The sequence below is a fragment of the Muntiacus reevesi genome, chromosome 22, assembly GCF_963930625.1.
Source record: "Muntiacus reevesi chromosome 22, mMunRee1.1, whole genome shotgun sequence".
Taxonomy (NCBI): Eukaryota; Metazoa; Chordata; class Mammalia; order Artiodactyla; family Cervidae; genus Muntiacus; species Muntiacus reevesi.
In genome coordinates, this window is record NC_089270.1 from 31,908,433 (window position 1) to 32,034,225 (window position 125,793).

A 125,793-nucleotide genomic window follows, 5' to 3' on the forward strand; every position below is an offset into this window, starting at 1 on the left:
GTGGAAAATGTTGAACTTGCAGGTGAGGCAGTTTCTGCATATCAGGGGTTTGGGGAAGAATTTTTAAAGATGTACAGTTGATTTATAATATTATGTTAAAGATTTTTTTTAAATATTTGCTATGTATTATACAGGAAAAGGCTTGTGTAAAGAGCAGGTGTTCAACACTGATGACTTTTGGCTTATTTTTATAAGGACATTGGCAAATGAACCTGTGTGATGCAAGTGACATTTTTGGCTTGCAGAAATCTAACAGCGTATTTTCACTAGAATCAGTGGTTCGGTATTCACTAATTCAGAGTTCATGGCAACTTTATAGAATAAAACTACCACAAATAAGTAAAGTGAACTGTATATTTATGCTATATTTTTGTTTAAAAATGCATGTGTTACATTTTTCTAAGAAAACACACTCCTCTTGATTTCTTTTTTTTATTTTATTTTTTTTTATTTTTTTTTACTCCTCTTGATTTCTAACTCATCTGTCTCCACCACTAATTTTCCTAAAGCAGTCTATTTCAGAACCAAAACAATCTGTTAGAAAATATTTCCAGATCCTTCAGAAAGGCACTTAGGAAGTAGATTCCACATCCTATGGTATAATATTTCATCCAGGTCTAGAAGTAGGGAGGAAGTCAGTATTTCTGAGCATATAGTGACAACAAAAGGGAACCCAGATAAGCAACTGGTCTAAGCTGCTCAAAACCCAGGAGCTAGGACTGAAGAAATGAAGGGGTCCATAAGGTAAGTCCAGCCCTCTTACCCGTCCTTATATAGTACCAGCTAGACCCCTTCAGGGCCTGGGTGGTGCTATGTTGTTGGTGGTGGTTAGTCTATAAGTCATGTCTGACGGTCTTGTGACCCCATGGACCATAGCCCACAAGGATCCTCTGTCCATGGGATTTCCCAGGCTAGAACACTGGAGTGGGTTGCCAGTTCCTTCTCCAGTGGATCTTCCCAATCCAGGGATTGAACCAATGTCTCTGCAATGGCAGGTGAATTCTTTACCACTAAGCCACCAAGGAAGCCCAGATGATGCCACATTCATCTTTCATTCACCTGCCAAGAGAGTATATATAGCGGGTATTTAGTAATTATTTATTTAATAAATGAATGTAAGACAACAAACAGATAAATGAAACTACAAGAATGGGCCATCTAAATTAAAATAGCCACCCTTACTTTTAACATTTTCTTTCTTTGGCTGCTACAGAAGCAAACCTTTTGAAAATAAGACAAATCAACCTGGTGATTTAATAAATTATTTAATAAATGGTCTAAGTCCTACCAGTAGTAGGACACAAGATCATCAAGTACTCAATGTGTAAGATACAGCAACACCACAGAGAAGTTTCTAAGTGGTCATAATGTGAAATGATCCAATTACAATATAAAGGGATGTATATTATATATGAACATGCATAGATGTGGTTAAAGCATTTATGCAGTATTCCCTCTAATACTTAGCTACCCTATGAAATAATATGCAAAAACAGTAAGTACAATAATTAGACAACTATAAAATCAAAGCAATGACAAAAATTGTTCATGAAGTTAATGATTTTACCTAAACATTAAGATTGATTGATAAATTTGAATGCATCTCAGTATTAGATCGAATTGATTCTAACTGTTTAGGTACTAGTTTGATGTTTCATAGAGGACAGTTCTGAATAAGTATATTTATCTAGTGTTTGGATGCTCAGCATTGTGTGATTGAAAAGAAAACAAATTTTTTGAGAAATTACAAATTTATGACTCTTTAAATTACAAATCTTAACTGGATCAAGTTCTTTTTTAGTATTTTCATCTTTTTCATTTTGCATCTATTGAACAGAACACTTAACATTTTTTTTTTTAGAAAACATCTTCACTAGAGTTACTTGAATAATATCCTAAGTGAATTTTAAATACAAAATTAAGTTTCAAACGTCCTTCTTCACTTAGGAAAAATGTGAAAACCAGGCCATCTGCTGAGATACTACAGTTACATTTGGCCCTCAGAAAGTGTTTGTCTGCTTTGCTTTAGCACCCTGTTGGATTACAAGCCCACAAAACAAGTTCACCTTGATCTTTCTGCTTAAATACAAAGCATCTCAGGGACAAAATTTGACATAAATATAAACCTGTGATGTTACCAGCCAGAGAAGGCTGAAATAAAATAGAGGACTCCAAGTGCAATTACAATAAAAAATCAGAAGTGCCAGAAACACGAGTCTTGAAGCTGTCTCAGCCATAAAGGATGGCAAGCTTTCCTGAACAGAACGAAAACCACTGTTCAACCATCAACAGCAGCATCCCACTAACTCCGGGCAGCCTCCCCACCCTGACGCTATCTGGGAAGATCCGAGTGACAGTTACTTTCTTCCTTTTTCTACTCTCCACAATTTTCAACACTTCTTTCTTGTTGAAACTTCAGAATTGGACTCAAAGGAAAGAGAACAGGAAGAAACTCTCGAGAATGAAGGTGCTTTTAAAACATTTGACTTTGGCCAACCTGCTGGAGACTCTGATTGTCATGCCCCTGGATGGAATGTGGAACATTACTGTTCAATGGTATGCTGGAGAGTTCCTTTGCAAAGTCCTCAGCTATCTGAAGCTTTTCTCCATGTACGCCCCCGCCTTCATGATGGTGGTGATCAGTCTGGACCGCTCCCTGGCCATCACCAGGCCTCTAGCAGTGAAAAGCAACAGCAAGCTTGGACAGTTCATGATTGGCTTGGCCTGGCTCCTCAGTAGCATCTTTGCTGGACCACAGGTAAACCAATATTGCAAACTTTTTGTGGAGATACAGATTTCCTATCTAAATCTGAATGAAAGTGTTGTCAAAGGTAGTATTGCATTATCTCTAGGAACTTGGGCTCTGGAAGTCAGAGTGTGGAATTTAATCATGACTCTGCTCTGTTACCTTTGGCAAATGTCTTAACCTCTCTGGGTTTCAGGTCTTGCATTTATAAAACGGAGGTAATGTCTACTTAATGCACTTTTGTAGTGATTAAATGGATAATTTGTTAAGTTTTCTATCATACTCTCTGGTACACAGTAAATGCTCCCTCAAAATGAAGCTATTCTCAAATTTGAACTCATCCTCATTTGATTCTTCCATCTACATTTTCTTTTACTCTGGTTGACATGGTAAATTGGGAGAATCTTTAGGAACAATAAAATTTGCATAGGTAAAAAGTGTGCATAACTTGTTTTATTTGGAACTTCTTGAGTCTTCTGTCATTGCAGCATAGAGAGAACTAGCCTTAATTAGTATGTTCTGCAGTTTGCAGCTGGGTGGGATTGAATAAAGAGGAATTGTGAAGCATCTTAGACTTTTGGATATTTGAACATTTCCCTGAGGTTGACTTGAGCTTTTTCTGGAGGTAGATGAGACTATAACAGGCTGTTAGCAAAACTCTACGACTGTTGGTGCAGGCAAGGCCCTCTCCTTCAGAAAGCAGGTAGACCTCCAGACTGTCTTCATCAGAGGCATCCCAGTTGATGGATCTTCAGAATCTGCCTCCTCAACAGTCAAATCTCTGAAGAAGATGACACGTTCTTGAAAATGGCAAAGATGAACAAGCTGTCTCTATGTGTGTGAATGTACCCTGTGATGAATCCAGGGTACAAGGATGTGTCAAGAAGTCGGAGTTTACCATGATCCTCCAAAAACTTGTCACTAAAAATAGAAATTTATCTAGAGATTCTAAACTAGCCAGCTGGCATAAAAACAAACAAATAAACAAGAGCTGCCACACAAGATGCACTAAATAGTTCAAGACACTAGAAAGTTAGATAACTATGTTTTCCCAATTCCTCACTTAACATTTTTTGTATATCAGTGTGTGTTTTATGGCAGAAAAAACCAAAATGCTTTGATTTCCCTGAGAAAAGTATATTAAAATTATTCTCACAGTGACTGCATATACAAGAACTAATTTAGCAAATATATGTCACTTAAATGAGGTTACTTAGCAAAGGTTTAAGCTCTGAAATTTTCCACTTTATTTCTTTGAACTATGAGTGATGTGTATTTGTGTATTGTTCAGTTTTCTTAGAGAAAATAAACACAGGCTGGGCTCCTAACACTGAATCAGGTACTGATGAGACAGACAGAAAATGCCATTCAGTTATAGAAATAAAACCTATACAAAGTGAATACAACTATGTACAAAAAAGTTTTCAAGCCTATTACCAGTGTAAGAAGAGAGAGATGTATTATTAGAGTTTAAATGGTGAAGGAAGGGTAAAAGGGTAAAAGTAGGATAAACTGAGTTTTTAAAGATGAATGTATTTGAATGGAAAAAATAAGCCAAGGATCACATGCATTTTTCAGCAAAAGCTGTAAAGTGATTAATTTTCAAAGGAGACCTGTTTGGCTGAAGTGACAGAATGACAATAGCAGGAAATTAGATTTCAAGGTTGCTGCCTTTCCTTTGAGCCCAGGGCGCACTGTTTCTTTGTCAGAAAACACTGTAATTATGTACTTGTCTGTCTTTGCCATTATGATATGTGCTGCTACAATACTGAAAACTGTTGTGTTCAATTTAATTCATATTCACAATACCTAATGAGACATCCAACAAAAATATAAATTTAAAATGTTTGGATACTCTGGTTCCTCTTCAGATCAAATAAATCTTTCACCTTTTACTAAAATGAAACCAAAGTTTGGATAGATGAATCAATGAATGGAGGTGGAATGGATGTATATAACAGAAGATAGCTGGGGGAAATTCTGAGAACAATGTGGAAGCCATATAACTTTCATGAGCCTTATGCAAGGATTAAAGTGATTTTTTTGTCTTTGTTTATTTTCAGTTTTCTGAGAAACAGGCTGTATACATCACCATGTAGGTTTAATGTGTACAGCATGATAGCTTGATTTACACATAGTGTGAAATGATTAACATAATAGTTTCAGCTAACTTCTTACATCATCTCATATTGACACAATGAAAAGAAAAGAAAAAAGTTTTCTTTCCTTGTGATGAGCACTCTTAGGATTTACTCTAACAACTTTTCTAAACATCATACATCAATGTTAACTGTGGCCATCATGTTGTACATTATTAAAATGATGTACATAAGAAAATTTACATATGGGTCACAGAATGTGGTAGAATTGACGCTATTTCATTTTATAAAACAAATGACTCATCCTTGCTTTCAGCAGCACTTTAAATTGATAAAGCACTTTGCTGTTTCCTGAAAGACCTCACATTCATAATCTTACTTGGTATTTACATTGACTCTGTGAGATACATAAAAGTTACACTATTATCCCCATTTCACAGAAAAAAGACCATTCAAAGAGAGCCTTTGGAATCAATGTCCTTCAAACCTTCTTGACAGAAATGGAAAGAAAGAAATGCACACTCCATAAAGACTTAATCGATGTCTCATAGACCTATAATTGAGAAAAGTTTTCATAAAATAAACACTCTATTCTGTTCCATTTCATTTTTTATTACTGATTACAACCAACTGATGGGTACAACCCGCAGTTTGAAAAGTATTCACTTAAAAGGATTAATTGTTTGCCCAATGCCACTTGACCTGTTGAACTCCTGTCTTTTTGTTAAGTCCAGTTTATCTTTTTATTATAGCTCTCTGCTCTTTGTCTCTGAATAAAAGAGGCTTCAACCCTGTGACTAATGTTATGTGTGCGTGATGGGGAAGACAAGAGGCAGGAAAGCCTTTTGATTTGAAGGCTGTGTGACACAGTGGATACAGCTCACGCTTCACCGCGCTCCACAAAGCCCATTGACAAAAGCACATCCTGTTGCGGCTAATTTAAAAGGAGTTTGAAAGGATGACTTTTAATTTTCATCCTTTGGTTGCTGTTGATCAGTGGCTCAGTTGTGTTCAACTCTTTGCGACCCCATGAACTGCAGCACACCAGACTTTCCTGTCCTTCACCAACTCCCAGAGCTTGCTCAAACTCATGTCCATTGAGTCAGTGATGCCATCCAGCCATCTCATCCTCCGTCATCCCCTTCTCCTCCTGCCCTCAATCTTTCCCAGCATCAAGGTCTTTTCTAATGAGTCAGTTCTTCCCATCAGGTGGCCAAAGTATTGGAGTTTCAGTTTCAGCATCGGTCCTTCTAATGAATATTCAGGATTGATTTCCTTTAAGATTGGAAATTCATCCTTCGGTATATACATGGATATTCTATCACTTGATTAATTCATGCTAGGTTGGAAAAAGAAAAAAAAAAAAAAAACTAACAAGCTAGTTGTCATGTTCCCAGGAACCTGAGAATTTATGACATTTTGCTAGAGTTCAGAATGACCAACTTTCAAACTGACCACCTTGTTTTTCCACCTTGCTGATCACCTCAAAGTTCTGTGATGATTTGGGGATATACTTTCAGAAATTTCAGTGTACTATGACCAAAATTGTATACTTTTGCATGTAATTGAATCTGTATGGAGCTTCAGTAAATGAAACATATATAAGTGGAGTTGCTCTGGTCAAATGGGGATAAGAGACCCCCAGTCTTCTGTTTGACCATTCACCAGCTCCAGTCCTAGCCTCTGAAGACCTCAGATATCCCTGCAAGTCTGAAAGACAGTGGGATTTAAACAAAGCTGGTTTCAAATCTCAGTGCTGTCTCTTATCAACTACCTGATAAATTACTTAACCAAGTTTAAAAGGGTAATTGTAAAAAGTGCTATAAAGAGTAAGATATACACAATCATATATAAGACTTTAAGTATAAAGTCTTAAAAACGCATTATTATCCATTCCTTCCCCTTTTCCTACCTTAATTATGTCCTTCATAATAGGATTTTTGAAGTCAGGAGAAAAAAGTATTAGGGAAATATGAGTATGAAAATAAAATAATTATTTAAGAAACAGCAAACAAAGCTGCTTATGTAAAGATTGCTTCATATTTCTCAAAATTATGACATTTATTCTGACTGATAAGTAAATTTGGCCAATGTCCTCCCTAGTCACTAAGCTGTATTATTCACTCTGAAAGCTTTATATGCCAGAGCATAATGATTCAAGTTTTGGAGGTATTGTTTCTAAAAGTAGGATAAGAAAGGAAGAAAAGTAGGAAGGCAGAGGAAGGCAAGGCAAGACAGCCAACAGGACTTGAAAGGATATCTGACTTAAGACTGACTGTGGTTAGGCTAGTAGGTGCATGTTAAGGAGAAAACATTTCCTGAATTTGGTGTGTCCATATCCAATTAAAATACGCAAGGTTTCTGATGACAGTCATCTAAGACCACAAGAATTCCAGAGCAGCAGATTATTTGCAGAGAGAGTTCACATCACTAGTTTCTCTGTGCTACTAGGGACAATTATATGTTGACAGCTTTTTAATTCTGTAGGTAACCCAGGCCTGCAGAGAAAATGCAGTCACCTCGATATCCCCAGGGGATTGTTTCCTAGACATCCTCCTTCCCCACCATGGTGGCCTCAGATAAGAAATTTCCCAGATGCTCAAGTCCCTTGTAAAAAATACGGTATAGCATTTGCCTGTAACCTATGTACACCCTCCTACATACTTTAAATCATCTCTAGATTACTTATAATACATAATACAATGTAAATGCTCTGCAAATAATTGTAAATACAGTGTAATATTATATAGACAGTTGCTGGAGCTTTCCAAGTTCAAGTCTTGCTCTTTGGAACTTTCTAAGAAAAATTTCCTGAATATTTTTCCATCTGCAGTTGGTTGACTCTGCAGATGTGGAACCCACAGATTTGGAGGGTCTGTTGTATATGAGTATTCCTTTACGCTTTGGTGTGAAGATGTGTGGTCTGAATAAATGCAGAGGCTTGCCTGTTACACACAGAATTTACAATGCTGGCAGGCTCTTCCGAACTTGACAGGCAGCTTGTGCATGCTCTGTCCATGCTGTCCCTTCAGTCATGTCTGACTCTTTGCGACCCATGGACTGTAGCCCACCAGGCTCCCCAGTCCATGGAATTCTCCAAACCAGAATACTGGAGTGGGTTGCCATGCCCTCCTCCAGGGGATCTTCCCGACCCAGGGATCGAACTGGCATCTCTTATGTCTCCTGCATTTGCAGGAGGGCTCTTTACCACTAGCGCCACCTGGGAAGCCCCACAAGCAGCTTAAATTCAATAAATACTCATTATATGTGTACAATATGCCAAAAATGTTACTGGAACATGGTAATAGCATACTAGTAGCAGAAATAACAATAATGGTGATGATGATTTTGATAAATAATATTCAGTACATAAATATGTGCCAGGAATTGGGTTAAATGCTTCGGTGTTGCTTTTTGTCTTTTTTTTGTTTGTCTCTGGTCATGCTGCGCACCTTGCAGGATCTCAGTTCCCCTAGCAGGATTGAACTCGGGCCTCAGCAGTGAAAGCCTAGAATCCTAACCACCAGGATTTCCAACCCACTTGGAAAATTACATGAATAGAAGAGCCTGGTAGGCTATAGTCCATGTGGTCACAAAGAGCTGGGCAGGACTGAGCTACTGAGCATGCATGCATATCATTATATCACTATGTGCAATACTGTCTCTTTCTTCCTGTAAGAGGCTAGAGAAGGAAAAGGCAGGAAAATCTTCAGGTGAGAATAGTCAAGTGAAAAATATGGCATAAATTTATAAATATGTAAACATGCAATATATATTTATAAATTCTGTGCCTCAAAAAAATTTTAATAATGGCTCTGATTTATATAGTGCTAATTGTGGGCCAGGCATTACTCTAGGTGCTTTGCAAGTATTCACTTGTTAATTGTCATGACAGTCCCTAGAGTTAAATACTATGTATATCTCCCTAGCCCACCAGGTTCCTCTGTCCATGGAATTCTCCAGGCAAGAATACTGGAGAGGGAAGCCATTCTCTTCTCTAGGGCATCTTCCCAACCCAGGAATCGAGCCCGGGTTTCCTACTTTGCAGACGGATTCTTTACTGTCTTAGCCACCAGGAAATCCCAAGAGGAACCTAAAGCACAACATCTAAAGATAATCACCTTTGGAAGGATTAAGTCTTGGTGTCACTAGTACGGAGTAAGGCAAAGGTTAAAAATTACATGCTAAGAGGAATAGCATCTGTAAGGGACTGTAAAGGTGAAGAACAGACTGCTATTGTTTAGGGCAAAATAAAGGAAACACTGATGAGAACCAGGGCCAGGCATGAGAGAGGAGAAACAAAGAAATTTTTAAAATAACATCCAAGTATGAAAGAATCACCGGAAGTAAAGTGTATCCCTGTTTTAACCATTCAAATGAACATGGTCTTGGAGTTGAAAATAAACTGAATGAAGCCTAAAACAAATTAGTTTGTGGGTGAGTAAAATTCTGAATTTTCATAACACTATAACTCTCCTTCAGAACTTGTCACAGTGTATTGAGTATTACAGTTGTCACATACATGGGGTATCTCCCCTAAGAAATATTTAATTCTTTGATAGCACGATATATTTAGTTCATCTTTCATGACAGAGTGTACCTAGTATAGTTTTATGACCAAGGAGTTGCTTTAAAAACAACCACTCATTACATAAAGATGAAAACCAAATTCAAATCATAGTACTATAAAGTCCTTTTTATCGAAAGATTCATCATTATAACTTAAAAATATAAACTATTAAAGTGAAAATGTGACCCAATGCAGAGCAGAAAATCAAATTCAGATTATCTGGTTCCAAGGCTGACTAGGGAGGTGGAAAGAAAAAAGGATTTTTAAGAATTAGAAGACTCTCAGGGTCTATGTGGAAAAACCCTTCCAAAGATTTCAATTCACAACACCTGTTGGGTCAAATTCAAAACTCAACTTTATATAAGGTCAGTTTGCAAAGAAGTATGGAAAACTGAAAGGGTCACTTTGTAACATGGAAAAAACTGACCTGGATCATAAAATAGAATTAGCTGAACTTGCTTTTCTTGACTTTAAGATCGATAATATGATCATTCGGAGAAGGCAATGGCATCCCACTCAAGTTCTCTTGCCTGGAAAATCCCATGGACGGAGGAGCCTGGTAGGCTGCAGTCCATGGGGTCACGAAGAGTCGGACACGACTGAACGACTTCACTTTCACTTTTCACTCTCCTGCATTGGAGAAGGAAATGGCAACCCACTCCAGTGTTCTTGCCTGGAGAATCCCAGGAACTGGGGAGCCTGGTGGGCTGCGGTCTATGGGGTCGCACAGAGTCGGACACGACTGGAGCGACTTAGCAGCAGCAGCAGCAGCATGATCATTGGGCGCCCTCTAGTGGATTAACTTAAAATTCTTGTTTGCCCTTGAAGCTGAAAAGATCAGAAACTGAAAATCAGCATTTTAATTACGAATAAAAGAAACAGGCTTGTATTTTATATTATACGTACTTAGATCTTATTATATCTGTATTTATTTTGTTTATTATATTTTATATTTATTAAAGTTTTTCTACTCTACAAGCAAAGAGGAAAAACTATTTTTTTAAGGTATACTCTTTCCACCCTGCCACCCCCAAAAAGGAAAGAAATTCTGAGTTTATTAAATTAATTAAATGTAATTTAAGTTTACTTATTCAATCAACAACTAAATAAAATGAATTCTGTCCCTCACTTGCTTAAAACTTCAAAAAAAAAATCTTGCAAACATTTTTGCTTGAATTAACTTGTTATCATTTTTAAAGCTCTTGGGCACTCTTATCTCTTCATTTTAATGATGTTTCAACGTAAAATGAAGTTTTTCAGCAGTAAATTTTTGAAATTATGAGGTAAGAAGTGTGCTTGACAAATTGGGAAAGAATGAATAAATGTCAACTACAATTTGTTTGTGAAAACCACTTGCATTTTTTCCTTAATTGTTGATTCAACTAGTTCTTTTTTTAATATAATTTCACACTTAGGGAAAGGTTGCAAGACTCATACAAAGATTTCTAGGGTACTTTTCCCTCAGATTCCCCAAATATTAACATTTTGCTATATTTGCTTATTTGTTTATTCTCTCTCTTGTATGTATGCTTTTACGGATTGTTTAAAAATTCAGACATGACGTCTCTCTCAATGCCTCAGTGTATTTTTTCTAGCACATAAGCGCAACATAAAGTATCAAAATCAGGAAATTAACGTTAATACAGTACTTCTGAGTGCCAAAGAATTGATGCTTTTGAACTGTGGTGTTGGAGAAGACTCTTGAGAGTCCCTTGGACTGCAAGAAGATCAAACCAGTCAATCCTAAAGGAAATCAGTCCTGAATATTCATTGGAAGGAATGATGCTGAAGTTGAAGCTCCAATACTTTGGCCACCTGATGTGAAGAACTCCTTGGAAAAGATCCTGATGTGGGAAAAGATTGAAGGCGGGAGGAGAAGGGGACAACAGAGGATAAGATGGTTGGATGGCATCACTGACTCGATGGACATGAGTTTGAGCAAACTCCAGGAGTTGGTGATTGACAGGGAAGCCTGGCGTGCTGCAGTTCATGGGGTTGCAAAGAGTCAGACATGAGTGACTGAACTGAACTGAACAGTACCACTGTTTAATCTATATGCCCTATTCATATCTCAGCTGTCTCAATAATATCCCCTTTAATGAAAGAAAATTCAAGATTATGCGAGAAGTTCAGTTGCCTTGTCTCTTTGCTTGCATGTTCAGTCGTGTCCAACTCTTTCTGACCCCATGGACTATAGCCTGTCAGGCTCTTCTATCCATGAAATTTTCCAGGCAAGAATACTGGAGTGGGTAGCCATTTCCTACTCCAGGGGGTCTTCCCAACCCAGGGATCAAACCTGTGTCTTCTGCATTGACAGGCAGATCCTTTACCACTGAGCCACCTGGGAAGCCCCGTTGTCTCTTTAGCCTCCTTTAAACTAGAACAGTTTCTTGGTCTTTCTTTGTATTTCATGACACTGACATTTTTGAAGAGTGCAGACCAGTTATTTTGTAGAATGCCCCTCGATTTGAGTTTGTCTGATATTTTCTTGGGGGTAGATTCAGGTTGTGCACTTGTCAGCTGAAAAAAAAGATCTACAACCTAAAAGTTGAGAAATATGTTTTATTCAGTAGACTTTTGAGAACTTAAGCCTGGAAGAGAGTCTCTTAGATTGCTCCCAATTCATAAAAGGCAACGGAGGAGCCAGGATTTTTTAATAGGAGGCTTCTTTGCAGCAAAAACCTGTAGTCAGAACATCAGAAGATTATCACTAATTAAAGAAAAAACATACATCTCAGGTTAATGAATGTCGGACAGGAAGATGCAAGAGTTTGGGCTTATTTAAATCATTCCTTTGATACATCACCTTAACTATCTAAGGCCACGTTTCTACTTTTCTCCATCCCAAATCCACTCCTTAGGGAGCACTCCTGAGGGTGAGTGCAGTGGCTAATAGCTTGATGAACACAACATCTTTTGTTTACTGATATTGTAGGTGGCATTCTTTGTCTACATCGTTGCTGTTCAGCCGCTCAGTCGTGTCCGACTCTTTGAGACCCCATGGAATGCAGCACACCAGACTTCTCTGTCCTTCACAATCTCTCAGAGCTTGCTCAGACTCATGTCCATTGAGTCAGTGATGCCATCCAACCATCTCGTCCTCTGTCATCCCCTTCTCCTCCTGCCTTCAATCTTTCCCAGCATCAGGATCTTTTCTAATGAGTCAGTTCTGCCCATCAGGTGACCCAAGTATTGGAGCTTCAGCTTCAGCATCAGTCCTTCCAATGAATACTCAGGATTGATACCCTTTAGGCTTGACTGATTTGATTTTTAACAAAAACATCAAAGAGGTGACTCTGAATTCCTCTCAATGCTTTCTAGAAGGAAGCAGATGCTGTCAATCTGTCCCATTATTGGCAATGTTAGCTTAATTATTTGGTTATTTCTCTACTGCAAAGTTATTATTTTACTGTTTATAATGCAATGCATTCTACAGGTAGATACTTTGAGATGACATAAATGAACTACTTTCCTCAAACTTACACCCATATTTTTACCATTCATTGGTGATTCTTGCCTGAATCAATTACTATTACAGTGATTACAAAATGGTAGTCACTACTTCCATTGTATCTTTTACATTTACTAGCTGACTTTCTATAGTAAAGAGCTTTTTCCTTTCCCCATGTATTTGTTATTGTTGTTTTGTCATTTACATCAGCATGGGGTCATGGTTTCTTTCTTTATTTGAACTCTTATTCTTTTCTATCAGGGTTTGTTTGTTTTCATGCTTAAACTATCCCAGATTTGGCCAATGAGAGCTCTTTTAAGCTGGTACCTGAAATTTTTTCACATGCTCCATCACTCTCTGGGCATTTCCAGACTTTTTGGCACAGCATCTGTTCCAACGACTTATTGTGCTTTGATTGCCCCAGCCTTGGGATTACGCACTTCGCCAATGAGCTCTGATTCCTTTTGGTAGAGAATGATACTAAAATTAAATCGAGGTGTTGAAGAGCAGGGTATGCTCACTGCTACTTAGATGACATTGTATATGTCTTAGATGTAAGTCTTAGACGACTTAGCCTCTCTCCACACAGAGCCAGAATAAATGTATGTACATACACACACACACCTTCAGATAGAAATTTTCCTTCCTCTTTTCTTACTACTCTACAGGACTCCAATGTGTGGTCCACAATAGTTTATTCAGCTGCTGTTCTATGGATTGGTATTTAGATTATTCTCAATGCTTTTCACTTATAAACAATGCCTCAGTGAATAATCTTATGCATATGTATTTTCATATAATGGAAGTAGGGGTGTATCTTCATGGTAAACTCCTGAATGTCAGATTGTTGAGTCAAAGGTAAGTACAAATGTATACTAATTATTGCCAAATTCCTCTCCTTAATGATTGTACCAATTTGCATGCCCATTAACAATGTATGAGAGTCTCTGTTTCCCTATAGCCTTGCCATGAGAGTGTGTTACTGTTTTTTTTTAATTTTGCCGAACGTGATAGTGGGAAATGGCATATCATTTATCGTGAGGTTGAAAATATGTTTTTATATGCTCAAGGGTCACTGTTATACCCTTTTTTAATGAACTGTCTGTACATGTTTCTGACCATTTTAATGAGATCTTATGTTTCAAAAATAAAATTTAAATATTTATCTTGAGGGCATATTCTAAATGCCAGACAGTTTTTTGTGCTGCAGATTTAACAATAAAATCACTTGCAAAAATTTTACTCATCATGATAGCATCTGAAATTTAAATACAGAGGAGGTTTAAATCTTTGGTTGGAGATTGTTCTGCAAGGCTGAAATAATTTCGGAAGAAATTCAAAATCCTACAGATCCATTCACATTACTCAAACATATTTTAAGTAAAGATCCACTTACAACTTTTTGTAGAGAAGCCAAAAGCCAAACGTCAAGAAGCTTAGCAGTTGCTTTGGGTAACAACATGTTAGACGATTAGTACAATACAGAAGAGAAAACTTCTGAGAAAACTTGCAAATATTGTTTGACAATAAGCAACTTCCCTTTTTAATTTTTAAAATTTTCTCCTACAGTTATACATCTTTGGGATGATCCATTTAGCGGATGACTCTGGACAGACTGAAGGTTTCTCTCAATGTGTAACACACTGCAGTTTTCCACAGTGGTGGCATCAAGCCTTTTATAACTTTTTCACCTTCAGCTGCCTCTTCATCATCCCTCTTCTCATCATGGTGATCTGCAATGCAAAAATCATCTTCACCCTGACAAATGTCCTTCATCAGGATCCCCACAGTATGTATTCCTCAGATTAATCGTGGGTGGACAGTTGTTAATGGCAATACTCCAACCAGAGAATTGGAGTGGCACTTGCTGTGCCAGATACTATTTTACCTATAATAGTATTATATTGTATTGTAATAGCATTGTGATACTATTATGAGCAACTTACATACATTAATTAGCTCTTTCAATATTCAGAATCACCCCACGAGGCAATACTTTTATTATCCCCAATTTAGAGATGAGGTAATTTAATATCTCCCCATATTATAAATTTACAGCATGGAATTAAAGCTAAAAGGACAATTACTTCAGTTACCCAGCAGAAGCATGGGCAAATTGTTCCTGCTGGTTCATCACAACACTCTATCAAACACCTGATGCCTAAAATATAGCAGAGTACAACTCTTAATATCGTTGCCAATAGACTTGTTAAAGTTAAGCTGTTCTGTATCACATTCAAATCTCCTGTGTCCACACGGTGTATCCACACACTATGCACACATTTTGGTGTGTGTGTTGAGTGTGCTAAATATTATGGAACATGCAATTGACTATTTGATCTTTCACTCCATGCACATGGCTGTACCATTTTTGCTCCAAGAATCTGTTGCATTCTCAAAAACAAATGTATGAATTTTTAAAATTTTATATTGGAGTATAGTTGATTAGCAATATGGTATTAAGTTCTGATGTATAGCAAAATGATTCAGTTATACATACACATGTATCTTTTTTTCAAATTCTTTTCCCATTTAGGTTATTTTAGAACAGAGTTCCCTGTGCTATACAATAATCCCTTGTTGTATTCCTCATTGTAATACAACTATTCCTTGTTGTAATACAACAATTCCTTGTTGTATTCATCCCTTGAATGAATACCTTTTTCCATCCCCTCACATTCAGTCTGTGGTGGTGGTTGCTAAGTCTTATCTGACTCTTTTGTCATCTGTATGTATCCCTAGATCTGAAGTGTGTCTCTTGTAGACAGCATATATATGGGTCTTGTTTTGGTATCCACTCAGCCAGTCTATGTCTTTTGGTTGGACTGTTTAATCTGTTTACACTTAAGATAATTATAGACATGAATGTTCCTATTGCCATTTTGTTCATTTTGGGGGGTTTGTTTTTGTAAATTTTTTCCTTCCCTTCCTATTTTGTTGTCTTCTCTTGTGATTGATGACTTTCAGTTCAGTTCAGTCACCCAGTCATGTCTGACTCTTTGGGACCCCACGGACTGCAGCACATCAGGCTTCCCTGTTCATCACCAACTCCGGGAGCTTGCTCAAATTCATGTCCATCGTGTTGGTGATGCCATCCAACCATCTCATCTCATCTCATCTCATCCTCATCTCATCTCATCCAACGCTTTTCCTCCTGTCTTCAATCTTTCCCAGCATCAGGGTTTTTTTCAATGAGTCAGTTCTTCGCATCAGGTGGCCAAAATATTGGAGCTTCAGTTTCAGCATCAGTCCTTCCAACGAATATTTAGGACAGATTTAAGACTCACTTCAGTATTGTGTTTGGATTCCTTTTTCTTTTTTGTGTGTGTTATCTATTGTATATTTTTGGTTTGTGGCTACCATGAGGTTCTGATATAGCAGCCTATATATATAAACAAGACTGTTTTAAGTTGCAGTTCTTTTAATTTCAAATGCCTTTCCAGTATCTTGCATTTATGCTCTCCTCACAGTTAATGGTTTTGATATCGTATTTGTCTACAGATGATTTCCTACCTTTATTGTATGTTTGCCTTCACAAGTAAGCATTTCCATTCATAATTTTCTTGTTTCTAGTTGTGACCTTTTCTCCCCCTGGAGAACTTCTTTTAGCATCTGCTCCAAAGCTGGTCTTGTGGTGCTGAATTCATCTAGCTTTTGCTTGTCTGTGAAGCTTTTGATTTCTCCATCGAATCTGAATGAGAGCAGAGTATTTTTGGTTATGGGTTCCTTCTTTTCATCACTTTAAATACAGTAAATCCTCTATATACAAACCAACTTGTGAACTTTCAAAGATATGAGTGTGCCTTCACACATCCAATCACATAAGTTAGTTCATGAGTCTAGTGTGCGAAAATGGCAGCCTTCCAGAGGACTAATGAGTCCTTGGACTCACTGTACTAATTGGACTAATGAGTAGCAATGAGCATTCCCCAGAACTACCACAGTCGGTGTCCCTGTCCTCACACTGAGTCACAACCACCCCCTGCCTCCTCAGGAGACCTCCAATACTGGCAGGCAAACCTAACTCAAGAGTCTTATGAGGTCCCCATTTTTAACCTGGGTCCTAGCACTCACAAGACTTTGTGTGTGCCCTCCAATAGAGGAGTTTCTGTTTCCTCCAGTCCTGTTTAACTCCTAAGATCAAACCTTGCTGATCTTCAAGGACAGATTCTCTGGGGGCTCCTCCCAGAGACCCCCAGGTTGGGGAGCTTGATGTGGGACTCAGAACGTTCACTCCTGTGGGAGAATTTCTGTGGTCTAATTATTATTTTACAGTTTGTGGGTTACCCACCTGGTGTGCATGGAATTCGATTTTATCACTATCGCACCCCTCCTGGAGAAGGCAATGGCATCCCACTCCAGTACTCTTGCCTGGAAAATCCCATGGACGGAGGAGCCTGGTGGGCTGCAGTCCGTGGGATCATGAAGAGTCCAACAAGACTGAGCGACTTCACTTTCACTTTTCACCTTCATGCATTGGAGAAGGAAATGGTAACCCACTCCAGTGTTCTTGCCGGGAGAATTCCAGTGACGGGGCCTGGTGGCCTGCTGTCTATGGGGTCGCACAGAGTCAGATACCACTGAAGCGACTTAGCAGCAGCAGCAGTACCCCTCCTACCATCTCATTGTGTCTCCTTCTTTATCTTTGGATGTAAGGTATCTTCTTTGGTAGGTTCCAGTGGGTTTTTTGTTGTTGTTGTTGATGATTGTTCAGCAGTTAGTTTTGATTTTGCTGTTTCTATAAGAAGAGGTGAGCTAATGTCCTTCAACTCCTCCATCGTGTATTATTCCTTAAATGTCCTTAATGCTGACTAGGATTCTAACACCAATCCACTGCACGTGTTTCTTGCCTGCACCAAGCTTACATCACTTCCTATGATGGCAACAGGGCTTCCTGCTTGGTCAGTCAGGAAAGGTGAAAAGTTATAAATTTATAAAATAAATGTTGCTATGTTGGCATAACAACCAAAAGGGAGATAATTAAATTCAGTTCAACCTCAGTCTACTCTCTTAAATTTATATTTGAAGAATTTGAGTAACCTCATATTTCAAATCCTTATTCGTTTGATGGAAAATTAACTTTAAGAGCATTACTATCTTTAATATTTCTATTTATTATGTAGCAGAGTGGAAAACTTGAAATATAAACATGCTTTGCAAGCATGTGTCATGTTCGACTCTTTGTGACCCCATGGACTGTAGTTACGAGGCTCCTCCGTCCATGGGATTTTCCAGGCAAGAGTACTGGAGTGGGTTGCCATTTCCTTCTCCAGGGGATCTTCCCGACCCAGGGATCGAACCCAGGTCTCCTGTATTGCAGGCAGGCGCTTTACCCTGTAAGCCACCAGGGAAGCCCATTGTTATTATTAAAAATACTAACAATTTGCCTCCATTATATTCACCAGGTTGAATTACTACTCTCTCTTCCTTTTTCTCTATTTTGGCTTTGTAATAAAACTGATCATTAAAAACACCTTCTATTTTCTCTGTTTAAAAGAACTACAACTGAATCAGTCCAAGAACAATATACCACGAGCTCGGCTGAGGACCCTAAAGATGACGGTTGCATTTGCCACTTCGTTTACTGTCTGCTGGACGCCCTATTATGTACTTGGAATTTGGTATTGGTTTGATCCTGACATGGTAAACAGGGTGTCAGATCCAGTAAATCACTTCTTCTTTCTCTTTGCTTTTTTAAATCCATGCTTTGATCCACTTATATATGGATATTTCTCTCTATAATTGTTAGACTGCATAGAAAGTCAAAGAAAGGCAAAGTGATGAATTTCCCCTTTTGGCAATGAGAAACACAAAGCATATTTTGACATATTTACATATAAATAAAGCAGAGTTTAATGTAATATTACGCTTCTTCCTTTAAAAATCACAGAAATTCAATTACAAGGAAAAGATTTTTTTCAGGAAAAATAATGAAATATTTTCACTTAATCACACATTTCTGAATTAATCTCTTTGCTTTCTGAACTCCTATAACACATTATATGGATTTTTTAGTCACTTTATTCTTGTATAATAATATATAAATATTTAAAATAGCCACGGCCTAAGGCAAACAAATGCTAAAAATTAACACTGAGAAACACAGACCTTTTACTGCAAAGGGGCTTAGCAACAATTACAATCTTATGCTAAGATAATAAATACATAAAGCACAGATAGTATTTCCCCTGCTCATATGATCAGTTTTTCCTCCTGTGGGTTAAGAAAAATTGCAATGAATCTAATTTTTTCCTTGGCTTCAAAAGCATTCTGACATTTGGAGTATTCAGCAACCAACCCACTGTCCACTCCTTCAACTTGACAAGACTTATAGTTCTCCTTCATCCCATTCTTCACCTGGTACAGGTTATGAAGTACCTCCATATAAAAGGGAGTTTCAGAGGGGTTCAGATTTGGACTGGGGGATAGAACATTACTGTCAGCTATGTGGTCTATGGACTTTGTGGTAATTAAGTGCAGTAATAACAACATTGTTTTAATATACAATCAAGAAAAGATCTATAGTGATTATGTTTTATAAATAATATATCCTCTCTTTCAAGATGATGGATTTTTTCTGTCTTCTGATCTGTCTAAATTCATAATCCACAAATCACTAAAAAAAAAAAAAAAGAGAGAGAGAGAGTGATCAAGCAAATGCACAAGCAAAATATTTGGTATGTAAAATGAACTCTGAAAAACCTCAGTCTCACTATTACAAGTCAAAAGAGTAATAGAGGCAAGGCAGAAGAGTATTAGAAAAAGGAAAAGAAAACCTCTCTGTAAATGTGTAACTAACATCCACTGATATTCGCATTAAATGGTATGGTTTCCAAAATATGTTGGCACAATACCTCTTTTAATTCAGACCTGTTTCCACACATTCCATGAAAAGGGGAATAGGATGAAAGGGTTCTTTAGTATCCACTAAATAAGAAAACTATATAAGGGACTTAAACTCAACCACTGTTTAGTTTTTTAAACAGGTAAAATATTACTTTATTCACATGTGATATGTACTGCCACATTGAAGTTGAAATGCAATTTCCACACATTCCAGGCCTTGTGTAACCATGGAAAGTAAATTGGTAATCAAACTAACGGTAGGTCTTTACTTTCCTTATTTTTCTCTCCTTATACTTTGTCTTTTAGTTTTGTAGGGTATGGTGTTTTTTTTTTCCCCACATTCTATATTATTTTCCAATTCTGTCTTCATTAATTGAATTTCTTCTACTTTTTTTCATTCATATCTTCTTTTTTACTAAACTCATACCTTTAATTAGCCAATCAATGACCCAACTCCACAACTGAATTAGGCTCGACTCATAATTTGTAAAGTGCTAAAGTACACAAAGTTAACTTTAAAGGTGTGTATTATTGATACCAAGAATATATAGTTCTGCTAGATGACAAAAGAATATATAGATAAGTCACAACAAAATCATTCTTCTCCCTTGTCTCTTTATCATGCGTATTCTTACTCATAAACTTATAACAATTCTGATGTGTGGATTTAAAAGCAAAAATATATGAGATACAATCTAAGGGCTTTAGTAGATATGTGTTTATAAAACATATGTCAGTTTGGCTTTGTTCATGGAACTGTTTTTAGAGAACATATTTAGATATGTTCTCAGGCATTTTTTTAAAAATATATTACCTAAAGGGCTATTCAAAATCTTTGTGCAGGTATTTTTAACCTGTGCTCCATGCACAAAACTATTTCAATGGGATACCTTTTCTTTGATTCCTATTTCTATTATTTTACGCACTTAAAAACATTATCCTAAGAGGAGTTTATAAGCCAAATCAGGCTGCCAAAGAAGCAATGTCACACACAAAAATTAAGAATTCCCAACTGATCTTGTATATTTATAAAGAAGTTTATTATAAAAATGTATCAGAATGTATTCACCTGTTTGTACAGTCATGACCACATGGACTGTGTTTACATATGCATAATAATATTGAAACTGAATTTCAATTTGATCACTCATCATGTTAACCTTGGAAACTCTCTTAAGGCTACAAATGTATGAAAAACTTTGCAGAAATAACTATATTATATAAAATATTGTGGTATGTAAATTATAATGTGAATATGGATGTAAACCAAAATTAATAGTGCAAAAGGTAAATGTAACTTTTAAGTTAAAAGTATGTCACTCAACAAAGAGTATTTAATATTTGATATTATAGTCATTTACTCTATTTTCAGGCATAATAAAAGATGAGGATTCCTTGTATCTTCTGTAATCAAATGTATCAGATAATTAAGAGTCTATCTTGGCTATCTTTTCATCTATTTAGCATATATAACTGGTTAAAAAATGAATTTCCTCTTGCAATTCAATTTAATTATACATAACATGAACAAACAACAATGAATTAAATAAAGACTGCACAAATTCAACTTCAGTCTAAAAAACAGAGATGTCATAGCTAAAAATAAGCAAACCGAAAATTGTTGAGGTACCACAAACATTATCTTCCCAGGAGCATAAATCAGTGTAAATGAACTAGAAAAAATTTTAGGTGCCCTGGTCTCAGAACTTACTTGGTAGCCTCAAAGAGATATTTGTGTTAAAATACATTTAAATTTCATCTGTTAAAATACATCTGAAATTCATTTGTTTTATCTTTAGCCTAGTTTCAGTGTCAAACCAATTCCTAAAGCTTGTCTAACTACTATAAATTGTGTTTTTGGAAACTAAATAAAATTCAGATTCTAATCTCTAATTAGGATTCATTGATTTAAATTTTTAGTTTTTTTGGTTATTAAGTTTAAAAATTAGGTATAAAACAATTAGCTTAATTTTTAAATTATATAATATACAAATTGCATGCATAGGAACAACAGAATGTATGCAAAAAGTGTTGACATAGTTCTCTCTCATTTTTAAAAATTTTTTTTCTTGTGAATACCTGTATCCCAAATTTCCAAAATAGACATATATTGCTTTTGTAATGAGAAAAAGGTAAAATAAATACTATATGTGTGTGTTTGTATGACTTTTGTTTTGTGCTGTTTCTGTTAGAGTGCTTTCTGTTGTAATAGAAATGTCAGACTAGAGATTATGTGTTTTCATTTCATGTTACAGGAAGTCCAGAAGAAAGCATGCAGAGTTGGTTAGCTCAGAGCTTTGAATCATTTTCTGTACTTCCTCTAGGCTTTACTTTACTGATTAGAAGTTAGTTGTCACCTACTAGGAGTCTCAAAGGCATAAAGAAAGGATGGCCTCTCACTGTGCTTCTCTCCTGGCCAGAACCCTCAGCACTTCTTCTTAAACTGGCTAGAATTGGAGCACATGACCACCCCTAAACTAATCACTAGCAAAGGAGAAAAGGACCACCCTAAACACCTTAAGCATATGTTTTATCTTACAGAGAGCAGCACTCGGTTTCCCCGAACATTTAGTCACTTGATTTTTTTTTTTTAATCAGTTCTTTTTTACCCTATCTTTCTCTCTTATTCTTTTGTCTTGTTTTGTGAGAACAAGAGGGGACTGTTTTGGGGATCAGAGGTCAGAAGTGCCAGCTATAATCACCAATTACCTTCTCAAAATCAGAACTAAGTATACCACAAAGTTTAAATAGCACACAATTTAAACAAAAAGAATAAAGGCTAAATATAGTAATTACATGATAGCAATTAAACAATAAATGTAGCCCTAAGGGAAAAGAACGGATTTTATTATTTTTCAAAATCAAAATCCAACGGTGGTCCTAAGATGGCAGAGGGATAGAATGGGGAGACTACTTTCTCCCCCACAAATTCATCAAAAGATCATTTGAACGCTGAGCAAATTCCACAAAACAATTTCTGAATGCTGGGGGAGGACACCAGGCACCCAGAAAGGCTTCTCTTCGGAAGGAGGTAGGGCAAAATATAAAAGATAAAAAGAGCAACAAAGGAGTTAGGGACAGACACCCATCCTGGGGAGGGAGTTGTGAAGGAGAAGTTTCCAAATAGCAGGAAACCCTCTCACTGGTAGGTCTGTGGAAGTTTTGGAATCTCGGAGGGCAACATAACTGGGAGGAAAAAAAAAAGAACCCACAGATTACGGGCCTAGCCACGACTCCCAGCAGAGAGGTAGCCCAGACCCTTGTGTCCACCAGCAGCAAGCCGGAGGAGAACAGGGAGGTGCAGGCTGCAGGCATAGGGTGGGGACCAGGCCTGAATGCCCTGAGGACAATCTGAGGGAGCCAACATGAGATAGCAATCTGTACTGCAAGATAAAAAATTAAAAAAAAAGTGAAGTTGCTCAGTCGTATCTGACTCTTTGTGACCCCATGGCCTATAGCCCTCCAGGTTCCTCTGTCCATGGGATTTTCCAGGCAAGAATACTGGAGTGGGTTGGCATTTCCTTCTCCAGGAGATCTTCCTGACCCAGGGATTGAACCCAGGTCTCCCACATTGTAGGCAGACACTTTACTGTCTGAGCCACCAGGGAACTGCAGGATAGCCAGAAGGAAAAAAAAGAGAGAGAGAGAGAGAACTTTCCCGTGAAAATCTCAGAGGCACAGCCTGGCCCTCTCACAAAACAAAGGATTGAGCAAATAGTAGAGGAGAGCTAGCCGCCCCGGGGCGGCCCCTCCCCCCACTGGAGCAGAGAGGCAGGCAGAGCCGGAAGGCAAAGGGCAATCTTGGCTCCAGAGACTGCATCCTCTACCAACCTGTGAGCAAGCTCCCAGTTACTAACGAAGTCTTGCTGAGATCCTGGATGGTTGACATGTTATGAGGGTCGCAGTCAGAGACCAGCTCCCCAGAGGAGACACACAGCACACCTGAGACAGCGCTCTCACTGTGCACCCAGGAAGCTGCCAAGGGGCTGGGACCCGGGAGGTGATAAGATGCACCGCCCAGTTGGGAGAGTGCACTTGCCAAGCACCTGGTCGCCTGAGCTGTTCGGACCTGGGAAGGGCACAAAACGCAGGCCCAGCCAAGTCTGTGCCCTTGTGGAGTACCTGAGAACCTGAATCTGAGTGGCTTAGACCTGGGAAGTGCACGCAACCCAAAGCCTGCTTTAGACAGTTACCCTGCAGAGCAACCTGGAGCCTGAGCAGTGTAGACCGGGAAAGCACACACTCTGTGAGCGGCGGCAAACCCAGTGGCCAAGATACTGTGAGCACTCCCCACACATGCCAGTGAGATTTGTTTGCAGAGTTCCTCCCTCCCTGCAGCACAACTGAACAACTGAGACTAAATAAGTGACCACCTTTGCCCCCTTGTGTCAGGGCAGAAATTAGACACTGAAGAGACTTGCAAACAGAGGAAGCCAAAATAAACAAAGAGGGAACCGCTCTGGAAGTGACAGGTACAACAGATTAAATCCCTATAGTTAGCATTGACTACATTGGAAGGGGCCTATAGACTTTGACAAGAAGTATAAGCTGGACCAAGGAATCATCTGAAACTGAACTGACCCCACACTGCCCTCAACAGCTCCAGAGAAATTCCTAGATATATTTTACTATTATCATTTTTTAAAATTTTAAAATTTTTTTAAATTTTAAGTTCTTTATTACTCCTTTAATTTTCATTTTTATAACCTACTAATACCTTGCCACCAAAAAATTGATGCTTTTGAACTGTGGTGTTGCACAAGATTCTTGAGAGTCCCTTGGACTGCAAGGAGATCGAACCAGTCCATCCTAAAGGAGATCAGTCCTGGGTGTTCATTGGAAGGACTGATGCTGAAGCTGAAACTCCAATTCTTTGGCCACCTCTTGTGAAGAGTTGACTCATTGGAAAAGATCCTGATGCTGGGAGGGATTGGGGGCAGGAGGAGAAAAGAACAACAGAGGATGAGATGGCCTGACGGCAACACCAACTCGATGAACATGAGTTTGAGTAAACTCCGGGAGTTTGTGATGGACAGGGAGGCATGGCGTGCTGTGATTCACGGGGTCACAAAGAGTTGGATACAACTGAGTGACTGAACTGAACTGAACTGAATATCTTGCCAAAAAAAAAAAAAAAGACTCTCTTTTTAAAGCAAATTTCATATATATTTTTATAATTTTTGTGATTTTGTTTAATTTTTTAAATATTGTATTTTCAAGAGCTTAACCTCTACTCCAGATTTTTAATCTTTGCTTCTTGGTTTTTGTTATCAATTTTGTACCTTTAAGAATCCAATCTTCAGTACCCATTTTTACTTAGGAGTGTGACTACTGGCTTGATTGCTCTCTCCCCTTTTTTACTTTCCTTTTTCTCCCCCAGGTCAACTCTATCTCCTCCCTTCCCCATCTCTTCTCTACCCAACTCTGTGAATCTTTTTGGGTGCTCTGGACTGTGGAGAAAACTTAGGGAATTGATTACTGGCTAGATTGCTCTCTCCCCTTTTGATTCCCCCTCTTCTCCTCCTGGCCACCTCTATCTGCCTCCTCCCTCTTCTCTTCTCCATGTAACTCTGTGACCCTCTCTGGGTGTCCCTTACTGTGGACAATCTTTTCACCATTAACCTAGATGTTTCATCATCAGTGCTGTATGGATGGAGAAGTCCTGAGGCTACTGTAAGAAGAAGACTGAAAGCCAGAGGCAAGAAGCTTAAATCCAAAACTTGAGAACACCAGAAAGCTCCTGACTCCAGGGAACCTTAATCAACAAGAGCTCATCCAAAAGCCTCCATACCTACACTGAAACCAAGCTCCACCCAAGAGCCAACAAGTTTCAGAGCAAGACATACCAGACTAATTGTCCAGCAACGCAGGAACATATAACCCTGAGCATTAAAATACAGGCTGCCCAAAGTCACACCAAACCCATGGACACCTCAAAACTCACTACCGGACACTTCATTGCACTCCAGAGAGAGGAGACCCAGCTCTACCCACCAGAACACCGATGCAAGCTTCCCTAAACAGGAAATCTTGACAAGTCACTCATCCAACCCCACCCACAGAGAGCTGGCTCCACAATAAAGAGGAGCCACAAACTTCCAGCATACAGAAAGGCCATCCCTAACACAGCAATCAAAACAAGATGAAAAGGCAGAGAAATATTCAGCAGGTAAAGGAACATGATAAATGCCGACCAAACCAAACAAAAGAGGAGGAGATAGAGTCTACTTGAAAAAGAATTCAGAATAATGATAGTAAAGATGATCTAAAATCTTGAAAACAAAATGGAGTTACAGATAAATAGTCTGGAGACAAGGATTGAGAAGATGCAAGAAATGTTTAACAAGGACCTAGAAGAAATAAAAAAAGAGTCAATCAATAATGAATAATGTAATAACTGAGATCAAAAACACTCTGGAGGGAACCAACAGTAGAATAACGGAGGCAGAAGATAGGATGAGTGAGATGGAAGATATAACGGTGGAAATAAAATGAAGCAGAGAGGAAAAAAAAAAAAGAATTAAAAGAAATGAACACAACATCAGAGACCTATGGAACAATGTCAAATGCCCCAATATTCAAATCACAGGAGTTGCAGAAGACCAAAAGAAAGGCCATGAGAACATACTTGAAGAGATAATAGTTGAAAACTTCCCTAAAATGGGGAAGGAAATAGCCATCCAAGGCCAAGAAACCCAAGGTGAAACACCTCAAGACACATATTAATCAAATTAACAAAGATCAAACACAAAGAACAAATATTAAAAGCAGCAAGGGAAAAACAACAAATAACACACAAGGGGATTCCCATAAGGATAACAGTTGATCTTTCAGTAGAAACTCTTCAGGCCAGAAGGGGATGACAGGACATACTTAAAGTGATGAAAGAGAAAAACCTACAACCCAGATTACTGTACCCAGCATGGATCTCATTCAAATATGAAGGAGAAATCAAGTTTTACAGACAAGCAAAAGCTCAGAAAATTCAGCACCATCAAACCAGCTCTTCAACAAATACTAAAGGATCTTCTCTAGACAGGAAACACAGAAAGTTTGTATAAATGTGAACCCAAAACAACAAAGTAAATGGCAAAGGGACCACACCTATCAGTAATTACCTTAGATGTAAATGGGTTGAATGCCCCAACCAAAAGACAAAGACTGGCTGAATGGATACAAAAACAAGACCCCTATATAGGCTGCCTACAAGAGACCCACCTCAAAACAAGGGACACATACAGACAATAAGTGAAGGGCTGGAAAAAAAACATTTCACACAAACGGAGACCAAATAAAGCAGGAGTACCAATACTCATATCAGATAAAATAGACTTTGAAATAAAGGCTGTGAAAAGAGACAAAGAAGGACACTACATAATGATCAAAGGATCAATCTAAGAAGAAGATTTAACAATTATAAATATATATGCACCCAACGTAGGCACACCACAATATGTAAAGCAAATGCTAACAAGTATGAAAGGGGAAATTAACACTAACACAATAATAGTGGGAGACTTTAATACCCCACTCACACCTATGGTTAGATCAACTAAACAGAAAATTAGTAAGGAAACACAAACTTTAAATGATACAATGGACCAGTTAGACCTAATTGATATCTATAGGACATTTCACCCCAAAACAATCAATTTCACCTTTTTCTCAAGTGCACACGGAACCTTCTCCAGAATAGATCACATCCTGGGCCATAAATCTAGCCTTGGTAAATTCAAAAAAACTGAAATCATTCCAAGCCTCTTTTCCGATCACTCTGTGGTAAGATTAGATGTCAACTACAGGGAAAAAAAACTATTAAAAATACAAACATATGGAGGCTAAACAACACTTATCTGAATAACCACCAAATCACAGAAGAAATCAATAATGAAATCAAAATATGCATAGAAATGAATGAAAATGAAAACACAACAACCCAAAACCTATGGGATTCAGTAAAAGCAGTGGTAAGGGGAAGGTTCATAGCAATATAAGCTTACCTCAAGAAACAAGAGAAAAATCAAATAAATAACCTAACTCTACTAAAGCAACTAGAAAAAGAAGAAATGAAGCACCCCAGGGTTAGTAGATGGAAAGAAATCATAAAAATTAGAGCAGAAATAAATGAAAAGAAACAAAGGAGACCATAGCAAAAATCAACAAAGCTAAAAGCTGGTTCTTTGAGAAGATAAATAAAATAAACAAACCATTAGCCAGACTCATCAAGGAAAAAAGGGAGAAAAATCAAATCAACAAAATTAGAAATGAAAATGGAAAGATCACAACAGACAACACAGAAATACAAAGGATCATAAGAGACTACCATCAGCAACTATACGCCAATAAAATGGACAACTTGGAAGAAATGGACAAATTCTTAGAAAAGTATAACTAACTGAACCAGGAAAAAATAGAAGATCTTAACAGACCCATCACAAGCATGGAAATCGAAACTGTAATCAAAAACGTTCCAGCAAACAAAAACCCAGAACCAGATGCCTCCACAGCTGAATTCTACCAAAAATTTAGGGAAGAGCTAACACCTATCATACTCAAACTCTTCCAGAAAACTGTAGAGGAAGGTAAACTTCCAAACTCATTCTATGAAGGTCACCATCACCCTGATACCAAAACCAGACAAAGATGCCACAAAAAAAGAAAACTACAGGCCAATATCACTGATGAACATAGATGCAAAAATCCTTACCAAAATTCTAACAAACAGAATCCAACAACATATTAAAAAGATCATACATCACGACGAAGTGGGCTTTATCTCAGGGATGCAAGGATTCTTTAACAATCGCAAATCAATGTGATACACCACATTAACCATTGAAAGATAAAAACCATATGATTATCTCAATAGATGCAGAAAAAGCCTTTGACAAAATTTAACACCCATTTATCATAAAAACCCTCCAGAAAGCAGGCATAGAAGGAACATACCTCAAAATAATAAAAGCCATATATGACAAACCCATAGCAAACATTACCCTCAAAGGTGAAAAATTGAAAGCATTTCCCATAAAGTCAGGAACAAGATAAGTGTGCCCACTCTCATCACTACTACTCAACATAGTTTTGGAAGTTTTAGCCACAGCAATCAGAGAAGAAAAAGAAATCAAAGGAATCCAGATTGGAAAAGAAGTGAAACTCTCACTGTTTGCAGATGACATGATCCTCTGTATAGAAAACCCTAAAGATTCCACCAGAAAATTACGAGACCTAATCAATGAATATAGTAAAGATGCAGGATATAAAATTAACACACAGAAATCCCTAGACACTAACAATGAGAGAACAGAAAGAGAAATTAAGGAAACAATTTCATTCACCTTTGCAATGAAAAGAATAAAATACTTAGGAATAAATCTCCCTAAAGAAATAAAAGACCTATATATAGAAAACTATAAAACACTGATGAAAGAAATCAAGGATGACACAAATAGAGGGAGAAATATACCATGTTCATGGCTCAGAAGAATCAATACAGTGAAAATGAGTATACTACCCAAAGCAATCTATAGATTCAATGCAATCCCTATCAAGCTACCAACGGTATTTTTCACAGAACTAGAACAAATAGTTTCACAATTTGTATGGAAATACAAAAAAAAACCTTGAATAGCCAAAGCAATCTTGTGAAAGAAGAATGGAACTGGAGGAATCAACCCGCCTGACTTCAGAATATACTACAAAGCTACAGTCATCAAGACAGTATGTATGGTACTTGCACAAAGACAGAAATATACATCAATGGAACAAAATAGAAAGCCTAGAGATAAATCCACACACCTATGGACACCTTATCTTTGACAAAGAAGGCAAGAATATACAATAGAGAAAAGACAATCTCTTTAATAATTGGTGCTGGGAAAACTGGTCACTTGTGAAAGAATGAAACTAGAACACTTTCTAACATCATACACAAAAATAAACTCAAAATGGATTAAAGATCTAAATGTAAGGCCATAAACTATAAAACTCCTAGAGGAAAACATAGGCAAAACACTCTCTGACATAAATCACAGCAGGATTCTCTATGACACACCTCCCAGACTAATGGAAATAAAAGCAAAAATAAACAAATGGAACCTAATTAAACTTAAAAGCTTTTGCACAACGAAGAAAACTATAAGCAAGGTAAAAAGACAGCCTTCAGAATGGGAGAAAATAACAGCAAACGAAACAACTGACAAAGAATTAATCTCAAAAATGTACAAGCAGCTACTGCAGCTCAATTCCAGAAAAATAAATGACCCAATCAAAAAATGGGCCAAAGAACTAAACAGACATTTCTCCGAAGAAGACATACAGATGACTAACAAACACATGAAAAGGTGCACAACATCACTCATTATCGGAAAAATGCAAATCAAAACCACAATGAGGTACCATCTCACACCAGTCTGAATGGCTGCTATCAAGAAGTCTATAAACAATAAACGCTGGAGAGGGTATGGAGAAAAGGGAACCCTCTTACACTGTTGGTGGGAAAGCAAACTAATACAAACACTATGGAGAACAGTGTGGAGATTCCTTAAAAAACTGGAAATAGAACTGCCATATGACCCAGCAATCCCACTGCTGGGCATACACACCGAGGAAACCAGAATTGAAGACACGTGTACCCCAATGTTCATCACAGCACTGTTTACAATAGTCAGGACATGGAAGCAACCTAGATGCCCATCAGCAGATGAACGAATAAGGAACCTGTGGTACATGTACATAATGGAATATTACTCAGCTATTAAAAAGAATGCATTTGAATCAGTTCTAATGAGGTGGATGAAACTGGAGCCTATTATACAGAGTGAAGCAAGTCAGAAAGAAAAATACCAATATAGTATACTAACACATATATATGGAATTTAGAAAGATGGTAACAATGACCCTATATGCGAGACAGCAAAAGAGACACAGATGTAAAGAACAGACTTTTGGACTCTGTGGAGAAGGTGAGGGTGGGATGATTTGAGAGAAGCATTAAAACATGTATATTATCATATGTGAAACAGATCCCCAGTCCAGGTTCGATGCATGAGACAGGGTGGTCAGGACTCATGCACTGGGATGACCCTGAGGGATGGGATGGGGAGGGAGGTGGGAGGGTGGTTCAGGATGGGGAACACATGTACACCCATGGCTGATTCATGTCAGTGTATGGCAAAAACCACTACAATATTGTAAAGTAACTAGCCTCCAATTAAATAAAAACAAACAAAATAAACACCAAAAAACAAAACATGGAAAAAAAATCCAAATCCAAATATCTACACTCCAGTGGCTGGAATCTTCATCTGAAGCATAGAAGGTAACTTCTACCTAATTACTGACTTTCTCGCATAACTAGTCCATTGAGTAAGAAATTCACATGAGTTTTTAAAATTCTAACAATCATTTCAGATTAAGAGAATAATTGCCAGGTAAATTGATATTTTTAAAATGTGGCAACCTGAAGTGAATTTCCTAGGAAACTAATAAAACTTTACTTCAAATCTCCTCATTCAGCCCCCTCATGAGCCCTGGAAAAGAAGTCTTCCTATGGTTATATGCTTTTATAGAATCACAAAAATAAGGTATTATAATCGTATTGGTTAAGATCACCTCTTTTCACTTTTACTTCTCCTCTGTCACATTCCTTTATCAGATAACGTGGTGTTGGAATGACCATGGATAGCTTTGGGATCCAGCCAAGGGGAACCTGTTGTTCATTGCTAAGTCTTGTCCCACTTTTTTGCCAGGCTCCTCTTTCCTCCACTATCAAGGGGAGCTTGGTGGTAGGCAAAGCTATTTCTTGCCTATCCCCTTCATCCAGAATTGCCCAACATTTGGAACTAAATAGGAAATCTCACCAGCAGAGGGGTGAGGATTCATAGGAGTAATTTGTCATTGTTGTTGTTGCTACTTAATATTATCTTAATTGGTAATAAAGAATCTTTAGAGTATGCTTATCCTAAAATTGTCAAATTTCACTAATTATTAAAGATAGATATCTCTCTTGCTGTCTTATTGGAGATGATAACCTAGATTCAGTATGTATTTCCACACCTTTGCTTCCTATCTCTATCATTAAAGAATTAAATCATCTAGCATTAAAACATCCTTAACTGCACTGGTGAGGGTTATTGTACAGATTAGAAAGAGCTGCTGGGAGCTCTACTTGCTGGAATATAAAATTCAGCCTCCCACACAAAGCCCAGAGAAAAGAGGACTGTGAGAGATGACTCCTTTAATACCTTCTTCAGTCAGATTAGTGTTGTTAAGTATGTTCCTACATGAATGTTTCTAGACCTACAATGGATTGTAAGTGATGAAGGTCTCTCTAGAATGCCACCATGGGCAAAGAAGATGCTGCAAATACTTATGCCTCTAAGCACTACACCACTGAAAAGAAAATCAATGAGCTAGTGTTTGACAGGTTTTAGAAGCTAGCTGACCAAAGTGTAGGTTCAGGCTTTCTTGGACTTCCGTTGACTGTTTGTAAAGCCAGTTTCTATTTCACATTTCTGCTGATAGTTGATTATAGGAACAGAGTTCATTTACCCAACTCAGTTTTTCTGAGCTGTCGCTAAAGTCATCAACTTCATCTACTATATAGCTTTATGATTGTGCTTTTATATGAGCTAATGGAACTATTTACATTTGAGTTGAAACCCTGATTACAAGCAATCAATATACAATAAGCTTTAACCATATTTCAACAGGATTCTATTCTCCATCAACACTTCCCTCAGATTTTATGATGCCATGTATATCTATATGCCAGACTTCCAACCAACTTCTTCTCTGTTTCCATACCTACTTCCTCTGTCCACATATATTCCAGTTATCTTTGCTTAAAAAAAAAAAGCCCAATCACAAACATTTTCTGTATGAGTCCTTGTTAGGAGTTAACCAACCCTGTGACCCTTATAATGGTAAACATAAGGTATGTCTAAGGAAAGGTAGGATCCAGAGTACAAAATGGCATCAGACCCAAGAGGAATGGAACTGCAAATAAACTAAGCAACAGAAAGAAAAACAAGACAAACGCAGAGATAAGTACAGCCTAGAACTCAATAAGGAAAGCTGTACTGAAAAGAGGTTCAGAGGTACCCACAGAATGAGTGAGAGGAAGCGACTGAGAGCAATGCAAGACACTTTCAAAACAAAGGCCTAGGTCTAGCAGAACAGATGGAGAAGGCAGCAACCCACTCTGGTACTCTTGCCTGGAAAATCCCATGGATGGAGGAGCCTGGTAGGCTGCAGTCTATGGGGTTGCGAAGAGTCGGGCACGACTGAGCGACTTCACTTCCACTTTTCACTTTCATGCATTGGAGAAGGAAATGGCAACCCACTCCAGTGTTCTTGCCTGGAGAATCCCAGGGATGGGATAGCCTGGTGTGTTGCCGTCTATGGAGTTGCACAGAGCTGGACACAAGAGACTTAGTGACTTAGCGGCAGCAGCGGAAGCAGAACAGAGATAACTGGGGAACTTTTTAGAAATGCAAATGCTAAGCCCCCCAACCAAGCATAATGAAGCAGAAACACTACTGTGGGGTCCAATAATTTGCTTTAACCTGCTGGCCAGGAGATCCTGCTGTGTGCTTAAGGTTGATGCCCCCAGGCTACAGGTTTTGTTGTTGCTCAGCCACTAAGTCTGTCAGACTCTTTACAGCCTCATGGACTGCATCATGCCAGCCTCCTCTGTCCTTCACTATCTCCTGACCTTTGTTCAAATTAATGTTCATTGAGTTGGTGATGCTGTCTAACCACCTCATCCTCTGCCATACTTTTCCCCTCCTGCCCTCAATCTTTTCCAGCACTAGAGCCTTTTCCAATGAGTCTGCCATAGTATTGGAGCTTCAGTTTCAGCATCAGTCCTTCCAAGGAATACTCAGGGTTGATTTCCTTTAGGATTGACTGGTTTGATCTCACTGCAGTCCATGGGACTCTCAAGACTCTTCCCCAGAATCTCAATTTGAAGGCATCAGTTCTTCGCTGCTCACTCTTCTGAGCAACAGCACACATCTGTACAAAAGCTACTGGAAAAAAACCATAGCTTTGGCTATACAGACCAGAGAGACGTGCTGGTTGTCAAACTAGAGACTAGAAAACAAGCCATCCATGCAAAGGGAGATGATCTGAATATTGTTTCAGTCAAGACAAAGAGGTGAAATTCAGTAGTTTGTGTCTATGGTGAACAGTGACTGTGGCTGAATTTGGATCTCTGCAACAGGGCGCTGAACAGCCTCCTTCATAAAGGGGTTGAAGTGCCTCGATCACAAATTAGGGCATAGTCTAATGCATTTACATCATATTGCCTAGAAAGCCACAAAAATACTAAGTCCCACTTAGGGATTTTCAGATTTGTCATCTGTTTTCCACCAATATTAGAAGAAGGTTAAACTTTGGAGTATGATTTATTATATTTTACCTTTAGTCACTGAAAAAGTTGGTTTAAAACTCAACATCAGAAAATTAAGATTATGACATCCGGTCTCATCACTTCATGGCAAGTAGATGGGGAATCAATGGAAACAGTGACAGACTTTATTTTGGGCGGCTCCAAAATCACTGTGGATGGTGACTGCAGCCATGAAAAGACTTAAAAGACATTTTTTCCTTGGAAGAAAAGCTATGATTAACCTAGACAGCATATTAAAAAGCAGAGACATTACTTTGCCATCAAAGGTCTGTCTAGTTAAAGCTGTGGTTTTTCCAGTGGTCATCTATGGATGTAAGAAGTGGACTATAAAGAAAGTCGAGCGCCGAAGAATTGATGCATTTGAACTGTGGCATTGGAGAAGACTCTTGAGAGTCCCTTGGACTGCAAGGAGATCCAATTAGATGATCCTTAAGGAAATCAGTCTTGAATATCCATTGGAAGGACTGATGCTGAAGCTGAAACTCCAATATTTTGGCCACCTGATGGGAAGAGCTGACTCACTGGAAAAGACCCTGATGGTGGAAAAGATTGATGGTAGGAGGAGAAGGGAACAACAAAGGATGAGATGGTTGAAGGGCATGACCGACTCAATGGACATGAGTTTGAGTAAGCTCCTGGAGCTGGTGGACAGGGAAGCCTAGTGTGCTGCAGTTCATAGGGTTGCAGAGTCAGACATGACTGAGCAACTGAACTGATCTCTAGTCATTGATACGTAAGTCGATAAATGAAATAATAAAGTATCTTGGAAAATTTTATTTCAATTGTTAATCTACAATGATTTGTCTTTGTACTGTTGTATGGGCAATTTTTTAAAAAATATTTCAGGAAAATGTGATATGCATATATCCCAATCCATAGACCACTTAAGAGGATAATTATTCACATTTTGGAAAGGTTTATTTCCTTCACAAAAGAATTCCCTCGAGTTCTTTCAAATGGCCAGCATGAAGACAGTTCAAATGTTACTGCAGCAGCTTTGGACAGTGAAGTCTGCTTCCAAACTCAGGGTAGGCTGCTTTCCAACCATATTCATGAAGGCCTGACCTCAGGACACAGTACTTCCTAATCTTTATGACAGTCATGGAACAGGTGTTGCAATTTGGGGCATCTGGGTATAATATATTAGAGAAATACACAACAAAGGATGAAACTAGTCATTACTCTGTATCTACAATGATGTGAATTTATCCAAAACATTTAAGCTCTTCATCTTTTTGAGTCATCCGCTGTAAAGCAATGGCATTGTATATTTAGGTGACTGCTCAGTATTGCTTCCAAGCAAATAGTCAATAATTTAGGAGTATGAAATGGAAAATACATATAAATAGTCTCTATAATTATAAAACACAATATAGATGTTATCATCTTTATAATTTATGATATAAAATATTTTAGAAATCCAATTTGCACATAAAATTTCAAGAAGATATTCATTAAAATGTACACTTACATGATGATCAAGACAGGGCAATTCTAAATGTATTGCATCCTGGATTGGATGCATACCAAAAAAAGGACATTAGTGAAAAACTGGTGAAATCCAAATAAAGTATGTAGCTAGTTAATAGTATTTGTACCAATATTAATTTCTCAGTCGTGACAAATGGACCACAGTTATGTAAGATGTTATCATTAGAAGAAACTGAGTGAAGCATATTCAGAAATTGTTTTACCTTTGCAAATTTTCTGTAAATCTAAAAATATCCCAAATAAAGATTTTAAAACAAAATTATTGTTCTATGCCTTGAGGATGCAACTATTCAAACATACACACATACATAATACATATAAACACATGTGCAACACAGACACAACAGAAATGAAGGAAACTATAAAAATCAAGCCACCATACTTTTCAGCACTAAAGCAAGAAAGGAGGAGCGTTCTAGTGTTAGAAAAGTTTTCCTGAAACTTGAGAAGAAAGAAACATGAGACTGAACTAAGAAAAGTAAACATCTGCTTTGCCATTCATCAGGCATAAAGACAGATAAAGCCAGTTGTAAGGTTAACAGAAAATACTATTTCTCCCAAGAACATGCTGTATAGCATCACCAAAAGAATCCACTTCCAGTAACTGCTACTTTTTTTACACACAAAGAACTCTTTTCTCTAAAATCATAGATTGTAAAAAAAAAAAAATTGCTCTTTGAAATTTTTCATTAAAATGGAAACATCCCATTGTTGGCTAGATGACCTAAGTTATGTGAAACAGCCTCTACTTCCAGAACTTCAGAAAAGGAGTTTGTGGACATATTCCCCGTCTACTTTTACTCTGTAGCTTCCAAAAAAAATATTAGTTGAGAAGTTCTTAGACGTATATTTTGGTACTTAATCTGGCAAGTCACTTACATCGATTGTAAATTTGTCCCTCTCTCACAAACTATAGGCAACCTGGATGATATATGTCATTCATCGTTCAAGAAAATCACATGATTCTACCAAATTTGTGATAGTGCTTGACATGTAATAGACGTCCAAAATTAGAAGTTACACGTATAACGTCTTAAAATGGAATTCCTGACTGGAAGTCCGGACCTACTTATTACTAGCCTTTCGGATTTTTCTATTTTTAATAAAATGAAGCGTTTCTTCTTGCCATAAAACTCTTAAGGATTTTGCTATGCAATCCCATTACTTCGCTGGCCACTGGAATCCTGTGTTTGCCTTGCGAAGAGTTTTGGTTCAGCTTAAGTCCGCCGGAACCAAGTCGCTACAGTGCCACTTCAGGCTTCCCTGATGGGTCAGACGGTGAAGACTCTGACAGACACAGACACACACACACACACTCCCCGTTTCCCACCCCCCCAACACACACACATACATGCACACACACGCACGCACACACACCCGCCGCCCCCAAACCGGCGCGCTTCAACTACCTGCTGCAAAGCCCTCCCCCGGACCACACCCAAACCGGAAGCCAGGACGCCCCTGGGGTTGACGGGAAGGAGCCGCCTGGCTGCTCGCTTCTAAGGCCTGCCCCCTCGTGTGACGTCATTGCCCGCCCCTTGACCTCGCGGTCCCGCCCTCTTCCCTGCTTCCCAGTAGCCAGCTGCGGCTGCGTCTCTGGAGGCGATGGAGGGATCGCAGCCGGTGGCTGCGCGTCCGGGGGAAGAGGCATCTTGCTCCTCCTGGAGGACCAGCGGGTGAGAGAACAAGTGTGGGCGCGAAGTGGGGCGTGGCGGGCAGGACCAGGGGTCCGACTTTCTGGGTCTCCCACTCGGGCGGGCAGGGAGCGCGCGAGAGGCCGCGGGGCAGGGCAGAGCCGGCCTTGGGCGGCGAGGGGAGCGCGCGGGGTAGGTGTGGCGGCGTGGGCTTCGGCCTCAGCGACTCCGGGCTTTGTTGAGGCGGAAATCCTCCACTTGTCGCCCGTTTCATCGCTTTCTCAGTTCTGGTTGGGGTCTGCCATCCTTCTTCCTTCCAGTCACCGGACGTAGGAGGGAAGGAGGGGCTCTGGGTGCGAGCTTCCCTGCCCCGGTGCCGGACACCTTCCCTCCTTTCGATAAAGTGAAAGCTGAGCTCCATGGTGCACGATCCTCCACTGAGATTCTCCTTTGAAAACTGTTACCAGAGGGAACTCGGTTATAATGAATCATTGGTAGTCAGAACACCCTGAGGCCTGTTGATTGCCCTTTAAAACAAGAGAGAGAAAAAAGAAAGAAAGAAAAAGAAACGCAGGGGAAAAAACCACGAGTTACCCATTCTTATTTCGCAGTTGGTGTTGAGGCTCACGTCTTTTCCATTCCTGCAGAAATAGAGGGGAAACGTTCGTGTAGTTCCTGTTTGTCATTTCATAATTAATAAAGCGGATAGTTAAATTCTGCCCACCACCAGAATACAATGTGCCGAAGATAGAAGTGGTGGATATTTGATTTTGAGCTAATATGAATGTTCACAAGTCTATAGCTTTTTCACCAGCCTTAGACTGAAAGGATGCGTTGATACCATGGTATTGCCTGCCATTGCCACCACTGCCAGACTTAGGTGGGAGATATTATGTAATACAAATAAAACCTCCTCTTATTTAAAGCATTTTCGTTTGCCATTTAAGACCTTATAAGAAGAATGATATTTGAAAGATTCCAGTAAGGCAGAACTTCTGAAAAGTGGATTTCAGTCATAATCATTACATGACAGTACTAGTTAGAATGTAGCTCTTCTCATTTTTACTTAAGAGCTTTACCATCTTAGACTGTTGCTCTCCATGCAAGGAAGATAGCTATAGAAAGTGTATAGAAAGTAGGAAAGTTGTAACAAGACTTTTTCTTGAGTTTTGTGTTTTGTTAGAGTGCCAGGGTATATTGTGTATGTGCTTTTATTAGTTAGCTGGAAGGTGATATCACTTGATTATCTACTCAATGATAAAAGAAATAATAATATTTTTGATCATATGTTTTCAAATTCTTTGCCTATATATCAATATACCAGGCCTAGAAAATTGGATTCTAAAACTGAATTTTTTGTTATCACGTTGTTTTTAGAATCCTGTAACTGATACATAGAGCTTCCCAAAACCTAGAATGAATACACTTTTGCCAAAGATGGTATTGATTTTAGCTCAGGCTCAAATTGTCCTGGCGGTTCCCTCTGCCCATGAACCATCTATGTTTCCCAATTATCATTTTTCTTTCTATGCCACACTGTGAAAAAATTGAAATGAGCTGCAGTAATTGATATATCACTCTATCTTGTCACACCAGTATGTTTCAGTTCAGGTCAGTTGCTCAGTCGTGTCTGACTCTTTGCGACAGTATGGACTGCAGCATGCCAGGCTTTCCTGTCCATCACCAACTCCTGGAGCTTGCTCAAACTCATGTCCATCCAATCGGTGATGCCATCCAGCCATCTCATCCTCTGGTCCCTTTCTCCTCCTGCCTTCAATCTTTCCCAGTGTCAGGGTCTATGAGTTGGCTCTTCACATCAGGTGGCCAAAGTACTGGAGCTTTAGCTTCAGCATCAGTCCTTCCAATGAATATTCAGGGTTGATTTCCTTTTGGATTGACTGGTTTGATCTTTGCAGTCCAAGAGACTCCCAAGAGACTTTTCCAACATCACAGTTTTTTAATTTTTAAAATTCCTTTAACAGATTTTTTTTTTTAGTGCTTTCTTCATGCCTACTATGAGAGGTGTGTGTGTGTGTGTGTGTGTGTGTGTGTGTGTGTGTGTGTGTGTGTGTGTGTTCATTCAATCTCCAACTGAACCCATGAACTATATAACCTGCCAGTCCGTGGGATTGTCCAGGCAAGAATACTGGAGCAGGTTGCCGTTTCCTACTCCCACGAGGTCTTCCAGACCCAGGGATGGAACCTGTGTCTCCTTCATTGGCAGGCGGATTCTTGACCACTGAGCCACCTTGGAAACTGTGAGAGGTAGTAGACAATATAGTGTGGTTGTAAGGAACCAGACTGATTAGTTTTAGGGCTTTCCATTTACCTGCTCCTTGACCTTGGGCAGGTTATTTAAATTATGTGTCTCAGGTTTTTTCCTTTGTTCAATGGGTATAGTAATAGTGTCTATCTCATTAAGTTGTTGAAAGGGTTAACTGTTAGTAAACACTTAAAACAGTGTGACACAATGTTTGTTCTTGTTATTAAATGTCAGGCACTGTTTAGGGATTTGAAAAATAGTAGTAAATTCCTAATGGAGCATACATTCTATAGAGGAAGGCAGATGATGAATAGTTAAGGATATGTGATTTGAAAAAAATACAGCAGGGAACCACCTGAGCAGGAGACCATTTAGTTGATTGTGTTACCAAACTTAGGTCCACTCACTGAATGTGCAGCAAAGCCAATCTACTGACACCAGGTTGTAGTGAAGAAAAGTACAGTTTATTGCAGGATTTAGGAAAGAAAACCGGCAGCTCATGCTCCAAAGACAAAAACTCCCCCATTGGCTTTCAGGGAAGGGTTTTTAAAGACAGTCTGAGGGAGAGGGTCATAGGGTATGTGATCCATGCTCAGTTCTCTGATTACTTGATGGTGAGATAACAGGGTAGTGTTTTGGAACCTCAGTCATCAGTCTCTGGTTCCAACTGATCTGAGGTCTACCTGCTGCTGGTCAGTTAACTTCTGCTTGGTGGGGATGTTAGCATCTGCAAGACAACTAAATTCCTTGACTTTGTTTTATGGCTAAACTATTATTAGTTTGCCTTGCTTGACTGCTCGAGTGGGTAGTTGTTCCCTTTTCCAGAGTATCTTCCCAACCAGGGATCGAACCCAGGTCTCCCTCATTGCAGGCAGATTCTTTACCGTCTGAGCCACCAGAGAAACCCAAGAAGACTGGAGTGGGTAGCCTATCCTTTCCCCAGGGGGTGTTCCTGACCCAGGAATCAAGCTGGGGTCTCCTGCATTGCAGGTAGATTCTTTATCAGCTGAGCTACCAGGGAAGCCCTAGATATCATCATTATATGGTAAATTCTGGGTATGTATATTATAGAAGGTTTATGGGCCACTCAGTATTGCTAAAATATAAATCCATCAGAATATATATTATAGCAATGATATTTATAGCAATTACAGCAATGATAACACCTGAGAATAAAACAACCGTGGGCTCTAATTTATACACAAAGCAAGCAGTGAGTGAATTTAATTTTGACCGATTTTTAAAATCTAAATAAAGTGGTAAATAATAAAACATATGTCTGGTTTGTAAAATCTGTTTTAGTAACTGGTGAATCTGATATCATGTGTTGTTGAATTTTACATTATAAAATATGAATATTGAATACCTATACTTGACCTTATGTTTTCTTTTTTCAGTGCAAATATAAATTTCTCCATCATGCCAACAGAATCTGTGGAGATTGATGATGCATTATACAGGTAAGAACCTCATGGAAGCAGATGTTTTTCCCATTCGTTGTTCTCCAGTAATGGAGTATAGTCTATTCGAAGACACCATTAGGCCTTTGCAGAATTTTGTAAAATGTATTTTAAGAGTTCTGCTCAAGTAAAAATTAGGATTCTTTCTTTCTTTTACTGTAGGCTGAAAGCTTGAATAATATTTAAATCTTGGTTGCTTTAGGTTTAGTTGACTAAGAATGATTTTGCTATCCACTACCAAATATACCTCTTGTTTCTGGACAGGAATACATACTTAATTTCCTGATAACTGCAGGAGTGAGTCTCATGAGAGATAATTCATTTCACTTTAGTTAGTGATACAGTAGCATCTAGAGAATATGTTTACTTCAGTGTAAGCTCATTAACAGCATTGCATGTTTGCACCGCATAGACAGTGGAGAAGTGATTGAAGAACTGTGGTTTGAATGGAATTTAGTGGGACTTTTTTTTTTTACCATATTTTTTCATGAAGTCAGGATACCTTTTTCAAAATTAAAGAGAACTTAAAAACACATAGGGCTTCCCTGGTGGCTCAGACAGTAAAGCGTCTTGCCTGCAATGTGGGAGATCTGGGTTCGATACCTGAGCTAGGAAAATCCCCTGGAGAGGGAAATGGCAACCCACTCCAGTACTCTTGCCTGGAAAATTCCATGTATGGAGGAGCCTGGTGGGCTACAGTCCATGGGTTCACAAAGAGTTGGACACGATGACACAGCTGAGCAACTTCACTTCACATAAATTGCTTCACATAAATTTAAAAACACATAAATTGCTGTCATTTCTAGTAAATTTCTTAAGTACTTTGAGATGTTTGCATGGAAGATAGTATAATCTCCATTTAAAAGTTTTTAGATTTTTCTCTATATGTAATCATGAAAAAATAGATTTTATGTAGGTAGAATTTGGAACAATAGGCTTTTTATGTATTTTGGATTTCTTTTTATATGTTCTTATGTGGGATGCAGAGTCAATTTTGAGCAGCTTGGGAGGAGCTGATATGTTGATTTCAAGTCCTATTTAGTCCTATACCCTTGGAAGAAGAGATAAAGACTAATTTGATTTTACTTATGTGAAAACTGTTTTACCATATGATCTCCTAGCTATAATTATATTGGGTTGGCCAAAAGATTTGGTTTTTTTTTTTTGTAAGGTGGCTCTAGTAGTGCTTAGTTATCTTTAAGTTCATTCAAAACAGTTTTATTAGGTGGTATTATGACAGCTGTCACTTGTCAAAATTGTTAAATTTTTGTATAGCCATTTCAATATTGAACCTGGAAGAAAGCATTTTTGGTGTATTATGCTTTATTAGTTCAAGAAAGGTAAAAATGCAACTGAAATGCAAAAAAAAAGAAAAGAATAGATTTGGTACAGTGTATGCAGAAGGTGCTGTGACTGATTGAACATGTCAGAAGTGATTTGGGAAGCTTCATGCTGGAGATTTCTTGTTGGATGATGTTCTACCGTCTGGTAGACCGGATGAAGTTGCTGGCAATCAAATCAAGACATTAATTCAGAACAATCAACATTATATCATACAGGAGATAGGTGACATACTCAAAATATCCAAATCAAGTGTTAAAAATCATTTGTACCAGCGTGGTTATGTTAATTGCATTGATGTTTGGGTTCCACATAAGTTAAGCAGGAAAAAAAAACCTTCTTGATTACATTTCTGCATGCAAATCTGTAATGAAAACATTCTGTTTTTAAAACAAATTGTGATGAGTGATGAAAAGTAGATACTGTACAGTAATGTGGAATGAAAGAGATTTTGAGGCAGTGAAATGAACTACCACCAGCCACACCAAAGGCCATTCTTCATCCAGAGAAGGTGATGGTGTGTATGTGATAGTGTTGGAAAGTGAAAGTGCTAGTCACTCAGTTGTGTCTGATTCTGTGGCCCCATGGCCTGTAGCCCACCAGGCTCCTCTGTCCATGGGTTTTCCCAGGCAAGAATACTGGAGTGGGTAACCATGCCCTTCTCCAGGGGATCCTCCCAACACGGGGAATGAACCTGGGTCTCCTGCATTGCGGGGAGATTCTTCACTGTCTGAGCCACCAGGGAAGCCCTGGGGTTGGAAGGGAGTCCTCTATTATAAGGTCCTTCTGGAAAATGAAACAGCTCCAACAAGTACTGTTTGTTCTGTTCCCTGGAGACTGTAAAAGGCGCCTGGAACAGTTCTTTGCTCAAAAAGATAAAAAATTTTGGGAACATAGAATTATGAAGTTGCCTGAAAAATGGCAGAAGGTAGTGGAACAAAACGGTGAATACATTGTTCAATAAAGTTCCTTCAGCCTTTTAAGTGAAAATGAAAAGTATATCTTTTATTTTTACTTAAAAATAAAAGCGGGAGGTGGGAGCGGGGTTCAGGATGGGGAACACATGTAAATCCATGGCTGATTCATGTCAATGTATGGCAAAAACCACTACAATATTGTAAAGTAATTAGCCTCCAACTAATAAAAATAATTGGGGAAAAAAATAAAAAATAAAAATTTACTGAAAGCAAAAATATAAGAATAAATTAAAAAAAATAAATAAAAGCCCATTTGCAATCACAGGAAAAAAAAAAAATAGAAGGAACCTTTTGCCCACCCCAATATATATATTTAAGTAGAAAATATTTTTAGGGCAGTTTCAATACCTACTTTAACAAAGTGTCTTGCTAAATATATTTCACTTTTTTTTTATTACTCAATCTTAAATCACCTCATAGTTTCTCATCGACTAAACCTGCAATTATTCTCAGAATCTAAAGATTTTTGGCGGGCTGGAGGAGCACTTCTGACAGCATTCTTAGCCACATCTCTATTTAGTTTTCTATCTTTATTATCAGCACATTGTCAGATAAGTTAGACAGACTTGAGCCAGTTCTATAGATTTGCCCATTTCCTTTTCTCTGAAGATATGCCTGAGCCTGCTAATCCAGCAATTTATCTAAAGATAATGAATCCCAATTTAGTACTCAGACCTTGGTTTTCTAACTTTGCTTTTACCAAAGGATCCTCCATTGGAGGTATGTATGTATGTGTTATTCACTCAGTAATTTCCGACTGTGTGACACCATGGACTGTAGCCTGCCAGGCTCCTCTGTCTATGTTCTCCAGGCAAGAACACTGGATTAGGTTGCCATTCCCTTTTTCAGGGTATCTTCCTGACCCAGGGTCAGGTCTTCCGCATTGCAGGCAGATTCTTTACCATCTGAGACACCAGAGAACACCATTGGAGGAAATTAAAACTAATTCAGATAATGATAAAATTATTACTTTGCTGTACTTTGCCGTCTCTCTCTCTCTCTCTCTCTCTTTTTAATGTTTCTTCTATATAGGTTCCTATGAAGAGATCACTATACGAAAAAGGGGTGAATATAAGAGCAGCATCAGGGCATTCTTAGGTTCTGGATTAGTACAATCATAGTAGTATCAATAACTGTGCATATTCTAGTGGAATACTAGAGGAAGTTCCTCTGACTTTCGAGATAACAGTCTTCTTGGATTTGCTTGTATTCCTCAGATTTCTCAGACTTCTCTTAGTCTGCTCTTGCTTTTATGTAAACCAGGTTCCAACTTTAGGATTTTTCTCTCAGTTCATTTCTTTGGTTCATGTCCATTTCCACGATTTTAGCTATTTCTTTAAGCTAGGGATGCTTGAGTCTCTTTCTTCAGCTTTCTTTTTCCAAGTTGAGTACCTTCTTTTTAAAAGGCATACAAGATTCTTTAGATGTAAACCAGGCAAATGTTCAATAGATAGCTCCTTTTTTAAAAAAAAAAAAGGACATATATTTGATTTACAGTGTTGTGTTAGAATATCTGCTTTTTGAGAAACACTGTGTAGAGAGACGTGGACAAGGTCTTTGACTTTAGAAGAGAATGTTCACATCCAATCCTGACATTTATATGAACCAAAACTAGTTATTTAATCTTTCTACTTCTCATACTTCTCATGTGTAAATGAGAAGAATGATACCTCTTAAAAATAATATCTTAGCCTTAAAGATTTCATGAAAAAACTATTAATATAAAATAATTTTCAGCGTGAAATGTCTCTTAACACTACTGGAACGCTTTTCCTTCTCTCTTCCCATTCCCAAGCTTAGTTAAGCGGTGTGTCAGACCTATTCAGTAACCTAAGCTAGAAACATTGGTGTCATCCTAGATCTTTCCTTATTTATCATCTTTCAAATTCAATTCTTTAAATCCTTTCAGTTCCTTTTAAGCAACTCTTAATTCCAATTTTTTTCATTTTCTCTCCCTGCTTTGGAATTTCTCAGTTGAACTATTATAATTTTCTCATATGCAATCTCTTTAGAACTATTCTTGTTTCTAATCCATCTTTCATAAGTTGTTCAAAGTCGTATTTTTGGCACTTACCTCACAGTCCGTGGCCTCTTAGCTTAAAATCCTTAAATGATTCCCTGTAATCTACACTGATGAAACTAAATAGTATAATATACATTTAAGCCCTTTTTGGATATAGTGTAGCAGCGGCAAGAGTTTGAACTTTGGTGTTAGATCTGAATTTGAATCATTCTCCATTGTTTGTAAGTGTATATTAGGTTACTTAACCTTTTAAGTGTCATCATTTCTTTCATTTATTCATTTTTTTCATCCACTCATTTATTCAACATCATTAATGAGAAAATGTGCACAGATTGAAAATTAATCATGAAGAATGGTACCTGTGAGTTCAATAACTTTTAGTTTGCCATTAGTTATGATCCTGTCTTTGTTTTTAGCTTCCATTCACTTCTCGCCCCTTTACCGTCTGACATCCTGTTGTTTATCTTTGTCAAAATTTATATTAATATTGTCAAGATCTAGGATTTGATTTTGTCCCACTTATAAGCTATAAGCTAGCCTATTATTGTTTAGTGGATGCTAACAGAAAATGTGAAACATCTGGATCAGAGACAAAGTGTTTCGCTACTAATGATACAGCAAAGAGCATGGGCATTATCATGATATTTGTTCTCCTTGCTCTCAAGCCCCATCTCATATCTCAGAGTTAAATACAACCCTGAGAAAAGGCCAAGTAAAGAGCAGTCAAGACATTGCCTTCTAGGCATATCTAGAGAGACATCTTGGAGTTGAGAGACCCATGAAAGAGTATCTCCCATCATAAATACATATTTTCCCACAGTTTCATTGAGATATAAATTAATGTAAAGTAGATCATGCATATTTAAAGTGTACAAATTGATATGTTTTGACATGTGTATATACTCATGATATCATCACCACAGTTTAGATAACTCAGTCACAACTAAACATTTTCTCTGTGCCACTTGGTAATTCCTTCCTCTCTTCTCTCTCCAGCTGCCATTTTCCCCAGGCACACTCATCTGCTTTTTGTACTGTAGAATAGTTTTCATTTTCTAGAATTGTGTACAAATGGAATCAGACAGTATGTACACCTTTGGGAAGTTTGGTTTTTTTCACTCGGTGTAATGAGTTTGAGATTCATATATGATGTTGTATCAGTTATTTGTTCCTTTTTATTGCTGAGTTGTTTTCTATTTTATGGCTATACTACAGTTTAGTGGCTTCCCTGTAATTTTTGCAGTTGTACAAATATAGGCTTACAAAGTTGTACAGTATTTGTAATTGTACAAATATAGGCTTCACTGGTGGCTCAACTGGTAAAAAATCCACCCGCAATGCAGGAGACCTGGGTTCGATCCCTGGATTGGGAACATCCCCTGGAGAAGGGAATGGCTACCCACTCCAGTATTCTGGCCTGGAGAATTCCATGGACTGTATAGTTCATGGGGTCACAAAGAGTCAGACTCAACTTAGCAACTTTCACTTTCACAATTAATTTAATCACTTAATAATTGTAATGGACTTTTGGGTTATTTCCAGGTTTTGGCTATTACAAATAAGGCTGTCATACTTTATATGCAATTTTGGGAATACTGATGTTTTAACTATTGAACTTTAATTAATATGGTATACCTGTCAGTATTGCTGTACTTTCTTTAGTAATGTTATATAGTTGTGTAGGACACAACTCAGACTGAACAACAGCAGTCAGTCAGATTAGCAAGATTGTAAGATAAGAAGTAAATGTGCAAAAATCAGTTGTGCTCCAATTTAAGAGTAATGAATACCTGAAAACTGAAACTTAAAAATTACCATTTACAATAGTATAAAAAATAGAAAGATTTGACAAAAGTTATGCAAGATCTTTGCACTGGTAACCATATAACATTACTAAAGAGAGTACAGCAATATTGACAGATATACCATATTAAAGTGGTGTCCAACTCATTTTGAACCCATAGACTGTAGCACAACAGGCTCCCTTGTCTTTCAACTATCTCCCAGAGTTTGCTCAAATTCATATCCATTGAGTCAGTGATGATATCTGTCTCATCCTCTCCCATCCCTTTCTCCTTTTGCCTTCAGTCTTTCCTAACATCAGGGTCTTTTCCAAGGAGTCAGTTCTTCACATCAGGTGGCCAAGTATTGGAACTTCAGCAACAGCCCTTCCAATGACTATTCAGGTCCTTTAAGATTGGCTACTTTAATCTCCTTGCAGTCCAAGGGACTCTCAAGAGTCTTCTCCAGCACCACAATTCTAAAACATCAATTCTTCGGTGCTCAGCCATCTTTATGGTCCAGCTCTCACATCCATGCATGACTATTGGAAAAACCATGTCTCTGTGGATCTTTCACTTATTAGTTCTAGTAAAATTTTTTGTAAATTCCATAGAATTTTCTAGATAGTCATGTTGTTTGAAAATAAAGACATTTTCTTTCCTCCTTTTCAATCTGAGTGCCTTTTGTTTTTCTGTCTTAACTTTATTACTATGGCCAGAACCTCCAATACAGTGTAGAGTTGAAGAGATAAAGACAGGCAACCTCTCTTTCTTCCTGACAATCATTGATGGAAAACATTCATCTCTCCATAGTGGAGTATGATGTTAGCTGTGGGTTTTTCGTAGTTACCCTTTATTAGGTTGAGGAAGTGCCCTTCTGTCACTAGTTTGCTTAGAGTTTTGTTGTTTTTTTAAATCAGAAATGGAGTATTGTAATTGTCAAACACTTTTTCTGTATTCATGGAAGTGATTATATGGCTTTTCCACTGTAGTCTTTTAATGTTATGAATTACAGTGCTGTCATTTAGAGTATTATACCACCCTTGCATTCTGTTTCTGGGATTAATCTCACATGATGTATTTTTACAGAAATTTCTGTTAAGAATTTTTGCATCCATGTTACATGAGGGATATTGGTTTGAGTATTTTTTTAACTGAATGATTTTGCCTGGTTTTGGTATCAGAGTGATGCTGACCTCACAGAATAAGCTGAGAATTGTTTTTTCTTCAGATTTCTAGAAAGTTTGTGTAGAGTCAATATTATTTTTTCTCAGATTTTTGGTAGAATTCACAAGGAAGCTGTATTTGGAGTTTTCTTTGTGGGAAAGTTTTAAACAATAAATACATATTAAATAGCTAATAGATACTGGGATATTCAGATGATATGTTTCTTTTTGAGTGAGCTTTAATAGTTTGTGTCTTTCAAAGAGTATGTTCATTTGTCTCATTGGTTGAATTTAGTGACATGAAGTGGTTTGTAATATTCCCTGAATATCCTTTTTTAGTGTCTACAGAATCTGAACAATATTCCCTGCTCATCAGGATAATTATCAGATAATGGTAAGAGAAGATAATTCTGTCTTCTCTTTTAATCCTGATTATTCTAACCAGAGATTTGTCCATTTTATTTTCTTCTCAAAGAGCCAGCAGTTAAATTGATTTTTAAAATATTTTTTATTTTGTATTTCAATAGTTTCTGTGCTTTAAAGGGTTTTTTTCCTGCTTATTTTTAATTTAATTTGATCTTTTTCTTATTTCTTAAAGTGGGAGTTGAGATCATTGATTTTTGAGACCTTAAGTGTCTTATTTAGTTTCCAGATATTAAAGAATTTTTTTTCAGAGATCTTTCTGTTGTCGATCTCTAATCATTCCAGTGTTATCAGGAAACATACTTTGTGTGACTTAAATTTCTTAAAGTTTTTTTTAGTGGAGAATTTGGTCTATCTTGGTCAATGTTCTGTGTACATTTGGAAAGAATGTGTAGTCTGTTATTTACTGGATTGTCCTATCAGTGTCAGTTAGATCAAATTGATTAATAGTGTTGTTCAACTGTTCTGAAATATTACTGATTTTCTGTGTATTCTTTATACCAATTGTTAGGAGATGGATGTTGTCCATAATTTCCTGTTTGTGTGTTTCATACTTCAGTTCTACCAGTTTTTGCGTCACATAGTTTGCAGCTGTGTTAGTAGTGCATACACATTTAGAATTGTTATGTCCTCTTGATGTACTGACCCTTTTATCATTATGAAGTGGCCTCTTTATCCTGGTAGTTTTGTTTGCTCTGAAATCTATTTGTCTGATATTGAAATAATCTGCTTTTCCCTTGATATTGGTATCATGATGTCTTTTTCCACCCTTTTACTTTCCTTTTTTGTATATATTTAAGTGGGCCTCCTTGTAGATAGAATATAGTTGGGTTTTTCTCTTTATTCAGTGTGACACTCTTTTAGAGGCATGTTTGCACCATGTATATTTAACATGTGACATGCGAGACCTTAGTTCCCCAACTCTTTCCCCGCAGCAGAAGTGCAGAGTCTTAACCACTGGACCACCAAGGAAGTTCTGTTGATACTATTTCTGCTGTTTGTCTTCTAATTGCCTAATCTGTCTGTTACTGGTATTCCTTTTCTGTCTCTCTCTTTTTGTTGAATAATTGAGCATTTAAATTATATTTTATCTTTACTGACATGTTGCAGTTGTAACATCTTGTCTCTTAGTATCCATGGGGTATCTGTTCCAGGAGCCTCCATGTATATGAAAATACGTGAATACTCAAACCTTTTGCATCAAGTGGTATGATATAATGAATACATTTGGCTGTCTGTGTTCTTGGGCTTCCCTGTGGCTCAGCTGGTAAAGAGTTCGCCTGCAGTGTGGGAGACCTGGGTTTGATCCCTGGGTTGGGAAGATCCCCTGGAGAAGAGAAAGGCTACCCACTCCAGTATTCTGGCCTGGAGAATTCCATGGACACTATAGTCCATGAGATCACAAAGAGTTGGACAACTGAGTGACTTTCGCTAGCATCCATATCCTTGGATGTAAATATGGAGGGCTGACTGTATATTTTTTGGAAAAAAAAAATCCACATATAAGTGGACCCACATAGTTCAAACCTATGTTTGAGAGTCAGCTGTACTTTCTTTTGCTTTGTTTAGTGATTCAGTTCAGTCTCTCAGCTGTGCCCGACTCTGTGACCCCATGGACTACAGCATGCCAGGCTTCCCTGTCCATCACCCATTCCCAGAGTCTGCTGAAACTCATGTGCATTGAGTCAGTGATGCCATCCAACCGTCTCCTCCTCCCTTCAATCTTTCCCAGTATCAGGGTCTTTTCCAATGAGTCAACTCGTTGCATGAGGTGGCCAAAGTATTGGAGTTTCAGCTTAAACATCAGTCCTTCCAGTGAATATTCAGGACTGATTTTCTTCAGGATTGACTGGTTTGATCTCCTTGCAGTCCAAGGGACTCTGAAGAGTCTTCTCCAACACCACAGTTCAAAAGCATCAATTCTTCGGTGCTCTAGCTTTCTTTATAGTCCATCCATACATGACTACTGGAAAAACCATAGCTTTGACTAGACGGAAAGTGGTTACTTTTTGGTTTATAGTGTAAATCTTTACAGTGTGTATTCAGATCTAGCATCACTTCCTGTATGGTATAAGAAAGTTACAACAGTGTTCTGTTTCTCTTTTTCCAGGATTTGAGTTATCAATGTCTTAAAATTTTACTTTTACATAATGTTATAAACTCACAATACATTATTGTTTTTGACTTAACCAGTCAATTATCTTTAAAAGAGATTTTAAAAATAAAGAAAAAAGGATTTTGTCATTTCTGATGTTCTCTATTCCTTTGTGTAAATTAAGATTTCCATCTAATATCGTTTATTTCTGCCTAAGGATTTATTTTGACATTTCTTACAGTGAAAGTGCTGCAATGAGTTCTTTCAGCTGTTATATGTCTGATGAAGTCTTTACTTCCTTTTTTTGAAATTGAGTATAGAAATTTAGGTTGACAGTGTCTTTCTTTCAATGTTTTAAAAATGTGCCATTGTCATCCAGTTTGTACTGCTTCCTGGGAGAAAGTCAGTTGTCATTCTTTCCTCTGTAAATTGCATGATCTGTTTTCTCTGATTATTTTTAATATTTTCTCTTCATCCCTGGTTTTAAACAATTACGATATCCCTTAGTGTAGTTTTCTTTTTACGTTTTGTTCTTTATTTGCATCATGGTCTGTGAGTTTATTGTGCTCCTAGAAAAATTTTAACTGCTTAGTTCTTCAGGTATATTTTTCTCTCCCCTTTTCTCCAGTCTCTTTCAGGGACCTCAGTTTCACATGGACCAAGTGAAGTTGTCCCACAACTCACTTAAGCTTTTTTGATTTGGGGGGATTTTTATCCCCCAGTTTTTTTATTTTCTGTTTTTCATTTTGTAAAGTCTGTTGCTGTGTCTTCAGGTTCACTTCTGCAGTGTTGAATCTGTTGTTAATTCCACTCAAAGTGTTTTTCATCTTACTTTTTACAGTTTTCATCTCTGGAAGTTTTTCTGCTTCTTGAGCATATGAATTATATTTTTAACTGTTTTAGTCTTTGTCCACACATTCTATCATATGTCATTTCTAAGTCTCTTCTATTGATTTTTCTGTCTAGAGTTGTATTTCTTGCTTTTTTGCATATTTAGTATTTTTTTTTTTTTGCATATCTAGTTTTTTTTTTGTTTTTTTTTTTTTTTAAGTGTATGTTAGACATTATGAATTTTACCTTTTTGGGTGCTGAATTATCTTGAATTCCTTTAAATATTCTTGAGCTTTTTCAGGGACACAGTTAAATTACTTGAAAACAAGTTTTTTTTCAAGGCTTACTTTTAAGCTTTGCTAGATAAGGCCAGAGGAGACTCAATTTTGAGGCTACTTCCCCCCAGTACTGATGTAATGCTCTTTTCTATTTTATCCAGCGCTGTCCGTGTTAAAAGATTTTCCATTTGACTGAAGAGGAACACAGACTGTCTGGCCCCGTTTAAACAGTGATTGTTTCACTGGGACTTTTCTTCTGGTTCTTCCCCTTGAGGTGGTTTCCTCCCCCAACTTGGCTGAAGAAGTGAAAACAGCCTGTCTGGCGTCCTGTCTGCATCTGCTCACAAACTCTAGCCTTGAATTCACACCCTGTTCTCTGCAGTCTGAGAAGACCACCATGCTCTTTTCGAGTTTCCCTTCCTGCTCTGCCTTCTGGAAACTCGGGGCCGTGGCTATGGCAGTCATAAAGCTCACCTGAACTGTTTTTCTTCTCTGAGATTATTGTCCTGAGCTGCCTATTGTCCAGTGTCCCAATTGTTTCATTTATATTGTCCATTTTCAGTTCTTTAAGACTCAATGGACATGGGTTTGGGTGGACCCCGGGAGTTGGTGATGGACAGGAAGGCCTGACGTGCTGCGGTTTACGGGGTCGCAAAGAGTTGCACACAACTGAGCGACTGAACTGAACTGAACTGAAGGCAGGAAGAGGATAAATCTGTTCCCCCTTATTTAACTAAGGCCAGAAGTGGAAGTTTTATGTGTATACCATGTATCTCTTGTCTGTCATTCTTTTTCATGCTTTTCTTTTTCCTAGCATAGAATGCCTTTCCTTCTTTGATTAATTTTTAACTCAAATCTTCAGATTTCAACTTGGATGAACCTCATTTGTGAAATTTTCCATGGCCTCCACTGATAGAGATAATCACTTCCGATTCTTTCAGGTTCCCTTAGTTTCTGGTACTTCTGTATGTAGTACTTAATAGTGGATTATTTGATTATTCCTCTCTCCCAATAGCATCACAGGCATCCTGCTAGGTATTTTACTTATCTTATTTAATTTAATCCTCACATTGCCTCATGATGTTGTTGCTATTGTGATCCCCATACAGTGCCAGTGCTTGGCTTGAAACAGATATTTTAATAAGTCTATGAATGTCTGAAGGTAACTGAAGTGCATCCAAAAGAAAGTGATTAGAGTGTAGATGGGGTCTCAAAATTCTGTCATGTTTGAAATTGTTTAAGGAACTAGAAATGTTTAGCTTGGAGAAAGAAGACTGTGGAACCTGAATACCATCTTCAAATGTTTGGAGGGCTGTCACATTGAAGAGGGATTAGACAAGTTTCCTATGACCCCGAGGAGGTAAAATCAGGACTAGTGGTGAAAACTACAGGGGTATATAGTACCTTTGTAAAACGTAGAATCTTTAATAAATAGGGCTCTCTAAAAGTTGAGTAGGTAGCCTTGAAAATTTCTTTCTTTCCTGATACAGTTACTGATATATGCATGTCCACTTAATACAGTCAGCTCTAGTATAACAATGGTGGGCTTGAAGTTACACTCTCAGCTCTTTAAAACCCACCTCATAGGATTTAAGTGTCAACTGCAGAGTGAAGTGAAGTGAAGGTGAAGTCGCTCAGTCGTGTCCGACTCTTTGCGACCCCGTGGACTGTAGACCACCAGGCTTCTCCATCCATGAGATTCTCCAGGCAAGAATACTGGAGTGGGTTGCCAGTTTAACTAACACACAGTAGGCATTTACTTAGTATCCTTCCCCTTGGTAGCCAAACATTGAGAAGGCAGGTAATTTAGTTGCCTGTTGAGAATTTGAGATTTTATGATCCTTTGGACAACCTTAGCTCATATATTTTAATTTTTTTCCTTTGTCTGGATGTTCTGTGTTATTTGTAACCATGTTTATGTCTTGGTTTCATTATTTGCCTAAGTAATCTTAAAAATAATTGATGAAGACAAGTGTGAAAAACATATTTTTTTAATTCAGTTCTTGTGACTGTGAACACAAAAAAAGAATTCATGCCCTCTGCTTAGTAGAGCATAAAAGTGTTGTTCTTGCTGCCAGTTCATTTCTTTCATTAATTCAGCAAACAGGTTTTGTGTGTCTGTTATGTGCCAGGTCCTGTTAGTCACTGGGGATGCAGTAGCAAATAAGGCAGGCTCTGTCTTAAGGAATCTATAGTCTCCTAGGAAAAATAGGCAAATAAACAGTGAAAATACATGTGATAATTGTTATAATAAATTGAATGTGTAGTGTTACGATGCACAGAAAGATGATCCAACACTGTCTTAAGAAACTTAGGGGCATCAGGGGAAGCATCATGGGGAAAGTAACATGCAGTTTGAGACCTGAGGACAAGGAGTTATTCAGGCATAAAATATTGGGGAAGAGGAATATTCCAGAAAAGTGTCTTAACAGCTGAAGAGAGTGTACCGTGTTTGGAGAACTGAAAACCTTTAGTACACCTGGAACATGGAGTGTGATGGTAGAGTGACAAAAAATGAGACTGGAGAGCTGAGCAGAGACTAGATTATGAACAGCTTTGTGATTAGTGGAGTCTCGACTTTATCATAAAGGAAATACAAAACAACCAGAGTTTTTAAAGCAGAAAAATGATTTGGCTGGATTTTATTCAAAAATTGAAATTCATGCCATCTTTTTAGTTGGAAGTAGATAGATAAAACTGAAAAATCAAGAAATAAAGTACAGACATGTTTATTGAGAGTTTAAGGGGTAAATATTAGAAGAAATAACTGAAAGAATTGAGGATGGCTGTTCTTAGGGCTTGGGAATTGGGTTATGGAAGAGTTAGGTCAGGAACTGATTCTTTTTCCCTCCCTGTAAGACTTGTAGAATGATTTGCCTTTCTTAATCTACATTCAGTGTAGCATAGTGGTTAAGAATATGGATGCTAAGGCCAGACTGCCTGGGCTGAATCTTGCTTCCACTATTTATCAGTTGCTTACTTTCTCTGTGCTTAGATTTTCCTCTCTGTAAAAATGGGAATAATAATAGAATTTTTGTAGTTTTTTGAGGATTAATGAGTTAATACAAATAAAACTGTGGTGCGTATTAATCGCTGAGTGTTAGCTGTTATTCTCACATGTTAGCATGTTCAGGTACTGATCATAAGGAAAACAGACAAATCTGCAATCATAGCGGGGCATTTTTTAAATGTTACTTTTAGTAATCAAGAAAACAGGCAAACAAAGTCTGAACAAGTGTAGATTTCATTCACATGACTATTAAGATTACTTTGACGTACAAGTAAGGAATGTTGTATGTTAGCAACTGTAGGGTACACATTCCTCTCAAGAATGGAACGTTTGTAAAATTGACCAAAGAAATCCTCAGATTAAAGTGTGAAATTATGTAGATTGTGATGTCTATTCACAAGGCATTTAAGCTAGAAGTCAACACAAAAAATAATTGTAAAATTCCTCATAAAATTAGAAATTTAAAAATACACTTCAGGTGAATCCATAAGTCAAAAAAGAATCATAAGGATCAAAATTTGGGATGCTTTTTAAAATCATTTAAAGTTTTGCATGTGTATTTTAGAAAAGAATATCTAAAAGCTAATGGAGTTTTTGTTTCAAGAAACTCAAGGGAAAAGAGAAGAAGAATTATTAATATAGGAAACATTTCAAAAGCCAAGTTCACAGTCAGCAGCCAGAGGCTAGCCCCAAAAGCAAGCTAAAGATCAGGCTTGCTGTGTTAACTTTTTTCAACACATTCAGTTCAGTTCAGTAGCTCAGTAGTGTCCGACTCGTGACCCCGTGGACTGCAACATGCCAGGCTTCCCTGTCCATCACCAACTTCCGGAGCTTACTCAAACTCATATACATTGAGTCAGTGATGCCATCCAGCCATCGCATCCTCTGTCCTTCTCTTTGCCTCCCGCCCTCAATCTTTCTTAGCATCAGGGTCTTTTCAAATGAGTCAGTTCTTTGCATCAGGTGGCCAAAGTATTGGAGTTTGTTTCAGCTTCAGCATCAGTCCTTCCAATGAATATTCAGGACTGATTTCCTTTAGGATGGACTGCTTGGATCTCCTTGCTATCCAAGAGACTCTTAAGAGTTTTCTCCAGCACCACAGTTCAAAAGCATCAATTCTTTGGCACTCAGCTTTCTTTATAGTCCAACTCTCACATCCCTACATGACTACTGGAAAAACCATAGCTTTGACTAGACGGACCTTTGTCAGCAAAGTAATGTCTCTGCTTTTCAATTTGCTGTCTGTGTTGGTCATAGCTTTCTCCCACGAAACTAACGTCTTTTAATTTCATGGCTGCAGTCACCATCTGCAGTGATTTTGCAACCATAAAAAGTAGTCTGTCACTGTTTGCATTGTTTTCTCATCTATTTGCCATGAAGTGATGGGACCAGAGATGCCATGATCTTAGTTTTCTGAATGTTGAGTTTTAAGCCAACTTTTTCACTCTCCTCTTTCACTTTCATCAAGAAGACTCTAGTTCTTCACTTTCTGCCGTATGAGTGATGTCATCTGCATACCTGAGGTTACTGATGTTTCTCCTGGCAATCTTGATTCCAGCTTGTGCTTCATCCAGCCGAGCGTTTTTCATGATGTACTCTGTATATAAGTTAAATAAGCAGGGTGACAATATTACAGCCTTGATGTACTCCTTTCCCTATTTGGAACCAGTCTGTTGTTCCGTGTCCAGTTCTAACTGTTGTTTCTTGACCTGCATACTGATTTCTCAGGAGGCAGGTCAGGTGGTCTGGTATTCCCATCTCTTGAAGAATTTTCCACAGTTTGTTGTGATCCTCACAGTCAAAGACTTTGACATAGTCAATAAAGCAGAAACAGATGTTTTTCTGGAACTCTCTTGCTTTTTTTATGATCCAGTGGATGTTGGCAATTTGATCTCTGGTTCCTCTGTCTTTTCTAATCTAGTTTGAACATCTGGAAGTTCACGGTTCTTGTACTGTTGAAGCCTGGCTTGGAGAATTTTGAGCATTACTTTGCTAGGGTGTGAGATGAGTGCAATTGTGCAGTAGTTTGAGCATTCTTTGGCATTGCCTTTTTTGGAATTGGAATGAAAATTGACCTTTTCCAGTCCTGTGGCCACTGCTGAGTTTTCCAAATTTGCTGGCATATTGGGTGCAGCACTTTCACATTGAGTTTCACAATGAATTTTCATATTGAGTTTCAGCACATTAAGGATGTGAAAATCTGGGGACTTTGATACACTGCCAAGCAGAATGTCAACTGATACATCCACTTTGGAAATTATGTTGGTATCATCTAATAGTTAACTTTGCATTTTCTTGCTTCAATATATGCTATAGAAACTCCTACCTGTGTATCTTGAGGCATATATAAGTGTACTTATAGTCTTACTGGTAACTGTCCAGAACTGTAGAATTGCTAATTATGGTATATTACAATAGAATAGTATAATACAATAGAATACAATATGAAGTGAAAACAAGCAGCTACCTTGATATGAATAACTCTTATAAATATTCAAAACGACCCAGTTTATATAAAGTTCCAAAACAGACAAACCTTAAATATATTGTTTCAGTTCAGTTCAGTTCAGTCGCTCAGTTGCGTCTGCCTCTTTGCAACCCCATGAATTGCAGCACGCCCGGCCTCCCGGAGTTTACCCAAACTCATCTCCATCGAGTCGGTGATGCCATCCAACCATCTCATCCTCTGTCGTCCCCTTCTCCTCCTGCCCCCAATCCCTCCCAGCATCAGGGTCTTTTCCAATGAGTCAACTCTTAGCATGTGGTGGCCAAAGTATTGGGAGTTTCAGCTTCATCGTCAGTCCTTCCAATGAACACCCAGGACTGATCTCCTTTAGGTTGGACTGGTTGGGTTTCCTTGCAGTCCAAGGGACACTCAAGAGTGTTCTCCAAGACCACAGTTCAGAAGCAGCAATTCTTCGGTGCTCAGCTTTCTTTATAGTCCAACTCTCACATCCATACATGAGTACTGGGAAAACCATAGCTTGATTAGACGGACCTTTGTTGGCAAAGTAATGTCTCTGCTTTTTAATATGCTGTCTAGGTAGGTCATAACTTTCCTTCCAAGGAGTAAGTGTCTTTTAATTTCATGGCTGCAATCACCATCTGCAGTGATTTGGAGTCCCGAAAAATAAAGTCTGACACTGTTTCCACTGTTTCCCCATCTATTTGCCATGAAGTGATGGGACCAGATGCCATGATCTTAGTTTTCTAAATGTTGAGCTTTAAGCCAACTTTTTCACTCTCTTCTTTCATTTTCACCAAGAGGCTTTTTAATTCCTCTTGACTTTTCTGCCATAAGGGTGGTGTCATCTGCATATCTGAGGTTATTGATATTTTTCCCAGCAATCTTGATTCCAGCTTGTGCTTCCTCCAGCCCAGCGTTTCTCATGATGTACTCTGCATATAAGTTACATAAGCAGGGTGACAGTATACAGCCTTGACGTACTCCTTTTCCTATTTGGAACCAGTCTGTTGTCCCATGTCCAGGTCTAACTGCTGCTTATTGACTGGGGTACAGGAATAAGGGTTGTAAGACTTTATAATATACTTTTCCATATATACTGTGTAGATGTTCAATAAATATTTCATAAGTAAATGAATCAGTTTTATCTCTGAAGCAAAAATGGTGAATACCTTTTTAAAAAGTCTAATAGAGAACAGACTATGATTATCGTGATGAAGGGATGGATTGGAAGTTTGGGATCAGCAGATGCAAACTATTGTATACAGAATGGTTAAACCACAGGTTCATACTGTGGAGCACGGGGAACTCTAGTCAGTATCCTGTAATAAAGCATAATGGAAAAGAATATATAACTGAATCACTTTGCAGTATAGCAGAAACTAACATTGTAAATTAACTATACTTCAATAAAATAAATTTTTCAAAAGAAAAGTCTAGTAGATTTTATTATTTATTGTAGGGTTAAGGATAGAAATAATAATAATAGCTTATGTTTATAAAGTTTCTTCTTATTGGACAAGTGACCCCTTTTCAGGCATTTATATTGAATATCAGTAGCTGAATACAGATATTAAATAAACATACCTTAAGCCAGCATGTGTGTATATGTGTGTGTGTGAATTCCAAAAGACATACTTCTAACCCAAAGGGTTCTGGAATTATTTATTTATACTGAACTCATCTTTCAGAATGATTCTGGTAAGAATCCATTGGCATGCTCCTATCTTCAGAAACTAGTATAACATAGTTTATCAGTGTTCTTTGAAATAAACTCTTACTATTGACTTTATTACTATATCTGACTTTTTTTTAATTGCCAATGTGTATTTTTTGAAATTCCCATTTTGATACTAGGGGCTTCCCAGGTGGCTCAGTGGTATAAAGAATCTGCTTGCTAATGCCAGAGAGATGGGTTCAGTCCCTGGGTCAGGAAGATCCCCTGGGAAAGGAAATGGCAACCCACTCCAGTATTCTTGCCTGAAAAATACCATGGACAGAGGAGCCTGGGGGGCTACAGTCCAAAGGGTCGCAAAGAGTCAAACACAAGTTAGTGACTAAATAGCAGCAACAGTAGCATTCTGTTATTAGCTTGTGACTATTAGGACGACTGACTTAATAAAGTCCTTTATATAATTTGTCAGCTTTTATATTTAAAGTAATGTTTGAAAACTGTTCAACTTTATGTCATCTAAATTCCAAGAAGGGAAACAATTTTTTACCTGATAAATCCTTTTCGTGTGAAAGGCTTCAAGTGGAAGTGACAAACTCAAATGCTTGTAGTGGCCACAGAGGTGATAAATGAGAGAAGAAGGATGGGAACTTTGACAAGTCTAGAGCACATAGTCCTCCATCACTGAACAGGGCAGCTGCTCCTCAACTCTGTAGCCATGAAGGAATATGGATTATGGTGCCAAATCTAATTTTTCAAAATACGTCATGTATTTGGCAGTTAATTGAGGAATTTTAAGTACTGTGCAAGTGATCCAAAAGAAGTCTGTGGGCAGAATCTAGCCGCCAGGATATTAGTTTGCAAATAACTGTAATTACAGGATACACAATTTTGGTGAAATAATTTGTTTTTGTTATGTTTTACATGTAGTCGACAGAGGTATGTTCTTGGAGACACAGCAATGCAGAAGATGGCCAAGTCCCATGTTTTCTTAAGTGGTATGGGCGGTCTTGGTTTGGAAATTGGTAAGCAGTATTTTTATTCATAATTTTATATGATGCTTTTGAGCAACATAATTTAAAGAACTTAATTCCTCTCTCTTGTATTATTTTCTATAAAGGAAGTTAGATCCAAAATCTTGATCAGATTCAGTTTTGATATTTATCTTTCTGGCAAGGCTACTTCACGTTCTTCCATGAGAAACCAGTTATGACTCTCTTGCTTCTCTTTTGGTGGTGTTAATAGCTGTTGCTCTGTACCCATTAATTCATTATGGTAGAGAGCACACACACATTCATAACAGCATGTCTGGAAGTATACGCTGAAATGTTAAGAGTGATTATATATCTCGGTGTGGTTTGATTATGGAAATCAAATTTTATTTTTATTCCTTTTTGTTCATCTGTATTTTCTAAGGAACTGTAGTCAAGAAAAGTAGTCAAACAGTTAAAAATACTCAGTCAGAGATATGAACAGACTCCATGAAGACATATCTAATATACAATTCCTAATATTAAGCTATTCGTTTTTTCCTCCCTTTATAGCAAAGAACCTTGTCCTTGCAGGGATTAAGGTAAGTGGGTAAATGTCTTTCATAAGAAGAATTGCTTCTTATGAACTCTTCTTTTTTCCCCCTCATCGATAGTGATAATATTATTTACACTTTGGCTTAATTATTGCTTCTTCATTTAGTAGAAAAATTGTCTTAATTCTCTATTTTCCTTTACTTTTTATTATAGAAAATTTCAAAATTATACTAAAAAAAAAAGAATAGTTTTAGCAAACCTCATGTACACATCACATACGTGCAGTTATCAGCTCATAGAGAAATTTGTTTCATGTATCTCATTCCCCACTGCCCCCTAACTGCCCAGTTATTTTGATATAAATCTCAGAAATCCTGTTATGTTATTCTTAAATTATTTTAGTATATAGCTCTAAAATATAAGGGTGTTTTTTGAAAACAACCACAATATCACTTTCACACTTAAAAATGTTAACAGTTTTTTAAATAGCATATTATCTTCAAACAAAACTTAGCAATTTGAACTACAGCATTTATATCACTTTCTTTGGGTCAGAAGTTGGATGTAACTTTGCTAATTCCTCTGGTTGAGCATCTCTCAGAAAACTGCAGTCAACATATTGGCAGGGCCTGCAATCATCTTGAGGCTGGGGAAAGGGTCTGCTTCCCAAGCTCGCTCATGTAGTTATTGGCAGGATTCAGTGGCAAAGATGTGCCAGTTCACATTCCCACGTCAGTTCCTTGCTGGCTATTGATTGGAGGTCACCCAGAGTTCCTTGCCATGTGACCCTCGCCATAGGGCAGCTCACAGTATGGCAGCTTATTTCATCAGAGTAAGCAGGCAAAAGATAAGAAGGGAAATGTGCAGGGTCTTTTATAACCTAATCTCAGAAGTGACATTCCATCACCTATGCTGTAGTCATTAAAAGCAAGTCACTTAAAAAAAAAAAAAAAAAAAAAATAAAAGCAAGTCACTTAGGAGATGGGATAGCACAAAGGCCTGAATATCAAGAGGTATGAATCATTGGGACTGTCGTAGAAGACTGCCTACCATAACCATCAAGTATCTAGTTAAAGTTCATATTTTCCTTTCTTTAACTTGATTTGTTCTAATCCAAATCCAGGTAAAGCCAATATACTGAACTTGGTTTCTTTTAATCAGTAGATCTCCCTTCCCTGATTTTGTTTTCTTCCTTGCAATTTACTGGTTAAAAAATCAGGTCATTTATCACATGCATCTCCATATTTTTATATTTGTGTCTCTTCTCTTATAACGATTTGAGTCTTAATGACATGAACCTGATTACTTATTTGCTTTACCCTGTATTATATTCTGGGCTTCACTTGTGGCTCAGCTAGTAAAGAATCCTCCTGCAATGTGGTAGACCTGGGTTTGATCCCAGGGTTGGGAAGATCCCCTGGAGAAGGGAAAGGCTATCCCCTCCAGTATTCTGGCCTAGAGAATTTCACAGATTGCATAGTCCATGGGGTTGCAAAGAGTCAGACACGACTGAGAGACTTTCACTTTCATATTATATTCTACTTGTCTATGACATAGTTCTAGAAAAACAATTCCAGCATTATTAATATCCATGTGATTATTGAAAACAGTTTAAGGTGGTTTTTTTTTTTTATCCCTAATATCCTATCTGGATTTGACAGACAAATTAATTGCTTTCTTAAGTCATGTTAAATAATTCTTTTGTGTAGTTGTGCAACAAATTCAAATAGATAGTTTTGCCCATTTAGTCATCTTTCTTGGGATTTTTAGGGATTGCTTTTTTAGTTTGATTTAGTTTACTATTATATGAGAAATAATGCAAAGTCAAATTCATAAAGCAAAGTATGTTCAGGTAAGTCTATCTTCTCTCTACCCTAGTTTATCTTTTGTGTATTAGGTCACCTTCTTCTTTTAATCTTTTTAAATATAAGCAAATGCATGCACATAAACATGCAAATCTGTACATGTGTGTTTGTACATTTATCCTCACCTGCCTTTCTTAGATAAAGTGCCATACTTACTTCTACCTTGCTTTTTTACCACATATCAGCATATCCTGGTTTTACGCCATAGTGATTTTTTTTTATTTTTTTTAATAACTGTATAGATATACATTGTGTAGATGTATCATACATAATTATACACAGTTCTTCACTGGTAGACATTTTGATTATTTCCAGTCTTTTGCTATTACAAATAGTGCTACAGCTACTGCTCTTGTGTGTGTGTATACACAGAGACACACTATATATATTGTGTATATATATATGTATCTTTGTATTTTTTTCCAGTGTGTCTTTGTGATAGATTTTTAAAAGTGGGATTGCTATATCAAAGGAGAAATGCTCTTGTCATTATGCTAAAGACTGCCAGATTTTTTTTCATTGAGGTTTTGTGCTACTTCATATTCCCACCAATAATACCTGATTCACTTCACTCCCACCAATAGAGCATATTGTCAAATTTTTGGATTTATGCCATGCTGATGAATGAGAAAAGGTATTTCATTCTTGAGCAAGGTTGAACATGCTTAAATATTTTGAAGGCCCCTACATATTTCTATTTTGGTATATACCCTGTGTCCATATTTGTGACTTGTAGTATAAGTTAAAAATATATTTTTTCCAGTTAGTATCTTTCTTTCTTTAAACATGACCATTTGGAAAAGTTTGTTTATGTGAATTTAAAAAATTTTTGTGTGTATGCTGATTTGTATGCCATGCTACTTTCCTAAACTTAAATTCTCTTACTTTTTTTCAAAGTAGCTTTTCTCATAATATAAAGGTGCCGTAATAATGTAAGTGCATGGTAATGTGCCTAATATATTCATTTTTTAAAGTCAACTAGGGTTTAGTACTATCTGTAAAGTACATACGTACACACACACCCACAGCAAACATATAGTAAGTTTATATGGAATTACAATATGACCATCATGTTAATTATTGACTTAATTAATTGAGAATTGTTATTGATAAATGTCATAAGTGGAAAGTATTGTTAATTCTTACTGTCATTAGTATATAGCTGTTAATAGCTAGAGAATTTTGTTATATAAATGTCTTTGTAACTTAGAATTACAATTTTACTATTTTAAGTAATCAAAACCCTGCTTTTAAGATTTATCTTAGCTCATTTCACAGTTGAATAATGAAGGTATATTCAAGTTAATATAACATTGATCTCTGCCTAAAAATAATATACTGGCATTAAAAAACTATGTTGTATTTATAAAAGAAATAATAAAATAGTTTTTCCATGATCTTTTCTGGATTTTCAGATGTCTATAGTCATATTATCTGCAAATGGATCTAACTGGATTTTAATTACTTTCTGTTATCTAATTACACTGGCTAATAGTTCCAACCCAGTGTAAATAGTATTGGAGATAGTGAGCATCCTTGATTTACTCCTGACTTTAACAGATATTTTTCTCCTTTTTGAAGGCACTTACAATTCATGATACAGAAAAATGCCAAGCATGGGATCTAGGAACCAACTTCTTTCTCTGTGAAGATGATGTTGTTAATATAAGAAACAGGTGAAGATAGATATTTTGATGTGTTATCATAGGATTTTTTTTAAATGTTGCAGTTACTTAGAACATTTTCTGAATCTAGAAAACCAATTCATTCTTAGCTATTTAACTCATCACCATAAATTCACTCTACCATAGACAAATAAGTACTGACGTGTAAATATTTATGTTTCTCAAAATTTTAATATTGTCACATTGCCACTTAGGAATGAATTTCTTTGAGATTGTTAAAGTAGGTCTTTATTATTGCTCAGTCATTAAGAGACTGAAGGAGCATTGGCCTATAAGGGTATGTACATTTTGAGATTGTGTGACTTACTCTGGAATATGACAGTGTGCTACATCTTAAGATTGTATAGTAAAAATAAGTCTTAGTTTCTTTTCTTCCTCTCTAGTTTAAAATTCCCATTGAAATTTTGTAACATTTAGGTTTCTCTAATGTCTTCAGAGTGTCCAAATTTGAAAAATTGAATGTGTTTATTGAACACAAGAGTAGTAAAAGTCTTTTTCCTCTTTTGTGTGTATATGTTTTGTATTTTTAGGGCTGAAGCTGTACTTCAACATATTGCAGAATTAAATCCGTATGTTCATGTCACATCATCTTCTATTCCTTTAAATGAAACCACAGATCTCTCCTTCTTAAATAAATACCAGGTTAGTACTCCATTTTATATTAGATGTGATTGACAGATTCTAAGCTTAAAAGTTGGCTTAAAGCTCAACATTCAGAAAACTAAGATCATGGCATCCAGTCCCATCCCTTCATGGCAAATAGATGGTGAACCAGTGGAAACAGAGATTTTAGTTTTGGGGGCTCCAAAATCACTGCAAATGGTGACTGCAGCCATGAAATTAAAAGACGCTTACTCCTTGAAAGGAAAGTTATGACCAACCTAGACAGCATATTAAAAAGCAGAGACATTACTTTGCCAACAAAGGTCCATCTAGTCAAGGCTTTGGTTTTTCCAGTGGTCATGTTTGGATGTGAGAGCTGGACTGTAAAGAAACCTGAGTGCCAAAGAATTAATGCTTTTGAACTGTGGTGTTGGAGAAGACTCTTGAGAGTCCCTTGGACTGCAAGGAGATCCAATCAGTCCATCCTGAAGGAGATCACTCCCGGATGTTCATTGGAAGGACTGATGTTGAACCTGAAACTCCAATACTTTGGCCACGTAATGTTAAAAATTGACTCATTTGAAAAGACCCTGATGCTGAGAAAGATTGAAGTCAGGAGGAGAAGCGGACGACAGAGAATGAGATGGTTGGATGGCATCACCGACTCAGTGGACATGAGTTTGGGTAAACTCTGGGAGTTGGTGATGGACAGAGAGGCCTGGCATGCTGCAGTACATGGGGTCGCAAAGAGTCAGACACAACTGAGCAACTGAACTGGACTGAAGGCAAATCATTAAGTATTAATAAAGTACTGGTGGAACTAATTTAATATAGTCTATTAAGTAGATCAAAAAACTCAGGTTAAAAGACTTAGAATAATACCTTTAAAGTGCTTTGTTTAGGGCAAGGACCTAAGAATTACAAAGCAATTATATCAGTCAGCTATTTTCACAGTAACCTGCATGAGAAACCGCAGATTCGGTGGTTCATAGCAACATGCATTTCATTCTCATGCATCTGGATTTCAGTTGGAATTCACCTGTTCTAGCTAAACTTAAACTCCACAACTGAGTCTTGCTCCATGAACCTCTCTTCTGGGACCAGGAGGCTACCTGAGACATGGTCTCATACCAGTAGCAGAAATACAAAGGAGTAAGTGCCACATTCCAAGCACATTTCAAACCTGTTTGTGTTACTTCCATTAATGTTTCGTTGACCAGAGCAGGTCACGTGGTCAAGTCCAAAGTAAAAGAGCAGGAAAACACACTCTGCTCTTCCTAAGGCCATAGGCAAAGAGTGATATGTAACCCAGGTACATAGAAGTAAACAGTATGGACCAACAGTTCAGTCTACGCTAGGTAGCAAATAAAAACAAAATGTCTCAGCACCTGGGATGTTCTGAAAGTGACTGCATTTCTTCCCTGTGATTATACTATGATACCCATTGTCTAGGAAAAAGCACTCCTGTGTTTCTTAAGATCTCAATACTTCTGACACTTGTGTGACTATATGTTTATGCGTTTTCCCCCACACACCAGGCAATTCTCCAACTCTGGACACCTAGCTTGGTGTCCTTCAGTTCAGTTCAGTCCTGACACTCTGCCTGGAGAAGATAGTGTCAGATTCCACAGGTTAAGGACTCAGTCATATAAGAACCCACATCCTCCAGCCCTTTTCTGATGCCAGTTGCAAGTTCAGGTTGTTAACATGTGCTTCTCAGAGCTGGCTATGAATCAGGTTTGCACAACCCACTCCTTAGGTTCAGTTAGTTTACTAGAGCAGCACACAAACTCAGAAAAACAGTTTACTTATTAGATTACGAGTTTATTGTATTATAAAAGACTATGACTCAGGAACAGCCAGGTAGAAGAGATGCATAGGTCAGGGGATGGGGGATGGGTGCCAGGGGTACCAGGTTTCCACAGCCTCTCCAGTATGCCACCTTTCCAGTACCTCCACAAGTTGAAGCCCCTGGTTCGGGGATTTTTATGGAGGCTTTATTATGTGAGCAGAAATGATTAATAGTATACATTGGCCATTAGTGATTAACTCATTTTCCAGCGCAAGAGGTCTGGGAGAAGGACTGAAGGTCCTTACAGCCTAAGGTTGGTTCCCCTGACAACCAGCCCCCATCCTTAGGGGCTTTCCAAAAGTCATCTCATTAACATAAACTCAGGTGGGTCTGAAAGGGTTTGTCATGAAAAGCAAGACATTTACTTCACCTTTTTCACTGTGAAGATATTTCCCAAAGGACAAAACTAAATATTATGATGAAAGATGCCCCTGAGCTCTTATATAGGAAATCACAAGAGTAGTAGCAACTATGTGCTAGGAACCTTGAATGAAGACAAAATATGTATTTCTTATTATAAGGACAGTATCACACCCACTTAAAGATCATTGTAGATGTCCATTCTTGACTGGATAACTTGAAATCCATCCTGCTACAGAAATATTTAATAGACTGTCTACAGTAGAATTACTTAATAGACTTCTTTTTCAGTGATTACATGAGGTCAAAATAGTATAAGGGAAATGCTCTGAAACTAAAATTGAATAGGTAATTAAAAGGAAGCCAGTTAACTGGCTGTGTTCACTTTCTGGACACAGTTTGCTTGTCTCCGTTACCGCATTTCTTGGGAATTGGAAATGGTCACACAGAAACTAGATAAAAACTTGTCTGTATGAGATACAATATATAATTGAGGCCTACCACCTCTATGTAACTCTCTGGAACCTCAGAAAGCTACATCCTTAATGAAAAGATGTATGAGAAGAATCTTTGACCATCAGAATAGGAAATTTGTCTATTTTCTCTTGTTGGTGTGGTTTAGTCATTAGGTCATGTCCAACCCTTTACAATCTCATGGACTGCAGCACGCTAGGTTCCTCTTGTCTTTCACTTGTCCCAGGGTTTGCTCAAATTCATGTTCAGTAAGTCAGTGATGGTATCTAATCATCTCATCCTCTGCTGCCCCCTTCTTTTGCTTTCAGTCTTTCGCAGCATCAGTGTCTTTCCCATTGAGTTGGTTCTTCGCGTAGCTTTCAGCTTCAGCATCATTCCTGCCAATGAATATTCAAGTTTGATTTCCTTTAGGATTGACTGGTTTGATCTCCTTGCCATCCAAGGGACTCTCAAGACTCCTCTCCAGCACCACAGTTCAAAAGCAGAAGATCTTTGGCACTCAGCCTTCTTTATGGTCCAGCTCTCACATCCATACATGACTACTAGAAAAACCATAGCTTTTGATTATAAGGATCTTTGTGATGTCTCTGCTTTTTAATATGCTGTCTGGGCTTGTCATAGCTTTCCTTCCAAGGAGCAGGTGTCTTAATTTCATGGCTGCAGTCACCATCTGCAGTGATTTTGGAGCCCAAGAAGAGAAAATCTGTCACTGCTTCTCCTTTTTCCCCTTCTGTTTACCATGAAATGATGGGACCAGATGCCATGATCTTAGTTTTTTGAATGTTGAATTTCATGCCAGCTTTTTCACTCTGCTCTTTCACCCTTGTCAAGAAGCTTTTTAGTTACTGTACATTTCTGCCATTAGGACAGTATCATCTGCACATATGAGGTTGTTGATATTTCTCCTGGCAGTATTAATTCCGGCTTGTGATTCACCCAGCCCAGCATTTCACTTGATATACTCTACATGTGGGTTTCCCATGTGGTTGTAGTGGTTAAGAATTCTTCTAGCAATGCAGAGGACACCAGAGATGCAGATTTGATCACTGGGTCAGGAAGATCCCCTTGGAGTAGGAAATGACAACCCACTCTAGTATTTTTGCCTGGAAAATTGCATGGACAGAGGAGCCTGACAGGCTACAGTCCATAAGGTCTTACTTAAAGAGTCAGACACAACTCGGCACATGAGCACAGTGCATACTCTGCATGTAAGTTAAATAAGTAAGGTGATAGCATACAGCCTTGTCATACACCTTTCACGGTTTGGAACCAGTCAGTTGTTCCATGTCCAATTCAAACTGTTACTTCTTGACCCACATACAGGTTTCTCAGAAGACAGGGAAGGTGGTCTAAAGCTCCCATCTCTTTAAGAATTTCCATGGTTTGTTGTGATTCACAGAGAGCTCTCTGGAGCTCTGGATTAAAAAAAAACAAACTTCTCTGGGAGTTCTTACCCATAGGCATGCCCTCATATAAGTTTGATATGAACTTAAATTTCCCAAGCTGAGAACTTAACGTTAAAATCTACATTAAAACCTATACTGGAATGCCAGAAAGAAACAAAACTCAAAGATCTAGTGTCATATACCCTCAACCAGGCCACACTTTATTCTAATATGTAAAGCCCCTATGAGGCTATGTTCATAATACAAAATAATAAGACAGGAAGAAGTTCAGCATGATCAAGAGTCAGTGGATATAACAAACAATAGAGCTGAACCTCCAAGAATTTCAGGTAATAGAATTATTGGATAGGGACTATAAAATGTTCAAACTAAATCTTATAAGAAGGGATTAAAAATACAGTATGAAAATAACATATCAGTGAATGCAGTTAGGCAGATATAACCAAATAGAACTTTTTGAAATGGAAAAAATAGTCCTAAAAGTTAAAACTTAATGAGTAGATTAAACAGTACATATCAGAATTAATGGACTGAAGGATAGAGCTGAGGATATTTTTGAGTACTCAGTATGTACTGAGTCTAAGATTTGCTTTTACCTTATTTGCAAGCTAATAAATTAGCCTGTTACAGTTTCATGGATGCTAGCGGAAAACATGAGATTCCTGGGTCAGAGACTAAGGACTTAATTACTCCTGAGCTGGTAAGTGTGAGCATGGCATTTGCCTTGTTTCCTCCTGCCTTCCTCCAGATCTCCCCTGTGCTGTGCAGAGGGCTCAGTGGATGCCTGCACATGTGGAGTGTTCCTTTAGAAGAAAGGAACATTGAGCTCGGGGAACCTGCCTTTTTATAGCAAGCAGTGAATAAGCTTGCTCTTTGTCCCAGAGGGAGGGAGACATTATCTCATTTCTCAAATTTGCACCAGGCAAATGCAATCCTGAGAAACAGCCCACATAAAGAATGGTCAGAGCCTTGAATTCATGGCAGTACTCAGTGGGAGAGCTATGGAGAATTACCTCTCTGTAGGAAGCTCATCGTGTTCTAAGCTAGATAAATCTAAATCCACATCCAGATAGATATTGGTAGTTAAAGTGAGTTATTCGTTTCCTGGAACCAGCATCAAGGAAAGCTCCAGACTGGGAGATTTGACCTGCTTTTGCCGTTTTTGATAGATGGTTGACGGTAATAAAATATTTTGGCCTTTCATGAGTTTTTCAGTTATGATAAAATCTGATTATAAAACTTTCTTTGCTTATCTCACTGGGTGATGATAAAAAAGTAAGCATTGAAAATGATAATTTGCTATCTTAAATAACAGAACTTGGTTGTTTCACTAGTAACACTGTCGTAAAACAAAAGTTGTGTTGTAAATCTGTTGAATCTCTGAATAAAAGAAAGCTAAGCCAACTAGTATATCTTTTTTAAAATGTAATTGTTATCCTTCTAAACTGGCATTTAATGTATACTCTGATGAGTAGCTTAGCAGCTCCATGACAGTAACAGGTAAAGCAAAATCTACAATCATTTGGGATGCATACATACCATAGAGAATGTTATGGTTTGCTTCTAACTGTGAAGTCTGTACTGGTAATTGAATTCAGCGTGGGCAGGTTTTTCTCTGTATGTACTATGCCATTTTATGTAAAGGACTTGAATGTCCACAGGTTTTGGTTCTGGAACCAATCCCCCTGCGATACCTAGAGATGGCGGTGTGTATTACTTTTTCTTTTGCTGTTCTGTATCTCTGAAGGTGTTAACCTTAAAATGGAATACAGTAGGTTAGTATTTTTTACAAAGAAAACAATGTATTTTTAGCGGAGTGCAAACTGGGATGCTTCTGAGTTATAAGTTGTGCACTACCAAAATAATTGTTTATTTTCTAATCTTTAATTTCTTGTATCCTTCTCAACAGTGTGTAGTATTGACGGAGATGAAACTTTCATTGCAGAAGATGATCAATGACTTCTGCCGTTCTCAGTGCCCTCCAATTAAGGTGATAATATCACTTAATAATGACATGTAGTTTACCAAAGGAAATGCACTTTCACTATTAGAATTTGTAGCTTTTCAGTGAATTGCATAAGAACCCTTTTACATGAGTGGTATTTTTAATTTTGATTTTCAAAGTGTGGTCCAGGGACACTGAAGGTCTCTGAAACCCTTTCTCAGGGTCTGCAAAGTCAAATCATTTTTAGAATATTATTGAAATTTTATTTGCCTTTTTCACTTTGATTCTCTTATGGGTTGCAGTAGAGTTTCCAGAGTCTACTTCATTGTGATATCATTGCTCTGACAGCTGATGGAATGTGTGTTTGTTGGCTTTTCTTTCTAACACAGTGATTATCAGTAGATATAACCCACCTAAACAAAAACTCATTGGATTGTCAATAATTTTTAAGAACATGAAGGGATCATGAGACCAAAAAGAAAGAGAACTGTTGAATTGTAAAAGTAGAATATAGGTGGCCAGACCTGTTAGGGGCTAATGCAGTAAGTAGTCCAAATGAGAGATGCTGGTGCCTTTTACAAAAGAGATAAAAATAGAGATTGTGAGAAGTTGTTGAATTTGAAGTATCTTTTGTAAAAAAGACTAATGGATTGAGCATGGATGAATGAGAGTTGTGAAGGAAAGAATGATCAAGAATGACTCTGAGATTTTTGTCCAAAATAACTAGATAAGTGGTGATGACACTCAGAAAACTGGAAAGAGGTCCAGATGGGACAAATCATAATTCATCCCCTGCAATTGAATACATACTACTAACTGCACTTCCTTTGTTGGGGTCCTTTATTCCTTTGGAAAGAAGAAAATGCTATTTGTTCCTTTGAGATAGGCACTGAACTATCATCATACTGTATCAGATAGATGTGCTGAAAATTTTTGGAATGGTATTTACATAGCATATTTATACCTTATAGAACATTTGTGCCATAGTTCATAAATTATTAAGATGGATAAGATATACAGTAGTCAGTAAACTTTGAATAGGACAGAGAAGTTTTATAAACTAAATATACTAGTTTATAAACTAAAATCTTTGTGTGATTGATAACATTTATTCATACTTTAAAGTTGTTTTGCAAAGAAAGAAATTGTTCTTGAGTTTGCAAACTTAAAAAAAAAAGTTTCTAACTTTCTTCTGTTTTATGTCTCATAAAGAATGCTGTAAATACCTATTTCAATAGTAAAGGCAGTGCATGATCACATAGAAGGTAATCTGTTAACCATTTTACGACTTTATTTGATAGGGAGTATAAGTCATTTTAATGAGCTACATTCTTATGCCCAAATATGAATAGGCTAGTTTTTCTTGGAAAAATATCAGTTTATACAGTATCATGTGTGTTACAGATTAATAATTTTTCTTCAGTATCTAAAAATAACTAAGCACAAGAACAATTTCTTTATATTTTTTTAGAACAGAGAGTGTGTGTGTATATATAGATAGATAGATACAGAGAATAAAAATCACTTTCAAGAACACATTTATGACTGTGTTTAACAATTTGATTTTTACCTTTCCTGACTTCGATGTGCTCTGTTCCTCAGTCCCTTTTCTGCTGACTCAGTCTTAGCTTTTAGCTCTCGTTTGTTTTCCTCTAACTCTACCACTTTTGGTGAATGGACACTCCATTCTGCTTTTCTAAAATGAAAAACAAAAATTCACTGCTAGACCATTAAACCAAGGTATCTCTTTCTTACATTCTGTGCTTGATTTTTAGGATAAAGCAAGAGTTTTTGTTATTTAAAAATTACAGAATGTCCAATGATGTGCTGATGTTGCTTCTAGTTTTGTGACACCAATATCCAGTCCTAAATACCTGAACTCTTGATTCTGAAACCAGTTTACAAATAATTTATCATATTTGTGATCACTTTATATCTCAAAGAATATGCTTAATTATAAATAAAATTGTCACCAGGGGTCCAAAGATAGTTGTTTTTTTTTTCCTTATATAAATGTATTAATCTTGAACTTGTTTTTTCATTTCACAGTTCATCAGTGCAGATGTACATGGCATTTGGTCACGTTTGTTTTGTGATTTTGGTGATGAATTTGAAGTTTTAGATACAACAGGAGAAGAACCAAAAGAAATTTTCATTTCAAATATAACGCAAGTATGATTATATATGTGTATTATTGTTTATGATTGATTTTTAAGTTGATGTTTTAAAAAGGTAATATTAGCAAAATATTGTAGTACACAGTCTTTTTTATTTGATTAAAATTGAAGTTGGAATATTAAGAAAGTATTCTGGTTTCCATCTAACATTTAATAATTGGTACATCAGCATTCGCTGATGTCATTAATTTTAATTTTGTTCTATGTCATGTTCCTATGGGACATTAATTGTGAGTCAGTGTTTACTGAACAATTTATTGTATCAAGTCATAGATGAATTACGTGTGCCATAATTCACTTGGCCCAACACTTTTGACTCCAAGAAGATGGACACTTAAGTCATCACAGACAAAAGCTTTTCTAATTTGACATATTTCTAAAACATTATTTGGAGGAGGAAGAAACCTTAAGAGTTAATTAACCATCAAATCAAAAGATGTGAGTTTTCTGTGTTCTCTTAATGTCATGCAAGCTTAATTTTTTTATTACCTAAAAGAATTGGAGAAAATATCATGATCCACTTTTACTACTGTTTCCTTTTAGCCTGAATCACTCACTTTATTTGCACTCTTTATAAAATCAATTTACATTAAAGCTCAAAAGAAGCCAAGTACAAAAGAATGAAAATATACTTTGAATAGTATTTGTGCTTCTGTCTTTATACTTTATTTTTAAACCCAGTGTTAATGTTGTCGTTCTTACCACTTTTTAAGGCAAATTCATTAAAAAGTTATTTTTTGTATCCGTTTGTTTACAGAATGGTTTGTTGTTCAGCCTTTTACCTGCTCTAGTTATTGTTAGTTTGTCCCTGAGAATATTATAGAGTTAGAATAAGCTCCAAGGAATCTTGTATTGCACTGATATTTTCTTTTATTAAACAGTGCAGGAAATATGGAAGTTAGCCATAAAAAATCAGAAAAATATACTATAGTCCTCATTTAACTTATCTGCAAGTCATTTCTCCTTCTTAAGGTCCTTATGAATTCTGTTATTCTTGAGATGTTATTAATAGTAAACCCACACTACATTAATTTTTGTACATGTTTGTGGTCTTTTTTATTTTTTAATGTTTGTGGTCTTAATTGTATTTCTCAAATCATTAAACAGCAAGAGAATTTTTAGAGTCTATACAATTATGAAAGAGACAATAATACTTCCATTAGGTTTTATGTAAGTTAAATCATTATCACCTTATTTAAGCAATGGTTGGATTATATGCAGTTAGGAAATTTACAGGTGTCTGCTGTATCTCATGCACCCTCTTAGATAAGATAAGCTAATTTCTTCTATTTTTACCTGATATTCAGGGCTATGTACTATTTCTTTGATTTAAAGTGTTGCAGCTTTACACTGTTAATACCACTTTCCTAGCGTTAAATTTCCATCCTTCATTCTTAATATTTCTTTGATTTTCAAAGTTAGACTCATCTTTTATGTTCACAGTCTTTCATGTTGTTGTTATTGTTGTGCAGTAAGTAAGTCATGTCTGACTCTTCATGACCCCATAGCACACCAGGCCTCCCTGTCCTTCAGTATTACCCAGAGTTTGCTGAAGTTCACATCCTTTGAATCAGTTATACTGTCCAACCATCTCATCCTCTGCTGCCCTCAATCTTTCTTAACCTCAGGGTCTTTTCCATTGAGTTGGCTTTTTGTCTCAAGTAGCCAAAGTACCGGAGCTTCAACTTCAGCATCAGTCCTTCTGATGAGTATTCAGGGTTGATTTCCTTTATGACTGACTGGTTTGATCTCCTCAGTGTCCAAGGAACTCTAAAGAGTCTTCTGTAGCACCACAATTTGAAAATATCAATTCTTCGGTGCTCAGCCTTCTCTGTGGTTCACCTCTCACATCTGCACATGTGAGACCATAGTTTTGATTGTACAGCCCTTTGTTACCAAAGTGATGTCTTTGATTTTGAATATACTGTCTAGGTTTGTCACTGCTTTCCTTCTAAGAAACCAGTGTCTTCTAATTTCATAACTGCAGTCACCATTCACAGTGATTTTGGAGCCCAAGAAGAATCTGTCACTGCTTCTACTTTTCCCCCTTCTATTTGCCATGAAGTGATGAGTCTTTCATAAATGACTTTAGAACTTGAATTCAGTTGCTTTGAGTATGTTTTGTAAATCACAGAAATCCTTGAATTTGTGAAATATTTGAACTGCTTGTGATACCTATTTCTGCTCAACATAGAAATCGTAAACATTCATGATAAAATGATATGGTTGTCACTGTTTTGTGACAGTTCTTTAAATATTTGTGTTTACAATGGAAGGAGAAGAATGGCTTGCAATTTTGGTTGTTTTGAGAATTTTATGATAACATGGTCCTTTTTATGTGAGATTTGGAATTTGTATAAAAAAGGACTTTGTGAACTTGTTTTTACTCTTATTTCTAGGCTAATCCTGGCATTGTCACTTGCCTTGAAAATCATCCTCACAAACTTGAAACAGGACAGTTCGTAACATTTCGAGAAATTAATGGAATGACAGGCTTAAATGGATCCACACAACAAATAACTGGTAAGTTTATGTTTATTCATTTGTTTATACTTATTCATTATTCATTGCATTTATAGTCCAGACACTGTACTTTTTGAGAATACACCATCAACTCAAAAGGGGTGATCCAGTTCTTCACCTCAAGACATTCAATCCAACTTGTTGTTGTTTAGTCGCTCAGTCGTGTCTGACTCTTTGCAACCCCATGAACTGCAGCACGCTAGGCTTTCCTGTCCTTTATCATCTCTTTGAGCTTGCTCAAACTTATGTCTATTGAGTCGGTGATGCCATCTGGTCCTCTGTCGACCCCTTCTCTACCTGCCTTCAATCTGTCCCAGCATCAGGGTCTTTTCTAATGAGTCAGTGCTTCACATCAGGTGGCCAAGTACTGGAGCTTCAGCTTCAACATCAGTTCTTCCAATGAATATTCAAGGTTGATTTCCTTTTGGATTGACTCGTTTGATCTTGCAGTCCAAGGGACTCTTCAGAGTCTTGTGCGACACAACAATTCAAAAGCCTCAATTCTTTGGCGTTCAGCTTTCTTTATAGTCCAACTCTCACATGCACACATGACTACTGGAAAAAACCTAGCTTTGACTATATGGACCTTAGTCACAAAGTAATGTCTCTGCTTTTTAGCGTGCTGTCTAGGTCTGTCATAACTTTTCTTCCAAGGAGCAAGCGTCTTTTAATTTCATGGCTGCAGTCACCATCTGCAGTGATTTTGGAGCCCAAGAAAACAAAGTCTGTCACTATTTCCATTGTTTCCCCATCTCTTTGCCATAAAGTAATGGGACTGGATGCCATGATCTTAGTTTTTTGTATGTTGAGTTATTTTTCTTAAATTATTTATTTTAATTGGAAGATAATTAGTTTACAGTATTGTGATGACTTTGCCATACATCGACATGAATCAGCCACAGGTAGACATCCACAGGTGCACATGTACCCCTCATCCCAAACCCCCCACCCCATCCCTCTGGGTTGTCCCAGAGCACCAGCTTTGAGTGCCCTGCTTCATGCGTCAAACTTGCACTGGTCCTCTATTTTACGTATGGTAATATACATGTTTCAGTGCTATTCTCTCAAATCTTCCCACCCTCACCTTCTCCCACAGAGTCCAAAAGTCTGTTTTTTATATCTATGTCTCGTTTACTGCCTTGTATATAAGATTGTTATTACTGTCTTTTTAAATTCCATGTATATGCGTTAACATACAGCATTCGTGTTTCTCTTCCTGACTTACTTCACTCTGTATAATAGGCTCCAGTTTCATCCACCTCATTAGAACTGATTCAGATGCATTCCTTTTTATGGCTGTGTAGTATTTCATTGTGTATGTATACCACAACTTCGTTATCCATTCGTCTGCCGGTGGACATTTAGGGAATGTTGAGTTTTAAGCCAGCTTTTTCTCCTTCCTTTTTCACCTTCATCAAGAGGCTCGTTAATTCCTCTTCGCTCTCTGCCATAAGGGTGATGTCATCTGCACATCTGAGGTTATTGATATTTCTCCCGGCAATCTTGATTCCAGCTTGTGCTTCATCCAACCCAGCATTTCACGCGATGTAGTCTGCATATAAGTTAAATAAGCAGGGTGACGACATACAGCCTTGATGTACTCCTTCCCCAGTTTGTAACCAGTTCTGTTGTTCCATGTCCGGTTCTATCTGTTGCTTCTTGACCTGCATACAGATTTCTCAGGAGGCAGGTTAGGTGGTCTTATATTCCCATCTCTTTAAGAAATTTCCACAGTTTATTGTGATCCACGCAAAGTAAGGAGATACTAACATTCGGCAGTGGTGTTACAGAGAAAAGGCATTCTGGGAACTCTAACCTTAGCAAGGATCCCTGCCCAGTTTTGGTGTAGCAGCAGTAGGGTTGGGGTGTCTGGATTATAACTGGCTGCATTGGCTTAGGAAGGTGGTGATGAGAGTATTCTGTGCATAAGCAAACAATAAGAAACAGGACAGAATTCAAGGAACTTAAAGATACAGCAGCTCTACAGTGGGAGTTGAGATAGCAACAGACATACTGTTACCTCATGGTAGATAAGTGAAGATTCTGACACCTTATTTATTCACACTTTAGGGAGTACAAAAAAGAGCAAATTTTGGAGGGAAGATGAGTACAGTCTAGGCTGTTTAGGTGAGGTGACAGTGAAGTATTCACGTGAAGATACTTTTTTGTTCAGTGACTTGGAAAAAAGGGATGAATGGAATGTTAACTGCAGGCAGATTTGTGGACTTATTGGCAGGAAACTGAAGGAGTCTGTTTTGTTAGTAGACTGAGGTGAAATCATGACCCAAAGGAGAGATAAGGTGCCAAGGCCAGAGATCTGAAGAGAGTAAACAGTTTTAAAAATTGAAAAGTTACCAGGTTTCATTTAAGGCCATTTGAAATGAAGAGAATACATTTATGGCATCATTAGTCTTCATAGTTTATGATTTTCCTCCAGCCATGTGTAAAAGAGTTAAAGACATTGCTTTACAATGTGTGACTCACAGACAGCATGTTTATACCTGTTCAGCTGAGAGTCACTCAGTTTTATCTTTAGGGCATCTGAACATGTAATTATGTGATTAGTGTATAGACTAGTGGTAAACTGATTACCTCTTTTTTCTTTTAATGACTACAAAAATGAATCCTTAGGAGAGAAAAAAAATCAGTGCCTGTAAGAGCTCTTTATAGCAAAACAATTTTGGATCTATTTTTAAGAAGCTTTGGTAATAAATCTGTTGTATTTTGTTTCCAAGACTGTATTTAAATATGTAAAATACAGGTTCAGATCATTGATATTACAAATTTTGTGTCTATTTTTGCATAAATTGACTCATTTACTTAAGAGTATCCTTTTTTGTCTTGGGATCCGTTCAGTGGTGGACTCTGGTGATGGATCCAAATCTTGGGGCTATATTTATGAAAGGAGAAGCCACTGGATATCAAGAAATGAAAATAAAGAAAACTCACATTTTGCATGAAAAATTCTTTGAGCAGAGAAAGAATATTTAACTAGAGTAGCAATTGATAAGTCTTTTTGTCCCCTGATATTTATTGATACCTTACTGCTTTAAAGTAATTTTCCTATTACTTTAAAACCATTTTTAAATGACTAAAATAGTATATGCTTATTCTTGATATAAATTGCCAACATCTGCTGGATCATCGAAAAAGCAAGAGAGTTACAGAAAAACAGCTACTTCTGCTTTATTGACTATGCCAAAGCCTTTGACTGTGTGGATCACAATAAACTGTGGAAAATTCTTCAAGAGATGGGAATACCAGACCACCTGACCTGCCTCTTGAGAAACCTGTATGCAGGTCAGGAAGCAACAGTTAGAACTGGACACGGAACAACAAACTGGTTCCAAATAGGAAAAGGAGTATATTAAGGCTGTATATTGTCACCCTGCATATATAACTTATATGCAGTTACATGCATCATGAGAAACGCTGGGCTAGAGCACAAGCTGGAATCAAGACTGCCGGGAGAAATATCAGTAACCTCAGATATGCAGATGATACCACCCTTATGGCAGAAAGTAGAACTAAAGAGCCTCTTGATGAAAGTGAAAGAGGAGAGTGGAAAAGTTGGCTTAAAGCTCAACATTCAGAAAACTAAGATCATGGAATTTGATCCCATCACTTCATGGCAAATAGATGAGAAAACAATGGAAACAGTGGCTGACTTTTATTTTTCTGGGCTCCAAAATCACTGCAGATGGTGACTACAGCCATGAAATTAAAAGACACTTACTCCTTGGGAGGAAAGTTATGACCAACCTAGACAGCATATTAAAAAGCAGAGACATTACTTTGCCAACAATGGTCCGTCTAGTCGAGGCTATGGTTTTTCCAGTAGTCGTGTATGGATGTGACAGTTGGACTATAAAGAAAATTGAGTGCTGAAGAATTGCTGCTTTTGAAGTGTGATGTTGAAGAAGACTCTTGAGAGTCCCTTGGACTGCAAGCAGATCCAACCAGTCCATCCTAAAGGAGATCAGTCCTGGGTGTTCACTGGAAGGACTGATGTTGAAGCTGAAACTCCAATACTTTGGCCACCTGATGCAAAGAACTGACTCATTTGAAAAGACCCTGATGCTGGGAAAGATTGAGGGCAGGAGGAGAAGGGGACGACAGAGGATGAGATGGTTGGATGGCATCACTGACTCAGTGGACATGGATTTGGGTAAACTGTGGGAGTTGGTGATGGGCAGGGAGGTCTGGCATGCTGCGGTTCATGGGGTTGCAAAGAGTTGGACATGACTGAGCAACTGAACTGAACTGATTCTTGATATATATGTATATATGTTTAAATAGAGTTAAAAATGAGTACTGTTTCAGACCTCTACCCTCTACTCCAGAATTAACGGCAACTAGAGTTGAGTGTTTACTCTTCTGGTCTTTTCTGTCTAGTTGATATGTAAGGCTTGTTTATTTAATTCAATTTTTTGAATAAGCAAATCATTCAAAAAAATTAGAAGGCAAATGTTTACAATGAAATCTTTACTGCCCACCTTTGGCTACCTCTCGTTCTTACCTGTTCATTCTTCTTAGTTTATTGGATGCCCTTCCAGGCTTTTCTTAGGCATTTTTACATGCAAGGTAGCATCTTATGAATAGAAACCCTTTGTGTTTCCATTAAACTAAACATCTCGATGGTCTTTTCACATCATTAATGTAAAATAGTCTCCTCCTCTCCCCTTGATGTCTCATAGTATTTCATGGTCTCTTGAATATGGTATAGTATAATTTTGACTTACATTTTATATACTATGAATGAGATTAAGTATCTTTTCTTAAGTTTTAGAGCTGTTTCATTTTCCTTTAATGTGAGTCATCTATCCTTTACCCATTTTCTTAATTTGTATTATTGATCATTTTCCCCCAAACTCCTCATATATGTGGCATATTTGCTAATATAAGGGTTGGTTTTTTTTTTAATGAATCACAAAAATTTTTTTGTAATGTGGCATTTGACTTTGTTTGTGATGGCTTTTACTGTGTGTATATGATGTCAAAGTTTTCCATTTTTTCTTGGATGCTTTTGAGTCATAATTAGAAATGCCTTCCTTACTGCAAAGTTTTAAAGAAATTTTTATTCCATGCTCATATCTAATAATTTTTTTTTTGACATTTAAAACTTCTATCCATTTGGAGTACTTTCCCACCTGACTTTTTTCCCCAAAAAATTTTTGAGTGATCTTTTCTTTACTGGTTTGTGGTACCACCTTAATTGTGTCTTTTGCGAGTCTGTTACTGAATAATAAATCTGTCTGCCTTCTACTCATGAGCCAGTATCACAGTTGTATTATTATCAACTATGTATATAACACATACCAGTATATTAATTATTGAAGCTTCATGAAGTATTTTAATATCTAATAATAAGCACCTCTCATTCCTTTTTTTCCTTCCAAGTTTTCTTGGGTATTTTTATGTTTAAGTCCTTATGTTCGTATTGGAAAGATAATCTGTCTAGCTTCCACCTACCCACCCACCCCCCGAAATAGAAAAAATTTACACTGAAATTTTCTTAATTTTGTAAATTAGGAAAAATTAACATCTTTTTTATCATAAACTTTGAAATTAAATACTCATATTAGTAGATAATGGTTTTCTTTTTTCCCTTCTTTTAGTGGTATCACCATTTTCTTTTAGCATTGGTGATACTACAGAACTGGAACCTTATTTACATGGAGGCATAGCTATTCAAGTTAAGACTACTAAAACATTCTCCTTTGTAAGTACTTTTTTTTTCTTAAATATATTTCTTTACAGAAGAGTGGCAGGAGAGAAAAAAACAATAAAATTACTCGTTGAAGAGATTTTGTTTTTTAATTTGTACCCACTTTGAGGAAAATGAAATCAATGGAAATAAACTGACTTTAACAAAAAAAATTTAGAGAGTTGATCATACTTCTTATAATTACTTCCTAAGACAGAAGATGAAACTAATATGTATTTGAAAAATTTAACAAGCATTGATTCAGTATGTGTTTTATTTTATTATTCAGTTACATTTTTAAAGCAAAAGGAATATTTCTTTATCATATTTGTTATTTCAGGGTTTTTAGATTTTAATTTTTTTGGATTTCAAGAAGTTGTATGTTAGATATGTTAAATAATTCCTATAAACTGGCATTGAAAGGAAATGTATGTATCTGTTTAAAGAGAATGTAGAGGCTCCTTTTATCAGGAAATTAAGGAGCCTCTTGCTGCTTAAATCCTTAGATCATTTTTCATAAGTAATCTAATATATCTTTTTTCTTGAAAGTTCTCAAGGTTTTGACTTGACTAACTTCTTTTCCAGAACAAATATTAACTGAAGTCCTCCACAAGGTTTTGTTTAGCCCAGAATTAAAGCAAAACAGCAGATTAAAATACTGCGTCTTGTCAAATCTGCTCCAGCATTGCTTCCTCTTGCTATTGTCCCTAGTTTTTAATTATGCTTCAATTTATGCCTCAATAAATTTAAGATTGGGTTTGGTAGATTTTTTTTCAGAGGGGGTGGTTTATTGTCTTGTTTGTTGAGTTTTTTGGCCTCCGTGTGTTCTTTGCTCCACACAAAAAATTTTAGCTGGGTATTTATTCAATTCTTGTCAGGTATAACAAGTCCTAAAACTTGGTATCAGAAAAAATATGGTAGCTCTTCGATTAAGATAATAGATTTTTTTGAGTACACACACACATGTTTAAGTTTCCCCAAATTTATTATGTGGAGCAGGTTGTCCAGTTGCATTTAACATTAAAAATATAAAGTGAGATAATAAGAAAAGGAGTAACCAGGGAATGGTAGCTACTTTACATTTCAGTTAAAACGTGTTAGCCCAGCCTTACTTATCTCAGACCTTTTAGAAGGAGTCATTGCTTTTAGTGCTCTGTCATTTATCAAGTAGTCACTTGCTTGCTCTGAAGTAACAGTGGATTTTTTTCTATTGTTTGTTTTGTTTTTTTCTGTTAGGAATCATTAGAGATGCAACTAAAACATCCAAAGTACCTTATTGCGGATTTTAGCAAACCTGAGGTAAACAAACACTGTTTGTTTGAGAGAGGCAGTGCAGTGGGGGTTGGGAATGATAAGCAATTATAAATTTAAAACAGACCAATTATATATATGTATATATAAATATATATAGTGCAACTCTATAGTGCGACTGTATGTAGAGAGAGCAACTATATATATATATTTGTAATATCTGTGTGTATATGTCAGACCATTAGATTCTTTAAAAATAAAGGTTATATTCATGTAGCAAGCTGACTCCTGGATTAATTATAATAACAGTTTTCGAATTTATAAATATTGGTAAGGAAAGAAAAAAGAATTCTCGTACCAACATTTTCTTTCCTTTGTTTGGTTGATTCTACTTTGTTTCATACGGATAACCTAATGAAAACTAGTCATACAGCCTGGGATTAAAACTTGGATCTGTTACTTAAATATAGCTTGAAGTCAAGTCCTTTAACTTCTCAAGCCTCAGCTTCCTCATCTGTTAAATGAAGATAACAATAATAAGCTAATTTGTTTATTGATTAAGTTATGTCTTAAAAGTGTTAGCACAGTGCCTGACACATATTATACACTCAATTTTAAATACTGACCAATTTTTAATGTTATCAATAGGCACCTTTAGAGATTCACTCAGCCATGCTTGCCTTGGACCAGTTTCAGGAGACCTATAGTCGCAAGCCAAATATTGGGTAATGTTTTTTCTTTGAAACAACCTTTTTTCTTATTGTAATACTACTAGATACACCAAATTGTGTAAACACTTCTGAACCAACCTATTTTTCTCGTAGAAGTGGAAAGATCAATTTATAAAAATGGAGTTATACTAAATAAAATTTTTCCTATTTTGAAGTCTTCAAAAGCTAAAACTTAAAAATATCTGAGAATTATTAAATTATAAATCCATTACATAATTTTTTCCTTCTACGTATTGTTGCAAAAAGTTTTTGCTTTGTACATTTAAAACTAAATTCTTACTTATAAACTGTTCTTAAGTGAGCATGATTTTGAAGGAATGTATTTATAAACCAGCTGTCTTTAAAGTGAGTAAACATTTCGTGTTACATGGTTGGCAAAATTCCAGTTTTTTTAACATATTTCTTAAATTTCAATTAGTTATTGAGAAAATTGACATTAAGGTGCTTTATTTTGAATTCTAGATGCCAACAAGATTCAGAAGAGTTGTTGAAACTAGCAGCATCTATAAGTGAAACCTTGGAAGAGAAGGTGAATATTCAGTTTGGGTGTCAAAAATTGTATAACATAAAAATTTTCTATAAATGTTCTTTTAGCCTTCAAATTCCAGTTTTGCTACTTATTGACTCTGTGACAGTAGGCAAGTTACTTGACATTATTCAACCCGAGTTTTTCAAACCTTTGCCTCTTTATTAATTAGATTGTTTTCTTCTTATTGATTGAGTTCTTTATATATAGAAATCAGTTTTTTATCAGATACATGTTTTATAGATATTCTCTTCCAGTCTGTGGGTTGTCTTTTCATGTTATTACAATGTCTTTCAGAGAACAGAAGTTTTTTATTTTGATAAAGTTTAATTCATCAGTTTTTTTCTTTTTTATGGTTTGTGCCTTTTTTAAGCCAAAATCACAAAGCTTTTCTCCTTTATTTTCTTCTAGATGATTTATTGTGTCGTGAGTTTATATTTATATACCTTGCATAGTGTAGATCATATACATCATTATACATTTTGAATTCATTATGTACAGTTTTGTACATTTATGAATTAATCTTTTTCTACCTTGTCAGGCATAGAACTAAGTTAATTTTTTTGTATCAGAATATCCAGTAATTCTAGCCTATTTATTGAAAAGACAGTTTTTTTCTTCATTGTTTTTTTGGCTTCTTTGTCAGCAATTCATAGGCCACATATGTGTATGGCTCTTTCTGAACTCAGTATTGTCTTCCATTGGTTGTTTCTGCCTTTCTACTAGTACCATCCTTTCTAGATTACAGTAGCTTTAAAATAAGACTTAAATCACATGTGCCCTCTGGTGCATTTCTCAGAAAGCAAGTGAAAGTGTTAGTCACTCTGTCATGTCCAACTCTGCAACTCCGTGTAATGTAGCCTGTCTGATTTCTCAGTCCATGGATTCTTCAGGCAAGAATAATGGAGTGGGTAGCCATTCACTTCTCCAGGGGATCTTCCCGACTCAGGGATCGAACCCAGGCCTCCTGCATCTACAGATCTGAACCACCAGGGAAGCATTTCTCAGAAGGAGCTTAGAACTAACAGTTCAGTTCAGTTCAGTTCAGTCGCTCAGTAGCGTCCGACTCTTTGCGATCCCATGAATCGCAGCACGCCAGGCCTCCCTGTCCATCACCAACTCCCGGAATTTACTCAAACTCATGCCCATCGAGTTGGTGATGCCATCCAGCCATCTCATCCTCTGTCGTCCCCTTCTCCTCCCACCTCCAGTCCCTCCCAGCATCAGGGTCTTTTCCAATGAGTCAACTCTTCACATGAGGTGGCCAAAGTATTGGAGTTTCAGCTTCAGTGTCTGTCCTTCCAGTGAACACTCAGGACTTACCTCCTTTAGGATGGACTGGTTGGATCTCCTTGCAGTCTGAGGGACTCTCAAGAGTCTTCTCCAACACCACAGTTCAAAAGCATCAATTCTTCAGTGCTCAGCTTTCTTCACAGTCCAACTCTCACATCCATACGTGACTACTGGAAAAACCATAGCCTTGACCAGCCGGACCTTTGTTGGCAAAGTAATGTCTCTGCTTTTTAATAAGCTGTGTAGGTTGGTCATAACTTTCCAAGGAGTAAGCATCTTTTAATTTCATGGCTGCAATCACCATCTGCAGTGATTTTGGAGTATTCCCCCCTAAATACACAAATACTGTTACTTCACATAGAATTTCAAGAGATTAATTGATCCCTGCTTGAATCTTAAAAGATTACAGTTACTGATATTGAAAAAACAGGAAGAGAAAGAGAACCCAGAGCTCATGCAGAGATCTTTGTGACAAATAAGAAATTGTGCTAAAATAATAGCTCCAAAATCCAGTTCTCCATTTTTTCCTTAAAAATATTAATAAATTATATTTTGAAAAACATCATCTTTCAATATGATAATGAGAACTTTGTGATGAGTGGCCCTTATATTAGTATGTAAAAGTGCTATTACTCTCTTGATGTTTTCGCTAAACTGCCTTTTCCTTTAAGATTTTCTCTTTTTTTAGAATTATGTTTATTTATTCATTTTTGACTGTGCTGGGTCGTCTTTGCTGTGTGGGTTTTTCTCTAGTTACAGCAAGTGGGGGCTACTCTGTGGTTGCAGTATGCAGGCTTCTCATCTTTGTGGCTTCTCTGGTTGCAGAGCACGGACTGTCTAGGGCACATAGGCTTTAGTAGCTATAACACGTGGGTTGAGTAGTTGCAGCTCCCAGGCTCTCTAGAGTACAGGCTCAATAGCTGTGATAAATGGGCTTAGTTGCTTATGTAAACCGCCTTTTCTAACAATACATTGCCTCATTTCTTACTGTTTTACTTTTCGTTTATCACTTAACGCAAAATGATAGCTCCTTATCCTTTCTTATCCTTGGATCATTTCATTTTTATTTATCTGGTTCAAGGTTTTACCATGTTTTTCATTAAAATGTGTCTTTAAAAATTCTGGCTGATTAACATCACAGAACTGTTCTCTAACAAGAACTATAAGTGATAATCTAGTTAATTGATAGTCTAGTTGATTCTAGACTATCTAGATTTCTAGACTATAATTGATAATCTAGTTAATTCTAAGTTGTTCCCTAGTGTAACAGGGAGAGTCAAAAAGCAAAAATGCATGGGTACTGGTCAAGAAAAATACCGCTTAAGTTAACTGACATGCAGTTGGATCTTTTGTTATGAGATTGGGACTTTTTTTAGGATTTAAAAACTATTTGGGGAATTGAGTAGCTCTTTGAAAAGTTAAACTGTAGTTATTCTCACATCAAGTCATTGTAGTTTTGAGTGTACCATACAAATACTACAAAGATTATTTTCTTTTGTGACTTGTGTTTCAGCCTGAAGTAAATTATGACATCGTGCATTGGCTTTCTTGGACTGCCCAAGGCTTTTTACCCCCACTTGCTGCAGCCGTAGGAGGTGTTGCCAGCCAAGAAGTACTGAAAGCTGTAACAGGAAAGTTTTCTCCTCTGTGCCAATGGGTTAGTTCTCTATTTTAATATCTTTTATACTTAAGGCTGAATTAGTTACCCATATAATGAATGTCTAAGTTATAACATAGTATTGATCAATATAAAAGCAAAAATGTATTTTTCACACATGAATTGGGTGTGATGTGCCACCAAAATTTAATTCTGTAATAGAAACTGATAAGATCATTTGTTGAAGATATTGGGACTTAACCCAGAGTTGCATTCTAGGATGTAATTTCTCTCATTTGTGAGAGTGAGGAAATGAATTTTCTATCCTTATATTTGGTTTCCACTACTGTTAGCTTAGCAGTCATGCACTTTCAGGACTCTTGAACTGTTCCGTGGAGTTACATTGGCATCATGAATCTTCAGCTTCCCTAGCATCTAAGTATAAATTTCTGAAGGTAGAAAGCATAGGAGTGATAAAAGTTTGAGAACTGTATAGGGTAAAAGCATCACAAGATGGAAAACCCTTGGTTTCTGTTACCAGAAAGAATAACTGGCAACAGTATATCAATGGACACTCTTCAGGCCCTTTAGGTTTTGAAAAACTTTGAACATATTGTTTTTAAAAGTTTTAAATTTAGTTTTAATAATTAAAATTTGTAAATTTATAATTTAAATTTGACAAATGCTATTAAGTAATGCTATTTTGCTGGTGAATTATTTGGTTTAACACAGTACAAATTCAGTGGTAAGAGTGGTTTAGGTATAATTTTGTTAACAGCATAGGGAATGTAAATTGTGTTATTAATGTAGTCTGTCTTTAAATAAGTAATCATTTATTTGTGTTCATGATCACATTCAAATTTAGCCATATAAGTTACTTAAAATGAAAATTGGAGTGAGATTGAGTGATTTTTTTCATTAACTTAAACTAATTCTGTTTGATGTTATTTTAGATGCTGAGATTGTGGCTCCATAGACCACTTCCTCTTAGTATGTGTAGTAATTATAAGCGAATACAATATACCCGAGTTCGAAAATAATATAGGATAGATACTTTCCTATCAAAGTAATCAAATTATTTATTCAAATGTAGTTGAAATTGAACGATGCTTCCTGAATTTTTATGTAGTTACAGAAAATAGATTTGGAGGTGAAATTTCCTTTTGTTTAAGATTAAGATATATCATCTGTAAGATGGCTAAAATGACCTGAATCAAATATTATCTTTTTATAATTCCTCCAGATTTAACCATACTACAGAAGAGAATTACTTTTTCTAGCAGTTTAGTTTTCTACATAGTAAGCTGTGTTTTTATATTCTACTTTAAGTTATACATTGAAGCAGCAGATCTTGTCGAATCCTTCAGCAAACCTGAACGAGAAGAATTTCTCCCACGGTAATACTGACATTTTTTTGCTTTTTCCTTAGTTGTATATTTATAATCAGCACCAAAATTAAAGAATTTTTGTATAAACATGCATTTGTTTTAGGTGTATTTTCTCCTAATTCACTCACTTCTGCAGTCTTTTCTCCTCTGCATGTATAAATTGTGTCATAGTAATGCAGTATCTCTTAGACATTTTATTAATATTGAATATGAAGTTTTAAATTGTGTATCATGAGAGTGGTTAAATTTCAAAACACCATTCTGATTTCAGATGAAAACAGTTGGTACCTGCATCTTTTATTTATGTCAGTCAGTCTTCACTTATTTGGGTCACAGATCTCTTTGAGAATCTGATCAAAGCTTATAAATTCTTTCTCCAAAAAATACATGTATCCCAAAGTTCTGCTTTCAATTTAAGTGGGTTAACAGCTTCAAAGCCCATTCATAGTCTTCTCTATGAACCTTTGTAAAATCTCTGCCTTAAAAATGTTTTTCTAGATAAACTAAAGTCACCTTCATTCAAGTCATTTAGATTTATATTAGTCAAATGGAATAAAGAAAAACCTGATTTCTTTATGAGGTTTTTTCACTTTTTCAAATAAAATTAATTATCTGTTTGGAAGAAGAGTATTCTACTTAAAGTAAAACATTAAATTGATACCAGCAGTAATGAAACTAATCTTAATTTTTTTATGCCTTTCTGTTTTCTTGGTTTGTGTTGTTTTCTCCAGAGGAGATAGATATGATGCCTTACGAGCCTGCATTGGAGACACGTTATGTCAGAAGCTACAAAATTTGAATATCTTTTTAGTAAGTGGGAGTAATGATGAGAATAAATAGTACAGTCAAACTGCTATAGTGCTTCAAATTGATTTGTTAAAGGAGTACCATTTCTAAATAATACAGAAGATATTCAGGAAATGTGTAAAACAGGAATTTATAAACTGTGGCTTGCAGGCCAAATCCATCCTACTGCCTGTTTTTATAAAGTCTCATGAGAACACAGCTAAGACCATGTATTCATATGTTGCCTATGGCTTCTTTATAGTTTAATAGTGGCAGTTGTGTCATTGTGACAAAGACCACATGGCCTACAAAGCTGAAAACACTCAGTCTGGCCCTTTATAGAAAGAGTTTGCCAACCCATCACCGAAAGAATTAATACATGTAAAACTAAAGTATAATAGTTTTGAACATGAAATGATTTTCTAGAAATACATTACAAATTGTGGGGGGTTGGAGATTCTCTGTTTTTTCTTGTCAAATGTAAAAGTTTGTAGGTAGATCTTTCTTAAGTGTCTTAGTGTATTGGGCAGGGAAGCTCCTTAGTAGCATAAAACTTCTTCTCCTGCCATAACTGTTATAATCGGTCCTGAAAATACTGCTGATTTTTAATATTCCTTTTTTAAGTAACATTTTGAAAATCAGTTATTGCTGAGCTTTTACTTACATGTAGAACTATTGTTAGTTTTTATTTAAAAGGCTTAGAATAGTTATATTCATCAAATGAATTTAGAAAATTCTCTGCAAACAAGTAATCTTTTTCATTAGAATGTTACACTCTTTCATGCTGGCTATTTCCATCTTATATAAAAAAATGAGTTCAATCTTTGGCTTTTGTTTGGAATATTAAAATGTCTTCTGTTTAAAAGAATTATAAATACTATGCTTTTCCTTCTATGATTTATACATTTTTTTCCTTAGCTGAGACATTCATGATACCATGAACCATTAAATATTTTAGAATAAAATAATTAAAAAATTATTTTTAATATTCACAGTATTTTTAAAAGTATGTTATTATAACAGCATTTGAAGAAAACTAAGATGAAATTGCTCTTTAGTAAGTAGAAGTTTTAATATTATTTAATCTAATAAATTTTTTCTTCTCCACAGGTAGGATGTGGAGCCATAGGCTGTGAAATGTTAAAAAATTTTGCTTTGCTTGGTGTTGGCACAGGCAAAGAGAAGGGAATGGTAAGATATAAATCCTTGAGACTTAAAAGGTTATATTTCTCTGGCTGCCCATTTTTGAATCATATTTGACTGCCTGGATCCAAAGCATTGATTTTTGAGGGTAGGGCATTAGGCTACAAATTGGATGAATCTACCCTGACCATTTTTCACAATTCATGTAACTTTGTGGCAAATTACTTGAGTTTTCTGCTCCTCACTTTCTTTCTTAATTTACTGTGAAACTGTTATTGTACTACTTGCCTCATAATTATGAAGATCAAATATGAATGGGCTTTTCAAATAAAAAAGCACATTAATATTGTTATTTCATTAGATACTACTTCTTATTAAATAAATATTTAAGATGAGAGAAGTTAACATTAGAAAGTTGCAGAGTACTCAGATATTGTTTCAATTGGTGATCAAAAGAAGAATGAAAATATAAACATTGGTATACAATATAAATTAAGATGATAAATGTGAGTTAATTGGAAAACCATGTCATATATTTAAATAAAAATATATTTCATTGATGCTGCTTGCCTTTAAGATGTAGTAGTACTTGCAGTAGTGATGTCATAGATTTACCGTGATGCTTAATAGTAACTAAAGGACTAAAATTTATGGAATAGTTCATGTTTTATAGTTTACTAAGCTTGCTGTTACAGTCATAGGCAGATCTACAGTTATATTATTCTTGCTATTTCAGTTCAGTCGCTCAGTCATGTCCGAATCTTTGCAACCCCATGGACTACAGCCTGCCAGGCTTCTCTGTCCATCACCAACCCCCAGAGCTGAATCAAACTCATGTCCATCAAGTCGGTGATGCCATCCAACCATCTCATCCTCTGTCATCCGTTTCTCCTCCCACCTTCAAACTTTCCCAGCATCTGGGTCTTTGCAAATGAGTCAGTCTTCGCATTAGGTGGCCAAAGTATTGGGAGTTTCGGCTCCAGCATCAGTCCTTCCAATGAATATTCCAATGAATAATGATTTCCTTTAGTATGGACTGGTTGGATCTCCTTCCAGTCCAAAGGACTCTCAAGAGTCTTCTCCAGCTCCACAGTTCAAAAGCATCAATCCTTCTGCACTCAGCTTTCCTTATAGTCCATCCATACATGACTACAGGAAAAACCATAGCCTTGACTTAGACGGATCTTTGTTGACAAAGTAATGTCTCTGCTTTTTAATATGCTGTCTAGGTTGGTCATAACTTTCCTTCAAGCATCTTTTAATTTCATGGCTGTAGTCACCATCTGCAGTGATTTTGGAACCCAAAAAAATTAAGTCTGTCACTGTTTCCATTGTTTCCCCATCTATTTGCCATGAAGTGATGGAACCGGATCCCATGATTTTAGTTTTCTGAATGTTGAGTTTTAAGCCAACTTTTTCACTCTCCTCTTTCACTTTTATCAAGAGGCTCTTTAGTTCTTCCCTTTCTGCCATGAGGGTGGTGTCATCTGTGTATCTGAGGTTACTGATGTTTCTCCTGGCATTCTTGAGTCCAGCTTATATCTCGTCCAGCCCAGCGTTTCTCGTGATACACTCTGCATATAAGTTAAACAAGCAGGTGACAGTATACAGTCTTGATATACTACTTTCTTGATTTGAAACCAGCCTGTTGTTCCATGTCCAATTCTAACTGTTGCTTCTTGATCTGCATACAGATTTCTCAGGAGGCAGGTCAGGTGGTCTGGTATGCCCATCTCTTTAAGATTTTTCCACAGTTTGTTGTGATCCACACAGCGTTCTTGCTCAACATTTCCTAAATTGTTTTCCACAAACCACTATTAGTTCTGCTGACTTTTAAAATATTTCTAAAAAAGAAAAGAAAATTCTTTGTTTGCTTAAGTTTGAATAACACCTACTTTACTCCTTAGAAATTCATAATACATATCAGCATATAAAAAGTCAGGAAAAGACCTGTAGTAAATAAACCAACTTACTTCAAGTAACAAAACAAGTTTTAAAGGGGCAGTCTTGAACCTACTGCAAATACTCTAAATTATTCTTTCTATATAAATTGTTCTTTTACAAAATATTTACGTGTGTATCCAAACTTAACTAGAAGGAAGTAAAGAGAAATCCTGTGGTTCCAGGAACCAAGAGGGAAATTAGTCACTGAACTAAAAGCTGTGGTAATTCAAAAGTGTTCTAGTACATTAACTATTAATAGAAAGGGAAGTCATTTGTGAGAAATTGCAACTCAGCATGCACCATGCTGGTGTATGGGTCCAAAATTTTATCATATAAAAATTTCAAGCAGATAAAAGAATATAACAAATTTGGGGCTATTGAAACCTCTAGATTAAACAAGGGCAAAACTGCATTATGGTGATAGACACGCTGAGCGTACATAGGACTATACAGCAAAATCAACATCCATTCAAGACAATCCACAATGGAAAATGACAAATCTCTAGAAAAAGGTACCACCTGAAAAGTGAAAGTCACACTCAGTCATGTCCTACTCTGTGACCCATGGACTATATAGTCTGTGGAATTCTCCAGGGCAGAATACTGAGTGGGTGGCCTTCCCTTCTCCAGAGGATCTTCCAAACCCAGGGTTCAAACCCAGGTCTCCTGCATTGCAGGCGGATTCTTTACCAGCTGAGCCACTAGGGAGGCCCACCACCTGAAAGAATCAGCCAGTGAAAATGGAAGAATTAGCTCTCCAAGAAATACAGATAATAGAAGTGCTACAGATAGTATAACAGACAGACTGTAAAGTTAAAAATGACCAAAGACATAGAAGGAGTAATGAAAACATAAGGGGGGGAAGGCAGTTTTTACCAAAGCCAAGGAAGAATTTCTGTATAGTCAGTGAACTTAAAATTCAAATGTAGCTGAAGTGAGAACTGATGACTAAGAGGTAAATACCTAGAATGTATTGTAGAGAGAGTCTTCTTCCTTTTTAATGAAAGGATACATTTGCATAGTCTAACATAAATGTAAAATTTCTAGAGAGAGTAAAGATAAGGCAAAAGTAAGGATAATGACAGAAGTTTCCAGAATTGAAGAGACAAGTGTGTTCCGATTAAGAAGCTAAATTAATCCCAAACAGATCAAATGCAGAAATGGAAACGATTACAAAAAATGATTACTTGGTAGACTTCTTAACCAGCAATAAATACACACCTGAAGATAAGGAAGCATGTCTTCATAGTACAAGTGATTATCAACCTGAATTTCTATACCCAACTAAATTATCTTTTGATAGAAATAAAGTTAACGGACAAGTAAAATGATGAAAGATTATTGCTAGCTAGTTCTCAGTGAATGAACTAACTATGGGATTAATTCAGGCAGTGTGTGAAGCAGGGGTAAATAGAGGCATTTGACAACAGTCTTAGGTTTAGATAAGCATTGATTTTTAAAACCTTTAATTAAAGTGTTGACATTTTGGAATGAGATGATTAAAAATAAGTAAAATGTTCCTTGATATCACAGAAAATAGAGGGGAGAGTTCAGATATCCTCCATTGTTCTAGAGGAAATGGAGAGTTTCATTTTAGATCTTAAGTCACATGTACATGTTAAAATTTTGAATATCATTGCATAAAAACAGAGATTTAACTTCCATACCAGTTTGTGAGGGGTTAAAGTAGGGTTCAGGTCAAGAATACTTGATCAATTCAGTAGAAAACAAACAAACAAACAAAAAACTGATGGTGGATTAAAAAGTGGGGTTGGGGGAAATGGCAGAAAAAGGCTATTAACCAGTAATCACAGTAATTAGAATTATTATATATATAATTATTAACTATGGTTAAGCTTTCTGTTAAAAGACATTTTCTGTGCTTTTTTCCTCCTGTTTCAAGGAAACACCTAACACATAATAACATAGAACTATTGAAAGCAAAAATCTGTGTATATCAGAGAAATAGTAGCTAAAAGAAAATGTGTTTGTGAATACCAGTAAACATCTAACAGCTGGAACACACTCTGAAAAGTACTGCCTCTAGTGAAATCTACAAATACTAGCTTAAGTGACAAATGCATTATGACTACTTTTTAAATTGTCTTCGCTCTGTTTACTTTCATCTTGCATCCTTTAAAATGGAGGTATGCAAATATTTTCTTAACCAGACTGTAACTGTTCCAGGTTTGTGGATGTTAAGTCTGTCATAGCTACTGAACTCTGCCATTGCAGTATAAATACAGCGATAACCAATACTTAAACAAATGGTGTGACAGTGTTCCAGTAAAAATTATTTACAAAAACAGCCACCTGCACTGTAGTTTGTATACCTCTGCTTTAGCAAGAATTCCTTTCAAATTGAAACATGTAAGTGTTCTTTTCAATCAAGATTGAGAATAAGCATGTATAGAAAAAAGAGCTGACTCTTCTATGACTAACCCATTACGTGTTTCTAAAATGTGATAGTGATATTTAGCCTCTATTTTGTTATGAAGGAAAAAGTTGTTTTGATCAGGATCTGCGATTGGTTTCAGCTATTTTGTTTGACATATTCTTATGCTAAATATCATCTTTAAATGTAAGTATAAAAACAGTAGTATTGGTAACCAGTTTTGAGTATTTTTTATTATAACTTTCACTAGCCAAAATGATTTATAACTTGTGGATGTTAGTCATTCAGAGGAAAGCGAAGTCAATTTAAACTTATCTCTTATGTAATTTCAGGCTTTTTTTTTCTTTGATATTAGGTTACAGTAACAGATCCTGACTTGATAGAAAAATCCAACTTGAATAGACAGTTCCTATTTCGTCCTCATCACATACAGGTGTGTTGTTACACTGATTCAAATTTAAATCCTCTATTGTGTTAAATAGAAAAATAGAAAATGGTGCTTGAACAAGCATAGTATCTATTTTATTAGAATCTCTCAAATTATCAAATAATGATAATGACATAGGGAAAATACATAATTTTATTTTAATATAAAAATTATTTTTGTGTTGATTCTGGATGTTAAAATCTGAGTTGTGAATCATGGGCAATATTTTTGTCATTTTATAATTAAGATGTATCATGTATTTAACTTTAGAAACATCTAAGGATATAAAAACAGGGTCCCTAATTTGAAGTTTTTTATAGGTGACAGATTTGACAGTCTTTTTTTTTTAAGTTTTCTTATAAAACAGATAAACTTTGAGAATTTTTTGCTCTTTTGATCTTGTTTGATTGTTTAACAGTCCATTTTGATTATAAACCAATGCTTATTTTCTGTCTTTTTTATAGAGGTCAAAATATTTGTCAGGAAAAGAAACTGTCAAGTAACTTTGCTCTGACTTTAGAAATGTTTTTTCACTTTATTGTTTTACAACTCATTGAGAATCTTAGTAAATAAGCTTAGAAATATCATAAACAGAAAGGTAGAGCATACTTTCATATAGTTGTATAAGTGGCATAGTTAACCAAATGGCGCACCTATCCAAATATAAAGAACTAAGTAACAGGGTCTTTAATGAACTAAAATTTATGTCATGATATTCACTCACTGAACTTTGTGCATTTTACTTATAGAAGAACTATTAAGGCCTGTTTGCTTTAAACTTCTAATGTTTACAGTTTGTATGTAACATTTGAAATAATAACCTGTGATTTTAAAAATGATCATTAAACCTTTAAGAAAAGAATGTGTAATCTTTTTATAAAACTGAAACAAATAATTTCTTAAATATATCCATCCAGAAATGGTAAATTTTTTTGAAAGATTTTAGTTCCAAAATGTTGAATTACCATACCTTTGAGCTCATTTTCTGCAGAACTTAACGTTTCTGATATTTTGCTGAATGTGTTCTCAACTTTTTGTAGGCACTTAACCAATTCATACCTCATTAATAGAGAAAAATGTTCGTTTAATTGGACTCGTAACTAATATTTTAAGAATTCTAAAGCACATAACTATAAAATATAGGTTGTTTATATTTTTCATAATGTGTGAATTATTAATTCTAATATGGAGTATTAAATGTAGCATGACCACAACGAATATAATTTTCACAAACTAAAAATGACAGTCAATCTCATTACATTATTCTTCATATGTAAATTGTATATGTATTTTTCCTGTTAACATTTATTTCCTCTGTTTTTATATGTTGTTTAGAAGCCAAAAAGCTATACTGCTGCTGATGCAACCCTGAAAATAAATCCTCAGTTAAAGATAGATGCACATTTGAACAAAGTATGTTCAGCCACTGAGGCAATTTACAATGATGAGTTCTATACTAAGCAGGATATAATTATTACAGCATTAGATAATGTGGAAGCCAGGAGATATGTAGACAGGTATGTTCTTAAAATTCAGGTTCATAGAAATTGTCTTTGTTTTGTTTTTACTTCATTTTTTATACCCATTTATTCAACAATTATTAAATTTTCTGATTATTCTATACATTCCTATGATAGTTCTTGAACCCAAAACTTCTGATGATTTTCACTATAGATAGGGTAAAATTTTAAGTCTTTAAAATAACCTAAATTTTTTTCATAGACTATCTGCCACCTGTCCATGACTCCACCTTAATTTGCTATTTTTCCCTGACTTTCCTTATTCTAGCTACACTTTCTTTCTTTCAATTCTTACAGGGGAACATCTAACACATTTCACCTCAAGGACTTGCACATACTCTCCTTCAATCTCAAGAAATTGTGTTTATATTCTGAAACTCAACCCCAAATCTACCTACTCACTCTTCACTTCCTTTAGTTTTTTTCCCCTCATCCTTTTAGTTTCAGCCTGAGTGTCTTTATTGAAACAGACTTTCTGTAACCCCTAAATTCTAAATTAGATCCTTCTCTGATAATCTTTCACAGTACTGTTTTCTTCCTTCATAGCACTTATTTTTATTGATGTGCATATTTATTTAATGTTTGTTTCCTCACTAAATCATTTATTCAGTTATTTATTTTCCCATCACACTATCTTCAGTGCCCAATACATGATGTCATTCAGTAAATATTTATTAAATAAGTAGATGAATAAATGACTGTGATATATACACCTTATATAATCTTTCTTACATGTTTATATGACTCTTTAATGTTAGAGTGCTAGAGCAGATTTATTAGCAGGAATATTTACCAGTTGAGAGTATAGTGGAAAGTTTGTAATCTTGACCAGCAAAAAACAAAAAGAAACTTTAAGAAATGCAAGTATACAGAATATAGGTATTATAACTCTTTAGAAAGAAGGTTTGGGATAAAGAAAATGTTGAAAAGATATAGTAAGGTGCGTTTGTGCTATCGCTTCATTTGTGTCCCAACTCTTTGCGACGCTACAGACTGTAGCCTGCCAGGCTCCTCTGTCTGGGATTTTCCAGGCAAGAGTACCGGAGTGGGTTACCATGCCCTTCTCTAGGGGATCTTCCTGACCCAGGGATAGAACCTTTGGCTTCTGCATTGCAGGCAGATTCTTTACCACTGAGCCACCAGGGAAGCCCATAGTAAGGTAGATATATAGAGAGAGTTTTATATATATATATATATAGTTATAGAGAGAGAGTCAAAAAATAGAGAAAATGACCAAAGAAGAAATAGAAAGCAAGAGAAGAAAGAGTAATACAGTAATTAAGAGTTAACCCAGAAGAAAAAAAATAAGAGCACAATTTTGTAGGCATTTTAGGACAAGATAAATACAATATATCTTCTTCTTAAACTACTAAATTTTGATAATGGAAGGTAGAGGCAAAAGTTGCTACACTGAGCAACAATGTTTATGGGAGGAAGCGGATGGAAATAATAAGTGGGTTTTTGGTGGTAATGTATCTGTTTCCTAAAATATTGTATCCAAGAAGTGATCCGTGTGTATAATGGTCAGTAAACATTGGTAGAATGTCCACTGCTTAACTAACTTCTGTGTTTGTTACCTACCTTCTTTACGCATAGCCGATGCTTAGCAAATCTGCGGCCCCTCTTAGATTCTGGGACGATGGGCACCAAGGGACACACTGAAGTCATTGTACCTCATTTAACCGAATCCTACAATAGTCATGTAAGCAAACCAGATTTTCTAAGTAAATGTCTCTTTATGTCTCATCACTTTTCTGTCTCATAATTTGTTTCTTTTTATCAGTCAGCACATTTGGTTAAGCATCCCTAATCTGTTCTGATTTTGATCTGCCAATGATGTTTGTGCATATATGTGTAGACATTTTTAAAAATGTAGTTAAACTTACTTTCTTGTTGTTATTTTATTTGCTAAGCCATGTCTGTCTCTATTACTTACCCCATGGACTGTAGCCCACCAGTCTCCTCTGTCCGTGGGATTTCCCAGGCAAGAATACTGGAGTGAGTTGCCATTTCCTACTGCAGGTGATCTTCCTGGCCCAGGGATTGAACCTGTGTCTCCTGCATTGGGAGACGGGTTCTTTACCACTGAGCCACCTGGAAGCCCTAAATGTATTTTTTTTAATAATCAGAATTTTGTTTCTGGTCTTTCTAGAATATTATTCTTATGAGTTTACTGTTTCTTATTGCTGCTTGATTAGTTTCTAACAACCTTAGTGACCCACCCAAAATCTTACTGAAGACTCAGTTTCTCCATATGAGGAACCAAGTCATTATACTGTATATTTTATATAAATGATATAGATGTAACTTTTTTTTTAACCTCTACAAGTGATATTGAGATACTACTAAATTTAAAAATCACTAGTCTAGGAAATAATTGTGGGCTTTAAAAAGAATTTTAAAAAGGTCAGCCCTATTTGTAATTGAAAGACTATTATTTTTAAGCATCAACATTCCCTTTATTTAATGGGTACAATGTGGTTTATTAAAATTTTTAAATTTTAATAAAATTTGTTTTCCCCTCTCTTAAAATCAGAAGTTTATATGGTAAAGACATGAATAGAGACAAAGTTGATAAGTTTGATTCGAAGTAAATTAGATGGAGAAAATCATGATATGCCAGGGTCATTCTGGAAGAGTTTCAAAATAGGGGATGTTGCAGATTTCTGAAAGTCCTGATTCTCTCACACTACCACATCTTTCCCAAACCACCTCCTGTATTTATAGACTGTGACTTCATATTCAGGAAAACTAGAATTAAATGTTCCTTCTGACTTTCCTGTTGACTTATAAAATATTTCGTGGTATTTTATAGATCAGCAAAGTAAAATACAAAACTCTAAGTAAGGACTTCCCTGGTGGTCCAGTGGTTAACAGCCTATCTGCCAGGGCAGGGAACATGGGTTTGATCTCTGGTCTGGGAAGATTCCACATGCCATGGGGCATGAGAGCCTGTGTGCCACAACTACTGAGCCCGTTCTCTAGAGCCCACAAGCCACAGCTACTGAACCTGTACTCTGCCACTACTGAAGCCCGTGTGCCCTAGAGCCTGTGCTATGCAACAAGAGAAGCCTCCTCAGTGAGAAGCCTGCACAGAGCAACTAGAGAGTGGCCTCGTCCTGCTACAAATAGAAAAAGCCTGCATGCTGGACCCAGCACAGCCATGAAATAAAAAATTAAAGAAAAAATAATCAGCACAAATCTTTACAATTAAAAAAAAATTCTCTAAGTAAAAAGAGACAAAGTGAGTTGTTTAGATTGGGTTAGCCAATAAGACTAAACGTACAAAAGTACCCTGTAATAAATGTGGATTTCTTCATTTTCACAAGACACAACAAAGACATCTGTCATTTATTTAATACATGCTTTCTGTAAGAGACCATACCAAGCATCAAGAGTACATGATTCCTGTTTGCAAATATTGTTTCTCCTTGGAGAAAGAAACTCATGGTATGCTGAGCACTGTATTAGGAATTCTCTAATTACTTTTCAAAATAAATAATGTTATAAATTTTTAAATGTCACCTCGATGCTTTGAGAAAAATAAAATAATTATATGTGGTAGTCTGTTATGGTACTGCATGATACCAGAAGAGTTTATTGTTACCTTGCTATATAAACAAGTCTGTTGAGTGCCAGAAGAATCAGCATTTCCCCTTAATGCCTAGGAAAAAGATTTTTTAAAAGTTGAATTTATTTCATTTTTGAATTTTATTTCTTAATGGTCTTAAAACACTGAAGTAAATTTAATCCATTAAAAATTGTCATTGCTGCTAACTGTTGTCATGTTTTATAAATTAGCGGGATCCCCCAGAAGAAGAAATACCATTTTGTACCCTAAAATCCTTTCCAGCTGCTATTGAACACACTATACAATGGGCAAGAGATAAGGTAATAAAGATACTGTATAAGAAATTTTTCTCTGAAATAGAAAAGATGGTATTTCTAACTTTTAAACAGACTCCTATTTATAATATTTTTTTCCTTTTTCTGTTATAGTTTGAAAGTTCCTTTTCCTACAAGCCTTCATTGTTTAACAAATTTTGGCAAACGTATCCATCTGCAGAAGAAGTCTTACAGGTAAAAATCAATACATTTTATTTTGAAGTATAGTTAATTTACAGTATAGTGTTAATTTCTGCAGTATAGTAAGATGCTTCAATTTTATATATATACAAATAAACACACACACATTCCTTTTCACATTCTTTTCCATTATGGTTTATCACAGGGTATTGAATGTAGTTCCCTATTTTGTACGGTAGGACCTTGTTGTTTATCCATTCTGTATATAATAGTTTGTATCTGCTAACCCCAACATTTTGTCATTGTAATCTTACTTTCTCTTTTTTTTTGTAATCTTACTTTCAAGTTGCCTATAAATAATTTATTTTACATTCTTAAACAGAGATTATGCATTATTATTTACATAGTAAGGAAGTACTTGAGGAATCCTGAAGTTAGCAGGTCACAAATAACCCTTCTTTTTTTAGTTTGGTCAAACTATATGGAATTGCCAATATTTTACCATGCTTGACTCACAGAACAGGAGTTCATATGGTTCAGCCTAACAGGGTGTGATGATAATGATGAGACAGCTACAAATAATAAAACAAGATTGTTAAGCTCTCTGGAAAAAACTGAGGTAAGTTCTAGTGAAAATTTCAGAAATAGGCTGAGGTTTCAGATTTTATTAGTCTCATGGTAAGGATAGCTTCAAAGCTGCTTTCTTACTTTCCTTCAATTCTGCACTAAAAAGACCAACTTTTTAGTGTAAAATATTATTCATAGCCCTTCTTATAATAAGTACACTTATAGTATTAACTTACAGCTAACAAGACATGAGGATGACTTGTGAGATAAGAAACAATTAGAAAGTTAAAATTTTACATGCGGTCTTTTCCCATTCCCCATCCAAAAAAGAAAAGAAAGAGGGAAAGGAGAAAGACAGAGACAGGGAGCTTGATATGAAAATAATGAATTAAGGCACATGAGCTAGCATTTCAAAAGCTGGCTAACAATTCCTGGGAAATGCATGTGTATATTTGTGTGATTAATTGGGCATGTGTTTGTTTTGTTTTTTCCTCATTCTAGAAGATACAAACTGGACACAGTTTAGAAGGCTGTTTTCAAGTGATTAAGTTACTTAGCAGAAGACCTAGAAATTGGTCCCAGTGTGTAGAATTAGCAAGATTAAAGTTTGAAAAATATTTTAACCATAAGGTATGTGTATACTGTAAAACATTTAGTAAAAGTCTAAACTTGGCTCATTTAATTGCTATGACATTCATTTAATTGACCTGAAACGTCTACTCTTTGTTTTGGGAACCTTTTCAGAAATGAATAAGGTTTTCTTTTTTCCCCAATTATTTTTATTAGTTGGAGTCTAATTCCTTTACAATATTGTAGTGGTTTTTGCCATACATTGACATGAGTCAGCCTTGGATTTACATGTGTTCCCCATCCTGAACCCCCCTCCCAACCTCCCAGAAATGAATAGGTTAACTGAGAACAAATGATGGACACACAACCGATTTCTTGCTGAATGTCACTGATTCAAGTGTGAGAGTGTTAGTCGCTAAGTTGTTCCAGCTCTTTGTAATTCCATGGACTGTAGCTACCAGATTCCTCTGTCCATGGAATTCTCCAGGCAGGAATACTGGAGTGGGTACCATTCCCTTCTCCAGGAGACCTTCCCAGCCCAAGGATCAAACCCTGGTCTCCTGCATTGCAGGCAGATTCTTTACCATCTGAGTCACTAGGTAGAATGTGTTTAAACTCTCCTTGTTGGCTTGTCAGTTGTGCATTTAAGTAATTCTTGGCTTTCTGTGTATAAAATGGGTTTTAAAATACAGATTTCCTTCTAGAGAAGGAATACATTTAATCAGTCTTAAAAGAAGTTTTTTGTTCAAATTAAAACAAGAGACTAAGAGAATAAAGATTACATCAGAAATTTTGCCTTCTCCATCTAAATCTGATAATCACATTTTATCTGTTTCCTCATTGTAAAATGGGGGTAATAAATTGGTACCTGACTCATAGTGTAGTGGTGAGGATTAAGTGAGTTAATACATGTAGAGTATTTAGCATAGAACCTGGCCCATAAATAAATGCCCATAAATATTTAGTGAAATGTTAGATGTTATTCTTTCTCAGGTTACATACAGTTCCTGAAATGTGTCCATCACTGTCTTTCATCTCTCCCTCTTTTTAGGCTCTTACCTATTGAAATGTAAAATAAGGTCATCTGTTTTAAAACTTTAAATTATACTTAACCCTGCTTTCACTTCCTTTTTTTGCTCTGCTTATTGGAAAAGTGGTCTATACTCACTTGCCATACCTCCATCCAATATGTGTCTTCTTTCCCCACATCCATTGAAATTATTCTTACCATGACTATCAGTGACCTCATGTTTCAAAATCTAAAGAACTCTTTTTTTTTTTTTTTCGTCCTTATCATCTGTGGGTTTTTAAAATTTTTTTTATTATGGAAAAATTCAGCCACAGAAATAATAGAGAAAGTAGCTTGTAATGAATCTCCCATGTACTCCTCATATATTTGTCACCCAGGTTTAACAGTTATCAACTCATAGAACCCCAGGTGGCTCAGTGGTAGAGAATCTGCCTACCAATGCAGGAGACTCAGGAGATGTGAGATCCCTGGGTTGGGAAGGTCCCCTGGAGGAAGAAATGGCAACCCACTCTAGTATTCTTGCCTGGAAAATCCCATGAACAGAGAAGCTTGGCATGCTACAGTCCATGGGGTCATAAAGAGTCAGATATGACTGGGCATGCATGCACAGAATCACAGAACTCATAGAAATCCTGTTTCATGTATATCCCACCTAGTATACCCTCCCCCTGGATGGTTTTGAAGCAAATCTCAAACATCATATCATTTCAAAATAAAAAATGCAGTGTATTTTTACTGGATTTTGTTTGTTTGTTTAAGAATTAGCTCTTCAAAAGGAGCAGTTTGCTGTTTAGTTGCTCAGTCATGTCTTAACTCCTATGGACTATAGCCCAGCAGGCTCCTCTGTCCATGGGATTCTTCAGGCAAGAATACTGGAGTGGATTCACATTTCCTTCTCCAAAAGGGACAGAATGAGATCTAAAGTATGCCGCCATCTATGTAAAAGGGATAAAATAATCTTTATTCATGTTTGCCATAGATGCAAAAAAAATATATGTAAGTGATGATAAAAAAATGGCTAGAGGTTATTCCAAGTGACGGTCGGGTCAGTGACAGGAGAATGGACAGATAATGTACAGGGTGATTGGGAGACTTTCACTGTATATCTTTTTATGTTTTTTGTTTGTTTTTTTTTACTTCAGTTAATAATGAGTAGTGATTGTATTTAATTCAGTTTTTTTCTTTAGGCTCTTCAGCTGCTTCACTGTTTCCCTCTGGACACACAATTAAAAGATGGCAGTAAGTATTGAGAAAAAAGTTTAATGCAGTTTATTATTGACTGCTGAAATTGAAAATAATGTATTCTTTTATTTTGTTAGGTTTGTTTTGGCAGTCACCAAAGAGACCCCCCTCTCCATTAAAATTTGATCTAAATGAACCTTTGTAAGTATATATATCCAGTTTTATATACACCCTTCATTGTAAACCTCTTACATTGCAGGGTAAAAACTTCAAACATTTTAGTGTTAAAATATTGCATCCATCTTAATCTAAGAATTAACATAGCATTTGACCAAGAAAGCCAGCCACAGTTCTTCTCTCCCCACATAGATGAATCTGTTTATTTACATGGTAAATAACCTCATTAGTTTTATCTGTTCTAAAGTGCAACAAAGTGTCATCTCTTTGACTTTATTCGTAAAAAATGTAAAATGAAAACAAATGTTCTCCTATTTAATGAACTCAGTGTATAAGAAACTTTGGTTATATGGGGGAGAAGGATTACTACTAAATAACTCCCTAAATATTCTCAGATTAATTTTCAAAGGAGTTGATCTTTGAGTAAATACCTGTATATCGTATCTGTATTATAAACACACACATTCACTTATGTGCACGTTTTAATCGAGCACTTAGCTTAATTAAGCACTTTCAACAAGGAACTCTGTGCTTTGTTTTTATCCTCTGGTGCTTTTTCTAGTCACCTTACCCTGACTGCTGCTTCTGTAAAACTTGCCTTTTTTGTTTTTAAACACACTCATTTGCTTAGTTTGATCTTATTATACACCTTTTAAAACCAAATCTGCAATATTTTCTTATGAATTAAAATGAATTTTCTTTCAATACTTTAATTTTCTACTTCTGGCCACTTCTCTCCCCAGAGTAGTCTTGATCACTACCTGAATAATAGTGCTTATGAAAAGAAACATCTGATGTTTTCTTTTTTATAGCTTTGGCAATGCCTTGGTCTAGACCAGAATTTCATTGCTTAATTTAAAAAAAAAAAACATAATCCTGAACATTACTTATCTTCAGCATTTTAAAGGTTATAGTTTCTGATGAATTAAACATCTTTGAAATTGTACACTCACACTTTATTTTTTTAATTTCAAAAGGCACTTCAGTTTTCTTCTAAATGCTGCAAAATTATATGCTGCAATCTATTGCATTCCATTTACAGAAGAGGTAAGATATTCTTCAAATCCTAATAAGTGATAGAAATAATTAGAATTAGAAGACCTAGCTTAATTGCATCATCAGAACGTGTTTTATAAGAATCATTCTTTAATATAAACTTTTAATTTTGTTGTAGTGTTGCCCTTTCTAATATAGCAGAAGCTAAACACCTCATTGCAGCATTACTAAGTGGAAGAAAGTTTAATTTTTCTTTTTGAATTTAAGTAGTGAAACAAATATTTGTGAAAGAATTCTTAACTATTTTTAAAATGTTCGTGACCGACAAACTTTAACTATTATAATTACTTTGAAAACCCAGAGTGACCTATATCATAACAAATTTTAAATATTCCTTAGTGGTTCTTTTTATTAACATTTGTTTGGCTTATTTTGTGAAATTAACCTATGTGCATCTCAGGAGATCTGAAAATGCTCTCCCATATCTCCCATAACATTTCTTTTTTTTTTTTTTTTTTTTTTTAGAATCCCATAACATTTCTTAACTTTTATCATTTATACATTTTTTGTTAGACATTGACTAATATATAAAGGATCTAATGCAGTTTTCTTTGAAAGGGAGGCCTGCATTAGTGAATCTTCATCCTCAAATGCGTAATAGAGCTAAATAAATTGTTATACTTTTAGGTATTAGGCTGAATGGGAAAACATCAGCCAGTTTCATAACTAGCACTGGCTCTTTTGAATCTACATAAAAATGTAGATTAATCCCTTTTGGGGTTAAAACACAGTAAAATATACCATAAATGTCTGGTAAAGATAATGGTATCCAGTTAGTTATTCTTCTTGTGAAAAAAAGTGAATTTGTGATAAGAGTTGTAGGTGACCTCAAAAGCACTATGTCTCAGTTTTTCCTAAGCAGATTCTTAATAATGAAAACATATATAGCTTTAAATTCATCTAAGTTTATCTTGAACCATGTAAATATTTTCCAGCTTCTGAAGATATGAATTCCATTTATTTATTTATTCATTTATTATTGAGTCAGTGTATATGGAGTAAAACTTTCTGCAGGGAACTTTTTAAAACATTGAAGAGATAGTTCCTGATCTCAGGGCACTCTGTGTGATACTCAAAAGCAGTCCTAAAACTAACTTTTTAAGAATTTGTGGAAAGACTAAGATTTTGGTCAACTAATATGTTGACTATTAAGTACTTTTTTACATGCACCACCCCACCTCCCAGCCTTTATGGATGATATTTCTATAGAAATAAAAGTAAATGTCACAAACAAACAGATGTGGTCTAAACAGTTATAAATTACTCAAATATTTTAGCATGTTAAAGTACCATTTTTGGTTGTTTTTAGCTTTAGAATTCAGAATCTTAAGAATATGCTGATAAAAATTACTGTTTTAAAATCAGGACTTATCAGCAGATACCCTGTTGAATATTCTTTCTGAAGTAAAGATTCAGGAATTCAAACCATCTGACAAGGTACGTGTACAAGTTCATTCATTCAGCAAATAATCATTGAACTACTTCTTGTGTCAAGTTTCATTCTAAACCTGGAAAAGCCCATAATGAACAAAATTCTTGTTCTTGTAGGAGTTATATTCTATGGGACCAAAGACAGACTATTTTTTTTTCAAAGTGCCAATAATTATGTAATATTGCATTATGGGCAGAAGAGCTAGTAAGAAAAGGCAAAGCAGGGAAACAAAGGTGATGGAACTGGTTTCATTTTATGTGAGCTAAAAGAAGACAGCTTCTGTGATATGGTTATGTCTGAACAGAACCCTGAAGGAAATGAGGAGTGAGCCATGCTATTATCTGGTGGAAAAGCAGTGCAAACAGCAGAGCAAGAAAATGAGAGAAAGGCCTTGAAAGACTTTGAAGGCTGGAATTTTTCTCGAGGAGACTATGCAAGAGAAGAATGGTAGACAGTGAGATTGGAGAGATAGTGAGGGTTATGATAAGTACTTTATGTTTTATTATGCAATAAGCCAATTGAACATTTAAAACACAGAGTACAATCTGACATATTTAAAAGGAGGACCTTGGCAGTTGTGTTAAGAAGGATTATATGGGACATGAGAGAGGAAGCAAAATAAGCTATTAGGATATTATAGGCAAGAGATGACAGTGATTTGAATGAAGTAAGGGAAGTTTTAAGAGGTTGAATTCTGTGTATATTTTGCTGTAGCCCTGACAGGATTTATAAGGAATTGCTTTGAGTATGAGAGGGGGAAAAAAAGATTGTTGTTTTCTTAGCTGAAGAAAAGAAACAAGATTAATAGCTCTGAGTGATAGGGAAAAGATAGAGGTTGTTTGAGCAGAGCAAAAAAAGAAAGATATGAATAATTGCCATGGGCTAAGTGAGAAATTAGAAAATGTATAATTTTGAGACAATGCTTAGGATCCACTTAATGTTAATTCCATTAATGTATTCCACCAAATGAGTCTGGAGAAAAGGCAGTTTAGCTGCTTGGATGCTCTTGTAGAATAGTTGGGAATAGGATTTTAACAAGGGTTGGAATTTTGCCAGGCAAATATGTTGGAAGGAGAGAGAGATAGGGAGTATTAATAAAGGTGGAACATGAAATTTACGCAGGGTAAATTGGAAAGTTTCAAATGCTAAATATTTTTTTCAGTTCATCATATCCCTTTTTGTATGCACTCTAAAAATAAATAAATAAACCACAAAACCCTTAACAGTAACAATAAACAGTAAACCCTTAACAATAAACAGAACCCTTCTGTTCCCCTTATCCTTTAACTATACTGGAAAGTGTGGAGTAATGACTGCCTCCATGCAAAATTCAAGTAGGAAATGGTTTTGCAGTCTTCCACTCTGCATTTTTATTTTAGAGAAAAGGAAACTTGTAGGTAGTTCATTTTGTACAAGTAAATGGACTTTCTGAATGAAATATTTGTGACTTGTTGTCACAAAAGTACAGAAAGAATAAACAAAATTCCTTTATAAAAATTCCTAGCCCATGTTTCTAATGGACAAAACTGCTAGACAGCTGCCAAGGAAATATGCATCAATAACTTTGCAGGTCTTTACTGCTCTTCAGTGTTTTCTAGCTTGAATTGCTTCTTTCTGTATTGAAGTTTAGGGGTAATATATCATCCTTAGCAATTAAGTCACAATTTTAACAGGACTTATTAGCTTAAAACTCCTTGACACAGCTTCCCCAAAGCTTCAGGGTCTGACACTCCTAGTTAACAGAAGCCACAGCCAAAATATCAACTGCACATTCTAGCAAATAAAAATTACTGCTTCCTTGACTCCTTAATATTTCTCAAATACTTATAATATTTAATATGGAAAATGTGGGTTGGATGTGTCTTTTTAAAAAAGAGTAGTATTTTAGTAATGATGTAGCTAGTTTCTTGATTTGAGAATATCAAATTACCAATATCTGCTGGATCATCGAAAAAGCAAGAGAGTTCCAAAAAAACATCTACTTTTGTTTTATTGACTACACCAAAGCCTTTGACTGTGTGGATCACAACAAACTCTGGAAAAATCTTAGAGAGATGGGAATATCAGACCACCTGACCTGCCTCCTGAGAAATCTGTATGCAGGTCAAGAAGCAACAGTTAGAACTAGACATGGAACAACAGACTGGTTCCAAATCAGGAAAGGAGTACATCAAGGCTGTATATTGTCACCCTGCTTATTTAACTTATATGCAGAGTACATCATAGGAAATACTGGGCTGGAAAAGCACAAGCTGGAATCAAGATTGCTGGGAGAAATATCATAACCTCAGACATGCAGATGACACCACCCTTATGGCAGAAAGTGAAGAACTAAAGAGCCACTTGATGAAAGAGAAGAGTGAAAAAAGTTGGCTTAAAGCTCAATATTCAGAAATCTGAGATCATGGCACCTGGTCCCATCACTTCATGGCAAGTAGATGGGGAAACAGTGGAAACAGTGACAGACTTTATTTTGGGGGGCTCCAAAATCACTGCAGATGGTGACTACAGCCATGAAATTAAAAGACACTTGCTTCTTGGAAGAAAAGTTATGGCCAACCTAGACAGCATATTAAAAAGCAGAGACATTACTTTGCCAACAGAGGTCTGTCTAATCAAGCTATGGTTTTTCCAGTACTCATGTATGAATGTGAGAGTTGGACTGTAAAGAAAGCTGAGTGCCGAAGACTTGAAGCTTTTGAACTTTGGTGTTGGAGAAGACTATTGAGAGCCCTTTGGACTGCAGGGAGATCCAACCAATCAATCCTAAAGGAAATCAGTCCCAAATATTCATTGGAAGGACTGATGCTGAGGCTGAAACTCCAATACTTTGGCCACCTGATGTGGAGAATCGACTCATTCGAAAAGACCCTAATTCTGGGAAAGATTGAAGGCAGGAGGAGAAGGGGACGACAGAGGATGAGATGGTTGGGTGGCATCATGAACTTGATGGACATGGGTTTAAGTAGGCTCTGGGAGCTGGTGATGGACAGGGAGGCCTGGTGTGCTGCAATCTATAGGATCATAAAGAGTCGGACATGACTGAGTGACTGAACTGAACTGATCTAAACTTCTCTGACCGTGTTTTTAATAAGTAATTTCTTAAAGATAGATTAATTTTATGTGCTGTCCTAAGCATGCAGCTAGAAGGAACACATATTCTTTGGGATGGAACTTCTTGTCAGCATTCAATAAACATTTTTTGTGCCCATATTATATGGTTTGTGGATTTCTTCAATTTCTTTGAGACACAAAAGAACTTTGCATTCGTTAGAGATACATAATTTGGTTTGAAGTTGATTTTCAGAATTGCAAGCTATTGATTAATATTAACTTTATTTTAGTGTGGAATTTTAAAAGAAATTTTTATGAACTCAGATCTTATAAAGTATTCAGTAAGTATCTTTAACTTAGGCAGGTTTATTTTAGATATATTGAGATTCTCTCAGATAAAAACTCCTGTTCTCATAGAGTTTATGTGTCAGTGTGAGGCAGTAGATAATAAATATGTAAATAATATAATATTATTTACCAATATAAGGTATAAAATACTTTGGACCATAGTGGTTAATAATCTAATTAAACTAGATAGAATGTTTCCTCGTTATGACTTCTTTGATAAAAGCAGATATGTTAATTAAGCTTCTGTGTAAGAGGTGATATCATTAATGAATACATATACATATATTCAAAGGTTGTTCAAACAGATGAAACTGCGAGGAAACCAGACCATGTTCCTGTGAGCAGTGAAGATGAGAGGAATGCTGTTTTCCAACTAGAAAAGGCTATTTCATCTAATGAAGCTACCACAAGTAAGGGGAGGTCCTTATAAAAATATTTTGAGCTAAAAATATTTTATTTTCAGTAAACTCTACACTCAGAAGGTTGTGAAATTACATAATAACAGTAATAATAATGATATTACTTGATTTCATGATCATATGAAAGTCACTATTCATCTTGAACTAGAACTGAATTCGCCAGTTTTCTCCACCATTTCCTTACCCTTCAAGACTGATATGTAAGTCTGCTTTGTTTTTGTTGTTCTGATTCTTTTAATCCTTGAGATTCTGTTATGTCCTTCCTTTATAACAGCGCTAGCAGAATGAATGAAAAATGGAGTCCTTGTGGAGACTAACCCTGCATGTGTGCATGCATGCCTAGTTGCTCAGTCGTGTCCAACTCTTTGCATCTCCATGGACTGCAGCCCGCCATGCTCCTCTGTCCAGGGGGATTCTCCAGGCAAGAATACTGGAGTGGGTTGCCATGCCCTCCTTGCAGGGGACGTCCTAACCCAGGTATCGGACCCAGCTCTCCTGCATTGCAGGCAGATGCTTTACCAGCTGAGATACCAGAGAAGCCGGACTAAACCTGAGACCCAGTTAAATCACATTAGGATAAAAAAATTATAGACAGATTTCTTCTTGGCCTCATAATTATACACAGGTAGTATAAATCTGACCTTTGTACACCCTTGCTAAATGATCTTAAATATAGGAAACTAAACTTTTAATTACTGAAAAACAGATCTGTACTAGCTTATGTTTTGAGACTTCCTCAGCATCCTTTAACTACATAAATCAGCAGTTTTCAAACTTTGGGGATTTTACATAAAGACCAGTAAAATTCAAGAAAAAAGCCTAGATTAGCCAACTATTTAGGGCATCCCTGGTGGGCTCAGACAGTAAAAGAATCTCCCTGCAATGCGGGAGACCCAGGTTCATTCCTTGTGTTGGGAAGTTACCCTGGAGAAGAGAATGGCAACCCACTCCAGTGTTCTTGCCTAAAGAATCCCATGGACAGAGTCTGTGAGCTACAGTTCATGGGGTCGCAAAGAGTCGGACACAACTGTGTGATTTATAGCCAACTATTTATTTTGCAAGTAAACAGTTGATATCCTAAGTTAATAGAATTTTAGAAAAAACTTATTACCATTTCTTACTTTTTCATTTCATCACAGATCAAGCTACACCTGTCTGCAGAATGATTTGGGGGACCACAAATTAATCTAAAAAACTTCCTCCAAAATACTCATTTTTGTTTGACCGGTTGCCTCTATTCTTAGTTATCAGAGGTAAAATATTTCAGAGTAGTACCTAGGGAATTAATTTTTGAACAGTAACCAGTGTTGACTTTTTTATTGTAAACTGTTTAATTTGTACATGACTTTGTTTTTATATTTTTTAGAAAAGTTTTTTAATATCAAGATTTCTCTAATTTAGTGGTATTAAAGCCATCATTTGCATGTCCTTCAATAACTTCAGTTCTCTGACTTTTCTTTTTTTTGGTTTTTTTTTTTCAGTTACTTACAAAGCTAACCAAAACACAGAAAGGATTCTTCAACAGTAGTGAGCCCATATGGCTTTTTACTTAGTAAAGCCTTTATTACTTACTAGCAAACCTTGTTTTTTTGGTTGTTATCATCAGGTGACCTTCAGATGGCAGTGCTTTCATTTGAAAAAGATGATGATCATAATGGACACGTAGATTTCATCACAGCTGCATCAAATCTTCGTGCCAAAATGTATAGTATTGAACCCGCTGACCGTTTGAAAACAAAGCGCATAGCAGGTAGAATTATACCTGCCATAGCAACATCCACTGCTGCAGTTTCTGGCTTGGTGAGAGGATTCTTCTGTGAAAATGTTGCTATGTCATTGTTTCCTTCCCATCTTCCCTATTACACCACCCCTAAACCATTTGCTCCGAGATCTTGGAGAAGGAAGGATACTTATTGACCTTATAATTTAAAATTGTAAGGTATTTCTGAAAATGCAGTAATCTTGTATCTTGAACTTTTACAGATAATGCAAACATTTTTAAATAAGCTCCATTGAGTTAGAGTATAATTTTTCTTACAAGCAATAATCCTCTTAATCACGTTTATATCCGCCATACAATCCATGTGCTTTATTTTTCTTGAATAAAATGAACTAGCCTAGACTTTGCACTTTGATAATATTAGATTTTAGTTCTTTGCCTTAAAAAAGTGCTATTCTTGATAGTGATTTGGATTTCTTTCGATTCAGTCTTTCCTTAACAACTCCTTAACAGTTTAGAATCTTTAGGGCCACGCTAATTGTTATACTGTACTGTACTGGTACTCGTAGAAACTATGTGGTTACTGTTCCTTTTATTAACTGATTTCAGACAGCTGTATTTCTTGAGTGTTGGTGTCTTCTTTCAAAGTAGGAAGATTACATGGTCAGATTAATTAGACTTATAGAAATCTTTATTACTCTAGTCTAATAACTACTTTTATTCTCTACACAGAAATGCTTGAGAAAAATCCAGGAAAATTATATAAGTGCAATTAAAGTCATAGTTAGTTTTAGGCTATTTATGTAATCAGATCACCTTCTTTTACCTAGGTTGCATTGGAGATGATCAAAGTAGCTGGCGACTATCCATTTGAAGCTTACAAAAATTGTTTTCTTAACTTAGCCATTCCAATCATAGTGTTTACAGAGACATCTGAAGTAAGAAAAACTGAGATCAGGTATGCATGAAGGTCTGCTTCTCTTGTATAATGAGAATGAAATAGTTTTTTTTGCTTTTTAAAAGGGAAAAGCAATAGCTTTATCTCTCCTTTTCCTCTCTACACATACATATCTTTTCTATCACTTCAAGACAAGGTCATAACCCCATCTTCATGTAACATTTTTTTCCTTTTTCTTTTTAATTATATAATTGACATGCAACATTAATTTAGTTTCAGGTGTACAACATAATGATTTGACACCTGTATATGTTGTGAAATGATTACCACAATAAGTTCAGTCACCATCCATTATCAAACATAGTTACAGAATTTTTTTTCTGATGAGAACATTCAGGGTTTACTCACTCAGCAGTTTTCAGATATGCAGTGCAGTATTATTTACTAACTGTCGTCACTATGCTGCACATTTTATAATATCACGACCAGAAGTTTGTACCTCTTGATTCCCTTTAACCATTTCGTTCACCCTCACCGCCTGCTTCTGTTTCTGTCAGCTTGTGGGTTTTTTGAGTTTTGTCTAGTTAGTTGATTGAGTTTTCTGGGGAAGAGAGATGGTTTGTTTGCTTTAAATTCCACATATACATAAGGTGATAAGGGTATCCATCTTTCTCTGTCAGACTTATTTAGTTTAAAGTCTTCAAGGTCCATCTCTGTTGTTGCAAATGGCAGGATTTCATTCTTTTTACGGCTGAATAATACTTCATTGTATATGACACCACACTTTTTTTATCCATTCCTCCAAAATGGACACTTAGATTGATTCCATGTCTTGCCTATTATATAAACAATGCTTCGGTGAACATGGGAGTACAGATACCTTTTCAAGTTAGTGTTGGCATCTTCTTTGGATAAATACCCAGCAGTGGATTTGCTAGATCACATGGTATTTCTGTTTTTATTTTATTTGAAGAACCTAAATCTGCATTCCATAGTGGCTGTATCATTTTACATTCCCACTAGAAATGTACAAGAGGTTGAATTGCTTCACATCCTTGCCAGCATTTGTTACCTTTTGTTTTTTTGATGATAACCATCCTAACAGGTGTCTGATGATGCCTCAGTATGGCTTTGATTTGTATTTCTCTGATAGTAATAATGAGCATCCTTTTATCTACCTATTGGTCATCTGTATGTTTGCTCTGGGAAATTGTTCAGGTCATTTGCCCATTTTGTTATTGGATTGTATGCATTTTTTTGCTGTTGAGTTGTCTGAGTTTGTTATATATTTTGTGTATTAAATCCTTATCAGATGTATGATTTGCAAATATCTTCTCCCATTTAGTAGGTTGCCTTTTCATTTTGTTGATTTTTTTTTTCCCTATGCGGATTTTGAGTTTGACACAGTCCCACTTGTTTATTTTTTATTTTGTTGCCTTTACTTTTGCTGTCAAATCTAAAAAATCATCACCAAAACCTAGTGTCAAGAAGCTTATCACCTAAGGTTTCTTCTAGGAATTTTATGGTTTAGGTCTTAATTCAGGTGTTCAATTCATTCTGATAATCGAGATAATTTTTGTGTTTGGTGAAGATAGGAGTCCAGTTTCATTCTTATGCATCTGGCGTGAAGCACTGCTGACTAAACTAGCCATAGTATAGTCAGCACACTATTAACCTGCCACACTATTCAGCATTGTACTTTCTTATGGTTTCATCTATGTCTGCCTAACTCAGATGAGTTAGAAGCCACCCCTAGTGTCTGACTAATGAATAATAAGAATAAGCATGTAGTTCCAAAAGCTGTATGACAAAGCAGAACAATTCTCTGGGACTTTCATTTTTTATAGTTTAAACTGGTAACAGCAAAAAATTTGAAAATTGCCATCTTGGCAAGAGTGTGAGAAAGCTTTACTCTCGTACATTATTGGTGAGAATATAAAATAATATAACCCATATTAAAACATACACAGCACTATGGTTCAAACTTGCATAAACGGTTTCAGTCATCTCAAATGATACATGTATAGGATGTTCATTCTGGCATTGTTTATCGTAGCCAAAGATTAGAACAGCCCAAGTGTCCGATGAGAAGAGACTGAAACATCCACATAGTGAAATGAAACTCATGCAGCTATTGAGAAACCAAACTCTCTTGCTAAGATATACTGGTTTATAATGAGACATTGGAAAGATAACAAGGTTCTGATAAAAATGGTTATGTGTGTAGTGTACTGGGGAAGTAAAATTTTGGAATATTTTAAGTTATATTTTCTTTTTTTATACTCTCACATTAATATCTAGTTAAATTACAAATAGTGGATTTCTGGGGGTTTTTTTATTATTACTCAAGGGAAGAAAATGTAAATGTTTTTGTTCTAAATATTTTTCTACAACAGAAATGGAATATCATTTACAATTTGGGACAGATGGACTATACATGGAAAAGAAGATTTCACCCTCTTGGATTTCATAAATGCAGTTAAAGTGAGACAATTATTCATTAGTTGCTTTGAGTCTGTTAGTTTTATACATGATCTCATTAGTGTTCAGTCATGTCTCCCTAGAGGTTTTTATAAATATTATTTATCAGAAATTTGCTCTCTTTTTATTTATTTATTTATTTTTTTAATTTGCTCTCTTATTACTGGTTGTAAAACATTGTCACATATCATTTCTATTTCGATGGAGCTTTGATTGTACTCTTTTTCGGTATTCATTTTTAGGAGAAGTATGGAATTGAGCCAACAATGGTGGTACAAGGAGTCAAAATGCTCTATGTTCCTATAATGCCTGGTCATGCAAAAAGGTTGAAGTTAACGTAAGTATAAAACATTGTATGCAAGAGAGTCTCAGAAATTGAAATGTAAGTTGGATGTACACTAGAAAATTAAGTATAGAGATTATTGAAGTTCAGATTAAAATATGTGATTTATTCTTATCTAATGACAGAAATAAAGACAGTGAATGTACCAAGTTCCATAGGCTACCTCCCAAGTGAGATTTATAGGATTACAATATTCTTGTGAGTTTATTGTAGTTCTGAGTCAGCTTTGAAACTAATGAGCTTAGAAACCTGATTTGATCAATATACTAAGTAAAAGCAGATCCACCTCTTATGTGTAAGCACTGAGGATTAGGCTGGTGAGACTGAAGTTTTAAAAAAATGCCAATTGTTATTGTCATTCGTTTATTCAACACATTTTTTTGAAGAGTACCTGCTATATCCCAGGTACTTTTGTGAGCATTAGGGATACAGCGAGTGAAGCAAAGTCCCTACCCTTCTTGAGGAGTTTGCATAACTATTAGACATGAATATCAGATGGTGGTAAGTGCTATGGAAAAATAAAGCAGAATAAAGGTGTGTTAAATTGATACAGTATATTGGTATGTTGGATAATCTTGGTAATCTCTCTGCCTGTCATATTTTGATTAGATAAGCTGACATTTGAGCAGAGATAAAAAGGAAGAGAGGGAGCAAAATCAGCCAGTCTTTTCAGTGGTCTGCACGGCCCTGAAGTATCTGGTTCCCACTTACTCCTCTGAGTTCCTTTCATACTTCTCTGTCCTTGCTCACAGTATTCCAGTTACAGTTAACTTCTTACTTTTCCTTGAACATTCCATTCTCCAGCATGGGACCTTTGCTCTGGTATTTCCCTTTGCTTACAACTCTTTCTGAGATGGCCATTTGACTAACTCTCACCTCTGGTCTTTGCACTTCCTAAAGAGGCCCCTCTGAACCCCATCTAATACTATATCCTGTCCACTCTCCCAGCCTAGCACTCCTAATCCCCTTTATTCTGCTCGACTTGTTCCCTTTCTCATAACATTTGTCACTAATAGTCACTATATTATCATCTCCCCCCACTAATAATATAAGTTTCATTCACAAGAACAGGAATCTGTACTTCCCATCTATATATTCATTTTTTTAAAAGCATTGCTTACATTGTGGATTTTTTTGGTATGAGGTTTTTTGAGGGGAGTGTTTTTTAATAAATGGTCTGTATTCTTTATCATTACCAACAGAGGTAAAAATTGTTAGGTAAATCATTCATTTCCTTAATTATACGAAAGGAGATGAATTACTACATTTAAAAGTAAATTTAAACAAGATCAGATTCTTTGGACAACATAATCTTTGAATCGCTCTTTCATTTTACAGACTTTACCAAATTATTTCTTCTTGCTTATTTTCCTTAGAATGCATAAACTTGTGAAACCTTCTGCTGAAAAGAAATATGTGGATCTTACTGTGTCATTTGCTCCAGATACTGATGGAGATGAAGATTTACCTGGACCTCCAGTAAGATACTACTTTAGCCATGACACTGATGAGCAGAAGTTGTCTTAAATTTAAGACTACTTGATTTTGGAAAGAATGCACTCAATTCAGGAACTAAAAAAGTCAACTCAAAGTGCTATGGATTTCTCTTTGATAAAGCCTTAATTTAAGGGAACCATCAGTAAAAAAAGAAAGTACAGTAAAGCATTGTAAAGCATTTTGAAACACAGTATATACACTTGTGTAGTGCTTCATATGTGGATGTGATCACAAGCAACTTTGAACTGGAATGCTATTTTATAATGCTTACCAAAAAACTGTGTATTAACTTCTTTGGATGAAACGAAGGAAAAATTACATATCCAAGACTAGAAGAGATAAAACATCAAGAAATTGAAAGTTACAAATGTAATTATCCAAAACGTTTAATCTCATTTTATAAATTGTTGTGGTTGTTTAGTATTTGAGGCCCATTTTTCTTTCAAATAGTATTTGGCTCCCTGCACCTCTCAAGATGAGGCTTTGAATTTAACATCAGTGGAGCAGGGGATAGTAGCAGTGGATAAAGAGTAGACATTTAAAACTGTACAAATGTTACCTCGCTCATTTTACCAGAGTTTGCTGTATCACTGTCTCTCCAAAATCAGGATCTTTGTTGATGGCATCAGTGTCGCAAGTCATGATGACAGGTTTTAACCAGAACTAACTGTTAACAATACTGTGTGAACTCTTGACAGCCCTCTTAGAGAATCCACGAATGTGAGCAGATAAATACGGTTGGTCATTTGATTCATCAATAGGCCTTCTAATGTGGCTATTTTATTTATTTGGAACTCTAAACCTAACTATTATAGTATATAAGACTAAAAGGTTTTGTAAATGGAGTGTCCTTAGAAGTAGGTGAAGAGTAGAAATTAAAAAATTATCACTAGTTGAGTCTTGATTTTTTTTTTCTTCCAGTGAACAAATGGACAGAAAAAAACTTTTTTATTTTAAAGGGAAATATATTATTTAATTACACACTCCCAGAAAGGGAGTTGACAAAGATAAAAATTTATTTTTTTAGATCTTTATTGATAGAAACTTTCTGTTTTCTGCTAGGAGCTATTGTAGGTATTCATAGAAATGCTTTCATTAAAATAACAAAATATACTCAACACTGTAAACTCAGTGAAAACAGCAAGTGTTTCTTTTACTTCCAATGCTATCATGCGTCCTAAAGCAATTGGCATTTCATAACCACAGAATGTCATTTCTTTCTAGCTGCTTTTCCTCTGTTTTTCTGTTCAGACCATTAATAAGTACTTTGATAAATTAAAAACTAGATTCACATCAGTATTAATCCAATTTGATATCTTTTTCTATTCCCTCCTTAACTTTCCTTTTATTCCACCTGTATATAGTTTAGTCAACCAGGTATATTGTTTCATTCTTTTGTAAAAGCATCATCCAATAGGGAAAATATATTTGGGAATGGAGGTTGAGTTTGTATGATTAAAGGGTAATCTGCATTGGAGGCAAAGATAAGTGGACAGGATGAGTCTAAATGAACTGACTACCTTTGAAATAAGCAATTAATTTTGGTTCATCATATCCTTCCCTCTCACTTCATGTATATTGCAAACACAGTGCTTAAAATTAATATTATTTAAAATTGAATTCAGGAATATCAAAGCTCTGTGGCTTGGAACATTAGAGGCTAGCAGTAATAAAAAAACTTTCCTATAAGAAGTCTGTTCCACTTTTTTGTTTTGTACTCTACGACAGCAACTGATACTTTCTCGGTAGCCATTCAGTAATTCTCAACTATGATCTTGTATCTTACTTATATTCTATATAAATCTCTACATCTCTTCAGAAGTAAATTTAGAACAGAACCAGGCTATCAATTCTTACTTCTGGAGATCAGTGCTTTAGCAGATAGAAACAGAATCAACAAAGATTAAATTCATTTTATGATTAAATGTGAAACCATGTTGTCATTGCTTTTTTTTCCCCCTATGGGTAAAAGTATTGCCATTTATTTCTTCTATTTAGTTCTGCTAAACTGGAAAGCCAGCATGAATTTAATGAAAAAAATTTTTTTTTTCATTGTTTTATTTCTGTACCATGAGATCACTGCTGGTTATTGAAATACCAGGTGCAAAAATTAATGATTTGATTTTGTACAGTACCACTGAGTGATTTTTTACTTATTAAAAATAAATCAAGAAATTTGACGTTATCTTTGTAAACCTGTTCTGAAGTTGACTCTGGAGATTCCAGTTCTACTATTCATTTTGTGAGTAGTATTGCTTTGGTGTTTCCTAGTTTTCAAGGTGTGCAGTCATGGAGATTTAGCACTCACTGGATGTGGAGGGACATTACTTCCAAGTGCTTTTGGCTCCTGGAAATTCTGTTAAAACAATTGAGGGGGAAGATCTGGTAAATCCCAGACTGTTGGTTGGGGATTTCTAAAGCCCATTCGTTACTTTTTAGAGTTCAGAGCAGTAGGTTACTAATCTATAGTGAAAGTGAAGCAGCTCAGTCATGTCCAACTCTTTGCGACCCCGTGAACTGTAGCCTACCATAGCTTGATTAGACGGACCTTTGTTGGCAAAGTAATGTCTCTGCTTTTTAATATGCTGTCTAGGTTGGTCATAACTTGCCTCCCAAGGAGTAAGCGTCTTTTAATTTCAAGGATGCAGTCACCATCTGCAGTGATTTTGGAAGCCCAGAAAAATAAAGTCAGCCACTGTTTCCACTGTTTCCCATCTATTTGCCATGAAGTGATGGCAGATAGATACAGTCATTAGGTATTGCTTTAACTATTTTACTTCTAACAAATTCAAAACATAAATCAGGAAGTTGGAGTCTTGGGTGTCCCAGTAAGAAACCAGTCGATAATTTGTTTCTCTTGCCATGTCTTAGCTTTCTTTATTTAAGAAATACATATGTATTCGTGTATATACACATTATGTGTATATACATATTCAAAAGAGTACATAAAATACAAGTACACAATTTTGGGAATAATTTTAAAGTAACTAGTTGTATAACAAGCTCTCAAATCAATACAACATTGACAGCAGCCCAGAAACTCCCTATAGTCCCTTCCCAATCACAGCCAGCTTCGCCACACAGTACCCTCTAGTAATTAGCACTGTTCTACCTTTTGTGATAACTGTGTCTTTGTTTTTATTTGCAATGTTAACTCCTATGTTTGTACCTAAACAATACTGTTTACTTTTGATGGTTTTTTAATTTTATGTAAATAGAATTATATTATATTTTCCTTCAAGATGGGATTCTTCTTTCATTCAACATAGGATTCATCCATGTTGTTGCTTCTAACAACTTTGTTCATCATCATTGATGTATTATTTACCTTTGCATTAATTTAACACTTTATTCATTCTGTTGACTGTAGACGTGGGTGTTGGGGGAAGGAGGATCACAGTTGCACAGTGAACATTATTTTATGTATGAAAGTCTCTCAGTGATGTCCAACTCTTTGCGACCCATGGACTGTAGCCCGCCAGGCTCCTTTGTCCATGGAATTACCCAGGCAAGAGTACTGGAGTGGATAGCCATTCCCTTCTCTAGGGTATCTTCCCAGCCCAGGGTTCGAACCCAGATCTCCTGCCTTGTGGGCAGATTCTTTATCATCTGAGCCACTAGGGAAGCCCAAGAATATTGGAGTGGGTTAGCCTATCCCTTCACCTAGTGCAACTAAGCTATATATGCCTAGGAATGGTCCTTGATCATTGGATATTTACATCTTAAATTTTATGAGATTAAAACAAAGTTTTCCCTGAGCAACAGAGATGTCGTGCTTTTCCACTTTGCACAACTCTGGTGTTAACAGGCTTTTTTTTTTTTTTTTTAATTTTGCCAATCTTTTGGATGTGCAGTTATATCTCATTGAAGTTTTACTCTGCATTTCCCTAGTTACTCATGAAATTAAGTACATTTTTATATGTTTGCTGGCCACTCTTTCTTTTTTATGAAGTGACTTTTAAATTCTTTTGCCCATTTTTTTGCTTGTATTGGCAGAATTTTTCTTCTTTGATTTATTAAAGAGCATTATAAATCCTGTTCTTAGTTGGCTTAGTTCACTTCAGTCACTCAGTTGTGTCCGACTCTTTGCAGTCCCATGGACTGCAGCACGCCAGGCCTCCCTGTCCATCACCAACTCCCAGAGATTACCAAAACTCATGTCCCATTGAGTGGTTGATGCCATCCAGCCATCTCATCCTCTGTCATCCCCTTCTCCCGCCTTCAATTTTTCCCAGCATCAAGGTCTTTTCCAGTGAATCAGTTCTTTGCATCAGGTGGCCAAAGTATTGGCGTTTCAGCTTCAACATCAGTCCTTCCAATGAACACTCAGGACTGATCTCATTTAGGATGGACTGGTTGGATCTCCTTGCAGTTCAAGAGACTCAGAAGTCTTCTCCAACACCACAGTTCAAAAGCATCAGTTCAGCGCTCAGCTTTCTTGATAGTCCAACTCTCACATCCATACATGACCACTGGAAAAACCATAGCCTTGACTAGATGGACCGTTGTTGGCAAAGTAATGTCTCTACTTTTTAATATGCTGTCTAGGTTGGCCACATTTTTTTCCAAGGAGCAAGCATCTTTTACTTTCATGGCTGCAAGCACCATCTGCAATGATTTTTGGAGCCCCCAAAAATAAAGTCTGCCTGTTTCCCCATCTATTTGCCATGAAGTGATGGGACCAGATACCATGATCTTAGTTTTCTGAATGTTGAGCTTTAAGCCAACTTTTTCACTCTCCTCTTTCACCTTCATCAAGAGGCTCTTTAGTTCTTCTTCACTTTCTGCCATAAGGGTGGTGTCATCTGCATATCTGAGGCTATTGACATTTCTCCTGGCAATCTTGATTCCAGCTTGTGCTTCCTCCAGCCCACTGTTTCTTATGATGTAGTCTGTATGTAAGTTAAATAAGCAGGGTGACAATGTACAGCCTTGATGTACTTCTTTCCCTATTTGGAACCAATCTGTTGTTCCATGTCCAGCTCTGTTGCTTCCTGCATACAGATTTCTCAAAAGGCAGGTCAGGTGGTCTGGAATTCTCTTAGTTGGCTATATAACTGCAAATATTTTTTCCCATTCTGGCTTGCCTTTCCCTCTATGATGTTCTTTGATACAAAGAATTTTTTAATGGTTATTTACTGAAAAGTATCAAATTTTTTGTTTAAGGCTAGTTTTTTGTGAATTTTTAAAAACTGTTCTCTGAAGCCACAAAGTCAAAAGATACTCCTTTATATTATCTTCTAAAGCTTTCATTTTGACTTCCATACTTTAAGTTTTAATGCACAAGGAATTACTTTTCTATATCCTAGGAAGTACCTCATCACCATTTACTTAAGTCTCTTCTTTTCTGCAGTGCCAGCAAAATCATGTGTCCTATCCATATATGTTTACATATCTTGCTGTATTTTTTATTCATTTTCTATCCCTGTGCTGGTAATACTGTTTTCATCACTATTGCTATTACTTTTGATACTTGGTGGAACAAATCTTCCTGACTTATGTTTTGTAATGCATATTGCTTATTTTTAGCCCTTTGTATTTTTAGTTCTCAAATTTCTAATTTCAAATATGCAAACGTATCACATCACAGTTTCTAATTGTCCTGCTGAAATTTTATATCTTTCATCTAACTGGAGATGAAAAGCATTATTATTTAATAGTCTGTGTTTAATAATTCCCAAATCTGAAGCTCTCCTGGGTGCTCTGTGTTTGTTTCTGCTAATTCTCATTATCTTGTGTTCTTGTTATGTGTGGTTATCTTTACCTTTATGCCAATATTATATTTGAAGACCTGCTTGTAGACAAACTTAAACAACACAATTTTGAACTGAATGGGCCCACTTACATGCAGATTTTTTCACTAAATATATCTTGTTGTTCAGTTGCTAAGTCATGTCTTGCTGCTGCACAGACTGCAGCATGGGCTTCTCTAGTGGCTTAGATGGTAAAGAATCTGCCTACAATGCAGGAGACCCAGGTTCAATCCCTGGGTCGGGAAGATCCCTTGGAGAAGGGCATAGCAACCCACTCCATTATTCTTGCTTGAAGAATCCCATGGACAGAGGAGTCTGGTGGGCTGAGTCCATAGGGTTACACAGAGTTGGACACAACTGAAGTAACTCAGCATGCAGACTGCAGCATACCAGGCTTCCCTGTCCTTCACTGACTCCCGGAGTTTGCTCAGACTTGGATCCATTGAGTCGGTGATGCCATTCAACTAACTCATCCTCTGTTGCCCCAGCTCCGCCTGCTCTCAATCTTTCCCAGCATCAGAGTCTTTTCCAGTGAGTTAGGTCATTACATCAGGCGGCCAAAGTGTTGAAGCTTCAGCATCAGTCCTTCCAATGAATACTTAGGGTTGATTTCCTTTAGGATTGACTGATTTGATCTCCTTGCTATCCAAGGGGCTCTCAAGAGTCTTCTCCAGCACCACAATTCGAAAGCATCAATTCTTCAGCACTCAGCCTTCTTTATGGTCCCCCTCTCACATCTATACATGACTACTGGAAAAGCCATATCTTTGACTATACGGATCTTTATTGGCAAGGTGATGTCTCTGCCTTTTTTTTTTTTTTGTCTCTGCCTTTTAATACACTGTCTAGGTATTTCATAGCTTTTCTTCCAAGGAGCAAACTTCTTTTAATTTCATGACTGCAGTCACTGTCCGCAGTGATTTTGGTCCCAAGAAAATAAAATTTTTCACCATTTCCACTTTTTCCCCATTTATTTGCCATGAAGTGATGGAACTAGGTGCTATGATCTTAGTTTTTTGAATGTTGACTTTTAAGCCAGCTTTTTCACTTTCCTCTTTCACCCCCATCAAGAGACTGTTTAGTCCCTCCACTAAAAACATACTGCAGTATCTTACAATCCATGGAAATGGAACCTCAGTTACAGAGGACAGACTCTAAACTCATAGGCAGATTTTCAGCTGTGCGGTGGGTTGGTGCCTAATTCCCATGTTCAAAGATCAACTGCAGTTTGATTCCTAACATATGTTCATCTTCCATAAGACTTTTCATATGCTCTATCAAGCACTTTTTTAGGCACCAGTAATTCAGGATCTTTTTGACACAATTTCAGAAACTGGCATTTTTCTGAGTCATCCATGTGACTCAGAGCTGAGCTGAGTGTACTTCCTGTTAGTCCTTAGTTCAGAAATTCTTCAGACTTGCTATTGTGGACTGGGGTTACCAGAGCCAGAGCCACCACCTCTTGGCTGGTACTACATTCTACCTTTGAATCCTTTGGATGTTTTAGCTTTGCTCGGCTTCTCAGTGACCTTTTAAAAATCTACAAAAGCTCCCAGGGTACAAGTGCTCACATATGAAGAATTCATTTCCTTTATGAATTTCTATTTTCTCCCAGATACGAGCCTGCTAATTATTCACTAACTTAGCTTTCTGATATCCAAAACTTTTTCAAATACATTTTGTCCAACTTTCCTAAATATTCTCATGTGAGAATGTTAATCCAAATTACTCAGCCCACTTTATTTCAAAATTTTCATTAGGGACTGTTCCTCTTCAACTCTTAGGTTTTTTAGGAGAGAGTTTATTTCCAGCATAAAGTGTGGATAATCCAACTTGATATTCTCCATCTTTAAAGTGGAACACTAAGGTCCACTTACATTTAATATAATGACAAATTTATTTCTGACATTTTGGGGGGATTTATTTTTTGTCTAGCTTGTTTTATGGTTTTTCTCTATTGCTGTTTAAAATTTGTTTATGTTTTAAATTTCTGTGTATGCCAGGTATTATTAAACGGTTGTCTCTCAATTCTAGATATCCTTTTGTATTCTGGAACTTTGCAAACCCTATTTGTCCTTCATCATCTTGCTTCGCTTAGGTTCCACAAATAGGGGGCACTAGAAGGAGACTGGAAAGCTGGAGAAAGGGAGAAGAGACTTTGGCTATTGGCATTTGGTTCCTGGTCATCAGTTTATCACCTCAGTAATGGCTTTTCTTCCAGTAGCTGTGGCTGGTTCCCAAGCTCCGCCTTTTTTCTTCCTCTCTTCAGGGTATCTCTTCTAGATTTCCAGGGTCTAATAATCCTGTCCTCTTCCCCTTAGTTGTGTCCATTGCTGACATTTTTAATTCTCACAAAATCTATTTAATCAATTCCTTCCCTTAAATTCTTTCTTAATATAAATAATATGGTTTTTCTTTTTGTGAACTATACATATTTTTTTCTTTACTAATTTAGTAACTTTTATCTTTTAATGATTAACTCTGTATTGCAACATGCACATTCAGATTAAGTCAGACTAAAGTTAATCATCATTTTTACATTTTGGAAGATGATAATTTCCAAAGATGGCCACAGTGATATTTGCACACTCAGGTGCTTTTCTCTTAGAAACTTGCAACCAACCATCAAGAGAGAATATTTTCAGTTACTTTGAAACAAGAATTTATGACTGCCTCAAGTAATACAACAGAAGGCAACATATGTAACTGTGCAACTTCCAAGGTTAGTTGGAAGGAAAACAGTCTGTAATTTTGACCTAGGCAAAAATGTGTCAGGTATAACACAAAAAAGTGCGATCCACAGAAGCAAAAGTTGGGCTTCTGCTCTGCAAAAGATGGTTTTAAAGGAATGAAAAACAAAATGAAATATTTGCATATCATTTATCTGACAAAGGGCTTGTATTCAGAATATGAACAGAGCTCTCAAAACAAGCAAACAACCGAATAAAAATATCAAAATAATTAGGTGTATATGTTGCCAAATTAGATTACAGGAATGGTAAATAGCACATGAAAAAATACTCAACATCATTAATCATTAGGGAAATGCATATTAGAACCACAGAGATACCACTACAAA

General features: G+C 36.4%; 2 protein-coding genes across 3 annotated transcripts; both read left to right on the forward strand.

Moving 5' to 3' along the window:
* The first annotated feature begins 2,242 nt into the window (after window positions 1-2,242).
* GNRHR (gonadotropin releasing hormone receptor) lies at window positions 2,243-18,608 on the forward strand. Of its 2 annotated transcripts, none has more exons than XM_065914608.1 (3): window positions 2,243-2,758; window positions 14,436-14,655; window positions 18,364-18,608. In XM_065914608.1, the coding sequence occupies exons 1-3, from the start codon at window positions 2,243-2,245 to the stop codon at window positions 18,606-18,608; spliced, it is 981 nt and encodes a 326-aa protein (XP_065770680.1). The 2 variants fall into 2 exon arrangements, with proteins under 2 accessions (XP_065770680.1, XP_065770681.1); XM_065914609.1 differs by having other exon boundaries at window positions 14,564-14,655; window positions 18,364-18,499.
* Window positions 18,609-37,180: 18,572 nt separating this feature from the next.
* Window positions 37,181-119,146, forward strand: UBA6 (ubiquitin like modifier activating enzyme 6). Its single transcript, XM_065914662.1, has 33 exons — window positions 37,181-37,295; window positions 40,914-40,976; window positions 59,968-60,062; window positions 60,582-60,610; window positions 64,010-64,104; window positions 64,644-64,755; window positions 70,718-70,798; window positions 72,803-72,925; window positions 75,330-75,453; window positions 81,072-81,175; window positions 82,397-82,459; window positions 83,060-83,136; window positions 83,605-83,671; window positions 86,475-86,618; window positions 87,888-87,955; window positions 88,678-88,756; window positions 89,843-89,923; window positions 94,570-94,647; window positions 95,977-96,158; window positions 97,758-97,863; window positions 99,963-100,052; window positions 100,161-100,241; window positions 101,256-101,384; window positions 103,542-103,593; window positions 103,674-103,737; window positions 104,691-104,760; window positions 106,135-106,206; window positions 109,896-110,013; window positions 111,629-111,822; window positions 112,573-112,700; window positions 115,037-115,124; window positions 115,364-115,458; window positions 116,841-119,146. Exons 1-33 carry the CDS (start codon window positions 37,225-37,227, stop codon window positions 116,989-116,991), a joined length of 3,174 nt encoding a protein of 1,057 aa, XP_065770734.1. The 5' UTR covers window positions 37,181-37,224; the 3' UTR covers window positions 116,992-119,146.
* Window positions 119,147-125,793: the final 6,647 nt, after the last annotated feature.

Excerpts from the sequence above, each read along its gene's own strand:
- GNRHR (XM_065914608.1), top strand. The coding sequence starts at position 2,243 with ATGGCAAGCTTTCCTGAACAGAACGAAAACCACTGTTCAACCATCAAC. Across the intron at positions 2,759-14,435 it reads GCATCTTTGCTGGACCACAG|TTATACATCTTTGGGATGAT; the intron begins GTAAACCAATAT and ends TTTCTCCTACAG. Across the intron at positions 14,656-18,363 it reads CCTTCATCAGGATCCCCACA|AACTACAACTGAATCAGTCC; the intron begins GTATGTATTCCT and ends TCTGTTTAAAAG.
- UBA6 (XM_065914662.1), top strand. The coding sequence starts at position 37,225 with ATGGAGGGATCGCAGCCGGTGGCTGCGCGTCCGGGGGAAGAGGCATCT. Across the intron at positions 88,757-89,842 it reads AAAATTTGAATATCTTTTTA|GTAGGATGTGGAGCCATAGG; the intron begins GTAAGTGGGAGT and ends TCTTCTCCACAG. Across the intron at positions 106,207-109,895 it reads AATTCAAACCATCTGACAAG|GTTGTTCAAACAGATGAAAC; the intron begins GTACGTGTACAA and ends ATATATTCAAAG.